Source organism: Hemitrygon akajei, chromosome 20 (genome assembly GCF_048418815.1).
Source record: "Hemitrygon akajei chromosome 20, sHemAka1.3, whole genome shotgun sequence".
Taxonomy (NCBI): domain Eukaryota; kingdom Metazoa; phylum Chordata; class Chondrichthyes; order Myliobatiformes; family Dasyatidae; genus Hemitrygon; species Hemitrygon akajei.
In genome coordinates this window covers 45,472,702-45,616,880 of record NC_133143.1, presented here as the reverse complement: position 1 = coordinate 45,616,880, position 144,179 = coordinate 45,472,702, and the positions used below count along the sequence as shown (strand labels likewise).

The 144,179-nt window shown below is 41.0% G+C and overlaps 1 long non-coding RNA gene across 1 annotated transcript; it reads left to right on the top strand.

Annotated features, from left to right (window-relative positions):
- The first annotated feature begins 31,701 nt into the window (after window positions 1–31,701).
- Window positions 31,702–117,407, top strand: LOC140713977 (uncharacterized). Its single transcript, XR_012095793.1, has 5 exons — window positions 31,702–31,828; window positions 115,162–115,308; window positions 115,613–115,800; window positions 116,743–116,939; window positions 117,051–117,407. It is a non-coding gene; the product is annotated as an uncharacterized lncRNA (long non-coding RNA).
- Window positions 117,408–144,179: the final 26,772 nt, after the last annotated feature.

The window sequence follows — 144,179 nt, the reverse complement described above, 5'->3', positions numbered from 1 at the left end:
CCTCAATCTTGTTCTCCAGTGACTTTACATCTGCAAACAAGATGCCAGGTAGAGAAACTTTCAGTGCACAGCATTGCAGCCTCTTAGTGTCTCCCCTCCTTCCTCTCTTTCACCTACGTTGATGTACCTTCATTCGCTTAAAGGTGCCGTACCTACATCGAAGAAGAAGTTATGTCTGCTGAGTACATCAGAATATTGTGAAATTGCTGGTTCATTAAGGTGGTTCAAAAATCAGTTGGTTAAAGTGAAATTATAGGGTGCAGACTGCAGCGAAAGTTTAGAATAGGTATATTTAGAAGTTTTGTAAGCAGGCCAGAAACATCACTATGGTTCACTGGTGCCAAGCCAGCCATTCGTACCATAGAATCCAATGGAGAGCTAGTTTGGCAAAGTAGATTCAAAATTGACTCAGATGTAGGAAGCCAAAGCTGGTGGCTGAAGACTATTTCTCCAAATAGAGACTTGTGATTAATAATGTGCCTCACATATCAGTAATAGGGCACCTGTTATGTATTATTCATATAAAGGATTTGAATGCAAACGCACATGGCTTGATCAGCAAATTTGCAGATGTCACAAACTTAGATGGTGTTATTAATAGTGAAGAAGGCTAATGTAGATTACAGAGGGATCTTGATCATTTAGGGAAGTGGGATAAGATGTGGCAAATGGTTTTCAATACTGTTAAGTATGTGGAGAAATATTTTTGTAAAGTAAAACCAGCATAGAACTTATACTATGAACTATATGGCATTAGAGAGTGTAAAGGTTCAGATGCACCTGCAAGTGCAAGTACTTAGCTCATTGAAAGCCATGTCACAGGTAGACAGGATGTTGAAAAATACATTTAGCATGCTGGCTATATTCAGGACATTGAGTATAGGAGTTGAGGGATTATCCAACAATGCATAATTTGTTGGTGATACCACTGCAAATGCCATGTACAGTCCTAGGTACTCTATTATTAAAAAAAAATCATGGTTAAACCTGGAAAGACTGTAGATAACCTTTATGAAGATCCTTACAGGACTGTAAGGCCTGACTTATAATAAAAGATTGGCCAGGATAGATCTTTATTATTTGGGGAATGAGAGATGAATTTTTAGAAGTGTAAAAAATTATGATAGACATGGATAAGGTGGATGATAAGAATCTTTTCCCCAGTTTTGGGGAGTTCAAACGAGGTGGCATTGGTTTAGGGTGAGAGGGGAAAGTGTAAAAGGGTCCTGACAGGCAATCTAATCATGTAGAAGGTGATGAGTACACAGATTAAGCTACCAAAAGAAGTAGTTGAGGCAGGTACAGTGTATCTTTAACAAGCACTTAGATAGGAAGATATGGGGTGGTCGTAGAGGGATATGGACCATGCACAGGATATTTGGGACTAGCTGGGTGGACATCATGGATAGCACCATGGTCGGCATGGACTCATTGAGCAGAATTGTCTGTACCCATGCTGTATGAGTCTATTATATCCATTCCTTTAAAGATTAAGTAATTCCTAGCTTAATATAACTGAGGCATCTACAAATGGAGGAGCAATATAATTAAACAGTAATACCATCCTTAATAAAACTGACTATTTTGTTCATGTCAGCTTTCAAAAAAAGGTTGTATCATCTATCAGATATTGCTAGCTGCAGGTAATTAAAGTATGTTTTCTTGTTAGTTGGTCAACAACTAGGGAATCTACTCTTCAATAAATCTGAAAACTGAATATCAAAAGAAACAGATGCAGGGCAAGAACTTTTGGTCATTTGTGTTATGTTTTGTAACTCTAGAAACTAATCAAAAGAAAAACACGGGAGTTGGAAAATGGCTTTATTTCATTCTTACTTTCCTTTTCTTTAGTGAGGTGTGCACTTATGACGCGGTGACATAAGGACATATGCCGTTCACATATTTCTTACATATGAACCACAATGAATTATGTAAACAAACAAATAATGCTTAATCAAGCAATATAATTACATCACTCAGATATTAACTACACTGAACTTTGTGCCACTCCTCAATTCAGTAAGTTTATGGCAGGTCTTCACATCTTACTACCTGCACTTTTTCTTGTATCCCTTGATTCCTTTAGTTACAAAAATCTATCAGTGTCTCTTTCAGATATGTTCAATAACCAAGCAAACGGAATCCTCTGGGGTAGAGAATTTCAAGACTTACAAATATTTGGGTGAAGAAATTCCACTTCATCTCAGTTTTTGAGGTTGTGCAGCATGCAGTGGGTCAATATAATTCTTGAACATCACAGAGCATCTCCAGGATAATGCAGGAGGCAGTAGCATCCTTTACAGCATCCTATGGTTTAATCTATCACATTTTTGGCAGTTGAATAAAATCCTAAATGATGCAATCTGCACAGATTCATGGGTTGCTCTTTAGGGTCTTCAGCCTCAGACTCACTGCTTTGACTAGTGGCTGGATGATTCAGTGTATTGAGTATTCCAGCAATGCCATAAAACATCCACAGAGCTAAACAAGGACAGCCAAATTACATTTTGCTTCTTAATGCTGTCTCTGCTTCAGGGTGAAAGCAATAGTTCGCTTTGAATGCAATGCTTTGATGTCCTCACATATTCTATCAAATATGAGGTGTTGGAAATACATTCAACTCCAACTTAGAAGTCAGACGCATGAAAGCTCATTGTTAATGCAGTCCTTGTCCTGCTCTGAGGTTTCGGCATTAAAGCAGAATGTGGGAGATCAAAGTGAGGAAGTTCTTACCAAAAAGCAAACACTTCATAACTTGCTTCTTCCTTTCTCTCTAAATAAACACTCTACCAGGACCAAAATTATGGAAACATTTTTGGCAAGTGTTCCTACAGGCACTCGAAATTTGAATTCACCTACACAAGTGTGGTCCACTTCTGACTGGCTGCCCAATGCCAATGGCTTGGGAAGAAAATTCTTGGTAATGGATGCCTATTTTCAGGTGTAATGACATTGAAGATCCAGTGCTCTAAACGTTTTTTGTTATTTGGCTACTTTTCAACTTGCTGTTTTATACTTCTCATACATAGGCCTAAAAAGCTACAAGATCAGAGAGACAAAGATAGGCAAGTCATTCTTAGTAGAAGCTACTGGATGCAGTTATTAGAGCATCAATTTCATGGTGCAGAGCTGTGCCTACCATCAGTCAAAGTCAAAGTAAACGCTAATGTGTGTTACTCATCAGGACATTTGTAAAATGATGGATGCACTGTTATCTGAAGGGCACCAATAGTACAGGATTGAAATGTGGTGACATTCTTTGGATCAGGAAGTGTACTCCACACACATGATTGACTCCAGAACTTAGAAAGCAGATTGTCATCTTCTGCAATAACCTTCTGAAACATTTCTGCCACGATCATTCACTGCTTTTCCATTTTATCTGGATATGTATGCTTAAGTACCCAGGATTGTTAGGATGGATTGTGGTTATTCTGTGGAGTCTATGCTTTTGCAATGATCTCAGGTTTTTCTAATGATGCTAGGTAATAAATCACTTTCCATTCATTTCATAAACTTCTGTTAAAATATCAAACTGACATCTCTGTGGTGATATTCATTAAGTATTTTAAACAGGAATCAAAGACAGCCAGTTAATAGTTACTTACATTAACTGAAAGAAGTTTAATTAAACTGACATTTCTCTAATAATAGGAGCCATTGTTTGGACAAGGTGGAAAAATGTAATCCTGTCACCAGCTGCTACTAACGTAGCTTTCAAATTGAAGCTAATTTAATGGCCCATATTCTTCATAACTAATATTAGGAGGCACTGAATTATATTGATTGTGTCTCTTTATCATCTTTCTATGATATATGATACAGAAGAATCTGTTTCCTTCTTTCTGTGAGTATTTGTCTCATGATGTTTCCCCATCTTCAATCCTATCCAAATACACACGTTTTCTCTTTATTTCCAAATGTCTCTTTGTTTCCGTGTCACTTTCATTCCTTAATTTGTATGAGATTCTTCTGCACTTTATAGGCATCCGTGAGTCTCATGAGACCATGGATTTGCACCTTGGAAGGTTTCCAGGGCACAGGCTTGGGCAGGTACTTTAAAGGTACTAAACAATGATGAGCAGGGGAAACACACACAAACACACAAGTAATGTGCAGAAGAATATGGCGGAATGATTTTCAGTTGTGCATGCTGCACTGTATATGGCATGCATAAATATTGTGAGTCCCCTCAGAGGAACAGAAAATGTGTGTTACATTTTAAATTGCACATGAGCTGTACATTTTATTGTGTAGTCTTATGTGACAATAAGAGCTCTTCAAGTAATGAATTTTCTTTGGGGAAAATATGCATTGCATTAGAGAAGAGTGATCACTAATAAGACTGGGACATTGCACAGTTGTAGATGAGAAAAGTGGGGTAAGGACTAAGGCAGACACCATTCTACTGCCAAGCAATGGTCTTACCTGTGATATCAAGGACTGTAGGACCTAAAAGTGTGGATTCTATACTTCGGTGAGGAACTTTCACACAATGTAAAGGCTTGCTACTGCAGTGCAGGATATGCCATGCCGTGAGTGAATATGCATGCTGCAATACTGATTCTGCAACAGCAACTGTGCAGAGTGCATTCTCTGATCTCAGTGATGTTCACCCCACAGCCTCTTTTTATACGTTTACATAAAAGAATACTTGCCATTCAATTCTACATGCATGATGAGGTGTGAAAACTTTCAGAATTAACATTTCAGGTTAAAACTGATCAAGTGCTTAAATAAATCCTTGGGCAGAATTTCCATGTTTTAGAGCATTAACAGCATTCACCCTCTCTAATCAACACTCCACTTTCATGCAATCCTCTCAGTATGTCCACACTTTCTTATTTGTGTACGTTATCTAATGTCTGTTAAATGCATTTATATTATTCCTATCAACAGCTAAGTGCAATACTGTATTCCATATTCTAATCAGTGTGTGGAAAAGGAAGTTTTCTGGTAACATAAACCTCCCAACCCCCTTACCAACCCAGATAAAGAATACATCTGGGGCATTCATTTCCTAACCCAGGCAACTCTAGGCAGATGGGTCCGAAGGTCTAATTAATCATTCTTCAGTGGGCTGAAATTTGACTGTCCTTTCGATAGCTCAATTACGTTTAGCCAGATATAGTAAATTCTCCTGATTACTATGAGGATATTCACAATAATGTATCTATTCAGCTGTGAGAAAGTGGTGATGAAGTTCATAAGAAGATGTAGAATGATGCAAGAAATCACATATTATTTACAGAATATTTCTTCCTTTTTCATTGTATGTCAACAATTTGGATGAAAAAAAATAGCTCGGTGGCCAAGTTTGCAGATGAAATGAAGATAAGTAGAGGGATAGGTTATGTTGAGGAAGAAGAGAGGCTACAGAGGAATAGACAAATTAAGAGAATGGGCAAAGAATTGGCAAATGGAATACCGTGTTGGGAAATATATGGTCATGCACTTTGGTAGAATGAATAAAAGTATAGACTATTTTCTAAATAGGGAGAAAATACAAAATTCCAAGGTGAAAATGGATTTGGAAGTCCTTGTGCAGGATTCCCTCAAAGTTAATTTGCAGGTTGAATCCTTGGTGTGGAAGGTAAATGCAATGTTAGCATTCATTTGAAGAACTAGAATATAAAAGCAAAGGCGTAATGCTGAGGCTTCATAAGGCACTGATGAGGTCTCACTTGGAGTATTGTGAACAGTTTTGGATCGTTTATTTAAGAAAAGATATGCTGACATTGGAGAGGGTTCAGGGGATGTTCATGAGAATGATTTTGGGAAAGAAAAGGTGATCATATGAGCAGAAATTGAAGATCTGGGCCTGTACTTGTACGAATTTAGAAGAATACCAGGGTATTTCATTGACACTGATTGAATGTTGAAAGGCCTAGATGGAGTGGATGTGAAGAGGATATTTCCTTTGATAGGAGAGTTTAGGACCAGTGGGCACAGTCTCAAAATAGAGGGGTGTCCATTTAGAACAGAACCAAGGAGGAATTTCTTTAGACAGAGTAGTGAATCTGTGGAATTCATTGCCAAGTCCCTTGGTGTATTAAAGGCAGAGGTTGATAGGTTCTTGATTAGTCAGGACTTGAAAGGTTATGAGCAGAAGGCAGGAGAATGGGGTTGAGAGGCAAATAGATCAGTCATGATGAAATGGTGCAGGAGATTCAATTGGCCAAATGCTCCTATGTCTTAAGATCTATGGCTTAAGATGTATTAACAAAATTACGTTATCAGCTTCTGTCAGTATGCCTTCAGCAGGAATACAACATCCATCGTAAATCAAAATTGATGACATTCCTATTCCAATAATGTACAGGGTGTCAGCTATTACTAAAAGGAAATTCTGGACAATTGATTTATATAAATATAGGCAATACTGGACTGTAGTAATATCACTAAAAATGATAATCATCCCAGTATTATCAATGGGTTTTTCCAGGGTATTGGCATTTGTCCTGAACAGTCCATACATCAGGGAGAACATTATGAGTTGTTTATAAATTCACTTTTCCTCTGTCAAAGCAATTTGCTATGCTAATATTTGGATTGCAGGAACAGAGAAGGTAATGTATGCCTAAGTGAAAAGTTATCATTGGACGAATGAATATGTATTGCTGTGTCTGCAACTCGTCCTATTGTAGATGCTGAGGAATGGAACAAAAATTCAAATGTCTAAGAAAAATTGGAAATGGGGAATAATTGCTCATAACAGATAGGCAGAGATTACAATGGTTCAAATGAGAATATAAGGAAAAGGACACAGATTTGTATGAAAAAAATATAAATGTGCAAGTTGTATATTCGCTTTATTTGTTATATGCACATTGAAACATCAAAGCATACAGTGACATGTGTCATTCTGCCTCAATGACCAACACAGTGTGCTGGGGGCAGCCCGCAAGTGTCATCAAGATTCCGGCGCCAACGTAGCATGCCCACAACTTACTAACCTTTACCAGCCTGAATGCCTTTGGAATGAGGGAGGAAACCCACATGCTCACAGGCGCAACATGCAAACCCTTTACAGACAGTGGCAGGAATCACTGATCGGTGATCGCTGGCACTGTAAAGTGATTTTGCTAACTACTGCACTACTGTTTTTGAAGATTGAGGTAATAGATTGCTGGAAATGAATGGATGGAAATAAGATACAGTAACTCAAATTCTCAAGCAATCAAATTACAATGTTGGCATGCTGAATTATGAAAAGCAGTGAATGATGAATGAGAAGAAAATAATTGGTATTTAACGAGCGCAGTGATGAGAGAAGGAAAATGAATCTGGAGTATGTGCATGCATTGTGAGAGGGAAAAATTAAATGCCTGCAGCAGCGGAATGTAGCAATTTGTGCCATGACAGAGGTTGTAGAGGATGAGAATGTTTTGTAGACAATGTAGAAAAGAGTACATTGAGGGAAGGTGAAAGGAAAAGTGGTTATTCAGAACAAGGAATATTAAGTCATAGAAGCAACATAAGAAAACAATACTTGTAGACATGTTTCCTAATACCATTAACTTAGGATGAGCTTGTATGCTTTCGCAGCGAATGGAAGTTGTACCACATATGAGAGTCCTGAAATGGATATGTGGAAGGTCACTGTCTTGAACTTAGCTGTAACTTATCTCATTGAAATGGAAGGAAACTCCTGTGCCTGAGAAAAATAAAAGCATGTTTGCTTGTAATGATAAGATGGGATAATGCAGGGTGATACTAAATGATGGGCCTGGCAAGGTAGAGAGGAAATCATGTTACAGACTCTGTGGTGAAAAGAGGAGTACTCAGAAGTATTCACTGATAGATAGTGTCCTGTTTACACTAAAAAAAGAAGGACTGTTAGACAGGCATCAATCGACTCATGACAATCTGCATCAATGGTGAGGAATAGTTCTCGCTTGCACAAAGTCTGTTACTAGTAGAGTCATGATTGAGGAAAGACAGGCCTGTCAGAGGCTTGACTGTGACATAAATTATACATGTTTTGACAGCTCAAGCAGGATAAACTCTCACCAGTGGCACTGAGAAGATTATCAGGAAGGATAACCTGCAAAGGAAAGGTCTGACATATATACCAATATATGTGGAGGCTTGGGGCTGCACTAAAGCATGGTCCTGGGGAAAAGAAATGTTGTTATTGTGGCAAGTTAAGAGACAATGTCATAAATGAAGGAAGCAATGTTAAGATCCAAGTTTTATCCTAGAACTAAAATTAGAATGTAAGAAAAGTTGTTGGAGTATTAGTTGATAACAGGGGTATTTGAATGCATGTTTGTGAAAGATCAATAACCTCCAATATTCGTTATTTAAGCATCAGAGTTTTAAAAAAATCTTCCTTGAATTGCATGAGTTTGTGTTTAAATTGTTTTGACTGTTTACCCATTGAGAGTAAAACATATTATGAAATGATTAAATGCTCTGTATGTTTTAAAATATGTGAGATGTAAAAATATGCATGTTTCTTTTGATTTGCACAAGGACAGAGAGAGAATGTTGTGTAAAGACTGTTATACATATGTTACTAAAAACTATATTTGAAGGATGTTTGATCTAATCCTTCACTTCAGGAAAAAGGATGCAACTGAAAGAACTTCACTTGTTTTATTTCATGTGGAAAAAATTGTAGGACTTCTTGCATGAATGTCTGAGGCTGCACTTACCTTTCTCTTTTCCTTTATTTTGTGGCATGATTGTTAAAAGACTTATTTCACCCTGGGAATTTACTTTCGTTTAATAAATCTTTTACAGTTACTTGCAAAAAGTCTGAAGGAAATATATATGAATTTTATTTATTTTATCTCTATTTTGGACACATATTCTTTATTTTTCTTTATTTTGTGAATTTAGTACATCAGCAGAGAGATCACCATGGATACGATGGGCCAAAGGGACCATTTCTACACTCTAGAAATTCATGACAGTATGACTCTATTGTTGTATGAAATAGAAATACCTGAATTCTACAACAGTTATTTTCACCTCTTGTCATAGACACTAGAGAGACTGCAGATGCCAAAAATCCAGAGCAACTCACACAAAATCCTAGTAGAACTCAGCAGGTCAGGTAGTATCTATGGAAATGAATAAGCAGTTGACATTTTGGGCTGAGTCCCTTCATCAGGAGTGGATAGGAAGGGAGAAAATCCCAGAATAAGAAAATGGGGGAGAAGAAAAGGGACAAGTTAGAAAATGATAGGTAAAGCCAGGTGGGTGGGGGAGGAGAGATGAAATAAGAAGCTGGGAGGTGGTGGCTGGAAAAGGTAAAGTGCTGGAGAAGAAAGACACTGATAGAAGAGGAGGTAGGACCATGGGGAAAAGGAAAGGAGGAGGGACATCAAGGGATAGGTGATAGGCAGGTGACGAGAAGATGTAAGGCATCTGAGTAAGGAATTGAAGAAGCGAGAAGGGGAAGTGGGAAGAAGCCAGAAGTTGGATAAATCGACGATCATCTCATCGGTTGTAGGCTACCTAGATGGAATATGAGATGTTGCTCTTCCATCATCCTGGCCGAATAGGTCATAGACCAACATTTGGAGTAGTGGTGGGAATTAAAATGGTTGATGGTTGGCCACTAGGACATCCTGCTTTCTATGGATGGAGCAGAGATGATTGACAAAATAATTCCCCCAGTTGGCATTGGGTCTCACCAATGTAGAGGAGACCACCTCGAGAGCATTGAATACAATAAACTACAGATTCACAGCTGAAGTGTTACCTCACCTGGGAGGATTGTTTGGGGCTCTGAATTGGCAGGTGTAGCACGTCTGCCATTTGCAAGGTTAAGCGCTAGGAGGGAAAATAGTGTGAAGAGAATGAATGGACAAGGGAATCATAGAGGGAGTGATCCCTGCAGAAAGCAGGGAGTCGGGCAGGGGGGGAAGGAAGAAGGATTTAAAGGTGCGTTTGGTGGTCGGGTCCGGATGAAGATGGTAGACGTTGTGGTGACTGATGTGTGGGATGCGAAGACTCATCAGGTTGTAGGAGAGGACAAAAGTAACTCTGTGCCTGATAAGACTGTGGGACAATGGGTGAGCACTGATATCCGGGAAATTCAAGAGATGCGGGTGAAGGCAGCATCACTGTTGGAGAAAGGTAAAGATTGTTCATTGAAGAAGGAGGACATCTCTGATCTCCTGGAAAGGAAAGACTTATTCTGAGATCAAAAGCAGAGATGAAGGAACTAAGAAAATGGTATAGCATTCATGCACTGATGCTGAGCTTATCAATTTTATCAACTTCCACCCTGTGCTTAAATTCACTTGTTCTATTTCTGACACCTCCCTCAATTTTTTTTTCAGTTTCCAGCTGATATATTTTACACATCTATCTTAACTATACCTCTTCTCACCCTGTCTCCTGTAAAAATTCCCATTCTGACATGTTAGTCCATGGACTTTTCTCCTGCCATGATGAGACCACCCTCGGCAGGAGGAGCAACACCTCATATTCTGTCTAAGTCTAAGAAGTTTCCAACCTGAGAGCATTTACATTGATTTCTCCGACTTCTGCTAATTTTTCCTTCCTCCCTTCCATTTTCTTCAATTCCCCACTTTGGCTTCTTGCTTCTTCTCCTCAACTGCTCGAAATGAAAAAAACTGTTTATTCCTCTCCATAGATGCTACCTTCCTTCAATTCCTGTGAATTATGTTATTTCCCTTTAATACCTTCTTTTTTTCCCTGAAAGTTTAATGCTGAACCTGCTCCTGATTCTCGTCGTTCAAACTGATTTTCAATTTTCAATCAGGACTTGAGTAGAAGGTGTGTTTGAAGCAGTACAGAAGTTAATGCATAATTTAGGTAGTCAAGATTAAGGAAAATTCCCTATTTGATGAATTTGTGAGGGATATTGATACTAGGTGGATAAATTAAAAGAATGACATACAGCCCTACCATAAGTACAGTATATGGCCTGTGCCAAAAGGGTCTGGAAAAAATTACTCAGAAGAGTCAGATGCTTGATTGAATTAGGTAACAAAGGTGAATGAGTAGCACAGGTGGCCACAGCTACTGACAAAGTTCTATCCCTGAGAACTCTTTTTAACCTGGACAGTTGCCAAGTCAGATATATGTCCACAAATCAATTCTCTCACATGACAGACAATACTTGCTGCAGCCAGTAAATCTAATCTGCCAGTCTACCAAATGCTCAATCATATGTATGAACTGTACTTAAGTGGAGCTGTTTGTAAGATGAGTCAGTATGCATTAACCATAGGCGTGTTTCCTTGTCCTGAGAATGTAATGGAAAACACTACATCAGCTCCTGGGTTTAACAGGAGAGCTCTCGAGTGTTAAGATCCGGCCAAAGCACACTATATATCACTCAGGGGTAATCTTATTACTCTATTTTTAGAATGTAGTAGGCTACAGTTAATGTTAAATCTGATTACAGTACAGAAAGGAGTTCATATTAGAATATAATAGCTCTTTTTAATATTTTGCATCATGCCATTGGCAATTCCATACATATGTTGCCACTTGTGGTGATTGTGTTGACTATTTTAGTGATATTTGGTCAATTTTAAAGTTTTCGGTCAGTATTCTGGGTCATGCTGCTTTGGAGCATTGGCTAGATTTTCCCAACTGGATAGGTTTTGGACAAACTCAGTATACAGATATAAGAAAAACTTGTCTATATTTTTGATTACCACACAAAATTCTCAACTTATGAAATAGCAATTCTCTTCTACCTGCAAACCGTAGTTTACTCATCTACAACATTAATACATTCTTAAAAATACAATATCATTACTCATTCCAGAGAATACAATATGTATAAATCTTAGTCTGATCTAGATGCAAAGTTTTTAAGTCAGTATATCCATCAATTCTTACGGTAATATTTATCTTACTGCCAAGGGTACATGTAAAGGTATGAGTTACTCTCACAGTTGAGGAAAATGTCAGCTCTTCCAGTTAAATCCTAAAAACTTAAAGCTTTTTTTCGTATTCTGTTTTTTATCCTGTTCATTTGCTTGAAAGTTGATTACATTTTTGAGTTCTGAGCAAGATCTAATTTAATTTGTTGAACATGTTGCCTTCTGGTTTGTTGGGCACTACTGAAAAACAATTCTTAGGTTTGCTTTAGATAACGTCAATTTTCTGTGCACAATTATCCTTTAAGTAGCATAAGTTTTCTTCAAATTAGTCATCCCTACGTTTACCTGGCAAATGATTTTTATTTTACTTCATAGGTTCAGTAAATTGCCTTTGAGTGAAATCCACCATGGATATTGTTTCATTGTTGTATTAAACATAGTTCAATAACATAACATAAAATAACATAACATACGTACCCTCGAAGTTTTGATTTGTCAAAATTCCTTAAATACTTTTTTTCCCGTTTCCCCTACTGACTTGATGAACCCACACTCAGTTTGGAGAATCAACACTTTATATTCCGTCTGGGTAGCCTCCAATGTGATGGCATGAATATCGATTTCTCAAGCTTGCGGTGAGTGTCCCCCACCCCCTCCCCTTCACCATTCCCCATTCCTGATTCCCTCTCTCACCTTATCTCATTACCTGTCCATCACCTCCACTGGTGCTCATCCTCCTTCCCTTTCTTCCATGGTCTGTTGTTCTCTCCTATCAGATTTCCTTTTCTCCAGCCCGTTATCTCTTTCAACAATCAACTTTCCAGCTCTTCACTTCACATGTATCCCCTCTCTCGGGTTCACCTATCACCGGCCACCTTGTACTTCTTCCTCCGCTCCCCCACCTTCCTTACTCTGATTTCCTCACTTCCTTTCCAGTCCTGATGATGGGTCTTGGCTAGAAAAGTGAACTGTTTACTCTTTTCCATACGAGCAGCCTGGCCTGATGACTTCCTCCAGCACTTTTAGTGCGTTGTTATGGAAAGCACATTGCTATGTCCTTCCAAAGGCAACACGAGTGAATCTGCAGATGCGGGAAATAAATAAAAAACACAAAATGCTGGCAGAACTCAGCAGGCCAGACAGCATCTATGGGAGGAGGTAATAACGGCATTTCAGGCCGAAGCCCTTCATCAGGAGTGAAGTAACATGGGATGGGATGACATGGGAAGGACGACAACTCGCTGACACCTCCTCTTATCTACCCCTGGACCATGACCCCACTAGGGCGCATCAGTCCATTGTCTCCCAAACCATTTCCGATCTCATCAGCTCGGGAGATCTCCCATTCACGGCCACCAAACTTATAGTTCCCACACCCCGCACTTCCCGTTTCTACCTCCTACCTAAGATTCACAAATCTGCCTGTCCAGGCAGACCCATTGTCTCTGCTTGCTCCTGCCCCACTGAAGTTATTTCTGCCTATCTCAACTCTGTTTTATCTCCCCTTGTTCAATCCCTTCCCACCTATGTCCGTGATACTTCCCATGCTTTACATCTCTTCAAAGATTTCAAGTTCCCTGGCCCCCACTGCCTCATTTTCACCATGGACGTCCAGTCCCTATATACCTCTATCCCCCACCAGAAAGGTCTCCAAGCTCTCCGTTTCTTCCTGGATTCCAGACCCAGCCAGTCACCTTCTACCACCACTCTTCTCCGCCTCGCGGAATTAGTCCTCACCCTTAACAATTTCTCCTTTGGCTCCTCCCACTTCCTCCAAACTAAAGGTGTAGCCATGGGCACCCGCATGGGTCCTAGCTACGCCTGCCTTTTTGTCGGCCATGTGGAGCAATCTATGTTCCAAGCCTACACCGGTATCTGTCCTCCTCTTTTCTTGCGTTATATCGACGACTGCATCGGTGCTGCTTCCTGCACACATGCTGAGCTCATCGATTTCATTAACTTCAGCTCCAACTTTCACCCCGCCCTCAAATTCACCTGGTCTATTTCCAACACCTCCCTCCCCTTTCTAGATCTTTCTGTTTCTATCTTTGGAGACAGCCTATCCACCGACGTCTACTACAAACTTACTAACTCCCACAGCTACCTAGACTATTCCTCCTCCCACCCTGTCTCCTGCAAAAATGCTATCCCTTTCTCTCAATTCCTCTGCCTCCGCCGCATCTGCTCTCAGGATGAGGCCTTTCATTCTAGGACAAAGGAGATGTCTTCCTTTTTTAAAGAAAGGGGCTTCCCTTCGTCCACTATCAACTCTGCCCTCCATTGCGTCTCCCATATTTCATGCACCTCTGCCCTCACCCCATCCCCCCACCAGCCCACCAGGGATAGAGTCCCCCTGGTCCTCACCTATCACCCTACCAGCCTGCAGATCCAATGTATAATCCTCCTTAACTTCCACCAACTCCTACGTGATCCCACCACCAGCCACATCTTCCCCTCCCCCCCACTCTCGGCTTTCAGCAGGGATCACTCCCTACGTGACTCCCTTGTCCATTCATCCCCCCCCCATCCCTCCCCATGGACCTCCCTCCAGGCACTCATCCCTGCAAACAGAAGAAGTGCTACACCTGCCCCCACACTTCTTCCCTCACCACCATACCAGGCCCCAGACAGTCCTTTCAGGTCAGGCACCACTTCACCTGCGAGTCAATTGGGATGATATACTGTATCCGGTGCTCCCGATGTGGTCATTTATACATTGGGGAGACCCGCCGCAGACTGGGAGACCGTTTCACTGAACACCGGCACTCAGTCCTCCAGCAGTGGCGGGATCTCCCTGTGGCCACACACTTCAATTCCACAGACCACTCCCACTCCGACATGTCTGTCCATGGCCTCCTCTACCGTCAAGATGAGGCCACACGCAGGTCGATGGAGCAATACCTTATCTCCCGCCTAGGTAGCCTCCTTCCTGCCGGCATGAACATCCAACTCACTGACCTCCGTTGATACCCCTGCCCCCCCTTACCCCCATCCCTATCTATTATTTTAGTCTGGTTATCTTTCTCTCTCTTTTCCCCCCTCACTATAATCTCTCCCCCCAGCCCTACCTTTCTTTCTCTTTTACTTCCCATAATTCTCCACCTTCCCCCTAGCCCATTTCCCTCCAGCCTATCACTTCCCAGCTCTCTACTTTATCCCTCCCCCCACTTCTTATCTCCCCTTGACCATCCCATGTTACTTTACTACTGATGAAGGGTTTCTGCCTGAAACGTCGTTATTACCTCCTCCCATAGATGCTGTCTGGCTTGCTGAGTTCTGCCAGCATTTTGTGTTTTTTATTTTTTGTTATGTCCTTTAAGTTTTTGTGTGGCTCACATCCAGTTGTTGGGTGAGAAAAAATTAATGTAAAAAATACCTACCAATTAGGAGAGCGTCCCACCGCAGGAAGAGGACCAGGGTTCAGAACTTAGGTTAGTAATGATATTAAACACATCATTGGATATGTTGATAAAATTAAAGTTAGGAAAGCTAGTATTTATTACCTTTTTTCATAACTGAAAACTACAGTAATAAAATTACAATAGTTAAAATTTAAAAAGAACAAGAACACTGAAAGCCACCACCAGCATTTAAGAATACATAAAAAATATTGAAATGTCCGATAAGGAATAGTCCATTAGACAAGGAAGGAAAAACCACTGATGTTGCTTGTTCCAAGGAAACTGACCAAAGGATCATTTTCCAGAAACAATTACCCTTAACTCCAATGACAAAGTTGTAGAAAGTCATTGATTCCTCTCTCCTTTTTCCATACTGAACCTCTCAAGATCAGATTGTATTGATGATCTTTCCAAAAGTTCTTGCCTACTGTTACAATTTTAAGCCTGACTGTATTGTTCATCGATGCAAAGATGATGGACTGAATATTAGAACTATATTTTCTAGCTATAACATCAGAAATTGAACCCTTGTCAGCAACATCTTGGAATCTAGGCACTTTGAAGACAGTCTACTCATCCTGGGTGGTCTTGTTACATCAAAACTTGTTCATCTTATTTCTCTTGATCCTGATATTTTTGACAGACAAGCTTAGCCCAGAGATGTATAGCAAAGTCTAACTAGTTATTGAAATAGGACATTAATAAAATGGGATTGGTTAAAAGGAATGAAATAGCTCATCTATCAAATCACTTGTCCTTACATAATTTTTAATGACATTTATTCCCTGTGTATGCATGCCTTTTAAAATTAACTTGAAGTACATTATCCCAATTCAATGATGTGGCCTTCTGTGTGAGATTTCAAATTAAATTAGTAAATTGTCTTATTATTGTCATTCTACTGAGGTAGAATGAAAACATTGTCTGGCATACCACTTATGCAAATCAATTCATTACAAGATTACATTGAGGTAGTACAAGGTTAATTGTAGCGGGATAAATTATTGTAGTTAAAAGTTCAAAGTTCAAAGTACATTTATGATCAAAGGATGCATATACAATACAATCTTGAGATTTGTATTCTTAAGGGCAACCAGAAAACAAAGAAATCTCAAAATAATCCACCAAATAAAAGACCATCAAACACCCAATGCACAGAGAGAGAGAAAAAACAAATAGCGCAAACAAATAGCCCTCAGACCTGGAGTTTTATGAAGGACACGAAGACAGGCATCACTACTGCTGGCACTGCAGTCCAACGAATAGCCGAGCAAACATGCGGAGTAGCGATTGGAACTGACCCGTCCCTTGCCTCTGGTCCCGATATCCCAACCTATTCAATCTAGCCTGGTGCTTAAATCCTCTAGTGCCCTTGGATTTCTCTGGTGCTCTGATTCAGCCCATACCCAAACATTTCAATTCAGCTGGCTGTTTAAGTCGATCAGACTTCAGGACTTCCTTCACTCTCGTGATGTTATGACTTTGCTTTGAATCTGCTTCGATCCCGATTCCACTTGCCATGACCAGGCCTTGCCCGCACCTCCACCTCCACCATCACTCGCTTTGACAACCCTTTGCTGGCCTTTCCATTGTTAGCGCTGTTAGCATTAATCTTTATTAATAGAGTCTTTAATAATAAATATAGTATTTTCCTTTATTTTGCTTTTAGGCATCGGTAAATAGTCATTGGGCAACGCCAGTACCATCTTAAACCGACTGTTTGCAGCAAGTTGCTACAGCGAGAAACAGCTTTGACCAGCCGTCAATCCGAATATGGAAGCTTTGAGAGGACAGGATTTCAATCAGATCCACTGCCCGAGTACAGAGTAAAGTCATGGTGGTCATATCTCTGGTACTGGATCTGCCTCTGTAACTCTGAAGTGAAGGGGAGAGAAGAGGCACAGTGCAGTGATAGGAGATTCATTAGTTAGGGGAACGTGCAGAAGATTCTGTGGACGAGATTCCCAGATGGTATGTTGCCTCCCCGGTGCTAAGGTCTGGAACACCTCAGATCGAGTCCTTGGCATTGTTAAGTGGGAGAATGCACAACCAGAAGTCATGGTTCATGTTGGTACCCATCACATGAGTAGGACAAGTGATGAGGTTCTCCATACGGAGTTCAGGAAGTAAGGTGCAAAGTTAAAGGGTAGGCCTCCAGGGTACTGATCTCATGATTGCTACCCATGCCGTGTGCTAGCGAGACTAGAACTAGGAAGATTATGAAATTTAATATGTGGCTAAGGAGTTGGTGTAGGAGGGAGGGCATAAGATTTTTGGGTCATCAAGCTCTCTTCCAGGAAAGGTGGGACCTGTTTTCACCTTAACTGGAGGAGGATTAATATCTGAGCAGGAAGATTTGTTAATGCTGCATGGTGGGGATTAAATTAGAGGTGCAGGGGGATGGGAATAAGAGCACCAGAACAGTTAGTGGGAAGGTTGTGGAATCAGATGTTGGTAAGACCTCAGACAAAGTTAGGGATGAAAAGGTTGAGCATGATGCAACTAGGGTCCTGAGTAGTGTATTTTTCATTGCAAAAAGTATTGTGGGACAGGTGGATAAAAGTGCTGAAGATGAGATTGCTGGTTTACAAAAAACAAAAAGGCAATGTGCAGTGAGGAGAGGCTGTTGGTAGGATGAATTACAACGTAAAAGGAGACAAAATCGAATGGGTGAATACAGGAGTGAAAGTGTTGTATCTGAATGTGCACAGTATACAGAATAACATAGATTAATTTGTAGCACAGTTGCAGAATGGCAGGTATAATGTTGTAAGCATCACTGAATCATGGCTGAAAGATTACAGCTGGGAGCCTAAATGGCCAAAGATATGCATGGTACTATAAGGACAGGCAGGAAGGCAGAGGGTGCAGTGTTGCTATGTTGGTAAGAAATGAAATCAAGTCATTAGAAAGAGGTGACATAGAGTCAGAAGGTGTTGTAACATTGTGGACACAGTTGCAAGGGTAAAACAGTAGTAAGTAAGTGGCCTACAAGTTAAATGGGAGATAGAAAATGCATGCCAAAAGGGCAATGTTACAATAGTCATGGGGGACTTCAAAATGCAGGTAGATTGGGAAAATCAATTTGGTGCGGGATTCCAGGTGGGGGAGTTTCTAGAGTGCTTTTTGGAGCAGCTCATGGTTGAGCCCACAAGGAGTACAGGTATTCTGGATTTAGCATTGTGCAATGAGACATCATTGATTAGAGAGCTTAAGGTAAAAGAACCCTTAAGGGCAGTGATTATACTATGATCAAATTCACAGTGAGACCTGAGAAGGAGAAGCTAATGTCAAATGTATCAGTATTACAGTGGAGTAAAAATTATTACAGAGGCATGAGAGAGGAATTGACCAGAATTGATTAGAAAAGAACACTGGCAGGGATAATGGCAGAGCAGCAATGGCTGGAATTTCTGGAAGCAATTCAGAAGGCACAAGATGTGTACATTCTATAGAGGAACAAGTATTCTAAAGGATAGGCGACACAACCATGGCTAACAAGAGGAGTCAAAGCCAACGTAAAAGCCAAAGGGGGCATATAATAGAGAAACTTCAGTGGGAATTTAGAGAATTGGGAAACTTTTAAAAATCAACAGAAGACAACTAATAAAGTCATCAAGAAAGTAAAGATGGAATGCAGAAGCAAGCTAGCCAAACTTATTGAAGAGGATACCAAAAGTGTCTCCAGATACATTAAGTGTGAAGGAGAAGCGATTGTGGCTATCGGTCAGCTAGAAAATGATGCTGGAGAGGTAGTAATAGGGGACAATGAAATGGCGGATGAACTGAATAAGTATTTTGCTTCAGTCTTCACTGTGAAGTTCCAGGTGTCAGGGGTCATGAAGTGTGTGAAGTTACCATAACTGGAGAGTAGGTTCTTGGGAAACTGTAAGGTCTGAAGGTAGATTAGTCATCTGAACTCAATACCACACCAGGGTTCTGAAAGAGATGGCTGAAGAGATTGTGGATGCATTAGCTGTGATCATTCAAGAATCACTAGATTCTAGAATTGTTCCAGGAGAATGAAATATTGCAAATGTCACTCCATTCTTCAAGAAGGGAGAGAGGTAGAAGAAAGGAAAGGATAAGCCTCTTAGTCAGAACTCAGTGGTTGGGAAGATGTTGGAGTCAATTATTAAGGATGAGGTCTCTGGGTAATTGGAGGCACATGATGAAATACATAGGCCATCATCTGCATGGTTTCCTCGACAGAAAATATTGTCTGACAAATCTATAGGAATTCTTTGAAGAAATAACAAAGAAGTTAGACAAAGAAGATTTGGTTACTGTTCAAAAGGCCATTGACAAGTTGCCATACGTGCGGCTGCTTAGCAAGCTACAAGGCAATGATATTACAGGGATTATTGTAGCATGGATAAAGCAGTGACTGATTGGAAGGTGGCAAAGAGTGAGAATAAAGTGTGCCTTTTCTGACTGGCTGTGGTGACTAGTAGTGTTCCACCCAGGTCTGTGTAGGGACTGATTATCTTTTCCTTAAATATCAATGATTTTGATGATGGAACTGATGGCTTTGTTGCAAAGTTTGCAGACAATATGAAGGTGGGTAAAGTGACAGATAATGTTGAGGAATTTGAGAGGCTACGGAAGGACTTACACAGATGAAGAGAATGGGCAAAGAAATGGCTGATAGAGTACAGTGTCAAAAAATGTATTGTCATGCACTTTGGTAGAAGAAATGAAAGGGGTGATTATTTTCTCAATGGAGGGAAAATATAAAAATCTGGGTTGTAAAGGGATTTGCTAATACTTGTTCAAGATACCTTAAAGGTTAATTTGCAGGTTGTGTCTGTGGTGAGGAACGCAAATGCAATGCTAGCATTCATTTCAACTGGACTAGAACATAAAAGCAAGGATGTATTGTTGGGACTTTGTAAAGCACTGGTGAGGCCTCACTTGGAGTATGGTGAGCAGTTTTGCGCTCATAATCTTAGAAAATACGTTGTGAAACTGGAGAGGGTTCAAAAGATATTCATGAAAATGATTCCAGGATTGAATGGCTTGTCATATGAAGAGTGTTTGATGGCTCTGGGCCTGTATTTGTTGGAATTTAGAAGAATAATGGGTGAATTCATTGAAACATCGAATGGAGAAAGGCCTTGATTGAGTGGATGTGAAGAGAATGTTAGCTATGGTGAAAGAGTCTAAGGCCAGAGGACACGGCCTCGGAATAAAGGGCCATCCTTTTAGAATGGAGATGAGGAGGAATTTCTTTAGCCAGAAATCTGTGGATTTATCTGCTACAGGCAGCTGTGGAAGCCAAGTATTTGTGTATATTTAAAGCAGATGTTGATAGATTCTTGATTGGTCAGTGCATGAAAGGATACAGGGAGGACGCAGGTGATTGGGGCTGAGAAGAATATTGGATCAGGCATGATGAAATGGTAGAGCAGACTTGATGGGCCAAATGGCCTAATTCTCCTCATATATCTTATGGAAAGTGCAAGAAGACAATAAGGCACAAGGTCATTATAAGGTAGATTGTGAGATCAAGCATCTATCTTATAATTCTAGGGAATCACTCAATAGTCTTATTACAGTAGGATAGAAGCTGTCCTTGAACCTGGTGGTATGTGTGTTCTGGCATTTGGATCTTCTCCCCAACAGGAGGGGTGGGAAGAAAAGAAGTCTGGTGTGACTACTTTACTGAGGGAGCAAGAAATGTACCCAATGTTTATGGGAGAATGTGGTTTCTGTACTATCTTGAGCTGTGTCCACTATTCCCTGTAGTTTCTTGAAGTCCTCAACAGAAAATTGTCATACCAAACTGTGACATATCTAGATAGGATGCCTTCTATGGCACATTGATTAAAAATTAGTGAGTGTGAAAGCAGACATGCCAAATTTCTTTAGCCTCCTGAGGAAGGAGAAGTGCTGGTGAGCTTTCCTGGCTTTAGTGTCAATGTAGTTGGACTAGGACAGGCTATTTGTAATGTTCAGTTCTAGGAAATTGAAGGGCTCAACCCCCTAGACCTCAGCACTGTTGATGCAAACAAACAGGAGAATATGTACCATCTTCTTCTTAAAGTCAATGAGCAGCTCTTAAATTTTGCTGAAATGAAGAGGAAGGTTGTTGTCATTTCACCATGCTCTCTATCTCCTATAGACTCATCTCTATTTGAGTTTCAGGCCCCTATTGGGATCAAACTGGGAGAGGAAGTTAGAGCAAACTCTGCCCACTCAATTGTACCTGCATAGGGCAGCCTTTTTCAATGTTTTTGCTCTGGAGACACCATTGAAATAATTTTCAGGCTTCAGGGAACCAGTGCATTAAAATGCTTATATCTACAGCTCACAGTATGTTAAAGTGATCAGTAAGTTGTAAATAAAACAGCTCAAAAATAATTGCCAATGCTCTTTTGAGTAGTGAATGAATTTTTAGTCAACCTTTCTTGAAAATGAAACGGGTAGTTAAACTTAGCTTAACTTTCTTGAAACTATTCTCTTCCTTTCACAAATTTTAAAAACTCATAAGCAAACATAATAAATTCTTGTTAAATAACTGGCTTAAACCAAAATGGGATTTATTTTTTTAAAGGTAGGCTCGGTAGCTTTAATTTAAATAAAGGTTGTAAATTGATTTTAGTTAATGCTGTTTACAACATGAAAATTCATTGACAATGTTGAAGCAGTGTGTTGTGATGTCAGAATTTGGTTTTACAAGAGAAATAAACCCTCTCATAGAGCCAACCATTGATGAGGCACCATCAGTACAGATACTAACGCAGTTCCTCCAAGACAGAGCTTTTGTTTCCAGATATAAAGACAAAATATTAAATACATCTTGGGCTTTGTTTGTTTCAGGTAGCTTTTTGCAAAAGAAAAAGTTTTATTAAATTTCACCATCAATTACAAATCTTACAAATGCTACAACATGACATTTTATTGGAGAAATCTGTTGACGCAACAACCTGAATAGAGAAGCCGTTGTTTTTCAGTTTATCATATAAAACTCCTTCAACATCATGTGACATATCAACAACCCATCAACTTATTGTACTGTTTGAGAGTGAAACCTTTTCAATTTCTCATACAGCATCTTGATCTAGCATTTTAACCACTATAATTTTTCATGCTGGCTCCATTAGGTTCTCACCAACTATGTAAATTTCTTTTTTCTTTTCTGGGTAATAACTTTCTTCCCAATTATTTTTACTGTGACTTTATTAACAAAAGCTTTACTCTGTTTTGAGATTCCAATAGCCATTTAAAATAATCAGCACTTCTACATGTTATATGGCTGTTTCAAATTTGCTGGAGCCATTGCTGCATTTGTAAGTTGTTTGACGCAATGGAACAGGACAACTTGGATCAGCAGTCCATGTAAAACCCATTGATAAGTAGCGGTCATTGTAAAGATGGGCTTTACTTGTGTATGTTGTTGCATAACAAGAACAGTATAATAAATAACTAAATGAGAAAACTGCATTAAGTTTACAACAACAACAGCAAAGCATCAGGCCAGCAACTGAATCGTGGCACATAAAAATTCCTTTAGAATGAAAATATCCCTCCAGTTTTCTTCTACACCGGCAGAGTTTGTTTACTCCCATAAGTCAGTCAGTGGCACATCAAGGGATGTTGGGAAAGGCAATTTGGGATGGAGCGGCTGACGTCACAGCCCAAGTTGAGCAAGTCCATTCAAACACACTTCATGCTCCTGTCAGCCTGCCGTCCTCCCCTCCATACTATGCAGTGCTCACCAATTATCAGCCAACATCCTCACCTCTGTGTAATACAGTGCTCACCAATTATCAGCCAACAATCCCCTCTCTGTGTAATACAGTGCTCACCAATTATCAGCCAACAATCCTCCCCTCCATGCAATACAGCACTCACCAATTATCAATGGCCTACCCTATCTCACCTGAAAAACTGAAAATAAACATGGTCCTTCTGTGCACTGCCATACTGTGCTGTGAAATCTCTACCGTGATTGCTAATGGAGGTGCTTGGACACTGCCCACCACTGGTTAGCATTGCATGAATAGCATAGCAATGCGCAATGCATGAAGTTCAAAAAACAATGTATTTTTAAAAATCATTAGCACTTGCAGAACCCTCACAGAACCCTAGGGCTCTGGGGATCCCCAGTTCAGAAACTTTGGCAGAGGGATTAGCGTAGAGGGCTGAAGATGCAGCCTTGTGAGAAACCAGTCTTGAGAATAATTGTGCTGGAGGTTTTGCTGTCTACCTTTACTGATAATGATGTGTTGGTTAGGAAGTCAGGTTTTCAGTTGCAAAGGAAGATGATGAGTCCCACATCTAGGAGGCTAGAGGTGAGTATGCTTGGAATTATAGTCTTGAAGGCAGACCTATATTCACTAGACAATAGTCTAACTTAGATACCTTCACTGTCCAAATGTGTCAGACATGAGTTTAGGGCCAGGAAGATTGTGTCTGCCAGAGAACTGTTTTAACAATAGTCAAAATACAACGGGTCAGGTTTTCTGGGAGGTTAGAGTTAATCTGTGTAATGACCAGCCTCTCAAATCACTTCATCTTTGTGGATGTCTCAGGTACTCATTAAGTTCTGCTACCTTGTTTTTCTTATGTATAAAGGGGATAATGGTCTTCTTAAAATGGTAGAAACCTCAGATTGAGCAAGGAGAGATTAAAAATATCTGCAAATTCCCCGGTAAGCTGATATGCACAGTGTCTGAGGATGTAGTCGGGGACAGCTTCTGGGCCAGATGCGTTCAATGAATTCATTCCCCAGAAGACTGATCTTATTTCACCAATGGTGATTATGGTTTAAAGTACTTTGAAAGCTGTTAGCATTGGTGGATGTCAACCTACCAGTCCAGACTATGCATAGAATGCATTGAGTTTGTAGGGAAGGGATGCGCTGTGGTTGGCAATGTTGTCAGTCTTTATTTTGTCTCCCATTACAGCATGTAAGCTTTACCATAAACGATGTCTGTTCTGAGTCTTAATTTTGAACTGGTAATGTTCCTTGGCATCTCTAATAGCTTTATAAGGATTGTATTTCGATTTCTTAAAAAGGTCAGTATTACATGATTAATGCACCACATTTTTAGACTTGAGTAAGGAGTGGATTCCCAGTTCATCTATTGGGAACTTCCAGATTGTCCTCTTTGGCTCATATTCCTCAGTACACTTGCTGATACAGTTCATGCTGGTGGTAACATACTCATCTAGACCTGATGATCAGGCTATGAACATGGAATGGTCTACTGACTCAAAGCAGTTGCATCAAAGTTCATCTGTATCCTCAGACGAGCACTGAATGACAACTGTGTAGCATCCTCATGTTTCAGCTTTTGTTTGTATGTAGGGAGAAGGAGAAGATAGTCTCGTGGTTTTATCTACCAAAGCGTGGGTGCGGCATGGCTCAGAAGATTTCTTTGATGATTGTGCAGCAATGGTGATCAGTGCTTACATCTCCTGGTAGGACAGGAGACATGCTGCTAGTAATTTGGTGTAAAGGGGGTTTCTTCTTTTTCTTTGTTACTGTGTATGTAATCAAAATGGCGTCTTTGTTTTGTTAAAAGTAGGAATGCTTCTTTGTTATGATAAGTGCTGGAAGTTTGTTTGGGTTAAAATTACTGATATCGTGAATTGCATTTGTTTGTTAACCAATTGGGATTAATGTTATTCTTTCTTGTGGGTCTGTAAACTGATTGTTGGCGGGCATTTTGGGGAGTCGGCGCGAGGGGGTGAGAGAGAGAGGACGCGATGATGGAAGCTGGGCGATGAAACGGACCCCGAACGGGGGTCCGAGGCCCAAGGTTTTTGGTGAGGAGAGGAGACGAAGACAGATTCGTGTGGAGCGAATGGTCGACCACCGTGGTTGGTCCCAGGCAGCGGGTCAAGGAGTTCAGAGGGGATCGAATGGTGGCCAGAAGACTTCAGTAATTGAGCTCCAACGGTTGTGCACGAAGTGGTTTGGACTTTGATAAGTTTGGCGCTTTTTCTTTATTTTTTTTCCTTCATATACACTGTATCATTTTTAATCACTTAGTTATAGTAACCTTCATAAATTGTACTCATTTAATCGCATATGGTGTACTGTCTGTTTTTGGGCGAGGCGGGAACATCACACAGCATCCACACCAGCTGATTACCCAGTTTGGCAGGGCCGAAGGCTGCTCCCCCTAGAAGAGAACGAGCTGAGCAAGCCTGAGGCGACCCAGGGGGTTACATTGGTAACACATAATTGAAGTCACCAGTGATGATGAAGAGGAACGTAGTGTACTCCATTTCAAAGCTGCTGACCATGGACTATAGTTAATTAATTTCAGGCTTCACATTGCCCTGGAGTGCGGTGTAGACTGCCATCCTTATAGCTGAAGTGAAGTGAAGTATTATGGGCAACATTTCACCATTGGATTTACCGTTGGGAGAGCAGAAGCTTACCAGGAATGTTGTAACTGAGCACCACAAAGAGATGATTAAAGATTAAAGAAGTAAATTAGCTTTATTTGTTATATATATATATCAAAACATAACAGTGAAATATATCATTTTGTGAGTCAATGATCAACACAGCTCTGAGGATTGTTCTGGAGGCGATCTACAAGTGTCGTCATACTTCTGGCGCCAACAAAGCATCCCCACAGCTCATTAACCCTACAATAACCATACATCTTTAGAATGTGGGAGGAAACCCGAGCAGCTGAAGGAAACCCATTCAGTCATGGGGAGCATATATAAACTCCTTACACACAGTGGCAGATGTCAAACCACGGCTGGTGTGTGCTGGCCGGATAAGGCAATTGTGTTAAGCACTATGTTACTGTATTGCCTTAAGAAACAGACCTGTCCACCTCTAACTTTATCTGAGGATGCCGATTGGACAATCCAGTGAATAAGAAGCCCTCAGGTCATATAGGTGAAGCAAGTGAAAGCCATGTTTCAGTGAGACATAGCACACAACAGTTCTGGTAGGCCAGACTTGATCTTAGTTTATCATCATTTATGATCTTAGTTTTCAGTAGCCTGGATGATAGGATACTGGGGAAGGGGGGACTTGAACCTATGTTGTTTCATTCTCACCTGCAGCCCAGCTCTCGTCCATGCTTCAGAGGTCAATGAATGGATCTGGCCGGTCTTGGAAGTCTTGGAAAATTCCCTGTCCATCCACAAATGTATCAGTGGTTAAAACCTTGATATTCACCAAATCTCCATCAAAACAGCATGCCCTAACAATGAATGGTTTCTGTTTTCACAGAAGTCCATAAGTCAATTTTGTCCATACAGCAGAAAAGTGCATAAAAGTCACTCGATACGTCTTCCCAGGGTTGAAAGTCTAATACCAGAGGGCATGCATTGAATGTGAGAGGAGATATGGGGAGCAAGTTTTTTATACAGAGAGGGGTGGGATACATGAGAGACTTTTTAAGAGATATTTAGATAGGTGCATGAATGTGAGGAAAATGGAAGATATGAACATTTTGGAGGCAGAAGGGATTAGTTTACTAGGCCATTTGATTACTAGTTTAATTGGTTTGGCACAACATTGTGGGCTAAGAGCCTGTTCCTGTGCTGTACTGTTCAATGTTCCATGACATGGTGTAATTTCTCCACAGTATTGTGATGAATATCATCAAAAGCAAATCAGGCCGATGAAAAAGAACATTTCCTAGAAGTGGAGAGAGAGAAAGCTAGTTCTGCCATTTGTAGGATTGTCATGTGTAATTCTTCTGAAATTCATAATATTATGGATCCTTGTTCATATGAATGAGGTGCCCATAATCAGATCTTCCTAATAAATAAAATTGGAGAAGGTAGATTGCCCTGCTTAACTTCCCTTGTAAGACAGTTAGTTTTAACTCTGTCACCTTTAAGCATCGTAGGTAGGTTTAAATTTAAGTCAGCTACAAGGTCAGTAAAATGCACATCAACACCCATGAGTCTTAATTATGAGACAGTGTACCATGGAGACAAACACTTCAGCAAGCTCAATAAAAACTGCAGCAAGTCTTTGCAGTTCCTTTTGGTCTCCAAAAATAAATTATTTAAAACAACAATGTTTTGGTTACAACCTGGGATAGCTGCTAAAATTCCCTTCTGTTGATTGTTCAGGGTCAGAACCTCAGTTCATCTTCTGACTAAAATCTGTGAAAATTCTGATTAAAATAGAACAAATGATTATCCGCAGTTTATTTGGATCAACTGCCTTGCAGCTATCTTTGATGTTATCCATTACTTTAGTGCATAAAATCCAACAGGAATAAAACTGTCCTTTAATCTTCAGTTTTCGTAACTTCATCTAAACTGTCGCAGGCAATAGTTGGTTCTATGTTTAAAACTGTCAAGAACTTTCCTATTGCCCTTTGCACAAACAGTCATTAATGTTATTTTTATTTACACTCGACAAACAAGGGTTAACTTCAGAGATTTTATTATTACTACCCAGGAGCAAAGACTTAAAATGATCTACTGATCAACAATCTTGATTGGGGAGGCAAACAGAAATAGCGTCCCATTAAATACTTTACCAAGATTGTCCTATTTCCTTAAAAACCTTGTCATTATCCTTACCTGCCCTCTGTACAATGTAACTCTTCATTGCATCCCAATTAAAATTTTCTTTTTCATTCCATCTATGTAACTTCTGCCCTATATGTGGATTCTGACTACTCAAAGTCATTACTGGCTACTCCACTAATAAATTTGTAACTTTAAAGAGCCAAACCTACATGTAAAGTTAAAGTTGAGTGCATTGTCATATGCAGATGTACTTGTTTCTATAAGTGCAATGGAAAATGTTCTTGCTGCTAAATCATTGGCACATAGCATCAGAGCTACAGCATTCACAAGAAAAACATAACTTAAAGATAATTATACAGATATTAGCAGCACAGTAGAATAGTGGTTAGCACATTGTCTTACAGTGGCAGAAATCACCAATCGGGATTCAATTCCTACCACTGTTGGGAGCTTGTACGTTCTTCCTGTGACCGTGTCAGTTTACTCCAGGTATTCTGGCTTCCTCATTCATTTCAGAAACGTATCATTAGGGTAAGTGAGTAACCGCATGCATGCTATGTTGTTGCCAGAAACACAGTGACACTTGCCCAGCACAATTAATTCTGATTTGATTTGACACAGATGACAGATTTCACTACGTTTCAATGCACATGTAACTAATAAATGCTCTGTGATTTGCTGTTCTCATCATTCTTCCCTGAAGAGATGCATATGGATATTCCACTGCTACAAGGCTGGGATGTTCATCAATCACATAGGAATCAATAACACAGCAATATCTCTGGATTCGCAGTAAAAGAACTGTGAATCCAGAGAACTGTGCGCTTGAAGTAAAATCCAGCTGAGCTGCATTTAAACGGTCCTGCATGGATTGACAGCATATCATGTGAGGCCCTTTGGGGAGTCCAGTGGGGGATTGTTTCTCTGGCACTAACCTATCTCCGCTTAAAAAAAACCACTATCTAACATTTCTCTCATTAGACTAACCATTGCACTTACTTGATTACTTCTTGCAATTTAACTTATCTATTAATAACAATCGCATGAAATCCTCATGAAGATGGGGCTATAATTTTCTTGTTTTTTCTCAGGATGAGGAAGAAATCTGAAGTTTTCCTTTTTCTTTGTGTGCCATACTCTGCCAGAGCCTTGGCGACCACTTTCTCTTCAAGTGGTTGTCTTGGAGGAAAGATTCTGTGAGTGGCTCCCCATGTCCTTCTCACAGCGCAGTTGTTCTTTTTTATGAGGCCGAGTTGTGAGCTCGACACTCAACCCGGCAAGGATGGAAAGCGTGTCTGGGAGCGGCCTGACTGGGTTCGAACTCGGGAACCTTCGCTCCGGAGTCCGGCACTGATGTCACTGCGCCACCAGCCAGTAAAGTTTTCCTATTACCAGAATTCGAACATCTCTAAATTAGTGATCAGAATTCTGGAGTCAGCTCAGACAATGGGGTTTTAGATTGGCGATCATCCACAAAAGATCTGAATCCCTAATAGCTGGTGCAGGCTCACTGTCCCATTTGGAGTATCTGAGACCTTCCCACTTCAGTGAATCTAAGCATGTCAATCAGACATGTCAACAATAAATTTCATCGCATCCAGGGAAGCTCAATATCTAGAGTCTAGAGCTTCCCACTTAAAATGATAACTCAGAAAATCCAGATCTTTTCTGATGACAAAGCTATTAGCTTTGTTTATCTGTGCACAAAACCTAACCTACTGAGTGATGTTTTATATTAATGACAGGTTTGTTAAGTTGAGGTGTCAAGCCAAAGATTTTCATATCAGTCTAGTAGACCTAACTAGCCAATTAAATTGCAGTGATTGGATTAACTCAATCAAATGTGAGTTACTTTACAGTTTTGAACTGTTACGCTTTGGAGTAAGAGAGTTGTATACCAGGTGGAAACTTTTAATTAAATGGGAAGCTAGATAAATTGAACCCAGATCCATTTGCTGGTTCAATAGATTTTAAACATTTGATCCTGCAAATTGCTGACAGCGAGAATGGAGCATTTTTGTGAAGACAACAGCGTTGCTGGGAATGTGGCATCAACTGATTATTGCACATTTTCTGATGTCATCAGCTACCCTGAAGCTCAGTAATACGGCTATGCAGAATTTAATGCATTAGACAAGCTACATTGCTGTCCTCAAGCAGTGGTAAGCAATGTAGTAGCATTTCAGTATGTCATAAATGTCAAAGGAGAGACTGGGAATAATTAAGTATTTTATTGAAAGGAAAACACATTTACATTTTCTATGTTTTTGACCTCTTAGGTGAATTCATTTCATGCTGTACCAGCTCTGTGCCAAAATTAACATCTACATTAAAATCACACATAGTAGAATGTCAATAAAACAATGACATTTAAATGTATTGTGCATTCACATGATCATATGACAAGCAAATGAACCCTTTATCTATCTCTCCCATTCCTCCCTTCCTTCCTTCCTCTCTCTTCATTATTCTTCTCTCACTCTCCCTCACTCCCTTAACTGTCTTTTCTGCCCCCATTTCTTCAACATCAGGTTTCTGGGGCTTCAGGCGTTAACTTACCTATGTTATGCCGTTGGCCCCCTCCTTTGTGAAAATCGCAAGAACTCTAGTTAAGGGGGGTCAACTGACCCAAGAGAGAGAGATGTGCGGAAGACCACGTTCTCCCAAGAAGCAGAATAAAGGTGACTTTGACTATTGTCTCATGGAGACCACGTGAAAAGCCCTCGGGCAAAGTGGGCTGGTTGAGAGAGAGATCGCATTACCTGCAACTTGATTGACACCTGCGATCCCGTGAAGAAGTATAAAGGCGGGTCTGAGGGGAGGACCCTCAGAAGCACCCAGAAGCACCCAGACGCACCCAGTAGACACGAGATCGATTCCCGTGGGAGCGGGACGCCATTTTGAAGGAAGCCACGTGCGGTAGATTCCGAATTTGAATCTGTGGCTAAAACCAACGAAAGGCTGCTTTTAAATAACAACGGGGAAGTCTGCTCCCCTGATTCCAAGAACCAGCTCTGCCAAGACAACGGGCAAGTGTGTATCTTTTCTAAATCGTCTCTCTCTCTACAACGAGGAAAAGCCGGCAAACTTCTGAGTGACTCTTTATATTTCTGTTGGACTCCGTATTAACCCCTAGACAACTGTAGAGCTTATTTCTGATTGATTATGGTTACACCGGTGTTTTAGATTGAGTTTTGACGATCTGAATGTTTTGTATTAACCATACGTTTGTGCCCTTGTTGAATAAAACGTTTGAAAATAGTAGCATCCGACTCAGCTGATCCATCTATCTTTGCTGGTAAGTTACCTGGTTACGGGGTTTACGTAACACCTACAAAAGTGAACGAGTCAGGCTGAATGAATTCCTGTTCTGCCTCTGGATTAATTTGGCCCCAGTCATTATTAGGATGAGATCCTAATCTGGTCTTGCATCAGATTTATAAACTGAGTTACTAATATAAGAATCAGAAGCAGGAGTAGACTACAAAGCTCCTTAAACCTGTGCAGCCATTAAAAAAGATTATAACATCAAGTCTACAAACAGTAGAGTCAAACAGTCTGGCTAAGGATGAGTTAGAATAAACACATTTGGAGGTAACCAAGGTTACGAATATACTTGAGAAAACAAGAGCTTTTAATTGTATTGACAGCACTAAATTTAACATTTTAGATCAGCCTTATTTATATTTTTTATATATATGGTGGATTCCAGTTAATTGGTCCATTGGTTAATTTAGGCAGCCACTTTTGTGGGACAGCTCTTAAAGAACAAAAAGTAATCAAGAAAATAACTGGGATTCCCTTCATTTATTTAGGACAATATGCTGCTTAATTGGGACAGGAAACCGTTGCTGAAGTTTCAAGCTAGCATCAGTTGCATGCGCTTGTGCGGCCATTAAAAACTACACCTGCTTAGAGCAATCAGTTTTTAAATAGTGTCAGTTGTATATGTATGTGTTTAACAAGCAGTGATCTGTGTCACAGATGGTGAGAAATAAGCTGCAAGACTATTTGGAACTGTGTTTCTTGCTGCAGTTTGAAGCATTCAGGCTTGGAGCTACCAGAAACAACTGGGAGTGAAAAAAGAAACACTTTCATAACTTCAACCCGTTAGGAACTATGAAGAATTTGAAGGTATTGACAATCATCTTAAAAGTTACAATGAAAATGAAGATTTAGAGGATGCATTCATTGAAAGTATGTCAAGGCAGTCCATTATCTGCACTAGGTGTTGGTGCTGATTTTGGTTATTTATAGCCAATCAAAAAAAAATACAGCAGCGTTCCTTGTGGGTGAATTCCTCCATCAATAACTATTAGTAACTATAGGTTTATAGTACTGTTCTAGTATTGTTAGTGTTTTAATATGTTCTGTATTTCATTTAAATACATAATTTGTTGCTCTGTTAAACCATAGTTTGTCTTTTTTATATGTTTTTGTATCCATGAAACTTTGCCTACTTGGGGATAGCCACTGAATTGGGCTAAAATGAGTCCCAATTAACAACTGTATTCAAAATTAATTGTTTCATAAAATTCTCTCAAGAGTGTAAAATGGGGATTGCTTTGAGAGATTTTGTAATTTTGCTTTTCAATTGTTCTTAGGTTTGAGGTCTTTGCTGACTTCCAGCACATTTGCTGCAACCATTGCACATATTAGCAGTTGCTCTACTGAGAGGATATAAAGCATTTGATGGGGGGAAAAGAGACACATGTGGCTGAATTGGTCTTTTCAGAGAATTGTGTAAATTATAATTCAGAAATTGCCTATACTACCATCATTTGAAAACAAAACAACTGTATTTTTTCATTCTCCCAAGTGAATTTTTTTATTCACTAAAACCCTGGAGAATTGCTTCCCTTAACCAGATTTTCTTACTTGCTTTTGTAAGCATTCATAGCAGAATCTTTTTATCTAAATCAATTCCAATTTGCCATTTGAACCTAGGGCTAAGTATTAACAAAGAAACATTCAATAGTTTTTAATTTTTTTTCCCACTGATATTTAATGAAAGTAAGTGAAAATGATAGTTCTAATGTGCAGCTATTAGGATTTCCATTTATATATTGCTTTTTTGCTATGATGTGAAATAAAAATTGCAGACTTGATATTTTGTCTACAATTAATGCAGTGAATGAGCTTTAGAAAACCATGGTTGGCTTCACGAATATATAAAAAAGTAATATTTGTAGAATGTTCACAGAGCAACAAAAATAAAACTAATGCAACATCGTAATTATAATGACAAAACTGAGTTTCTTTTTGCATGGGAGAGGAGTTAACTTGGCAACCCTGCAAAGCAAAATCATAAACAAATCCCATTCAGAACAAGTCTTCAGAGTAGGTTTTCATGCAGCGACTTCTGTTGTTCATCTATAGTGTATTTTTGTACACTAAGTTCATTGCTGTGGAGCTTTTTAAAAGAAAAATATCCTAATGGAAGTGTAAAATGAACTAAACCTATTGCATTGCCAATTTATATATCCAGAAAGAAAAAGGTATAAAGTTTGCTTCCAATTAATACCTCATTGACTAATTGCTTGATACTTGCGGCTCCATTCATTGGCAATTTTTAGGAAGGCCACCATAACCTATTAGTAAGCCGCAACAATAACTACAGAGAAATACAGTATACTCATGTGACAATGATATTCATGACTGTATTAAACATCGCCTTGTAGCACTTGATGTTTTTATGACAGATATGTTGTTTTCTTTTGTTCTGAAAACAGAGCACCTCTCTGCAATGAAAATAATGCCATACCATGGAGAGTAATATTACACAGAGAAATATAAAGAGATGGATTAACAGATATAGGTTACAAATTACTAGCTTAGCCCCAGTCTTATCAGTAAAGTGTAAAAATTGACACCTAGTTAAAGGCAGAAGTAAGGAATTATTTTCAAATGATTATCAAGTCTAGTAAGATCATAGACTTGGAATGGTCATGTAAAATCATTTTGTAGACTTTTATTGTTGTCCCAAAGGGGTCTAAATGCCTATATGCTATTTTGGGGTACTCTTAACTTATTTTTTAGCCAGAAGGGAAGATGTCACAACTTTGCTATGAGTATTATAAGAGAACCTGTATCACTCAGACATCAAGGAAGGTCATTGAGCAACAATGACAGAGCTTGCCAGAGGCACCTGTAACCCAGAATAAATAAAGGCTAAACGAATGGGGAAAACTCACTTGCTTACTCTCAAAACAATACCTTTAGACCTTTCCTCATTTTCACCAGGTCTACAAGGGTTTCCAAACATATCAACCAAAGTCATGTGTTCTGATAAATCTCTAGCTGACGCCAAGCCGCCTGAGAAGTTTCCTTAAAAATATCTCACTGCTATTGAGGTACAGAAAATTATTCTCTGCTTCATTTGGCAATAAAGATAATCTGTATGTTTTCTTTTTCCTATGGATGGGGTTTAAAGAATCGAGGGGCAGCAAGGGCTTGTTGCATATCAATAACATTTTTCTCACATGCTATCATGGGCGTGCGCACTGTAGATTTGCCACCCCTGCACTACTGAGTTGAATTCTTGGAACACCCTACCCGGATCCAGGAGACATTTTCACCATAACGACTGCTCCAGTTTAGGAAAGCAGCTTATAAACATCTTCTCAAGGATAGTTAGGGAACAAATCATGCTGGTCTTCCCAACAATATTCATAGAACATAAATAATTTAAAATAAATACTATAATGAAGTGCTTAACAGACATTCAGATGGGGACATAGAATTAAAGAGCAGAGTTTGAACATACATCACTAAATGTTGATTTTGGACTGGTTATCTATTATACATATCACTGTTAAGTGGAAAGAGAAAGGCAAAAAGATGTACAAAGGGAGATTGTTCAGTTGGACTGTTAGGTAAATGTAAGTTAGCATTATTCTTTCTGAATCCGAATGGAATGCCTTACAATCTAAATTAACGACAACTTACAACTTTCTGGAAAGACAATTTACTTCAGAAATATTAGATTGTATGGCTGGTACAACACAAAGAGATGAAAGAAACCCTGGAGGCTTTGCAACTGGAAGAGATGACATAGCCTCCTGTCAGATGATATGTGAATGGTGAACTATAACCGTTGCGAGATTAAGCTGCGAAATTGAGTTCTGATGTGGCAGTACATGGAAGGCAAGTTTCTTATCTGACATTTCAACATTTTAAAATAAAAAAAAAGACCGCTCACTATTATCCGCAACAGCCACATTGTCAATTAGCCTTTCACCAAGTGTTAGACTTTAAGCTATGCTGTTAATGTCATTGCTGGGAAATTGAGGCCAATTATCTACTTGAAAGTAGCCTACTTTAACCATAAATGCTGGGCACAAAATCAGAGCAGCATCAATTCTTCCTCCAGCCATTGTATTTGTTTAACTTATATTAATTAAGTTATAATTTAACTATTAAATTTAATTGTGGAATCCTTTCATTAATTAGTGCTTAATTATCTTAAGTTAATTGCAAGAATTCACTCAGCTGATTTAACCAGATAAAGAAGCATTGATATTTGCAATTATTAAATCCCTTTAACTAAAATTAATTAAAATATTCTTTAAAAAAAGATAGCAGAAAGGGAATACAATGGTGGTTGCCAAAAATAAGGTTAATAACATCAATCCGTAGATGCTTAATTTTAAATCTCTATCTCTATCGCTTTCAAGGAAGAAAAATGATATTTCCAACTTTTTTCAACAAGACATTGCTAATACGTATAACATCAGCTGTGATTATGAAGTATTTGGGAAAATAAGTATTTGCTGCATATTAGATAACAGTTCAAATTAAGTCATAGAGATAAACAGTATAATGTTCCAGGAGGGCTAAGATTAAAAATAATGGTTTCAATCTTTGCAATTCCAAGGACCTCCATTGGTTGGGGTCAACCGTGGATGTTGTGTCCGAGCTGCCGTGCACAAGCCCGGGCAGTAGGACATGGAGAGCAAGCTTTTGCTCATGCAGCAGGCTCTCCCTCTCCATGCAGCTGAAGAATCCAAAGGAATGGCAAAGGTTGATACAGTTTGGCACCAGTGGTGTCGCATGAGTTGCCAGTCAGCATTGAATTCATGTATGAGTGCTTTAGGCCCTCCGACTCTGGTTTTACCTCAGGGTTTACTCCCAAAGCCTTCCCCAAGAGTGGGTATAGCTGCAAGGCAGTGGATGCTTGAGATCAGAGTTTTCCTTCTGCCAACCACAGCTGATAAGCCCCATCTGCGGAAAGTGACTGGATTTAAGATGCTAATAACCCGCCTTTACCCCTTCTCCTGTCAGTAGGAACAGTTCTTTCTGGCTTAATAGCTAAGCCACATGTGAAGGCTAGGAGCTGGATTTGGTTGTCAGAGTCTATGGCATTGGAGCATTTAATAGATAGTGAGAACTTATCCCCACAAACCCTCCTCCCCACTCCGCCCCCCCCCCCACATGACAAACTTAAGGAAACAGCAATTGACCCAAAAGCATAAGACCAAATTAAAAAGATCAGGATGTTGAAGCAATTGCTGCTTGAAGAGGCACAACATAATGTTGGGATGGAGAATTAAGCGGAGGGCCAGATTGAACAGGTCAGGGTGTCGGGGCGCAAGGCGAGTTATGAACCATTCGGGTCACTGCTCCCATGGAACTATGGGACTCTGTGGACTTCAGTTCAGAAACACTATTTGCTTGTGGTTACTGTTTGTATGTTGTTATTTTATTCTTTTTTTATGGGTTCTTTTTTTATGGGCATGATGAGGTTTATCTCTGCACATTGGGTGTTAGACAATATTCTTTTACATACATGGACTTTTATTGGAGGTCTTTGTTTCGTGGCTGCCTGTTAGAGAATGGATCTCAAGGTTGGATGATTATACATACTTTGATAATGATTATACTTTGAGTTTTAGAAAGAACCATGTACATTTGTTTTAATGAAAATACAAAGTTGTATTTAATATTTCAGTAATATTTGAGTAGCATTGTAAATACCCAGTTTGATAAAGCATTCTTTGTTTGTTTACCTGTTTCATTATAGGTTATATGTGAGAAGTACGTGAATAGTAAACGTCATTACACCATATGTGTGTGTCTCACTAAAGAAAAGGAAAGTAAAACTAAATAGACATGCTTTCCCAGAACCCATATTTTTAATTCGATTAGTTTCTGGAGTTTCCAAACATACACAAGTGATTTTTCAAACGTTCCTGCAGACACATAATGCAATTTTCCTCAATCTGACCCTATCCTGAATGAGCATAGGAAGTGCTTAAGATCTGGCAAACTTTTAAGATTTGTCACTCTTTGACATTTGACACAATAGTTGTCTGCTGGTGAACAATGTTTCTCAGGAGTTCATCTTCCATTGGTGCCTCCCTCATAACACTGTACAACCAAGGTTTTGTTCCTGGATCATAGTTTGTTGTAGAATAGTTACTGTCTTTCCTGAAAATGAATAGAATAAGATATATTACTTCTGCACCGTACCAATCAGCTATGAATGACTTGGTGGAAAGGTTTGTCTGGCATCTAAAAAGTTGACTGTGAGCAATGTCAACAAAAGACATTACGCTGACACTGAATTAGAAAATCTATAATTTCCACCTTGTGTATTGCAATGCAGCACACTTCACAACCAACTTCTCAGCAGCTATGCTGTTACACTCACTCTTGGATCTCCTCAAACCCAGTCTTAGAAGGAGAATGTAGGACAAGCAGCTGAGACAAATTGCAGGCTCCTCAAACAAGGAGGTTTGATGCTTCACTCCTGGACAAGCAGCCCTGGTGAGGGACTGCTGAGGTGGTCAAAAGTGGGTATTTGGGAAGATTAGGGAGCATCTTCACAGTGGAGATTGCATCTGATACAATCTGGAGACACAATGACCATTTGAGGAAAGTACTATGCTGTGGATAATATACTACGCAATGCAACTACTATAGAGTAGTTGTATTATATAGTGTACTGTATATATACTGAACATATGCCATGTATATAAGTTGAGATGCATTCTATATTGAGTTGCAATTATAGCTAGGCAGGGGGAGTATATTATATTTAATGTTTCAGTAATACTGAGACAATACAAAAAACCGAGGGTCAAAGGTAATTGGGAGACTTCGTGCAGGATTCCCTAAAGATTAATTTGCAGGTTGAGTTTTGGCAAATGCAAAGTTAACATTCATTTCAAGAGGAGTAAGATTGCAAATATATTGTTTGATTAAGTATTCTTTTTGCATATATAATTCATCACAGGTTATTTATAAAAATACATGAATGGGGCACATCATTACATCACCACATCATAAGTGCGCGCTTCACTAACCGTACATGAGTTTATCCCCGGGTACCCATACTTTTCTTTTGATTAATTATTTTTGAGTTGCAAATCATATAATGTGCGTTTAACACAACACCCACATCCAAAGCTAAATAACGTGCCTCACTTGGTGGCTTTGATCTAGGTTTCACATCCACTGCGTTCTGTGTATGTTCTTTCTTCAACCATGTTTTTGTTTTTGTAGGTGCTCCATTTTCCTTCCACATTACTAACGCATGTACTGGAAGGTTAATTAGCTATTGTAAATTTCCCCCTTCCCTCTGGGAGTAAATGAGAGTTTGATTGTAGGGAAGCTGACGGAAAAGTTGAGAGAATAAAATGGATTTGTGTTAGTAGGTGCTTGATTGTTGGAGTGGGCTGGAGAGCCTGTTTTATACAGTAAATCTACGTCTGTAGGATTCCTTTCAACTTCAAAATCTTCCTTGACATTTTAGCAGAAGTTGTAGTTTCCTGACTCATTTGCACCTTCACAGAAACTGCAGATGGAGATCTGTCTGCTTGCATTATTTTATAGTTAATCTGCCTCATGTGGCACAAACAGTGCCTGCCAAAGATGTTTTTTATTCAATCTGCACCTTCCAACTGATATCATAGCTTGTCGTTAACAAGATGCTCCGGTTCCAGGGGTGATGCTAATATTGTTTCTTCAGTCAACTACAACCATTGACATTGAAAATATCATTACCTACAATAATAAAAGACGCAATACATTATAAATATGGTGCTGTACTTGCTTCTTCTTAATTATAGCTAATATTGCACACTGGGCCTTTGAGACCCTATTCCTCTAAGCTATTTTGATGCAATCGTTCACTTAGTAATGTCACAGCACCATTTCTGAACAATGGATAGCAACTGGGGACCATTTCTCAGGCTTAGGTACTTTCTCTCCTTCTTTTCTTCCTGAGATCTCCACAAATAAATCTAGCTACATATGTTTTGCTCTTCTGACTCAGAGAGAGTCATCAATTAATTGTGAGATAGAACAAGACTTTTCTGGCCCACCAAGTCTGTGCCAATTGTCAGCTACTCAGTCATATTACTCATAAATTAATTGCCTGTCTTTTAATTTTCCCATATCCTCATCGACTCCGCCATTCACTTAAAAAGTAGAGATGATTTTCGGTAGCCAATTAACCACCTATTTCTGGGATGTGAAAGGGGAAGAGACCCACAGGAACACAACATGCAAATTCCATACACACAGCACTGAAGGTCAAGATGAAACTAGGTTCTTTGTGAGACAAATACTTTGTTAGCTGTGACCCTGTGCTGACCAGGTATCATTGAAATTTATGGCAGAGAGGGATGCAATGTAGCTACTATGGTCATGCAGCAAAGAAACACTTATTTGGTCTATTTTTTGTTCCATAATCTCAAGTATTATGGTATTTCAAATCATCATCTCAGTGCATGTCTCTATCTCAGTCGTGGTTTGGTTAGCAAATTCTAGTTTGCACACCTCCCATCCCTCTAGTCTTCAACGATCTAATTCCAGCATCATCAGGCATTGAACTGATGAAGAATCCTTTAGTGCTACCTTCAAGTGTCACATTACCACTGGATGCTTGTCAACAAGCTCTTTCTGGCTAGGATATATAAAATATATTGAAATATATGTTGAAATGTGTCATTTGCATCAAATGAAATCAGCCAGGATTGTGCTAAGCAGACTGCAATTATTGTTACACTTCCTACGCCAACGTAGCATGCCCACAACTCACTAACCCTAACCAAACATTTTTGGAAAGTTGGAGGGATCCAGAGCACACAGAGGAAACCCACACTGTCATGGGGAGAATATACAAACTCCTTACAGACAGAAGCGAGAATTGAACCTCAATCTGTAAAGTGTGGTGCTAACCACCATGTGCTGACTGGAGTATGTTCATCTTGGGAAATCACATTCAAAGTTCAAGCTTATTGTCATCTGACTCTGCTTATGTACAATCAAATGGAACAATATTGGAGCGATGGAGGATGGCAGTTGATCTGATTGACCTGATAGAGGTGTATAAGATGATGAGAGGCATTGATCATCTGGATAGCCAGAGGCTTTTTCCCAGGGTTGAAATGGCTAACACAAGGGGGCATTGTTGTAAGGTGCTTGGAAATAGGTACTGAGGGGATGTCAGGGGTAAGTTTTTCACACAGAGAGTGGTGGGTGCGTGGAATGCAATGCCGGCGGCAGTGGTGGAATCCGATACAATAGGGTCTTTTAAGAGCCTCTTATAAAGGTACATGGAGTTAGAAAAATAGAGGGTTATGCACTAGGGAAATTCTAGGCATTCTCTGGAGTCGGCTACATGGTCGGCACAACATTGTGGGCCAAAAGGCCTGTAATATGCTGTAGATTTCTATGATTCTATGTAATATTCCTCCAGATGACAGTGCACCCACAAAACATATCACACATAGCACATAAAACAAAATATTACCACAAATAAGTTAATAAAACATCATTCAAAGTACATACAAAGTACACTGCAGATGCTGTGGTCAAATCAACACGTACAAACAAGCTGAATGAACTCAGCAGGTTATGCAGCATCCGTTGAAATGAGCAGTCAACGTTTCAGGCCAAGACCCTTCATCAGGGCTCCTTCCTGACGAAGGGTCTCGGTCCGAAAAATTGACTGCTCATTTCAACGGATGCTGCCCGACCTGCTGAGTTCATCCAGCTTGTTTGTACGTGCTGATTCAAAGTACATGTAGTGCGCAGCACAGGTAAACAGTAAACAGTTCAGTAAACAGCTCGCTGTCCTAGTGTCAAGACCTCAATGGTGACAGGGTATTCATTAGTCTCACAGTCTGAAGGAAGAAGCTGTTACCCAGTCTGGCAGTCCTAGTCCTGATGCTGCTGCACCTCCTTCCTGATGGTTTTGGGTCAAGGAGATTATGGGATAGGATCTGAACAATGTTTTGGGCCCTTTCTCTGCAACATTTCCAGGAACAAATGTGGAAATGGAGACTCCCGTGTTCCTATTAGTGCCAGTTTGAACTGATGGGAACAACAAGTATACCAGGCCTTGATTCCAATACTTCTGTAACAGATGATAAAATTGGTCCTATAGTAGATTTCCAGCAGAATCTGTGATACTGATTATAATAAGTTCATTGAGAAAAATAGAGTGTGACTTATATTACTCTTTATTGTTTTGTTGTGGTACCTAATGTGATTTGTTTCTGAATCTTCACACATAATCCAGTTTATATAAGTTTTTGAAAGAAAGAAAAGGGAAAGAGCATTTATATATTGCATTTCATAGATTTATGAGTGTTTCATGACCAATTAGCTTTAATTGACAATATGTTATTACATAGTCAAACACTACAGCTAATCCAGACACAGCAGGTCCCAGTGAAGAGTTACAAAATAATTGAATAGATAAAATGATCCTGGTAGTTTTAAAGGATAATTATTTGCACACTGTTTGAAGAATCCCTCTGCTATTTGTTATGTATTGCCATTTGCCATGAACAGTCATATGGGAATTCAGATATTTTCTTCATTGATGGAGCTATGCAGCAAGTGACAATGGACTCAAAGGACTTAATATAATTAATCACTTCTGATGTCCAATGAGTATTCTTTGATGTTGCTACGATTCAGGAATTTGGAGTTATATCTGAATGCTGTGACCGGATCAACACAGTTTTAGGGTTCCCGAATTTGTTCTATTGGAGGAGTGAATTACCAACAGCTAACTAATTTAACAGCTAATCTTCAACTATGACAAAGATTTACTGTGAATAATGCGCACAAAATGCTGGAGGAACTTAGCAGACCAGGCAGCATCTATGGAGAAAAAGTACAGTCAACGTTTCAGGCTGAAACCATTTGGTGTTGCTCGGATTTCCTGCATTTGAAGATTTTCTCTTGTTTGAGATCTAATATGACATGTGTATTAATAATGCAATTCAAAAGAATTGCTGATGCTGACTAACTGGACTCTGGCAACTTGTGCTCATTCCTTAATCACACCTCATTTATTTGTGCACTGGGAGAGGAGAGGTGCCACTGTCACCACACTGCTCTGAAGTCTGAGCCAAGAAATGGCATTTTTATACAGAAATTGTACAAAATCTTCATCCAACAGAAACTTTTGTGTGCTTTTGAATCCCATGATTTGCATTTTGAAGTACCTATCACATACTTCTTTCTGGTGTTAATGACCAACTAAATCCATGTGGTAAATGCTGATAATCTTGAGAATGAGTAAAACAACTGCTCTATAGTTCTTCATTTGAACCTTTGTCTTGCTTTGGCACATTCAGTTGTCTTGGTTTCCAGACTTGAACAGAAAGGCTATGCAAGAGTTAGGCTTTCAAAACCATGTTCAGCTTGGGTGACTGCATTATGTCTGCACTCTGTCTCAGTCAGCTTATCGTCTTGTCTTGTCTTACTGAGCTTTCACACAGAGAAAGGCTGTACAAAGCGTTTCTGCTCTGTTCGGTTTGCACACATATTAACCCTTGCTTTGCTGTAATTTCCACAGATTGGCTGTTTATTTAGTTACTCTGTATCCTAATGTAATCACTGGCAGCTAAATAGAAATTGATTGAATCTGGAAATAATCACAGCAGTCTTTTCATTTTGAAGTTATTTTTCTGAGCAAAATTTGCTGGGTAGCGGTTATTAAAATGCAACCCTTTCTGCCACTCACCCATAAATTTTCTGATTATCTGCAAAGGGATCCAATAGTTCAAATAAACAACATAAAATGGAAGAAGTAATATGACTTGCCTATCACTTTCTTTCAGATAGCCATTCTGTAATCTACATCCTGCAGGAATATGTGTCTTTAAGGCCTTACATTTGGAAAGGTTTAAAATAAATCAAAATTGTAATGCACACAAGCAATTTAGCATATTATCTATTAATAAGCTTCTGTGTTTTCATCCCATGCACTGAGCTAATATTTGCTTCTGGATTAATTTATTAGAATTAGGTCATTGGCATTTCTGTATTCAGTTTAAATAGTCATGTTGTGTCTTTGGTCACCAGATAAACTGTTTTGAGTCACGATCAATTTCACCTTGTTGCTTAGATTTTTTAGTTAAACTGATTCCAGTTTGTGATGCATCTTTATGTATGCAAAACCGTTGCCTGTACTGTCAGTGTTCTACAAGCAATCATGCAGCAATTTTATCTCTTTATTAGCTTTAATAATGATTTGCTAACAGCACACATCCAAGCACTGCTCGTCACTGATGTTTTAGATTTAGTATTGAAATTTGATGGCAAAATGGCACATTCATTTTTCGTACTGATTATGTAACTTTCCCTCCAAGGGAACCACAACCTTGTCATAGTTTGGAGGCTTGCGTGCCTCGATGACCCGGTGAGCTATGTTGGCTGGAGTCAGGGCTTCATGCTTTGGCTCTTGTTAGGAACACCCATGCCAAATAGTTCAAAAGGTAGAGGGCAGACTATGAGTGGTCCATTGGCCTCCAGGTTCGGGGTTCAGCTCAGGGTTAACAACCCAGAGGGGTAAAACAAAACTGTTATTGAATCAGCAATGAAGATTCCTGCTACATCTGAATGCGATAGTTTTCCTGAGTCTCCACCTGAAACTTACATGACTGACAACAGTGAAAAATCGAGAAGAAGCTACTAGATAAATGAAGGAAGACCTGAACACTGCCAGAGATGGAGGACTTTCATTGCTGCCCTAAATGCCAACAGTGTAACATGCAGTGATTAAGTAAGTAATGTAACATTCAATTGGGAGTTTGTTCCTGAACAGAGAAGTAAAATATTAGTTTTACTGTAAACCTTTAATTTGTGTGTATTTAATCTTTATTGTTTCACAATTTGTGGTTCACCCCACCCCCATCAGTATAACAACTTCTAAAATTTAATAAGATGTTGTAAAACAAATAAATGATACCATTGTTATTTACCATACTTTGGAAGAGTTACCCAGAAAATACATGATTGTAGTAGTTATATTATCAGTAAATATTAAGATAAATGTATTACTGGTATTAAATTACACACAACATACAGAATATACTCACCTCTGTCTGACTTTCAAACTTAAATGATTTTCATAGTTTTTGGGATTCTTGACTATTTCTGGAAAGTACCCATTATAAAAGTTAATGCTGTAGTATACTGAGAGCTGGATTTATCTTCAGACATATCAAGAAGTAGCGCGTGTCTTAGATTTTGCATTGACCATTACAATAACTTATGTAGGCGCTGTGTTCTTAGTTGACCTATCATTATACTGAAAAGCGAATTGTTATAATCTGGAGTGTGGCTCTGTCAAACAACGGAAACATTCTCGAGTTTAAAGGGAATTCTATATGAAATAAAATTTGAAGGGATATTGAAAAATAGAGAACATGGCTCTTTTAAAAGATAGGCATAACTAATAGGTCAAATGGTCTCTATTTTTGCTGGAGAGGTCCATAGACAATGACATAATTGGGATAAATTCATATTTTTACCTGTATCAGGAATTGAGGGAGAGCATTTAATTCACTAACATTCAAGTTATTGCTGAACTCTTCCAGGTTCCAGAAACTTGGACTTGAATATTTTATTCTTCCTCCAGAGTTATACGCAGTTCTACAAGGCATTTGACTTTTGTAATCTCTTCACCTTTGCCCTTTATAACAGATGTTATTGTTGAACTCTTCCAGGTTCTAGAAACTTTAATAATTGGAACTGAATTTTCTGATAATCTTCTAGAGTACTGAGCAATTTATTATACAATGCATTACCTTCTGTAATTTCTTCACCCTGCTCCTTTACAACAGACACCATATGAGTCCTTGTTTTCTGATGATCTGGCCCCTACATTCACTTTTCTTTCCATTCTAGCTTGTGCCAGTGCCTCAATAGGGTACGGTATTTACAATTTTCTGAAACATACAACCATTGTCATCTTTTGAGTTAGTGACTGAGGATGTGGAATTCAGTTATGCTGGTCTTTATCATCATTGTCTTTTTATTCCACTACTTCATCGAATCTAGATACCTGAAAGAGAAAAGGTAGAAAATAGAATGTTATGAGGAGTACTGATGTGTAAAGGACTTTATACTATCTAAAACTCATACTTCAGAAGATGGTGCAGAAGGAGAAGGAGGAATATAAAAGGAGAGTAAGCGATGAGAATGCTATCAGACAAAATGCTTTCATCCCATCTCGGCAACGGACTTGAGAAAGATATTTGAATAATGACCAGCCAATGGACTATGGACTATACAGTCTCCTCCATGCCAATGAGATAATCATGCCAGGAGCCTTTCTCACAAGGAATACACCCGTTGCATTCTTTTATCAACTATGTTCTCCTGCAGTGCCTCAAAGTTGTGCGTTAAGATCAGGTGATGGAATAAGCATCACCAAAAGATTTTTGTTGTAGTCTGTGGAAATATACACACACAGGACAACAAATACATTTTCAGGTCTTAAATTCCTTTATCAGTTTTAGATGTTTTATTGCAGAAAGTGGGTATCAAAATAAAAACAATAAAATAAGTTTTTAAACAACAGTTCCCGCTATTACAATCTCAGTTTAACTTCAGACCATACCTTTGTTACATATGCAACATGAAAATATCTAAAACAAATTATACAGAACCAATGTGGTAGTGGCAGTTCTAAAAAATCAATACAATGTTAGAATCTGACTAACCCTTTACTGTACACAACATCGAAACTATAAATGAAACTATAAACATCTCATCTTAACTCAAGCGATATTCTCACATTTTGCACACACACGCTTAGCTTCCAAGCACATATAGGCTATACCTTGAAATGAGTTCTCCTCACTCACGTTATGTGAACAGAGATTAACACATTTGCATTATTCACATTCAGTCATGAAACAATAAAGAAGGACAAATAATCTTACTATATTGCCTTGTAGTTGAGTTACTAAAAGGACTAACCTAGTATGTCCATTAAGGAACTTCGCAATCATGCTCTCCAGCACTGATCAATTTACTTCCGAAAATCTAAAGTATGCACATGTAAAACAAGTCAAATTGCTGATATTCTAGATTTATGAACAAGTATAAACTAATTTTCATGGATATTATCAAATATTATTTACCTTTCCTCACCGAACCTGGGAACGCATTTAAACGTTGTCCTTTCTAGAACATTTTAACTCTTCTTTCTACCCCACATGTGAATAATGATGTCACCATATTCTCTTAAAGGCACAGGCAGCTCTTTTAGCATTACCAAGGTGAATACATAAGTGCACTCTAACAATAAAAAAGTATATTCAACGGTCACCAGGTTACATTCTCCCCTGCACACCAGCAAGTGTCCTCGATTACTCGCTCACTGCAAAAGTACTTTTACCTCTTTAACTGCTTCTCTGAATAGAACTGAACTTCGACTAGCCAGTATCTGTGACACTGCTGCAGGATTTATGGAGGCCACATCTAAAACTAATCCTGGTTCATGATGTGGGTTAGAATGTTGTCCAGCACTTACTCTTTTACTCCTGCGAAGTGCTGCAACAGGAAGACTACCAACATCTGACCCGGTATCAGCTGTCACAGGGGACTAAGTTCCCGAAGTTTTGCTGTCAAAGCTAGGGTCGAGATTATGTACAGCCTGTTCTGACACATCTTCTTCCAATATCACACCATTCCCTGAATCCTCAGAATCTGATTCATGTCCCAGGAAGGACTATCCTGAATTACAGGAGTTTGCAGTCTCCTTTGGGGAGCTGGAGTAGGAATGTTCTCACAGGGGCTGCTGTCTACCCTGTTTACCCTCTTGATAGCCCCTTCCTCCAAAGGTTCCACAATGCATGTGTTGTCTAGCACCTCCTCCACCCTGTAGATATATGATTTCCAAGCATCCAGGATCTAATTACAACCTGATGGACTGTTCTGAAGGTAAGCTAGTGTATTTACATCAATCTGGGGACAATTAATTTTATCCTTCTGTAAGGCAATGCATTCTGCAGCCTTCTGTTCAGAGTATTCCTTTCCTCTGGCATGAGCATCACTCAGTCATTTCTGGTGTGTGGCTAACCAGTCTACAGACAGTTCTTGTCCCAGCAGAGCATCCACTGGCAAGTGAGAATCAACACCAAACAGCAGGTAAAAAGGAGAATATCCGGCGGTTGTGCGAGGCATCACATTATACGCAAACACTAACGCGGGTAAATGCTCTGGCCACCTGCGTTTCTTTTCTGGAGGCAACGTATTGTCCCGTTGAAACTCTCACACTGATGATGGGGTGTAGTATGACTTTTCTTTACCCTGAAGAGTTTGCAAAGCTCAGTTATGGAGGACTCACTTTCGAAGTTATGGCCCGGGTCAGAATGCAACCTCTCAGGAACACCATACTTCATAATCCATTCCCTCAAGAGCACCTTTGCTGTGGTATCTGCCTTTTGATCCTGAGTTGGGAATGCCTGAGTGAATTTTCTAAAAACATCTGTGACTACTTAGACAATCTCATGCCCATCAACTGCCAGCTGAAGCGCAGTGAAATCTACAGTGACAACTTCGAGTGGTAGAGAAGTAAGAAATGATTTCATGGGAGGATGGATCTCAGGGTGTGACATTTTAGTTAAAACACAACACGGACAATTTTTGATCCATGTCTTCATACATGCCCACCCAAAAACATCTGCTTCTTAACAAGTGCAGAGAATGCTCGACGCCTTGATGGCCCACAGAGTCATGTACACACCCTAACACTTTACTCCACAAGCTGGTAGGTAGCAGAAGCTGATAACACTCCTCGTGCTTCTCATCCTCAACTACATGATACAGTAACCTCTTACACTCCCTCATCCCGTCCCAGTGCTTTAACAGAGACAAGACCAGTTTAGGCAGAGCTCTACGTTCCGGCATTCTATTTCTGTCCCATAAGTTTTTGAAGACACTTAACACAAGGTCTTGCTGCTGAAAAGTGTGCAAATCCACAATAGAATAACTCGGGAAGGTTGGAGTGTTTCCTTGCATCAGATCACTTACATCGCTAGTAGCAGCTTCAAGACTTCGAATTGCTTAACCATACAGCTTTTAAAACCAGCTGTAACCAGTGCCGGGTCAAGAGTAGTGTCGCAATTGATTAGACTACAGATCGCCACAGCCTTATCAAACTCAGCTCAAGCTTCCCTGCAAATTGCTGCCTAGAGAGAGCAGCCATTGTATCGTCCTGACCTGGACAATACTGAACATTAAAGTCAAACACTGGCAGTTGTGAGATCCATCTCTGCTCAATTGTTCCCAACTTGGCAGTTTTCAAGTGGGATAATAGATTATTATCAGTTATTACAGTGAATTTGGAACCCAATAAATAACCACAAAACTTCTCTATTATAGCCCACTTCAGTGCAAGCAGCTCTAATTTCATGCTGCTATAATTCCTATCATTCTTTTCAGCATTTCTCAGTTGTTGGCTTGTATATGCAATAACCCTCTTTGTCTCTCCCTGTTGCTGGTATAAACAGCTCCTTGTCCGTGACTGCTTGCATCAGTCTCCATTATGAAAGGCTGTGTGAAACTGGTCAGTTTCTCTTTGAGCGAGTCAAAGGCAGTTTGACATTCTTCCATCCAAGACTGTTTTAACAACTCGTTCACTTCACCAGGACTCCCTGCACCATGACCCAAATTCAATACATCATACAGTGGACCTGCAATCTTTGAGAATCTCCAAACAAAATGTCTATAATAACTACAAAAGCCAAGAAATGATCTTAAGCCTTTGACTCTAGATGGTATTGGCCATTGCTGAACAGCTGAGACCTTCTTGTATCTGTGCCTACTCCTTGGCTGATATCTGGTGTCCAAAGAAGTTAACCTCTGATTATGGAAAATGACATTTTTCCAACTTCAACTTCAGACCCGTCTCTTTGAGACGCTGAAACACAGTGTCAAGCCTCTCCACGTATTCCTGGAAAGTCTGTGAATACACAAGAATATCATCCAGGTACACCAGCATAATTTGGAAGACTAAGTTATTCATAGTTGCCTGCATAAGTCTTTGAAAAGTCGCTGGCCCCATTGCAAACCCCAAACAGCATGCGAAGATATTCATATAGACCAGGTGGGGTTGAAAAAGCAGTCTAATGCTTATCACACTCCTCTACTACCCCTTGGTGATAACCACTCACAAGGTTTATCATTGAGAAAAACCGTGGTCCCCACAGAGCAGCAAAACTCTCATCTATACATGGGAGTGGGAACCCGTCTGCTTTAGTCTTAAGATTCAGTCTCCAATAATCTGCACACAGTCTTATGTTACTATCAGCCTTCCATACCAACACTACAGGCGAGGCATACACACTCCTGAATATATACTCTCCTGAATCACACTCTTCTTCAACTACTTTAAAATGTGCTCTTTCACTTCACTGTACTGATTTGGCAGAACATGATGGTATAGCTGTGAAATGGGCTCACCATCAATTAAATGAATCTCATGCTTGACCTTGTCAGTGTACCCAAGGTCTTCATCTTCGACTGCAAGGATATCTAGGTACTTAGCCAGTAAAGCTCTTAGCTGAGCTTGTTGTTCTTCATTACCCCCAATGTTGAGTTTGTCCAGAATTGACTTCAACTTGGGGTTACTACCCTCCTCCTTTACACCAACTGTCATTTGTTCAATGCCTGCTGAGATCCATTGAATTCTTACAGCACCTTGCTGATTACTATCTGTGCATTCTACCTTTGATAGTATACCCAGCGGGGTCCTAGGTGAGAGCCATTCATCCTCTTGAGAGAGATTTAAAATCTGTACTGGCACTGTATAACTGCAAGACCACCTGGTAGAGGGGTGTTAATTAGCTCAAGTAATATCTTACAGTCAGTCCCAGCATCTCCTGGGGCCTTCCTAGCCACAATGGTAACTCCAGATTCAGCTTTCCCTGATACTCAGCTATGGCTTTCTGTTCCGTAGTGCACATCTGCACTTTCTGGAAAACATCTCTCCAATCAGAATCCAACTTTCCTTGTAAGGTCGTGTCAAATTCAAAATAGACAAGTTGTCTACATTGGCTTATAACGTTCATGCCTACAATGCACGGGACGGGTTGTTCAGTGCTAACAGGATCTCTGACCACTAGAAAGCCACAGTTGGGAATCTTCATGCCCAGCGCTTGAACCTCTAGCTCTAGATACCCAAGGTATGGAATATCAAGACCGTTAGCAGCTGTTAACTTAAGCCAGCCAACAGTGGACAACATATGCTCATCCTCTCCATTCAAGTGTTCTCGGAAGAACTGCTCAATCATGGTGCTCACTTGACTATCTGTGTCTGACAACCGACAGAGACATCTGTTATCATAAGCTCAACAACAGGACATGTTCCTAAAGCATGTTGGAGAACATGGTCACAGGATGGCTGTACATTATGAGTCTGTGAGGTTCCCCTGAATTGCCCGATTCACAACAACCTGAGAGCTGGAGGGTTCAGGCTCTATATCCCTTGCACTTAGCTCTTGTGGGCAATTCTTTGTTACACACCCTCCCACCTGACACTTGAAACATATTGATTGTCCATCCTTTGAGAACCTAGGCTGTAACTTAGGTCTGCTTCTAGTAGCATGTGCAGCTCTTCTCTGTACAGCAGGGTCTTTCATTGCTTGAATCAACTCACTAATGGTTTTGCCCTGCTCTGCAACTACTTTAACGATATCGTCTAGAGTGACAGACTTTGATTCCTGAGCTTTGAGAGTTAAGCACTGTGCCTGACTACTGCTACTTTTTACAATTTTTGCATTTCCTGAGGACTCATCTGAAAACCACAGACAAGTCTCCTCTCACACCTCTATCATTGAGGAATCGGGGTTGTTCCACATGAACCGGTAGAGGTCCCTTCTAAGGGAAGGATCTCTGATGCCTTCTATAAATTGATATCTGCGCGCCACCCTCTTATTGGCCACAGCATCAGGGGAATGCTTCAGTAGCAAGTTAAGAGCTTGGGCTAGAGATTGTGAAAACTCTCTTATGTCTTCACCCTCACGCTGTTTGCAGCTTAGAAGCTATGCAACAGCTGGGGCGTACACTGGTTGTCAGTAAAAGCTTCCCTGAGATAGGTGAACAAGTCATCAGCCTGGTCTTCCTCAGTATCACTGCGCATACGTGCTTCTTCTAGAGCTGCACCCCTGAGCAGTGACATAACACAATCATACTGATCCCATTCAGACTGATTTCTACCATGAAGCACCGGTACGAATCTTGAATAAAGTCACCAACAGACCTCCCATCTTTCTCAACAACCCCTTTAAATAGAGCAATACATAGGATGTTTTGCTTAATTTATCTATAGTTGCCATGGCTTCCTCATGCCTGCTACGCAACTCTCTAATCTGTTCATTCAAAGCAGGTTCAGTTTGCTCATTCTCTGAGTGTAACATTTTGACAACACAAGCCTTTAAAGTCTGGAAGAGGGGTTGCTGATGCTCCTTGTAGAAAACACAATGATCTCATGGCTGCAATTGCTCTGGATCACCGTCACAGTTCTATGCCTTGTCATCTGTCCCAATGTCCCAGCCCAGTCTCAAGGTTCTACCACAGTCTCTGTATGATACCAGGCTCTCCTTCCATCCCACAGGAGTGACTGTCTTCTTCTTCACCACTACCATGTAACGTATTGTATACTGTACTGCATACAAAAATCCAAAACCCACTAAACTGGCTTGGAATTGCCCCACTCCTGGTATCAAATTTTGTAGCCTGGGGAAAAATACACATGCAGGACAACAAATACTTTTTTGGGTCTTAAATTCCTTTATCTGTTTTAGAGATTTTATTGCAGAAAGAGGATATCAAGATAAAAGTGACAAAATAAATTAAAAAAATGTTTCTGCTGTTACAATCTCAGTTTAACTTCAGACCACACCCTTGTTATGTATGCAATATGAAAATAACTAAAACAAAATATACAAAACCAAAATGGTAGTGGCAATTCTGAAAATAGCAATAAGAACAATGTTAGAATCCCATCAACCCTGTACCTTATACACAACGTCGAAAAGATGAATAAATACATCTCATCTTAACTAAGAGATATACTCACATTTGGCATACATGTGCTTAGCTTCCAAACACATATAGGCTAGACCTTGAAGTGAGTTCTCCTCATTCACGTTATCTGAACAGAGATTAATACATTCACATTGCTCTGTTACATTCACATTCAGTCATGAAACAATGAAGAAGGACAAATAAACTTTTACAATATATTGCCTTGTAGTTGAATTACTAAAAAGACTAACCTAGTAGGCCTGTTAAGGAATTTCACAATTATGCTATTCAGTGCCGATCAATTTACTAGTGAAAATCTAAAACATCTACATGTAAAAGATGTTAAATTACTGATATTCTAGATTTACAAAAAAGTATAAATGAATTTACATGGATATTATCAAATATTATTCACCTTTCCTCGCCAAACCTGGGAAAAGCATTTGAACGTCATCCTTTTTAGAACATGGCAACTCTTCGTTCTACTCCACCCATGCAAAATTACAGCACCATTTTCTCTTAAAGGCACAGGCAGATACTTTAGCATTACGAAGGTGAATACATAAGTGAACTCTAACAATGAAAAAATGATATTCAACAGTCACCTGGTTACATTTTGACAACTCCAATATCACTTGCTTATGCATCTCCAGAGATGAATACAAGTTGCTAGCAGAGTACATGTTGGTAGTCTTGTTGTTGCTATTTTTACAAAATCTGGGTCATCGTCTCACTGCTTGTATATAAGTACTTCAAGAAGTGAATAAGGCATATTTTCATGATGTTGTTGTTTGCTTAAAATGTAAGAAAAGATAAATCTAAAAACACATTAAATATCTACTTTGATACAAGCAATGCTATGAATGGGGATTGGTTTTACAAATGGAACAATTTATCAGTGTTCTCTACTTTTGTAATAGAAATTTATATTTTTCTGACAAATTTTAATGTACAACTAGCAAATATGGGTACTTAAATAGAGTAAGAATCTATCTAACCATTTGCTAACCCAGTGAGATGTAATGACTGTGGATCAAAAGTGAGGGACATTAGGAGATTGCTTCTGGACTCAATTCAATTTTATTTTAAGATGAGCAAATAACAGAGAGATCTGTGCTTCAAAGGATTATACTCTCTAAGAAGAAGAATATATGCGGGGGTTAACTTCAAAACTTTTTCTACAAACTGTTTGTATATATCAATCCTCAGCTGTCGATATACAAGTTTTGGAAACAATGGATGGATCAGGCAACATCTCAGGAAAGATAAACAGAGTTAATATTTCCGCTCACATCCTTTGTCAGCTCTGTATAAAAGAAAGACAAGTTAACTTTATGTTGCACAGATGGAGAGGAAAATAGGAGTATCTTTGATAAAGTGAGGCCAGAGTTACCATGAGAATAAATTGTAGATGAATTCATCTGGTTGACTAGCTACTAGATGGTCTTGTCTACAATTTCAAGTAAAGTAAAAGAGACAACTCAGGAAATTATGGGCCAGTGAGTATGACATCAGTGGTGAACAAACTACTGCAAACAATTTTTACAGACAGGATTTTATGAGCTTTGGAGAAGCATAGTCTGATCAAGAATAGTTTGTATAGCCTCCTATGTGGCAGGTCATGTTTCCTTAGCCTGATTGACTTTTTTTGAGGAAGTGACAAAACAGATTGAGGCATGTAGAGCAGTGAATGCAGGGAACATGGGTTTTAATAATGTGTTCAATAATGTCCCCATAGTATAGTCATTCAGAAACTCAGGAGGCATGAGATCGAAGAAAGTTAGATGCATGGATTTGTGAACTCATGGGGCTGAGTTCAAGAGCTCTGAGGTAATGTTTTAGCTCTATACATCTCTAGTTAGACAACACTTGGAGAATTTTGTTCAATTCTGGCTACCACATTACAGGAAGGATGTGGAAATTTTAGAAATGGTGCAAAGGAGATTTTTACAGGATGCTGCCTGGATGGAAAAAGGTATGTTTTATGAGGAAGGTTTAAGCAAATTAGGGCTTTTAAGAGCATTAGACCAAGAGACATTATAGCAGAATTACTCCATTTGGCCTGTCAAGTCTGCTCTGCCATGCCATCATGGCTGATTTAAGCCCAAAGGACATAGGAACAGAATTAGGCCAGTCAGCCTATTGAGTCTGCTATTCCATTCCATCATGGCTGATTCTCCCCGTAACCTTTTCATTCCCAGAATCATTCTTGCGAACCTTCTCTGGAACCACCCAATGCCAGTACATCTCTTCTTAGATAAGGGGACTAAAATTGTTCATAATGCTCCATGTGTAGTCTGACCAAAGCTTTATAAAGCCTCAGCATCACATCCTTGCTCTTCTATTCTAGACATCTTGAAACAAATGCTAACATTGCATTTGTGTTCCTTAACACCAACATAACCTGTGAGGTAACCCTTGGGGAATCCTGCACAAGAACTTCCAAGTCCCTTTGCACTTCTAACAGTTGAATAGTCTACACTTTTATTCCTTGTTCCAAAGTGCTTGACCCATACATTTCCATACCCTATATTCCATCTGCTACTTCTCTGCCCATTTTCCCAATCTGTGCAAGTTCTTCTGCAGATTCTATGCTTTCTCAACACTAGCTGATCCTCCACCTGTAGTATCTTTGTATTGTCTGCCAACTTGGCAACAAAGCAATCAATTCCGTCATCCAGATCATTGACATATCACATGAAGAGAAGTGGACCTAGTGCCAACCCCAGCAGAAAACCACTTGTCACCAGCAGCCATCAGAAAAGGCCCAATTCATTATGACTCTTTGCCTCCTGCCAGTCAGCCAGTCTTTTATCCAAGCTAATATCTATCCTGTAATACCATGGACTCTTATCTTGCTAAGCAGCCTCATATATGGCACCTTATTAAAGACCTTCTGAAAATCCAAGTAAACAACATCAACTGACTCTCCTTTGTCTATCCTGCCTGAAATTTCCTCAAGGAATCTGTCAGGTAAACTTTCTCCTTAAGGAAACTATGATGATTTAGGCCTAGTTTATCATGCACCTTCAAGTATTCCATAACCTCCTCATTAATAATGGACTCCTACATGTTCCCAACCACAGAAATCAAGCTAAATGTCCTATAAATTCCTTTCTTCTGCCTTCCTCAACTTTCTAAAAAATGGAGTGACATTTGCAATTTTCCAGTTCTCCAGATTTGAGGCTTCAAATGGTACGGGTCAACCATAGATGTTGCATCCAAGCTGACTACATACGCAACCTGGGCAGTACAACATGGAGAACAAGCTGTTGCCCATGTGGCAAGCTCTCCTTTCCAAGCATCTGATGAACCCAAAGGAAAAACAGAGACAATACAGTTTGGCACCAGTACCTTTGCTGGAGTTGCCAATCAGAAATGAATTCAACATAGGATTGCCTTATGGATTCTTGCTCCAGATTTTCACTCAGGATTTTGTCCTGAAGCCTTCCCCTTGAGTGGGTACAGCCACCAGGCAGTGCAGGTTTGAGCTCATAGATGAGCTGCCAACCATGGCTGATGAGCCCAATCTGCTTGAAGCAACTGCTTTTAAGGCACCAGTAGCCCGAATTTGGCCCTACTCTTGTCGGAAGAATTGTTTCCAATGGGCTTAGTACGTAAGCCAGACATGAAGGCCAGGAGCTGGACTTGATTGTCAGAGGCTATTTGAGGCAAACGCCATTGGGAGCATTTAATAGTAGTTGGGGATTATCCCTAATACCACCCCCAGCTATTACAACCGTATGAATCAGTTCTCCAGAACTATTCCAGAATATACTGAATTCCAGATCATTACTGATGGCTCGACCATCTCTTCAGCTACCCTCTCTCAGAACACTGGGATGTAGTCTATGTGGTCCAGGTGACTTGTCTGTCTTCAAACCATTTAGCTACCCAAGCATCTTTCTCCTTAGTAATAGCAACTACACTCACTTCTGCCCCTGACACTCTTCAATTTCTACTAGCGTCTTCCACAGTAATGACTGATCCGAAATATTTATTAAGTTTGTGCGCATTTCTTTGTTCCCCATTACTACCTCTCCATTGTTATTTTCCAGCAGTCCAATGTCCACTCTCATCTCTCTTTTACCCTTTATATATGTGAGATCAACTTAGTAACTTCTTTGTTATTTTTGGCTAGTTTTCTTTCATATTTTGCATTTTGTCTCCTTATTTTTTCATCACCTTCAGCTGTTTTTCAAAAAAAAACTTCCTGATCTTCTAACTTCCCACTAATTTTTGCTTTATTTTATGCCCTTTTTTTGTCACAACCACGGATTTAGCAGCACAGTTGATACAGCAATTATGCTTGTGAATTTGCATGTATCAGCTAATTGTTATTTAATTGTGATAGTGATGCACAATCAATAACTCTCTGAGACGTGAGGCGAGATATTGGCTTTTATTGACTGGAAGAAAGAACAAGCAGCAATTGACCACCATGCTACATCCTGGAGACTGAGAGGCAGGGCTCAGGCCCCAATCGCCTTTATACTGGGGTCAGTGGGAGGAGCCACAGGAGCAGTCAGCAGGGGGGCGTGTCCAGACGGGTGTATGTAGTTCACCACATTCAACTCCCCTTTGTTTTAAAAGAGAGTCCCCATGGGGGCGAAGTTTCTGACAAGTATATTTACAGGTTAAGTCTATCAGGTGGTCGAATCTGTCGCTGCGATCTACGTAGCACCGGCTGTGATTGCACGGGTGCCGGTGGTGATTGCACCGGAGACGGTGGTTGTGCTGGTTCCAGCCTAACTGGAGGTGTCAGCCCACTAGGCGTCAGTGATCCCTCATGCGTGTGCGAGGCACCTGGTATATGCGCGTGCGAGACGCCTGGTATAGGAGTGTCGTGAGGAGTCTGTGTAGGGCTCGGTGTGCGTGGTGTCACCTCGGGTAGAGGGTTCATAGTTACCGTGGAGTGTTCGGGGTAGTGGTCTGCTGCTCCTGCGGGCGCCAGGTCGCGGACGGAGGCCGTGTCCTCCCGCCCATCAGGTAAGACCACGTAGGCATACTGGGGGTTCGCATGTAGAAGGTGAACCCTCTCGACCAGCGGGGAGTATTTATTGCTCCTCACATGCAGCACTGGCCCTGGGGATGTCAGCCAAGCTGGTAGGGTGGTCCCAGTGGCAGACTTCCTGGGAAAAGAGAATAGGCGCTTGTGAGGGGTGGCATTTGTGGACGTACATAACAGGGAGCAGATAGTGTGAAGTGCCTCGGGGAGGACCTCCTGCCATCGAGAGACCAGCAACCCTTTCAACTTAAGGGCTAAAAGTGTGGCCTTCCACACTGTGGCATTCTCCTTCTCCACCTGTCCATTTCCCCGGGGATTATAGCTCGTGGTCCTACTAGTAGCAACGCCCCTAAACAGCAGGTACTGGCGCAGCTCGTCACTCATAAAGGAGGACCCTCTATCATTGTGGATATAGCAGGGATATCCAAACAGAGTGAAGAGCTGGCGCAGGGCTTTTATGACGGATGTGGCAGTGGTGTTGGGGCAGGGGATGGCAAAGGGGAAACGCGAGTACTCGTCGATAACTTTGAGAAAGTAGACATTGCGGTCGATGGAGGGAAGGGGGCCCTTAAAGTCAACACTCAGTCGCTCAAAGGGGTGGGTGGCCTTGATAAGTTGCGCCTTTTCAGAACGATAGAAGTGCGGTTTGCACTCAGTGCAGACTTGGCAGTCACTGGTCATCGTCCTGATGTCCTCAAGGGAGTACGGCAGGTTCTGGGCTTTCACAAAATGGTAAAATCGGGTGACCCCGGGTGGCAAAGATGTGCATGAAGGGCGTCTAGCCGGTCGAGCTGTGCGCTGGCACACACTCCCCCGAAAGGTAATCAGGGGGCTCATTGAGCCTTCCAGGCTGGTACAGGATGTTATAGTAGTAGGTGGAGAGTTCGATTCTCCATCTCAAAATTTTATCATTTTTGATTTTGCCCCGCTGTTGGTTGCTGAACATGAACGCAACTGAGCACTGGTCGGTCAGCAAGGTGAACCTTTTGCCGGCGAGATAGTGCCTCCAGTGCCTAATAGCTTCCACTATGGCCTGGGCTTCTTTCTCCACCACGGAGTGCCGAATTTCAGGGCCTTGAAGGGTACGAGAAAAGAATGCTACTGGCCTGCCTGCCTGATTGAGGGTAGCAGCCAGCGCGAAATCGGAGGCGTCACTCTCTATTTGGAAGGGAATTGTCTCGTCCACCATATGCATCGTTGCTTTGGCAATGTCCCCTTTAATGCAGCTGAAGGCCGCGCGGGCCTCGGCAGAGAGGAGAAATGTGGTAGACCTGACCAGGGGGCGGGCCTTGTCTGCGTAATGGCGGACCCATTGGGCGTAATAGGAAAAGAAGCCCAAGCACCGTCTGAAGGCTTTGAGGGTGGTGGGAAGAGGGAGTTCTAACAGGAGGTGCATACGGTCGGGATCAGGGCCAATGACCCCGTTCTCCACGACATACCCAAGGATAGCAAGTCAGCTGGTTCCAAACACACACTTGTCCCTGTTATAAGTAAGGTTCAGGGCTTTGGCCACTTGGAGAAATCGTTGGAGGTTGGCGTTGTGATTCGACCAGTCGTGATAACAGATGGTGATATTATCCAGCTAGGGAAATGTGGCCTTCAGTTGGCACTGGTCCACCATCCAGTCCATTTCCCTCTGGAAGACAGAGACACCATTTGTGACACTGAAGGGGATGCGTGGGAAGTGATAGAGCCTGCCGCCCGCCTCGAAGGCGGTGTAGGGGCGGTCCTCTGGGCGGATGGGGAGCTGGTGATAAGCGGATTTCAGATCTATTGTCGAGTACACCTTGTACTGAGCTATCTGGTTGACCACATCCGTGATGCGGGGTAGGGGGTACGCGTCAAGCTGCGTGAACCTATTGACGGTCTGGCTATAGTCCACGACCATCCTATTTTTCTGCCTGGTCCGAACAACAACCACCTGGGCCCTCCAAGGACTTGTGCTTGGCTCAATGATCCCCTCCCTGAGCAGCCGCTGCACCTCTGACTGAATGAAGGCCCTGTCCCCCACGCTGTACCTCCTGCTTTTAGTTGCCACAAGTTTACAGTCGGGGGTCAGGTTGGCGAACAGCGGTAGGGGAGGGATCTTGAGGGTGGAGAGGCTGCAAGTGGTGTCGATAGCGCAGCTGTCGGCATGGTGCTGGGCGGGACGTGTGGTTCAGTGTATATGTGTGGTCAGTAGCGGGGTATATGGCGAAGTCCCACCAAACTGAGGATTCCTGACAGTGAGTGGTGGGAGGGGCCCGTCATATGCCATAGTCACACTTTCGAGGTGGCTCTGGAAGTCCAGCCCCAATAGCACAGGGGCACACAGTTGAGGCATGACCAGTAGCGCAAAGTTCCGATATTCTGTGCCCTGCACCACCAATGTCGCTACACAACCCACCCGGATGTCTGTGGAATGCGACCCAGAAGCCATGGTGACTCTCTGGCTTACCAGCCGTGTCACGAGTCCGCAGCATTGCACCGTGCCTGGGTCAATAAAACTCTCAGTGCTGCCTGTGTCAAACAGGCAGCTAGTCCTGTGCCCCTCCACCAGGATGTCCATCATTGACCTTGCAAGCTGGTGTGTGGCACTTTGGTCGAGGGTTACAGAGGACAGAGTTGAACTGCCATCTTGGTGCCCGGTAAGCACCGGTGGGTTGGGGGCAGGGCATGTTGGCGCCGACAAAGATGGCCGACCCCATCCAGGCAGGCAAGATGGCCCCCCCATGCCTCGCACGAGGTGGGCAGGCAAGATGGTGGCAACAAAGATGGCGGCCCCCATGTCTCACACGCAGCGCTGCCCGACCCCGCTCATGGTTCAGACTTACAGACCTTGGCGAAATGGCCCTTCTTTCCGCAGCTGGAGCAGGTAGCTTCTCAGGCTGGCCAGCGTTTTCGGGGGTGCTTTTCATGTCCGCAGAAGTAACACTGCATGGACTTGCGACTGGCAGCAGCTGTGGTCGGGTTCGGGGAGTTTGTGGACTCGCGACTGGCAGCGGCGTTGGTGAATTCACTCGCGGGTGGCGGGGTCTGCGGTGTCCACGGAACCGGCGGGGAATCGCATAGCTGGACAGTGTCAGTGTTGTGCAGAGCAGCCTCCAGCGTGTCGGCTGTCTCGATTGCCGAGCATAAGGTAAGATCGGCATTTTCCAGCAGCCGCTGGCGCACATACCCTGACCTGATCCCCATAACGAAGGCGTCTCGTACTAGCAGCTCCACATGTTGTTCCACCATCAGAGCTTTGCAGTCGCAAGTCCACACGAGTGTCTGTAGGGCTCGAAGAAATGCAGCGCTCATCTCGTCCGGTCGCTGCCGCCACGTCGCTAAGCGATGTCTTGCATAGACAGTGTTCACTGGCCGCAGGTACTGTCTTTTGAGGGCGTCCAGTGCCTCTTGGTAGGTCGGCAGGTCCCTGATAAGTGAGTAAACTTTCGGGTTGACCCTCGAGAGGAGAATTCTGTGCATAACAGCGGGCTCAGTCGCACGAACCTCCTCCAAGTATGATTGGAAGCATGCAAGCCAGAGTTCAAAGGCAAGAGCTGCTTCTGAGTTTTGAGGGTCCGTCTAATTTTTCCAGACGTAAAATACTTTCCATGTTTTAAAACTTCCAGTCAATAAAATTGATGCACCATCAACAACTCTCTGAGATGTGAAGCGACATATCGACTTTTATTGGCTGGAAGAAAGAACAAGCAGCAATTGACCACCATGCTACATCCTGGAGACTGAGGGCAGGGCTCAGGCCCCAATCGCCTTTATACCGGGGTCAGTGGGAGGAGCCACAGGAGAAGTCAGCGGGGGGCGTGTCCAGACAGGTATATGTAGTTCACCACAGATAGTATTTAACTCCATACTTGTCATAGTGCTTGTCGAGACTTGGACAGAGCACAGCAACGCTTGGCTGCCTGTTTGCTTTCAGCCTTCCCGGAGAAATTGGACTTCCGAGACTACTGACACTGAAGGCTAGTGGTATTCATTTGATGTTTAGATTTTCTTTTCAGCCACAGTGTAGGCTTTGTTTCCCATTTGAGAGTTTTAGTTAACGACCCTATTTGGCCTAGCATTTATTGGTTATTTTCCCTTTAATGCTGTTCACATTAAAGTTTGTGAACTATTGACCTGTTTCAGTGTCTCTCATTCCACACTTGGCCCATATCCAAACCTGGTAACACTCTTTTGCTTTTAGGCTGTCATTGATGTTCCTTGTCACTTATGATTGCTTCACCCTCCCTTTAGAATGCATCTTCATCTTTGGGATGTATCTGTCCTGCATCTTCCAACTTGCCTCTAAAAACTCCAAACTTTGTTGTTCTCCCACCATTCCTGTTAGTGTCCTCTTCCAATCAACTTTGGCTAGCTCCTCTCTCATGCCTCTGTAATTCCTTTTCCTCCACTGTAATACTGACATATCTGACTTTATCTTCTCCTTCTCAAACTACAGAGTGAATTCTATCACATTATGATCACTCTCTCCCAAAGGTTCCTTTACCATAAGCTCCGTAATCAAATCCGATTCATTACACAATACCCAATCCACAATGGCTTTTCCCTAGTGAACTCAGCCTCAAACTGCTCTAAAAAGCCATCTCATAGGTATTCTACAAGTTCCCTCTCTTAGGATCCAGCAGCAACCTGATTTTCCCAATTTATCTGCATATTGAAATCCCCCATGACTATCATAACATTGCCTTATTACATGCCTTTTCTGTTTCCTATTGAAATTTATATCCAACATCCTAGCTACTTTTTGGAAGCCTGTATATAACTCCCACCGATGTCTTTTTACCCTTGTAGTTTCTTAACTCTACCCACCAGGATCTTCTAATCCTATGTCACCACCTCCTCAAGATTTAAAAAAATTTTTTTTACCTGCAAAACCCACTCCCTCTGCCTATCTACCTACCTGTTCTATCGATGCAAGGTACTGTATATCCTTGGATGTTAAGCTCCCAACTGTGATCTTCTTTCTGCTTCCTCTCAGTGAAGGTCACAGCATCATATCTGCCAAACTCTAATGCACTGCAAAATCACCTATCTTTTCCATATATTGTGTGCATTCAAATATAATACCTTCAGTCCTGGATTCATCACTCTTTTCAATTTTGTCCCCATGTTATGCTTCACCTCATCGCACTGACTGCAATTTTGCCCTATCATCTGCCTGAAAATCCTCACCATCTCCCTACAAACTGCATCAGCTTGTAGAGCAACTGCCCCATCCTCAGCCCTTCACTCTGGTTCTGAATTCCTGCCAGCTTAGTTCAGACCATCCGCAACAGCTCTAGCAAACCTGTCCGCAGCTAATTTCTGTTGAAGGTGAATGAGGATGGAGGGGTCATGATAGAGATGTACAAGATGATAAGATGCACAGAGAGAGTGGGCAACCAGTGCCTATTTTCTGAGGACAAAACTGGTTCATACCATGGGCATACTTTGAAGGTGAAAGGAGAAGACTATAATGGGGATATCAGAGATAAGTTTTATACAGGGATTGTTAAGTGCATGGAATGCACTCTTAGTGTTAACGGTAGAGGCAGATATATTTGGGATGTTTAATAGAACTAGATGGGTACTGGTAAAAGAAAAATGGAGGGCGATGTGGGAGGAAAGGCTTAATTTCAAAGTTCAAATTTCAAAATGAATTTATTATCAAAGTGCATATATGTGACATGTACTACCCTGAGATTGATCTTGAAGCAGGTGAAAAGGTTGACACAGCTCCATAGGCTGAAGGTCCTGTACTGTATGTTCTGTAGTTTATTTCTACAGGAAAGCAGCCTTAAAAGACGCCACATTTCCATTGCTGATGAAAGGTGACTCACTTTTATAACAGTCCAGTCTCACAAGATAACATACAAGTGTTCATCCTTCTTCGCCATAATAGTTATATGCACATATACTTATTACATAAAATAATAGTTTCTAGCCTGTACCTACAGAACAAGGACTTTGTTTTATAATTTGATGTTTTTTTTATTTGAGCAGATACAACAGACAATTAAATATCTTGTACACAATGTCCATCAGTAAAATAGTTTGCCGATTTAATTAAAATTTTCCATTATCTTCTATTAAGCTCATAAAGGATAAAGTACCAATGTTCATCTGCTATTATTTTTGTGGTTTGGAATTCTCTGCAATTCCTTTTGTGTATCTTCCCTCTGCTGCTTTTATAAAGTTTTGACTAAAACATATTTGTGATTTGAAATAACTGGGCATTATGCATGATGTTGTGAGTCATTGTTTATTTTCTATCACAGTGATTACGCACCTTGGTTATTTGTTAGCATATCAGATTTTTTTAATTGCCTTTCTCTGTGTTGATGAAATAATTCAGCTGGAAACATGTTCTTCTCAGTCAGCTTTTTTTATCACCTGTTCCATCTTCAAGATATTTTGATTAAGCAGATCATTGCATTTCTGCAATTAGATTATACAGCTATCCTCATCACAAATTATTCACAGTCAATATAATTATTGATTGCCTTAGCTTGTAAATGATAAAATCACAGACAGTTATTTGTATAAACATTGTTCTTTGCTTATGCCTTAGTAAAGAAAGAACATGTTCAGCTACTGGTTTTCTGTGTTATTAGTCAAGGTGCTGAATAGCATGCAGACATGCCGATACACAAGTTTAAGAACAGAAGTAGGCCAATTGCTCCCTCAGACATCCTCTGCCATTTAATAAGTTCATAGATGATTTAATTGTAACTTCAGCTTTTCATTCTTACCCATGGCCTATCACCTTTCACCCTCTTGCTTATCAAGTTCCCTGTAGGCAGTATTTGGAGTATTGCGTTCAGATTTGGTAGTCATGTCATAGGAAAAATGTGATTAAACTGCAAAGTGTGTAGAAAAGATTTACAAGAACATTTCCTGGACCTAAGGGACTGAGCTATAGGGAGATGTTGGAAAGGCTAGGACTTTATTCCTCATAAATTCCTATAGAGACTCCCTGTAGGGAGACTGACAGGTGATCTTATAGAGGTGTATAAGATTATGAGGGGCACTAATAGGGTGAATACATTGTCATTTTCCCCAGTTAGTGAATCAGCAAATAGAGGGAATGTGTTTAAAGTGAGCAGGGAGGATTTAATAGGAATTTGAGGGTCAACTTTTTTTTTCTAGGTGGAATGGGCTGCCAGAGGAAATGCTTGAGACAGATACAATAACACCTTTTAAAGACATTTTGACAGGCTTATGAATTGGAAAGGTTTAGCAAGTTATGGGCCAAATATTGGCAAATGGAATTAGCTTGGCTAAGGCCCTTGTGCAACATGAACCAACTGGATGGATATTCTCTTCCGAAGCTAAGGGGCCTCATGTTTTTGCCAAGCTCAGATTTCTAAACACAGCAGCTGCCACTTTTGAGATCAAATAGTGTAAGTTAAACTTCCAGGTACATATATACTTCATTCGGTTTCTGACCATAAATGGGAGCCAATCTTCAATTCTTAAAATGTAAATAGTAAGTAGTAATCAGTTTGAAGTTGAAAACACAGCTTTGCAAACAAACTGTCTATGGAGCAGACTGCTGGACCACAACTTCTATCTTACTGCAGCTGTTATTGCTACCCTGGAAGAGTGAAGAGCAGGGACTGCCCTGATCATGTTACAGTACCCTTGCTCCTCTACTTTTCCTGGTCCTGATCGCAATGTTAACATATATGTTTCTCACCTCATCTTGAAGATGGTTGGGATGTGTATGTTATGAATAATTGGTCTAATCACATGGAAATGTTACTTTTTTACTCATCTAATTGGATGCCTACATATTTACCTTTTAATATGGGTAACTTATTTTATATATATGGTTCTCAAGATTTTCTATAATGTACACACTGAGTAAACGTGTTGCTCCCTGCTAATGATGGCAAAATAATCATGGTTTACACTTCTGATTTTTATATTCAAAACTTCTGTCTTGCTATATTATTTATATTATGTTATGCAATGGTAAAAGACTTACCAGGAGGAGAAAGATAGCGACCCCTGAAAAATGCTATGCTCCTGATAACTTTTTACCCATTCTGTTGCGATTTCTTTGGGAAATGGCAATGTAATCCTAAGGCCTCTGAGAACTATAGAGTATTATATTATCACCAGGTAGAACTATTTGAATGTGTTTCACTTATTATTTGGGTATAAGCATATTTTGCATGTGTGGTACTCCTACAATGCAACAAATAGAACCATGAAGTCCTACCACCACAGCTGTTTATGTTATATCTAATGCTACAGAAATTGTCTGTATATTTGGTTGATAACATCCCATGGTTTGCAAGAACAGACAGAATAGCTGTTGCTCAGTTAAGATTTTCGGGGAAGACATAGAAGTTGGGAAGATGTATTTGTTCTTCTCAGTTGGACATGATCCTCCACAAATTAAAGGGGGAAGACCAGTAGAATTACACACAGAGTCCAGAATCCCCAAAATGGGAAGAATCTTATGCAGATGGATTAGTTAGTATCAGAATACTTAGTTACAGCATACCGAAGGGCGTTCACTCCTATGAGAGGTACATAACCAACATTATAATCCGACATCTTTTTTTGGGAGCCTAGGATTAAAAGTATAGACAGAATCTTCAATAGGGTTCATCTTTTCTGTATATTATTATATTGTGAAATCAGGCATCTGATGGATATATATCTTTTCCAACTAAAATGTGAGATCACCAATCCTTAGGCAAAAGAAGACAGCAAGGCACAATCAGTAACTTGTTAACAAGATTCACTTTCAGAAAACCTGAGTAAAATTGTGCACAATTTAAAAATCAATCTGAACACCCCTGTGAAAGTGATTAACTATTTTCAGTTCAGTGAAAGACATTGCCATCTGACCTGAGCAACTGACGATGACAAAGACAGTGAATCAAACTTACAACAAGTAAATGGCAAAATCTCTTTTTGTGGAAGAAGATTTTAAAGATGGGCTGATAAGGAATTATAATATAGACATTGATGAGTTGTTGCATGTTTATGGAAAATAGTAATGATTACATTCCTTTGAGGATTTGGAAAATGTGTGCATCTAAGATTCAAGAAATGAATACTCTAATTGATCTTGAAGCTAATATCCAAAGCAAGTAGATGGGTTAGTAATCTGCACTCACCTAGAGGATGTGTGATGGATATTCACCTCCTGAGCCAGAGGTCCTCAGTTTTTACCAAGCTCAGCAACTCAGCAACTACCACTTTGTAAGTTCAAACAGTGTAAGTTAAGCTTCCAACTATATGTGTTATTTAGTTTCTGGTTGTAAATGGGATCCAGTCTTCAGTTTTTAAAATGTAAATGGCAAGCAGTACTCAGTTTGGAATTTAAAAATACAGCTTTGCAAATAAACCCTAGCAGGCTGCTTGCTCACAATTCCTGTCTTAAAGCTGCTCAAGAGGTGCAGCGTAAAACAATAGATTATTTAATTTGGCTTATTTCAAGCAGACAAGCTAAATTGCCTAGTTTAACAGAAGTTTGCAGATCTGATGGAAACAAACACTTAGCATATCACCAACTGATCTGTCAATAAGTTGGGAGTTTTATGTTCTTAAGGAAGTTAGCTTTACAGCCTTAATTGTGGATAGCTGGGTTCTTTGTCTCCAAGACCCTTTTAGATAGTTTCTGTAAAAAGACTATTTGAGGAAAGATCATACAGTATACATACGAAGTCACCCAAGCGGCAAAGAAAGTGGGAAAAATGTAGAGATTAGATTAGGCTTATTAGGAATGGGATAAGGAACAAGAAGCACGAAAGAAACAAGGGGATGAACTAGAGTCCAATCCTCTGGCTTCAATTTACATGACAGTCGATTGTTCCTCTGCACCATTTGCATATCTTTTCCGTTTATAGGAATTGTACCTGTGTTTTGGAAAATCTTTGTTTGAGAAATGGTTTGCAATTTGGAAACACTTAAGATAGAAAACCTCTGGGAGTTTAATGTATTGTAAGAACATTGTTTGGATTGAAATGTGTATCACTGAAAATTAATGCACTATTTTTAACTACTTTGTTAGCTAGAAGTATCTTCTCCTTGGTAGGGAGAGGGGACCTATTGCTCAAATAATAAATATTGGCAGCTACACTTGCTGTGGAGAATAAACAGGAAGTGAAACATAGATTTTGAAGATTAGATAGTTATGGAATAATCTCCTTTTAGTGACAGTATTTATGAGTATTTATATCTGAAAGCACTTAAAGACTTCATTTGAGCTTCGAACTTCACGGTCAGCAAACTCAGTACTATCTCTCACAGGCTGCTGGCCTGTTTCCATGCCATATGATTCTAATTGTCTTCAACATATTCAAGAGTCTGCTTCTACCAAGTTTTGAAGTACAAGGACTTCTGATAGAAGAGAAAAAGCTTATAAACGTCTCTGACTTAAATGGGCAGCCTCTTATTTTAAATATTAACCTTTAGATCAAGATTCTCCCACAAGAGAAAACATCTGTGGCTGCTCACAATGTAATATCCTTAATAATCTTATGAATTTCAATTAAGTACCTCACACACTTCTAAGTTTCAGTGGATACAGATCAGGCCCCTCTCTCCTTTTGGCACAAGATAATCTACCCATTTCAGCTATTGGTATAATAAACTTTCTTCTGTCTTTTCAGTCAGAAGATTATCATCTCAAACCCACTCAACAGGCATGAACACAAGAATAATCTCTGTTGCTCCACATTAAGACTGAGCAGGCACTGTATTGTTTGAGATAGTTAATGAAATGTTAAGCTGTGAAATATTCAAAGGCTATTGTATTAAAAATATAGTTAAAAAAATTGACTGTATCAACAACCACATCACTAGTTAAGGGGTATTTTGCAATGTTTTGTAGTTATCGAAAGCTTAAACCAAATGCAAGTCTTTGAGTACACATAGTTATCATTGGAGAGGATAACATTTATAACCATTTCTTCAAAAAACAAAACATTTATTTTGTGTATGCGTGAGCCAAGTGGTTAAGGCATCGGTCTAGTGATCTGAAGGTCGTTAGTTTGAGCCTCAGCCAAGGCAGCATGTTGTGTCCTTGAGCAAGGCACTTCACCACACATTGCTCTGCGACAACACTGGTGCCAAGTGCCCTTCCATTGGACAACATCGGTGGCATGGAGAGGGGAGACTGCCGGTCTCCCATACAACCCTGCCCAGGCCTGTGCCCTGGAAACTATCCAAGGCGCAACTCCATGGTCTCTCGAGACTAACAGATGTCTATTATTTTGTGTATCCTACCGGGCAGAAACTTTATTTTCTGTACTTATTTGACAGTGTTGCTTCTGAAATTTGTGATACCTGTCCCCACGCATTTTTGTCACAAAGGTAAACTTCTCACCTAATTGAATTAACAAATGTGAATTTGAACGCAAAGTGATGTGTTTTGAAATCATTGCACAGAGCAAGATGAAGGATCTAGAATAGCATGGAATATTTTTCTTATTAAAACCATTAAGGCTGAAGACCTGAGGAACATTGGTCATGACAGCCTGATCTTGAGGTTAAAAACTATGTTAGAAATATAGAAATATAAACATTTTCAGTAATCATGCATGAGTAGAGGTGACTTTAATCTATTACTTACGGAGTCCAGGGCCAAAAGTTATAATTGACTGACTGGAATCAGGACTTTCGGGGGGCAAGATAGAAAGATTGCTACACAGGGGTGGTAGGAATTGATATTTGGTGAATTGTTCATTTTGAATCCAGGTTTGCTGGAAGATTTGGGTACTGGAGAATCTGCAGCTGGGTTATGGATCAACCACAATCATGCTGAATGGTGGAATAACCTGAATGCGTTAAGTAGTTTGCATCAGTTTATTTCAAAAATGAACTCAATCGGGCTATCTGGCGATTGTGTAAAACAAGTGGTAGATTATTAGAATATTACTTTACAACACATTGGATGTAAATGAATGGAAACCTGAACAATGTAAATATACAATTGGCTGATAATTCCCTTGCTCCCATTTTGAGACAGGTTCTAAGATAAAGTTCTACCCATTTATGCATTTGTTCTATTTCTTCTCAAGTGAATAACACCCATAATCCTCATGTCACATAACCCAGAGGCAAATAGATAGGAATGACATGCTTTATTAATAGGGAGACAACACTAGGGAGGAACATATGTTTCTGCTGAGTGTCCTCTGCTTGCATTGAAGCTCTTTGTCAATAAGCATTTCAAGACAATCAATCTGCAGAAAATGTATTCCTGGTCCACTGTGCAATTAAATGGGCTAAAAGCTCTTTGAGAATATCTGATGAAACTAATCTAAAAATAATCCGGAAGCTGATTTCAAATATTCTGCGTTCATAACAGCGGAGGAAAGGTAATTTTGCATTTCTTTTTCAGGAAGTAACTTTGGATTTATATCTACCCCTGTCAGATTGTACGTACCAGTACATACCTTATTTATTTGACACTTTTCCCCTCGATGACATATTCTTTCATAAAGTAACTCACCAGCATTCTGCTATCTGGCATTTGTTATTCTTAAGCGTTATGTGGGTCTTACACTCATCCATAATTGTCCTTGAAAAAGCTGAGTTGTGATGCCTTCTTTAAACTGTTCACATGTACATGTCAAATTCTTATTTCAGTGATCATGCAAGCAAATTGAAGGCTTGATAAATATTTCCTAATCAGTTTGGTGGATGATTAGAGGAGAACTTGTCTTTGTTTTTTTAAGTTGTGAATTCAAGGAGACTGGATTGATAGCAAATTATAACAGCACTGTGATGTCATTCACTCTGACGGAGAAATGGAAAGAAATGCAAAAAAAAAATCTTTGAGATAAAATCTGAGCTGATGTTTTGGTGAAGTACAGAGAAAGTCTTGCAGTGTCAGAAGTGTTGAAGCATGGTCCAGAATTTGAAAAACAATCCATCTGCCTCTTATGTTGGACCTAAATGATCCAATGGTTTAATCTCAATGAGAATTATGATAATCATCCAAATTGTCCTGGTCTATATTTTTTCAGAGACTCATGGAGTTGTATACAGGTGGCCCTTGTTTTTCAAATGTTCGCTTTACGACAGTTCGTTGTTACGAAAGACCTACATTAGTACCTGATTTCACTTACAAAAGAGGATTTTTGCTTTTACGAAAAAAATGCCTGCTTTATACATGTGCTTACCCCAAGAAAGACTATCATGACCACAAAGCCTTGTGTGGGCAGTTGTGTGTGCATGCGTATACGTGCGCATGTGTGTACGTGCCGATTTTTTTCCTCCAGATCAGTTTTGGCTCGCTGTCTTCTCAATTCTGTTAAGTGAAACTACACCATACATACAATATTTCTACTTTATATAGGCTGTATATTTATCATATCATTCCTGTTTTTACTATATGTTCATGTTATTTTAGGTTTTATGTGTTATTTGGTATGATTTGGTAGGTTATTTTTTGGGTCTGGGAACGCTCAAAAATTTTTCCCATATAAATTAATGGTAATTGCTTCTTCGCTTTACACCATTTCGGCTTACAAACAGTTTCATAGGAACGCTCTACATTCGAATAGCGGACAAAACCTGTAACATGAAAACAGGCTTTTCAACCCAAATCATCAGCCATGACCAGTTTGTATGTTCCATATTAAACCCATCTCCCAGCTCTTGTTCCATCGCCTTCTCTGCCAAGATGATTCATGTGCTTACCTAGATTCAGATTCAGATTTCTAGCACTTTTTAGATGCTATTAGTGACCCACCTTCAGAATCACTTTCAGACAGCATATTACAGATACTTCCAGAGGAGTAGGAGCTTAGGAGGAGACAATGGCGTCTAACGGTGACTCCTTTGCTTGCATCTTTGGAAACAGCTCTCTTTCCATCTTTAATATCTCTATTTTTCCCTTTCAGGGTTCTTTTGAAGACCCTGACCTGGAGTTACACGCTGACTTTGGTTCTCTTTCAGGAACGGGACACGCTCGCGGGGTTTCACGACTAGTTGTTATTCGATAGGCCAAGGATGCAGCCTAGGAGATTAGCTCAACTTCGGAGTTCTGGGATCTCATGGCTCTGAAGACGGGTGGACTGAAGGTCGGTGCCTCTGTAGGAATCCGGGGTGTCATGGGAGATGGAAGATCAAATCTGTCAGCTGCTGGCAGTGTGCCCAGAGACCCATTTTTTTTGGCACAGAGCTTGGAAGCAGCAAGTTGTTTGTTATGTCTCCCCTCTCGCTGTGAAATGGAGGCACCTCTTTATCCTTTATTATGGAGAGATAGAGCCTGTGGCATGTCGAATACCGGGTGCATGAGTAGTCTTTGGGGTACTGCAAGTCTGCTCCTTCTACCTTAGGCCACAAACTTATCAATCACCCATCTGTGGACACTTTCTGGCGATCCAAGATCCGTATGCTCCACAACCGCTGGACTAAGTGTGTAAATGTAGGAGGGGATGATGTTGAAAAATAGATGAGCTAGGTTTTCTAAAATTGACTCCTTCTACCTTAGGCCATGAACATATCAATCACCCCTCATATGATTGTGAAGAAAATGTATTTCAGGATGTATACTGTATACATTTTCTGACAGTAAATATACCTTTGAAACCTTTGATACTTACCACTCTCCAGTTGAAGATCTCTCAATTCTCTACTACATCTCTTCTCCCTTGCCTTAGATCTATCTGATCTAGCTTTATCAATCTCTGAAATGGAGAGTTTCCTGCAGTTGACCCTATCTTTACCCTATATGACTTTATATACCTCAGACATGTCCTCTATTACCTCTTCCTCTCCAGGGAGAACAGACCAAGCTTTTCCATCTCTCCTCATAACTGAACTGCTCTATCGAAGGTGTCACGATAGCGTAGTAGTTAGCACAGTGCTCCTCTGTCTCAGCGTGTTCTGGAGTTCAGTGTTCAAATCCACCACTATTCTGTAAAGAGCCTTGGTTTGTCCTCCCTGTGAGATGTGTAGGTTTTACCTGGGGGATCTGGTCTCCTTGCACAATCCAAAGATGTATCAAGTTGGTCATTGTAAATTGTCCAGGGTTAATCAGGGTTGAGGGGTTGTTTGGCCAGCATGACCTGAAGGGCCTACTCCGACGTATTACTTAATAAATAATCATTCTACTGAATTTCTACTGCACCCTATTGAGTACAATCACACCCTTACTGTATGCTGACCAGTATTGTATACAGATTTGCAGCTGATATCCGACCATGTTTTTATAATGTTGAAGCATATCCTTCCTATTTCTGTATTGGATATCCATCTAATGAAGGTCAGTATTCCATGTGCCTTACTAGTCTTGTTATTTACTTACATTGCCTCCTTTTAGAACAATCTCTGGTTCTTCGACTTTCATTATCCTCTAAGAACCTAGCACTCATAGTGTTTGTTCTGTCCTTAGTAGCCCCAAAGTCATCATCACACATTTGTCTGCATTAAACTTTCGTTGGCATTTATCAGCCCATTTCACCAATATGTGGATAATTCTCCAAATCCTAAACCTATCTTTCACTATCTTCTGTCTCCCATCAACAATTCTGTCAATCTTCATATCACTTGTAAACTTGCTGATGTGCCACCGACAGCCACGGCTGTCTTTTATGTGTATTACAAACAGCAAAGGTCCCAGTCATGGCATTCAATTGCAAAAACAATTTTGTATCATCACCCACCATCTCCAATTGCTGGCTTGCCTCTTTTTATATGCTCTCAGTAGAAAAACTCATTCCCTTCCCTTGACCCTGCCTTTTTAGAATGACAGTGCTGCTGCTATTTCAGATGGTTCTCCTTGATGCCAGACTTGCTGGTAGGAAAACTTCTCCATCAGTATCAATAAATCAGATTCCTTGTGGCTTGTGAAACCTTGATGTCTGCAAATTGGTTTCTGTATAGTGGTGGTTATAATTCAAAAAGCATTTAATTGGCTTTGAAGTGCTTTGGAACATCTGCAGCAGGAAGAAGAATAAAGGAAAATTATAAATGGATAAAATGTACAAATCTACTGGAAGTACATTTGTGTCCCTCTGCAGCATGACATGTTGAGTTATTTTATGTGCAATAAAGTGCTTTGTTTTGATTAACTCATATCCACAGTGCAAAATTGCACATTCTTAATTTTTTCTCAACTTACAATATTGTCACTGTCTTCCACTGAGTCACCCATAACTATCAAAGTGAAATGATACTAAAACTTGCAAAATGAAAGGGAAATGAGAACAATATGTAGGTATCTGTCTTCCTTAAGAACTGTCAAAATGTTGTTAGTTAAACAAAATATACTAACTTGTAACTAGTTTTACATTAAGGGTCATTCAATATTCAGCCAATAGTCTGTGACAATAAATGATAGTACTGCTTCCTGGTATCATCTGGAAACAAGTTAGGCTGAACTTTATTTCCCCAGAACACCTGCATGAAAAAATACTACTAAAGAAAGCTACCTTACAGTCTTCCTTAATCAAAGTTGTCAAATGGTAGGAAAAGAATTTGGGAGATTTTCTCTTGAATAAGGAAGAAATGGGAATCACATCATATGTTAAGCTCCGAAGGTAAGCTGTGTTTATCCTTGTTATCTACTCTAATCAATATAAAAGGACACACAGAAGAAACTTCTGCATATCTGGCATATTTTGTCCGGTATCTGAGTTGAATAGCAAATATTATTAATCATACTGCACATGTATAAAGGTATTTCTGAATGAATAGCAACATTTCATAACAATATAGTCAATGTGAGTACTTGATAATTGAGGGCAATGCCTTATAAACTCCATTAATCAAATATTTACAGTTTTGGAAATTATTATATTCTTGTCAGTTTTTGTCCAATGTTTTGAAGATTATCTTCCTTGTGTTTCTGATTAATGATAATTGCTCAGGTTAAAGTGTTCAATAACATCTGATCTGAAACATTTTAGAAGATTTAATCAGTGGATTGAATTTGACATTCTATTACTAGTCTATAAGACCATAAGATTTAGGAGTAATGGTAGGCCATTTGGCCCATCAATTCTGCTCCGCCATTCAATCGTGGGCTGATCCACTTCATACGTTCATTCCTGCTCCCCTGCTTTCACCTCATACCCTTTGATGTCCTGGCTAATCAAGAACCTATCTATCTCTGCCTTAAATACACCCAATGACTTGGCCTCCACAGCTGCTTATGGCAATAAACTCCACAGATTTACCACCCGCTAACTAAAGAAATTTCTCCGCATCTCAGTTCTAAAAGGATGTCCTTCAATCCTGAAGTTGTGCCCTCTTCTCCTAGAATCCTCTACCATGGGAAATAACTTTGCCATATCTAATCTGTTCTGGCCTTTTAACATTTGGAATATTTCTATGACATCCCCCCTCATTTTCCTGAACTCCAGGGAATGCAGCCCAAGAGCTGCCCGATGTTCCTCAAATGGTAACCCTTTCATTCCTGGAATCATTCTTGTGAATCTTCTCTAAACCCTCTCCAATGTCAGTATATCCTCTCTAAAATAAGGAGCCCAAAACTGCACACAATACTCCACGTGTGGTCTCACGAGCCTCAACGTCACATCCTTGCTCTTATATTCTATAACTCTAGAAATTAATGACCAAACTGCATTTGCCTTCTTCACAACCAACTCAACCTGGATGTTAACCTTTAAGGTATCCTGTGCAAGGACTCTGAAGTCCCTTTGCCTCTCTGCATTTTGAATTCTTTCCCCATCTAAATAGTAATCTGCAGGTTTATTTCTTCCACCAAAGTGCATGACCATACACTTTCCAACATTGTATTTCATTTGCCACTTCTTTGCCCATTCCCCTAAACTATCTAAGTCTCTCTGCAGGCTCTCTGTTTCCTCAACACTACCTGCTCCTCCACCTATTTTTGTATCATCGGAAAATTTAGCGATAAATCCCTTAGTACCATAGTCCAAATCATTGACATACATCGTAAAAAGTAACGGTCCCAACACCGACCCCTGTGGAACACAAGTGGTAACCAGCAGCCGACAGAATAGGATCCCTTTACTCCCACTCTCTGTTTTCTGCTGATCAGCCAATACTCCACGCACGCTCGTAACTTCCCTGTAATTCCATGGGCTCTAATCTTGCTATGCAGCCTCCTGTGCAGCACCTTGTCAAAGACCTTCTGAAAATCTAAGTACACCACGTCTACCGCATCTCCTTTGTCTACCCTGCTTGTAATTCCCTCAAAGAATTGCAGTAGGTTTGTCAGGCTGGATCTTCCTTTCAGGAAACCATGCTCCCTGACAATCGATTCTAACAACTTCCCAACAACTGATGTCAGGCTAACAGGTCTATAGTTTCCTTTCTGCTGCCTCCCACCCTTCTTAAACAGCGGAATAGTATTTGTAATTTTCCAGTCATCCGTACAATGCCAGAACCTATCGCTTCTTGAAAGATCATCGTTGATGCCTCCACAATCTCTCCAGCTACTTCCTTCAGAACCGGAGGGTGCATTCCATCAGGTCCAGGAAATTTATCCACCTCAGACAATTAAGCTTCCTGAGCACCTTCTCAGTCATAATTTTCACTGCATGTACTTCACTTCCCTAACAGTCTTCAATGTCCGGTATACTGCAGACGTCTTCCACTGTGAAGACTGATGCAAAATATGCATTCAGTTCCTCTGCCATCTCTGCACCTCTCATTACAAAATCTCCAGTGTCATTTTGTAATGGTCCTATATCTACCCTCGACTCTCTTTTACCCTTTATATACTTAAAAAAGCTTTTAGTATCTTCATAGCATATTAGTAGTCACCAGCTTCCTCTCATAATTCATCTTTTCCTTCTGAATGAACTTCTTAGTTTCCTTCTGCAAGGTTTTAAAAGCTCCCCAATCCTCTATCTTCCCACTACCTCCAGCATCCTTGTATGCCCTCTCTTTTGCTTTTACTTTTGCTCTGACTTCACTTGTCAGCCATGGTAATGTCCTTCTTCCCTTTGAAAATTTCTTCTTATTTGGAGTATATCTGTCTTGCACTTCCCTCATTTTTGCAGAAACTCCAGCCATTGCTGCTCTGCTGTCCTCCCTTGCTGGTCAACTTTGGCCAGATCCCCTTTCATGCCATTGTAATTTCCTTTATTCCACTGAAATACCGGCACGAGATTTTTTTTTTCCCTCTCAAATTTCGAAGTGAAGTCATATTGTGATCACTGTTCCCTAAGGGTTCCTTAACCTTAAGCTCTCTTGTCACCTCTGGATCATTGCACAACACCAGTCCCCTAGTGGGCTCAACAACAAGCTGTTCTAAAGAGCCATCCCTTAGACAATCTACAAATTCTCTCTCTTGAGGTCCAGTACTGGCCTGGTTTTCCCAATCCACTTTCATGTTAAAATCCCCAATGATTATCATGACATTGCCTTTCTGATGTGCCTTTTCCATCTCCTGCTGTAATTTGTAATCCACATCCCGGCTGCTGTTTGGAGGCCTATATACAACTGCCATTAGGGTCCTTTTACCCTTGCCATTTCATAACTCAACCCAGAGAAACTCTACTATACCTTCTAATCCTATGTCATCTCTTTCCAATGATTTAATATTATTTCTTATACACAGAGCCACACCACCTCGTCTGCCAACTAACCTATCTTTCTGATACACCATATATCCTTGGTTCATAGTCGATTCATCATTGCTTGATTCTCTTAGTATTTAAACATCTATCAATCTCAGTGCAATCAATAACAAGGCTCCAAAAGGGAAAACACCAAAACATTCCTCCTCTTGGAATTAATAAATTTCTTATTATGTCAGCCCTAACTGGCCAATTGAAATTGGGACCATCACCCTTATCTTTGGATTTCCTGTGTAAAGATAATGATTTCTCAGTGCATATGCTTTCAACTTTCAACTGTATATGGATTCTACGTTGTTAATTGAGCTTATATCTCATTTTTCAAGATGCTAGAGAACACAGGCCATTTATACATAGTTTATAGGTCAACATTTTCAATCCAGAACACAATCTGGTGTTTCTGGTAATAATAACTTTCATGATACTTAATCTAAATATATTCCTAACTTGTCTACATCTGATCCTCAGGTTCAGGTAGGTTAGTTAGAAAGGAACTTTCTGAATATTACAAGATGATGCTCCATTCCAGACTGACCTCTGGATAAGCTCAGATGCACAGACAAAGTCAACAACAGAAATGTGAAGGATTAAAAGCTATTGAATTTCTCCACTGGGAAAGATGGAGACTAAGGAAGGAAATTTACATGCGAGGCAATTGCAGCAGATCCTGTGTTATAGAGTCTATATTCTTTGAGAATCAATTCCAGAAGTAGCACCATTGCTGGTCTCAGATTTGGCTCAGTAAGCTCTCCAGTCACTGCTTAAGAGTGGCAAAGGTAAATGCAGCTATTTATAGTTAAGAGTGAGTTGTCTCCGATAAGAAGAGCTTGTTAAGTCGTTTGATGCAACTATGCACTACAGAATGTCATTGAGTCATAGAGTAGTGTAGCTCAAAAACGGGCCCTTCAGAATCAGAATCAGGTTTATTATCAGTAGCATGTATTGTGAAATTTGTTAACTTAGCAGCAGCAGGTTCAATGCAATACATAATATAGAAGAAAAAAGTAATAATAAATAAATCAATTACATTATGTGTATCTTTAATAGATTAAAAATTGGGCACAAACAGAAATAATATATATTTTTTAAAAAGTGGGGTAGTGTTCATGGGTTCAATGTCCATTTAGAATTTGGATGGCAGAGAGGAAGAAGCTGTTTCTGAATCTCTGAGAGTGTGCCTTTAGGCTTCTGTACCTCCCACCTGATGGTAAAAATGAGGAAAGGGCATGCCGTGGGTGCTGGGTGTCCTTAATAATGGACACTGCCTTTCTGAGACACCGCTCCTTGGAGATGTCCTGGATACTTTGTAGGCTAGTACCTAAGATAGAGCCAACGGAATTTACAACCACTTCAGCCCATCTAGCCTGTGACAACCTATTTTTCTGCCTAATTCCAGCTACCTGCACATGGACTATAGCACTCTATATTCCTTTCATCCATGTACTTACCCAAAATTACTTTAAATATTGCAAATAAATCCAAATCCCACACTTCTGCTGGACGCTTGTTCCATACTCACACCACCCTGAGTGGGTCTACAATGGGTCTACTAAAGATCTAATCTCAATGAAGGCCTGTGGCAAGCAAGGATGCGCCGTTGTCCTAACACTTTTCTGACTTTCTTATATGGCTTTTCTTATCATATCCCCAACAAGCCTCTAATGGGAGTGGTGCTTTTCAGAATGAATGCTGACAATAGAGACCAAAGAGATGAGCAAATAGATCAAATTATTTGAAGCTACATATCATAAATAGGGTACATTCACAGCTGGATCAACTACGGAATATAGGTAAAATGGGAAAAAGGTGAAAGGGATAGGAAAACAAAATAAGGGCGGCACTCAGCAACAGGAATGGGTGGATTGGATGCATTCAGCAGGCTAAAGCAGCTTTAATGTTGAAGCAGAAGATATTCAATCAAAATGAAAGAGAGTCTGCCAGTAATGAAATCTAGAGTAACACATGCAAAATGCTGGCAGAACTCAGCAGGTTAGGCAGCATCTATAGAGAAGAATAAATAGTAAATGTTACATTGAGAGTGGCTGGTTATTCCTCTCCTACCTGACCTGCTGAATTCTTCCTGCATTTTGTATGTGTTAGTCATTAAATCAAAATACTGTAGGTCAAATCAATAAATCAATTGAAAATTATTAAATCAAATGAAGGATCACAGACCAAAAACATTGACTGTTTCTCTTTCTACAGATTCAGGCCAACTTGTTAATATTTCCCAGATTATCTGATTTTATTCATTAATTCTCAATCAATTCTAAACACCTTTTTGAAGAAATGTCTTAGTCTTTCATTGTGAAAGGAATGATTTTTTTTCTGTTAAGGTTTTTTTATTATTCTCAGATTTCCAATGGTTACAGAACTGTGTTTTTGCTCTATATGTTCTGCTAACATCAACAAAGGGACTGATAGTATTGTCTTAGCACCAATGGGAGAATCAATATTCCTGGTCTAATGAAACTTGGGTTATGTGGGAACAAATGTAAGATTGGAAGAATACAGCTTAGCATAAAAAAAGAATTTGCTATATGAAATTGCATAAATGGAGCTGCATTTAGAGTCAAGAGATGATGAGATTCAGCATTTCATTAGCAAAAAGTTGAGGTATTAAGATGGTTGATTAAAAGTAACAGCCACAATTATATGAGAAGCAAAGAAACTGTGAACGTTTAATTCACTTGATTGACTGTCTCTTTTAAAGTGCTAGAGAAAAGCATTTCAGGTATAAGTCAGTTACCACTCATATACAAGCAATGCACACACTTATTTTTCTGCCTGCGTTTGAAGAATTGAACAAAGCAATCTTATTTTTATTCTGTCCTCAAAATCTATTGGGAACAATTAGCACTTTATTTTATTTTGTTTAGCACAGACTTGCAAAACCACAACACTCCTCCTCATTACAGTGTGATTCTGAATCTCTAAAGAATATGTTTATATCTTGTTGGACTTTTCAGTCATGGTGAGGCAAGTAATGTGGCCTACTTTATTAAAATGGCATTCCGTATTTCAAGGTTGTCTGCTGGAAATCTGAGCCATGGCTAATTGCAGCTGCAAGTTTTAAAAGATTGCTGTTGCAAACATGTACTTAAAGTGACTCCAATAGTGGGTTTGCTTGCATATGTTAAATCCTGCTGCTGATATTCAGACCCATGCCAATCCCATGCTGTTTTCACTAATTGTAGCATCATAAGATGCTGGTCTTGGGGGTTTTCATTCCATGGATCTTTTGCAGGTCAGAACAGTTGCCATTGATGAACCATGCATTTGGTAATAGAACTTAGATCTTGCACTTATCATAACTGATTGTTTTTGAGAAAGGCGTCTTTCACTATTTTCAAATCTCTCTGTTGCTTTTCAGATTTAAATGGATTTAAAAACAAACGAAAGCATTAATTTTAAATAAAATCGTCTTAGCTAAAAATATACTAAATTGCTGTAAATTTCTTGTAAATAATTATTGTAGAGTGAAAGAAATAAACAAAAGCAGATCTTTTTAAAATAAAAGTCAGAGATCCATTCAACATTATATTGCCACTAATCCACTAGCCAAACTACAATGTTGAGAGTGATGAGGAATCGTTGATGGACACAGGGTGGAGAGAAGCAGCAGAGCGGAGGGTCAAATCACCCAGATCCTTTCTGAGTTCCACATTGCAGTTCATAGACAGGGAATTTGAAGATACAGTGAGGATGATAGACATGTTGCCTGGGACTCCGTGAATAAATTATCATGGAAGTAATAGCATCATATTTGTGAAATCATAATCTAATCAAGCAGAATCAGTATGACTTCAGAAATCTGACAAGCTTATCAAAGCTTTTCAAGGCAGTCTCAACAAGAGTGAATAGAGGGAACCAGTAAATAATGGTATTCGGACTTCTAGAAGGCATTCAACAAGGAACTTTAAAAAAGGAGAACCCATGGAGGTGTAAAATGTTTGCACATCTTGTGAGTTGCTAAGCTACTGGGAACTGAAGCTAGTAGATGTAAACAGTCTCTATTGTATTAAGTCAAGGAGGCATTCTCTCAGAGACACTCTGTAGAATCTCTCTGAACTCCATCACACAGAGTTTTTATATTCTTAAGAACAAAGATAACAGAAGGTGATTGCATATAATTTCACCAGCTGCAATGATGTTGTTTATTTTAATCTTTTGAATCGAGAAATGGTTTCATTGAATTACATACGTATTTACATTCGGAGTACACAGTAACTGACAAGATACCTCTGAATATTCAAACACCTTTGGTGGGATGATGTAATTCTCATGGCTGGTCCAAAAGGTTCTGAGGTCAGAAAACCCAGTTTCCCAAAGTGGGAAACACAAGAGATTCTGCAGATGCTGAAAATCCAGAACAACACACACAAAATGCTGGAGGAACTCAGCAGGTCCGGCAACATTGATGGAAATGAATGCAGTCGGTATTTCATGAGGACTAGCAAGGAAGGGGGAAGTTACCAGAATAAAAAGGTGGGGGATAGGGGACGGGCAAGCCAGAAGGTAATATGTGAAGTCTGGTGGGTAGGGAAGGAGGATGAATTAAGAAGCTGGGAATTGATAGGCGGAAAAGGCAAAGGGCTGGGGAAGAATGAATCTGACAGGTGAGGAGAGTGGACCATGGGAGAAAGGGGATGAGGAGGGTCACCAGGGGGAGACGCTAGGCACGTGAGGAGAAGAGGTATGAGACCAGAGTGGGGGATAGAAGAAGAAGGAAGTGGGAGGGAAGAATTTTACCGAAAGGAGAAATCGATATTCATGCCATCAGGTTGGAGGCCACCTAAGAATACGAAGTGTTGCTCATCCACCTTGAGCTAGTATTGTGAGAAGTGCTCCCCTGGGTATGCTGATATCGCAATCCATAATAGACAGACAAGTATGCCTATGGTCATGTTTGGCCTGCTAAGTGACAGAAAGTCTCAGCTGGAACCTTTCTTGGTCTTTGCAACAATGGTGCAAATGAACTTAACTAATGTTGCCAGATGCATGGTTTGATGTAGGCAAAGTTGCATAGCCGCATTCAAATATCTGGCTGATGCATATAAAAACCTCTCACTGTCATCTCAGTTTGCAAACTGGATCTCTGTGAGTCAGTAGACTATTGTAGACAGTACTGTTCATTTGCAAAGCTGTGCTGTTAATTTCAAGACTAATACTGATGAAATTTACAAGTGAAATGGTTTATTTTTGAAGACCAGCTCACATTTGTATTAATGCCTGCTATCCACGTGATTCCTGAATAATCTTCTGTGTCTAACAAACCATGGATAAAGGATTGGCTAGTAGGCAGGAAGCAACATAAAGAAAAGAGGAGGTCATTTTAAGCTTTACAATCTATTATCATTATGGTACTTAAGGGATCAGTACTGAACCATTTACACTACAAACTAATGACTGTGAGGAAGGGAGTGAATATATAATAGCCCAATGCGTGGTTAGCACAAAATTGTTCAGAAGGCATGTTGTAAGGAGGATACAGGCAGTTCACAGATGGATATGGACATATGGGGAAAAAATAAAAAATGAGTTTAGTCTAATGAAAAAATGTGAAACAAATAACGATGCCAGCATTTGAAACATAAACAGGGATGTTGGACTGGATGAAGGTACCAAGCAACATCTGTGGAAAGAAAAATAAATTTATCAGTTTAGGTGAAAGAACTGAGAGAAGGTGAAAGCAAGCTGCTGATATGCCCTCGGCCCCCTCCTTTGTGAGAATCGCAAGAGCCCTAGTCAAAGGGGGGTCAACTGACCCAAGAGAGAAAGAGACGTGCTGAATAGACACAGGAAAATGAGAGAGAGAGAGAGAGAGACGTGCGGAAGACCACGTTCTCCTGAGAAGCAGAATAAAGGCGACATTGACTATTGTCTCATGGAGACCACATGAAAAGCCCTCGGGCAAAGTGGGCTGGTAGAGAGAGAGATTGCATTACCTGCAACCTGATTGACACCTGCGATCCCGTGAAGAAGTATAAAGGAGGGTCTGAGGGGGGGAAACCCTCAGACGCACCCAGGAGACACCAAGGAAGCACGATACCGATTCCCATGGGAGCGGGAAGACATTTTGAAGGAAGCCACGTGCGTTAGATTCCAAATTTTGAATCTGTGGCTAGAACCAACGGAAGACTGCTTTTAACTAACAACAGGGAAGCCTGCTCCCCTGATTCCAAGGATTTGCTTTGCAAAGACAACGGGCAAGTGTTTATCCTTTCTCAACCATCTCTCTCTCTCTACAACATGAAAACCCCAGCGGTTCCCAAAAGGGAAAAGCCTGCAAACTTCTGAGTGACTCTTTATATTTCAATTGGACTCAGTATTACCCCTAGACAACTATAGAGCTTATTTCTGATTGATTATTGTTACACCGGTGTTTTGGATTGAGTTTTGTCGATGTATATGATCTGAATGTTTTGTATTAACCATACGTTTGTGCCCTTTTTGAATAAAATGTTTGAAAATAGTAGCATCCAACTCAGCTGATCCCGCTATCTTTGCTGGTAAGTTACCTGGTTACGGGGTTTCGTAACACAAAGCAATGCAGACTCAGGAGCAAAAAAACCCAAGGAACTCAGCATATTCTGCATGGTGAAGGATTTTGGCCTGAAATGGTTGTCCATTTCTCTCTGGAGATGCCTCCTGATCCAATGAGTTCCACCAGCATTTTGTTTTATTTTTGACAGACAAAAAGCAAATTGGTCTTAGTAATAGGGAAGCTGGGTGAGGGTAATGGGTGGAACAGAGGGAATATCATTAATAGGGAGAAATCATGAACAGTTATGGAATGAACCATTAAGCTCCATTGTCTTTCCAATCACCACTGTTTTTATTTGATAGAGTAGGCTCAAAGGCTTGAATGGCCTACTCATTTTGCCATTTCTCTTTTTGAAATGGTTTCCTTACAATTAACTCAAAATAGTTCATTATTATTGAGATCCTGAAGTCATTACATACTATGGTATCAAGGTTGGTTTATTATTGTCACAAGTACAGACACACTGTGAACAGCATGGCATACTAACACTTTATACATGCTTAGAAAAGAAAACTGAATGTAGAATGTAGTGTTGCAATTACTGATAAAGTACGGAGTAAATTGGCAAATTAACTGCAAGGAACACAGTCAGATGGATCAAGAGTTTACCTTTCAGAGCATAAGAAATCTGTTCAAAAGTATGAAAACAGTAGGATAGAAATGACCGTAAGTCTAGTGGTTTATACTCTCAGGTTCTTATTCCTTCTATCTGATGGGATAGGGGAGAAGAATGAATGTCTGTGGTAGGAGAAGTCCTTGATTATATTCGCTGCTTTCCAAAGGTAGTGGGAAGTGTATAGAGAGTCAGTAGAGGGCAGCTTGGTCTGTGTGACAGACTGGGCTGTGTTCATAGCTCTCTGTAGATTCTTGTAGTCCTAGACAGAGCAATTGCCTTATCAAGATGTGACGCATCCAGATAGCATGCTTTCTATGGTGTAATTGCAAACATTAGTAAGATTGGGAACTGTGCATAATATACAATAGTTTAAGCAATTTCACTTAAGGAGATTCCACAAGCATTGATGATCCTTCATCAACTTCAAAAACTATCCTTTTCCCTGCAGTAGTTGCCTAATATTCTCAGTATTGCCAGCATTTACTTTACATTCTCCCTGAGGAAGCTGGGTTTGTAATCTCAATCAAACTCAGATTTTCACTACACCAATGTAAACTTGTGCAAAGCTTTTTCAAGAAGGACTGCTTGTTCCCAGTAACCCAGTTGTCATTTACAATGAGCGGTACAAAATCAGGCTCTACTGTTGACTCAGTGCAAGATTTGTTTATTAGTAGAGAGATGGAAACCTGGATGACCATATTCCCAAATGCCTGCATGAGAAAAAAAATAAAGATAAGAGATAAAGATTAGCTTTATTTGTCATTTGTACATAGAAATATCAAAACATATAGCGAAATGTGTCACTTGCATCACCGACCAGCACAGTCTAACGATGTGCTGTGGGCAGCCAACAAGTCTCACTATGCCTCTGGCGCCAACATAACAAGCCCACAACATACCATAGGATCATAAGACATATGAGGAGCATTAGGCCATTTGACTGATTATTGTACCTTGCAACCCCATTCTCCTGCCTTCTCATTGTAACCTCTGAAGCCCTTACCAATCAAGAACCTGTCAAACTCTGCTTTAGATATATCCAATGACTTGGGAATGCAGTGGCAATGAATTCCACAGATTCAATACTCATGCTAATCTGTACACCTTTGGAATGTGTGAATGAACCCATATTATTATGGAGAGAATGAACAAACTCCCTACAGTGGGAATTAAACCCAAGCTACTCGGGATGTAGAGCATTACATTAAACTCGAAGATACTGTGATATCTATATATCATCAGTGGACCAGCTGGAGTGATAAGCAAATTGGAAAGGGTCGGATAAAGCAGAAAGATAGGATTTAATGTGGTCCATAACCAGCAACTCAAAGCACTTCATTGTTGTTATGGTCAGTGCCACTGGAAGGTAATCATTAAGGCAGATTACCGTCACTCTCTTGGGCACCGGGATGATGGTGGTGGCCTTAAAGCCTACGGGGATGGTGGACTGTTCCAGACAGATGTTGGAGCTGTCTGTTAGCAGCTCTGTTACCTGGGTTGCACAATCTCTCAGTACTAAACCAGGTATATTATCAGGACCCACAGCTTTATGAGGGTGGACCTCAGCTAGATTCTTTCCATTTCATCCTGAAAGATTTACTGAAATATTTAATTTTAGATGAAGAATTCCATTTACAAATAGAAGAAGAGAATAGCAATGAACATCTCCTGGGAAAGTATCTTTTTAAAAATATGATAACAGAGTACTGTGCAATTCAAATATTGCAATAGGAGAGCTGTGAAATTGGAAGGTTAATGGCTGCTGCAATAAATCATGTTAATGATTAATTTATTATACAAGCAACAAAGTAATAGATGGTTATCAGAGCATTGCAGTATGCTTAGGTTATGGTCTTTTAACATGGATTTTTGCTTTGATAGCATTAACAAAATGTAAAGAGTTGGTATAATTGCCTTTAATTAATTGCAGGTGACATACCGCATGGAATTCAGAACTTACTTTTCCCAACATCATCTATTTCTTCTGTCATCTGACTCCATTATCAATTTTCAAAATCTTACTATTTACCAAACTGTTTTCTCCTTTTTTTACATGGGTCCAGAGCATTTTCAAATGATTTCAGAGGGTACTGCAGTCGTAAATTACTAGAGGTTTGGACTAACAATCTAAGTACAAATCTAAATTCAGCTCCGGAATTGGAATCCAGTTCACTATTTGGAAAACCAATAAGCAGTATTAAAACTTAAAATTTTAAATTAAGAGAAACATCTCATTTATTATTATCATCAAGGGAAGGAAATGTTCTATTCTTACCCAACTCCTTCCCCATATACTATGAGAAGGTAATAGTCTGGTATCTTCCTGAACTGCTGCATTCATGTGATGCAATTACTCTAACACTGTTATAAGATAAGGTGGTCTAGTATTTAGACCCAGTCATTATGAAGACACCTGGGAAATGCGGCTGAAGAGGCCTCTTGCATCCTTTAGCATCTATAATATACAATAGAAATAAAGTTGTAAATTAAGATGGGATAAAAATGAAGTGGCCTGTTTTGCCTTGCATTTTTTTTTTCAAATTTACCATCGGAGCTGTATGGCAATCCCAGATGTTGAGATTGATATTAACTTTGTAGGTCAAGGGTAATTTGGCCAGGCAGGTGTGCAAATTGAGTGATCGTGGGTTGACATTAACAAACTTCTGTAAGTGCACTGTTGAAAGTGTCCTGACTGGTTGCATCATGTTCTGGTCCCTCAGTTTGAATGCGAAGAGATGTATTAAGGCAGAGGGAAGTGGATTTACCCCATACCTCATAGGCATATCCTTCCCCAACATTAGGCCGGAAGGGCAGAAGTCTGAAGCCCTACACCACCAGGTTTAAGAACACTTCAACCACCGGTGTTTGAACCAAGTGGCACAGAAAAGATCAACAACGGTTTTGCACCACGATGAACATTTCATGTTTTTGTTTGTTCTAGCTATGATCTAGCTTTTAAAAATTGTGTATGATTTATGTTTTTCTTGTAAATGTTGTGGTGCTATGTGCTTATGATGCTGGAGGTAAGATTTTTATTGCATCTGTGCACAAAGGTACTGGTGCAAATGCCAATAGACTTTTATATTAAGCCATGTCTGTTGCAGGCATCAGCAATGACAAAGGAATAGATAAGAAGATTGTTCCTTTCAGTGGTTAGTCTGAATGAACAGTAAGAATACTTTAATCTGCAGTTGCTAAGTAGATAAGCACCATGCTTATCCATGTTTAAAAAAGGAAAATTTCTACCATGACACTATTGTCACCAGGTTTGGATATGGCCCAAGTGCGGAGTGGAGACACTGAAGCAGGTCGATATTTCACAGACTTTAATGCGAACAGTGTTAAAAGGAAACAAAAACAATAAACACCAGGCCAAACAGGGCCGTTAACTAAAATTCTCAAATGGAAAAATAAACCTACACTGCGACTGAAAGAAACATCTAAGAATAGAACAAATACCACTAGTGTTCAGAGTCAGTTGATTCAACAGCCCAATTTCTCAGGCAAGGCGGAATGCAGGTAGCGAAGCCTTGCTGTGTCTGTGTCCAAACCTCGACAAGTACTACAACGGAATGAATGGAGTTAAATACTATCACAATAAAATAATAATTAGCCAACATGTGCGTATTCACAAGCACAATTGCCATATCTGCTGCACTGCTGAATCCTTGGTTGTGACAGGGACCCCCTCCCTAGGCAGAGCCCTTGCGACACCACAGACCTGGTCTGCCGGAAATCCCAGATGAGGGACTTGTCCCAGATGTCCTTCAGTGATGCTTATAGATAAGTGCCACGGAGTGCACTGCTAATGTCAGAGCCAAAGACTTCCATGTAGAGACAGAAACACAAGCTTATACAGAGGTAGCTCGACCAATTGACATTGTGTGACGAATCATTCTCAAAATGAGGACCCTCTGATTGGAGCTAATCGGGCATCAGCTTCAAGAATAAAACAGCAACACACACAAAATGCTGGTAGAACACAGCAGGCTAGGCAACATCTATAGGGAGAAGCGATGTCGACGTTTTGGGCCGAGACCCTTCGTCAGGACTAACCGAAAGGAAAGATAGTAAGAGATTTGAAAGTAGAGGGGGGAGGGGGAAATGAGAAATGATAGGAGTAGACCGGAGGGGCCTCCCCCCTCTACTTTCAAATCTCTTACTATCTTTCCTTTCGGTTAGTCCTGACGAAGGGTCTCGGCCCGAAACGTCGACATCGCTTCTCCCTATAGATGCTGCCTAGCCTGCTGTGTTCTACCAGCATTTTGTGTGTGTTGCTCAAGAATAAAACTAAGGCTACATCCACACTATGGCAGATAAATCCGTTACTGAAGCTTTTTCTCTTCGTTTTTACCCTCCATCCACACTAAAACAGTGTTTTCATCCACACAGTGGCATTCTCCCTCTCCACCTGTCCATTCCCCCGGGGATCATAGCAATACCCCTAGCCAGCAGGTATTGGCACAGCTCGTCACTCATAAACAAGGACTCTCTGTCACTGTGGATATAGCAGGGATAACTGAACAGAAAGAAGAGCTGGTGCAGGGCTTTTATGACGGATGTGGCAGTGGTATTGGGGCAGGGGATGGCAAAAGGGAACCACGAGTACTCGTCGATTATGTTGAGAAAGTACACATTGCGGTCAGTGGAGGGAAGGGGGCCCTTAAAGTCGACACTCAGTCGCTCAAAGGGGCGGGTGGCCTTGATAAGTTGTGCCTTTTCAGGATGGTAGAAGTGTGGTTTACACTCAGCGCAGACTTGACAGTCCCTGGTCATCGTCCTGATTTCCTCAAGGGAGTAAGGCAGGTTCCGGGCTTTCACGAAATGGTAAAGTCGGGTGACCCCCGGGAGGCAAAGATCTGCATGGAGGGCGTATAGCCGGTCGAGCTGCACGCTGGCACATGCTCCCCAGGATAGGGCATCAGGGGGATCATTGAGCCTTCCAGGCCGATACAGGATGTCATAGTTGTAGGTGGAGAGTTCGATTCTCCACCTCAAAATTTTATCATTTTTGATTTTGCCCTGCTGTTGGTTGCTAAACATGAATGCAACTGAGCGCTGGTCGGTCAGCAAGGTGAACCATTTGCCGGCGAGATAGTGCCTCCAGTGCCTAATAGCTTCCACTATGGCCTGGGCTTCTTTCTCCACTGTGGAGTGCCGAATTTCAGGGCCTTAAAGGGTACGAGAGAAGAATGCTACTGGCCTTCCTGCCTGATTGAGGGTAGCAGCCAGCGCGAAGTCAGAGGCGTCACTCTCTACTTGGAAGGGAATGGTCTTGTCCACCACATGCAGCGTTGCTTTGGCAACGTCCCCTTTAATGTGGCTGAAGGCCGCGCGGGCCTCTGCTGAGAGGGGAAATGCAGTGGACTTGACCAGGAGGCGGGCCTTGTCTGTGTAGTGAGGGACCCATTGGGCGTAATAGGAAAAGAAGCCCAGGCTCCATTTGAAGGCTCTGAGGGTGGTGGGAAGAAGGAGTTCCAACAGGGGGTGCATACGGACAGGGTCAGGGCCAATGACCCCGTTCTCCATGACATACCCAAGGATAGCAAGTCGAGTGGTTCCGAACACACACTTGTCCCTGTTATAGGTAAGGTTAAGAGCTTCGGCCGCTTGGAAAAATCGTTGGAGGTTGGTGTTGTGATCCTGCCAGTCGTGACCGCAGATGGTGATGTTATCCAGATATGGGAACGTGGCCTTCAGTTGGCACTGGTCCACCATCTGGTCCATTTCCCTCTGGAAGACAGAGACACCATTTGTGACACCGAAGGGGACGCGCAGGAAGTGATAGAGCCTGCCACCCACCTCGAAGGCAGTGTAGGGGCGGTCCTCTGGGCGGATGGGGAGCTGATGGTAAGCGGATTTCAGGTCTATGGTTGAGTACATCTTGTACTGAGCTATCAGATTGACCATATCTGCGATGCGGTACACGTCAAGCTGTGTTAACCTATTGATGTTCTGGCTATAGTCTGCGACCATCCTATTTTTCTGCCCGGTCCAAACAACGACCACCTGGGCCCTACAAGGACTTGTGCTTGGCTCAATGATACCCTCCCTGAGTAGCCGCTGCACCTCCAACTGAATGAAGGCCCTGTCCCCCGCACTGTACCTCCTGCTTTTAGTTGCCACAGGTTTACAGTTGGGGGTCAGGTTGGCGAACAGCAGTGGGGGAGGGAACTTGAGGGTGGAGAGGCTGCAAGTGATGTCAGTAGCGCAGCTGTCGACATGGTGCTGGGTGGGATGTGTGGGTCGGTGTGTGTGTGTGGTCAGTAGCGGGGTATCTGACGGTCCCACAAAACTGAGGATTCCTGACAGTGAGTGGTGGGAGTGGCCCGTCATATGCCATAGTCACACTTTTTAGGTGGCTCTGGAAGTCGAGCCCCAATAGCACAGGGGCACACAGTTGAGGCATGACCAGTAGCGCAAAGTTCCGATATTCTGTGCCCTGCACCACAAGTGTCGCTACACAACCCCCCTGGATGTCTGTAGAATGCGATCCAGAAGCCATGGTGACCCTCTGGCTTACCGGCTGTGTCACGAGGCCGCAGCGTTGCACCGTGTCCGTGTCAATAAAACTCTCAGTGCTGCTCATGTCAAACAGGCAGCTAGTCCTGTGCCCCTCCACCAGGATGTCCATCATTGACCTTGCAAGCTGGTGTGGAGTGCTTTGGTCGAGGGTCACGGAGGCCAGAGTTGAATCGCCGTCTTGGTGCCCGGTAAGCACCCGTGGGTCGGAGGCCGGGCGAGGTGGCGCTGAAAAAGATGGCCGCCCTGTGCCTCACACGCGGCGGGCAGTCGAGATGGCGGCGATCAAGATGGCCGACCCCATGCCTCACATGTGGCGGGCGGGCAAGATGGCGGCGACCATGATGGCGACCCCCATGCCTCGCTTGTGGCACTGCTCGACCCCGCTCGTGGTTTGGACTTACAGGCCTTGGCAAAGTGGCCCTTCTTTCCACAACTGAAGATAGCAGCATTTTCAGGGGTGCTTTTCGAGTCCGCAGAAGTAACACTGCGCGGACTTGTGACTGGCAGCAGCCGTAGTTGACTCGCCGGCGGGTTGCAGGGTCTTCATGGACTCGCGACTGGCAGCAGCCGAGGTTGATTCGCCGGTGGGTTGCGGGGTCTGCAGCGTCCACGGGGCCAGCGGGAGATCGCATGCCTGGACTGCGTCAGCGTTGTGCAGAGTGGCCTCCAGTGTGTTGGCCAGCTTGATCGCCGAATGTAAGGTAAGATCGGCATGTTCCTGCAGCCGCTGGTGCACGTACACTGACCTGATCCCCGTGCCGAAGGTGTCTCTTAATAACAGCTCCGCATGCTGTTCCACCGTCAGTCCCTTGCAGTCGCAGGCCCGCACGAGTGTCTGTAGGGCCCGGACAAACTCAGCGCTCGACTCTCCGGCCCGCTGCCGCCTTTGTCGCTAAGCGATTTCTTGTGTAGACGGTGTTCACTGGCCACAGGTATTGTCTTTTGAGGGCATCCATTGCACCCTGGTAGTCCGTTTGGTCTCTGATCATGGAGTAGACCCTTGCACTGACTCTGGAGAGGAGAACCCTGCACTTTGTGGCAGGGTCGGTCACATGAATCTCCTCCAGGTACGATTCGAAGCATGCTAGCCAGAGTTTGAAAGCGTCGCCGACTTCCTGGGATTGAGGGTCGAGATCCAATCTGTCGGGTCGTAAAATGCTCTCCATGTTTTAAAATTGCTGCTAATAAAATTGATGCACCATCAATAACTCTCAGAGACGGGAGGTGAACGATAGGCTTTTATTAGCAGCAAAAGGGAGCACGGCATCTCGGAGACTGAGGGAGGAGCAGTGCCTCCAATCGCCTTTATACAGGGGTCTGTGGGAGGAGCCACAGGAGCAGTCAGCAGAGGGGCGTGTCCAGACAGGTATACATAGTTTACCACACTGTCAGATGACAGCGCGCTATTTCATTGTTTTCTTGAACGCAACCTAACAATTTCAGAACAGACTGCAAAGAGACTGAAGCCAGAAGAGTTAGAAATGTACTCATCAAATAATTTGACCCATAACTTACTGAATAAATAAGTATACTGTACTCACGTTGCCTATTTTCTGTCCTTGCTCGTATGAAGGTGGTTTACCTATTTATGCAAGTACTTCTCTGACAATAGATGTGTAACAGCCTATTGTAACATCGTATGGAAATACAAGATAATACTGATGCAGACATGTTTTATACATTTAACAAAGTACTTTATTAATGCAACAGAGTTAGTCAGTTTTTCAATGTTTGTCGTCAGCCAGGTCAATCTGTCTGTGAACTCCCTGTCAGTTGCCTCCGTACGCTGCAGTATTTGTTTTCTTTTTACTTTTAAGTTCTCCTGCGCGAATGCCAAGAGCTGCCCATTGTTTTTTTCTAGTCTGTAACTACACAAACGCACACTTTCACTGCGAGATTCGACACCAAACATGTCGCTTGTTTTCGGTAGATGCGTCCTGCGCATGCGCAGTAGGAGAAGATTCGCCAAAATTTCAGTTTCAGTGTGGATAGAGATATTTTCAAAAACGCATAGTGTGGACGCCTATTGTTTTTACGCGAAACCGGTGTTTTCAAAATTATCCAGTCTAGTGTGGATGTAGCCTAACACAGAATTCCTGATCCTATCAAGATCAACTTAACAATCTTAAACAGAAAGCACCAGGAAAATGCATTACAAAGAGCGAGTTGCTTGAGAAACATTCAAGGAACTCTTAAACCATAAATAACTGTTGATAGCAACAATTAACCAGTTCAGGTGCTCTATAAACCTCAGAGCCCAATGCTCTGATGCCCTGCAGAGGCCTGAAAAATTCCCTACAGGACCCCCACGCCCCCCCCCCATAGCTGGTACCTGATATCCCAGAAAGACTTCAAAACTCGAGATTCAGGGATGACTCAAGAGACCTGAAGAACTTGGGGAACTCAAGAGACGGAGATACGGGGATCCAGAGGGTCTCAGAGACTGGGGAATCCTAAGAGAGACCTGGGAACCCCAACAGACTGAGAGACCAGGTAACTTTGAGTGAGATCAGGAAACCTCAGGTGGGGCCGAGAGGGAGGCTTGTAAGTCCTCAAGATGGTGAGGACATTGAAAAACCCTAAACACATTGAATAAGCCTTGGAAACATTTGGAAAAATAAAAACATTGGAAACATAGAGAAAAGTTCTTGGGAAACCTTGAAAACATGATACTTGAAACCTAGAGAAGGAACCTTTGCAAATCTTGCTCAGTGTTTTATCTTTCACAATTTTTCCAGAGGCAATTAGGATATACTCTCAATTTTACAGATCAAGACAGCATAGGCAGGTTTCTTTCATCACAAAACTAGCTGGTTCTTTGTAGATCTGTTTAATTTGCCACATGAAAGTTCAATTTTCCCAGTCTGCATCTTGACTTTCATCAAGAGGTTAAAAATACTCTTGATAGGGTTACTTTACTTGTCTATTTGCACACTCCAGCCAGGGATCAGCTTTTGGAGTAAGGCTCTTCCAGAATTTACACTATTGACTTGAATGATGATTTGTTGAATCAATTGATAAGCTTGCTTGAAGCACTCATTTGTTATGCAGACCTGAGTCATGGGACCACAAAGCTGGGAACCTGGGTACTTGTGACTTGAAAAGCTTGGAATGGATACCGGAGAAACTCAATGTAGACTAGAGAAGCTCAGTATGTAGACTCGGGAGTCTCGGAATGAAGAGTCAGGTCATACACTGAGAATAAAGGCAGCCTCTCCTCAAGCCACCAATGTCAAAATGTCACTGATAAAACTTTACTACCGTAGATTCCGGACTACAGAGCGCACCTGATTAAAAGCCGCTGGCTCTAATTTTAGAAATAAAATCAATTTTTTAATTGTAAAGGCCGCACCGGATTTTAGGCCGCACCGGATTTTCGGCCGCAGGTGTCCCACGTTGTAATATGAGATATTTACACAGAAAGATATTACACGTGAGGATTTTTTAACTTTTAATTAAATCCATATGGTAACAAAAACAAATACATATTGCAAATGCTTTTTTTCGAACCGTGCCCGTAACGCGGCTACTTTTAAATACGTTGCGTATACTTCTTTACTGAACAACATTCCAATATCTCCTAACGACTGGTAAAAAATATATATACTACAGCCTACCAGGAAAAGTTATTGATCACCTTTAACTTAAAAGCAGCGTTCGCTCAGATCCAAAGCCGCTCGCGTAATGCGCTCCCCCACCTCCTTTCCGTTTATCGCAAACGGCATTTAAAAGCAGCGTTCGCTCAGATCCAAAGCCGCTCGCGTAAGGCGCTCCCTCCCTCCGTCCCGTTTCATCGCAAACCGGCATTTTCCCACAAGACACCGTGAAACCGGGTGTGACGTCATAGCATCCCGCGATGTAGTACAGAAAACAAATATAGTTAAAACTCTTCTAACTTTAACTAGAAAATGAATTACTAAGCGAAAATATTATAAACTAAGTATGCCATAAGGCAGCACAATGCTTCGAGTGTTTTCCATGTTGATGAGGGTGAGTACAAATGACTGATTTACAATAATTTAATTGTGAAAGTGCGCTTGATTTATCGTACAATTTCATTGGACCTCTGTGAACTACTCATCAATTTTATTGGTCTACTGTTATGAGGCAAAATGTTTACGAGGCGGCATGAAAAAAATCATGCATTAGCCGCTTCGGATTAAAGGCCGCAAAGTTCAAAGCTGTTCAAAATGTGGGAAAAAAGTAGCGGCTTAAAATCCGGAATCTACGGTAGGTCCATTACTTGACAAGGTACCTTCCGTCACGATGGAGACCGAAACAAGAGTTCATACATAGGAATTCCAACGGAACATTGTTGCCTCGATGAATCACTCTGACCAATGAATCTCATGGCCAAGGTCAGCTGCTCTCTCTCTGCTGTGTCCATCCTTGTGTGGTCGAGACTTGCTGTTGCTAGGTTTGGATACGGCCCAAGTGCAGAGTGAGAGACACTGAAGCAGGTCGATAGTTCACAGATTTTAATGCAAACACTGTTAAAGGGAAAAGAAAACAATAAATGCTAGGCCAAACAGGGCTGTTAACTAAAACTCTCAAATGGAAAATGGAGCCTACACTGCAGCTGAAAAGAACAAATAAGAATAAAACAAATACCACTAGTCTTCAGAGTCAGTTGACTCGTCAGTTCAATTTCTCAGGCGAGGCAGAATACAGGCAGCAAAGCGTTGCCATGTCCAAGTCTTGACAAATACTACGACGGAATGGATTTAAATACTACCACAATGAAATAATAATTAGCCGACACGTGCATATTCACAAGTGCAATTACCATATCTGCTGCGCTGCCAAATCCATGACTGTGACAACTAAAGTTTACAGATGGGCAGTAGCGGAAAGCAAATGATAGCAGGTTGCTGAGGTGAACCAACATTGCTTTCAATGTGACAGCCAGAACTGCATTTTCTACTAAGATCTACTTTGTTTACTTAAGACATTACCTCTATTAACCAATGGACAAGCTCCCACTACCCATTAAATGCTCCCAATGGCATGCACCTCAAATAACCTCTGACAACCAAGTTCAGCTCCTGGCCTTCACGTGTGGCTTAGCTAATCCCTGCGGTACAGTTTCTACTGACAAGTGAAGGAAAACACTGATCTCAAACCTCTACTGCCTTGTGGCTATAACTCCCTCATGGGAAGGAGTTCGGGAGTAAACCCCAAGGGACAAGTTCAGAGCTGGAGCCCCTAAGCCAGTCCTACATTGAGCTCAATCCTGACTTGCAACTTTTGTGATGCTGCTGGTTCCAAACTGTATCATTCTCTGTTGTTCATGTGGGTTCATCAGATGCATGGAGAGGGGGAGCTTGCTACATGGGCATCTCCTGGCTCTCCATATCGTACTGCCTAGGCTTCTGTGTCTAGACAGCTAGAACACAATATTCACAGTCAACTCTGACCGATGGAAGCCCTCACCTCACAAATGTTGGCCAGTTTACATGTTTTACTTAGAGATAAAGCACATTAGCAGGCCCTTCCTGCCCGGCGAGTCTGTGCTGCCCGATTACACCAATAGTGACCACTAAACCTAGTATCCCATATGTCTTTTGAAACCAGAGTAGCCAGTGGAAACCCATATGCTCACAGGGACAACATACAAAATTTTTACGGCAGTGGTGGGAATTGAACCTGGGTCACTGACATGTTAATAGCCTTTCACTAACCACTACACTCACATGTTGCCCCATCTTTCACCCCTCTGACTAGAAATGTCAGCACCAATTAGCTGCAAGGCGGAGATTCCATGTATCTGTTTATTTCTAATATAATGCTAAGGTATCAGATTCGTGCTGGATATCCTAATATGCACAGATCTAGCAATAGCTGTATAAGTTACCTTAACATCTGAAACTATTTGAGTTCAATTGTTCTTCTGTGTCAATAAAGCTGTTTCAATTTTGTCATTGCCATAGCAGCCATTACAAATATCACTGGATATGAGCAATTCATATTGTACTCACAATCTCAAGGATGTCTTCAACATTTTAGATTTAGTAAAAGGAAGCGAGCATTCAGCAACAGCTTCAAACATTTCTGTGGTGACAGTGATAGGTGGTATCAACCTGAATAAAGTGGGAATAGCTCTGCATGTCAAGTATTTTTGTTCAATATAGTGCAGTAGTAAAAAAGGTTCCTGGGAGATAACATGAAAGCTAATAAAGTTGTTTGTGGACAAGTTATCAGAGAACAAATATGGGATGGGGGGTGGGATTTTACCTGAAGAAGTGAATGCAAAATGGAAATCTGCAATTATATTACATATTTCGTATCATTCCGGAACACATTTTAAGCAAAACCTTATTTGTTTGAAATGTGACCACCACTGTAATGTATGAGGCACTGCACCAATAACTAGCAAACAATCACAAACAAAGATATTTCTTTTCTGAAGTAAGGTTTACTGTGGAGAAAATAATGCCCAGGAAACAAAGAATAAATCCCCCGCTTTTCATTGAAACCATTCCTTGTACCTTGAAAATATATACATCCTTGTGGAGATAGATCTTGCCAAACTCAGTATTTCACTGGAGACTCATCCTACATGTTGTTCTTCTATTTCTCAGGAGAGTGATTTAAATCTCTTGACTCAGACATGAAATGTCTGCATTCCAATCTGCAGTTGTGGACAATATACACTCTACTCCAAGTTGAGCTTTAGCTGAAAACAAACCCTGCATTTAAAGGACCTTGGAACATCTCAAGTTACATTATAGTCAATGAAGAATAATCATTGATGAAACTTGTAAGCAGCAAAGTTCCTACAAACAACAGTGAAATAGAGACCAAATTGGCATATGGAACCTATTGGGAAACATACATGATACCTAATTCAATGTAACATCAGGTAGAAAAAGAAAAAAAATTAAAAAAATGGAAGACCCAATGTTATAAAGCAGCATATGATCTTATTACATGCACTTATCATTATGACACTCAGCTCTCCCAAGCTTAACTCAAATATTCTTAAAGAGCTTTCTGGTCAAGACAGTACAAAATATCATTGTCGTGACTGTGACCCTGATCAGTTCCAGAGACCTGGGTTGCATGGGTAGGCTGGAGCACTGATGATAAAACCTTAAACAAGTTGTAAAATCATACCCTCGACTTTACAAACAATTGGTCAAAAATATCAAGGTCTTTCTCTAAAGAATTCAAAGGAAATCAGAACTGAAATTACAAAACATTTGAAAGCTTAAATTCAATGATGAAGCTTAATAATATTTAACTTCATAAAACACTTTTAAGTAACACAACTAACTGTATGCACAAATAACTTTAAATAAAGTTGTCACAGCCACAAACTCTGCTGCAGGGTTCACGTGCCCCAGCAGGCGGGTCACACAACAGGTTCGGCAATTCGCTCATAAGCATGCACACTCCAGCTAATTCCTGTTTCATCATGGTGGTATTTAACTTTTTTCTTTTTGTTGTAGTCTTCTCAAGACTTGAGCCAAAGCATCACAATATTACACTCCCTGCTTACTCTTGTCCGGGAAAGAGGACTACCATTTCAACAGACACTGTGAAAAAGCAGTATTCATTTAGCATTTAGTTATTGTTTCCTGCTGCAGTTTTGGTATTTAACTTTCAGGTTGTGAGTTTTAGTTAATCACCCTGTTGGCCTAGCATTTATTGTTTTTTCTTTTCCATTAAATTCTGCAACGGTCCTCATTAAAGTCATTGAACAGTTGACCCGCTTCTATGTGTCTCTCTCTGCACTTGGGCAATATCTAAAAGTTCTGATAGCAAGTCTTGACAAATAAAAATGGACCCAGCAGAAAGAGAGCAGCTGACCTTGGCCTTGAGATTCATTGACCAGCTAGAGGAGAAGTTACAGGTAATTGAATCTGTTTTGGGAGATGCAACCAAAGCATTGTGGCAGATAAGCTCATTTTGCCAAGCTCAGTCTCAGCTGGGGAAACAGATATCATCCCTCACAGCAATAGTTCAGCAGCTCACCACAGACAACCAGGATCAGTTAATGGCCATTTCCACTCTCACAGCCGCAGTTCATGAACCTACGTTCAACAGCCAGTATCAGCTGACAACCATCAGTATTCATGCTAATGCAATTCAGCAGCTGTTAGCCATGTTAGTCCCACTCCCAGCATCTTGCAGATCCTGCTTTTCCACTGCCACAACAACCTCGACTACTAATAATCCAACTCCCATGTCTGCACCTGAACAGACTCCCATGTCCGTAGCTGAACCGATTATTCTGGCGACCCCAGTGGCTGCAGGAATTTCATTACCCAGTGTGAGCTGGTTTTCTAAGCCCAGCCTGGTTGCTTTGATGATGATGTGCATAAACTGGCATACGTGGTAAATCTTCTGGATGGAACTGCACTCAGCCTTCTCGATGCTGTACAGGAGCAAGGGTCCTCCACAGGCCAACATTTGGATCCAGGCCCAGGTGGGGAATTTCCGAACCGACTGTTTATCCCTGCTAAGCGCACTCCAAAGTGTTAAAATTGGGTAACTCCTTTCATTGGTTGGCCATTCATGAATTCAATGGACTGGCAGTTTATAAAGAGACATTTCTGGTGGCCATCAATGTTCCAGGTTGTCCACAGCTTTATCTCTGCCTGTTCCAAATGTGCTCAGAACAAGATGTCACCCATACCTGGTGAGTCTGCTATGTCTGTTGCCTGTCCCTGGACCCACCTTTCAGTGGGTTTCACTGCTGGGCTGCCCCCGCCTAATGGAGACACTACCATTCTGGTCTTTGTGGATTGCTTCTCCAAGGCTGCTCATTTCATTGCTCTCCCTAAACTCCCATCTGCTCGTGAGACTGCTACCCTTAGCGTTCAACATACGATCAGGCTGCATGGCTTCTCTCAGGACATAGTGTCTGATCGAGTACATCCTGTTTTTGGAAGGCTTTCTGTTCTCTTGTAGTAGCCACAGCTAGTCTCTTGTCTGGTTTCCACCCCCAATCTAACAGACAGACTGAGAGAGTGAATCAGATGTTGGAGACAGCTCTGCACTGCCCCGCCTCCTCCAACCCAATGTCCTGGAGTTCCAAAACTGCCTACACTAACCTCCATTTGTTCTTCACTGGCATGTTCTCCTTTGAATTGCAGAAGGGATTTCAGTCACCACTCTTCATTGAAAAGGAGATTGGTGTGGGCAGTCGGGCTGCTGAACAGCTGATCCAATCCTACAAGTGCACATGGAGACAAGCCAGGGGCTTTCTACTATGCATTCAGAAAAAAATGCCTGACCAGCTGACTGGCTCCACCAATAGGTGAGGCCTTTCAAGCCAGGAGAGAAGGTCCGGCTGGCATCAAGAGGTCTTCCACTGGAAGTCAAAAATGTGGGACCATTTATCATGGAAAAGGTTATCAGTAAGGTATAATTTAGATCACACCTACCATCATCAAGGAAAATCCACAAAGTCTTTCATGTTTCCTAGCTCAAACTGGCTACTATATCTCCCCTGGCTGCAGTCACCCCACCTCCCCCTCCTCCCCACTTCTGGATAGTTCCCTGGTCTATACAGGTAGTCCCCCGAGTTAGGAATGTGCAACTTATGAACAACTCGTACTTACGAACCAAGGAAGGAGAACGCCGTCTTCTATTTTAAGTTGGATCACGACACTGTCCGCCATTTAAGTCATTGCTGTTGACACTGTGTCGAGTGTGTAACTTTGTATTTGGCTTAAATTTTTCTTAGCAAGGTTCACCCTGATCCCCCACCCCCCCAACCTTTTCCGGTCAGTTGGTGGCACAGTGAGATCAGTGCTGGGCTCAAGAACGGAGGTTCCCCAGTTCAATCCAGTGACAGGCCTCTCCTGAGCATGCTCTCCATCCGTGTCAGGTTGATGTTGAGCTCGCAACTCGACCTTGTTGAAAAAAAACACTGCCACCTCCAGTTTAAATTCCCACACAGAATATTGTGGAGGATCAAATACCCAAACCCAGCACAGCCCCCACTTGTCCCATTTAACCTGTCTCAGTGTGGTGGACTTTAGGACCTGGGGAATTCAGTGCGGTGGTCCTTAGGACCCGGCGGAGCTCGGGAGCCGGCGGATCTTGTGACCCGCCACCCATAGTGTTTCTGTTCCATTGACGGGAAGTGATCACGATTGAAAATAAAGTGGAAATAATAAAGCGTTTGGAAAGAAGTGAAACGTCATCGGTCATTGGAAAAGCATTAGGCTACAGTTGGTCAACGATTGGAACAATTTTAAAGGATAAAGGATAAAGTGAGAATAATGGAGCATGTGAAAGGCCCTGCCCCAATGAAAGCTACAATTATTACTAAGCAATGCAGTGGTTTAATTATTGGAATACATATGTTTCTTAAGTGTGTCATATGCATAGAACGGTAAAATATATACTAAGACAAATGTTTGACTAACTGACGCTAAATAATACCGGATGTACTTGTTCCAACTTACAAACAAATTCGACTTAAAGACGGACTCAGAAATGGAACTCATTTGTAACCTGGGGACTGCCTGTACTGTGCAGCACTTCCTGGGATCTTGCCGGATGTGGGGCAAGATCCGGTATCACATGGATTGGGAAGGGTACGGTCCCGAGGAAATTTCTTGGATCCCAGCGGCTGACATCCTGGACAAATCCCTCATCTAGGACTTCCAGTGGGCACAGGTCTGTGGCACCTCAGAAGCTGCGTTAGCAAGGGAGGCCCTATCACAACCATGGTCTCTGCTGTAGGGTCTACCCACCCCTACAGGTTTGGCAATTGAGCTCCTGAGTATGCACATTCCAACTAATTACTGATTCACTATGGTGATATTTTACTTTTCATTGTAGTCTTGTTGAGACTTCACCTAAAGCACAGCAATGCACATTTCCTGCTTCCTCTTGTCCACTCCGAATGACGCTGCAAAGCAGCATTATTCATTTCACATTTAGTTACAGCTTCCAGCCACAGTGTTGGCATTTAACTTTCACTTTACAAGTTTTAGTTAACAGCTCTCTTGGCCTAAAATTTACTGTTTTTCTTTTCCTTTAAATTCTAATGTCAGTGAACTGTTGACCCACTTGAGTCTCTCTCTTTCTCTGTCTCTCTCTCCGCACTTGGGTTAGATCCAAACATTCTGACAAAAGTATCTTGTCCTTACCATTCATCCAGCTCTAAACATTTTATTGAAACTATTAGGTTCACAGATTCAAGCATAGATTTCCCCGCATACTTTTTAAGGGCCATCTGGTATCCTTCCCGCCCAGCTAGAACCAATCTTGTCGGCATTCAATATTTGTTACAATTAATTATTGAATGCCAACCTTCCATCAGTCAATGTTGGACTTCAAACGGTCCAGATATCCAGGGATCAATTATCAAGAATTCTGAATACTGTCAGTAATTTCTTACATGCTTCAATGGCTTGAAAAATGTTTGCAGGAAACACATTTTAACCTGATGCATTTTTTTTTGCTGAAAATGGCCACTTCTTCATAAGATGCACAAAGTTTGTAACTCAAATCACCAGCAAAAATGTTTTATTGTGACTATAATTACTCTCCATGATACCCATAATTTTCAATGATCTCTTTGATAATTAATTACTTGCTTAAGAACTACTTGGCAACAGCAAAACTTGGAGGGCATCTCTCAGATGCAACTTGAAGCATGGGGGCACTACTGGACATATCCTTAACAGGACAGTACTATTTGTAAAGCAATGAATTTGACCTAAAACTTAGTGTTGTGCGGAAGTGTCCCCATATTTGGGACTTGCTCAGGACTTGGTCAGCATAGACTAGCTGGGCTGAAGGGTGCATTTCTTTGCTGTATCAGTCAATGTCTCAATGACCCACTCTACCAAATCTACAGAAATTACGGATGAAATTGCCGTGAAATGAAGGAAAATTTATTTTATCAACACTAAAACAATAAGTGAATACGCAGCATGTGATCAGCAAAAACACAGCCCAATATATTTCCGAAAAGTAAAGCTATTTTCTACAGAAATAATCAGGAAAAAGCAGAGTCAGGCATTTTGACACACACAGGCTAGCCAGCTTAATGATTCTGAGTTCTTAAGGCAATTGTTAAACAGCAGAAAAGAAATGAATGAGAAATCCTAATGATGCAAAAATGTGAACATGTAACATATATACTTTAAAAGACTGAATGTAATGATATAAAGGGAAATTACTTAGTAAGGGTACTTATGGATTTCAATAGGGAACAAGGGACAGCAAAGATAAGCAGAAATTGATGACACAGAAAATGATTTTCAATGCTTGGTTCACTGTATGAAAGTACATGGAGAAAATAAATACAACATAGAGGCTGCCACAAAGCAATTCAATCTAGAATTTAGATTCCTTGAAGTAACAGCATGTTAAAGAAGAAACAAGATTACTTTAGAGAGAAGATGCAAGTATAATTGTTTGTAGCTTGAGCTCAGAGTCTGAAGATTAGCTGGACATCAACTACACTGACAACAAAATGCTGACAATGGAAGATTATATATTAAAACTCCTGTATATGTGCAAGTGAATGATCTAATATATTATTGAGACTAGAGTACTAAAGGTTCAGTTTGCTTGAGATTATTCAGGTACTGCAACAACCCTCACAATGGTTAACAATGATATTTCTTCAAATTACTCCCAAATATCAATGGTATTGGAACTGAATGTTAGAGATGAAGTTCAACATCTGTATGCTACTATATCTCAAATTTAGATATAGACAAAACAGGACAAATGTCTACTCCTTAATGGCTCTATTTATTCATAAATTCTTTAAATTCCCTTCATTCACTAAGTAAAATTTGATCACTATCATTCTACTGTTTTGTTAACCTGTTTACTAAATTTTGTGACCATTAAATTGCTCAGATATCTACTAATTTCAGAGAATGTTCCATATTTTGCAATACTCTTCTCTTTAACACTGGCTGAAAACTAAAACTGAGCAGGTCAGGCAGCATCTGTAGAAGAAAAGCAATCATAACATTCCAGTTCAAAGATCCATTACCATTTAGGATGAAGGGTCTTGGACCTCAAGCATCACCTCTGTTCTCTTTAAGCACATGCTGCTTGATCCTCTGAGTGCTTTCAGCATTTCTTATTTTTATTTCATATTTCCAGCATATAGAGCTCTCTGATTTTCATTTCAATTCAACAGTTATCTTTGCCTCCTTTTTTTAACATAGAATCTCAATTTCTGCTGATAGCTATTTCTTAATTAATCTCTATTCTCACTTTACTGATCTGCCCTGATTTGCTTTTTATTCCTCATGGGAGGTGGATGTCACTGGCAAGATCAGTATTCATTGCCATTCCAGCTGTCTTCATTGTGGAGGACTAAAATCACTGAAAAGACAACATTATGTCAGGTTGAAGATCTACTAACTGAAAGTTCAATTAGCTTGTTTTACATCCAAAACTAAATTTTTAAAACTTTCATTGCTACCTAGCAACGATACTGAATAATAAAAATTATACATACTACTTTATTCTAGTCTGTTGTGAGATTATAAAAAGTGCTTAATATTATTTGTTATATAAATTCAAAAATAATCAAAGGGTAATGAATGCATTGGGGTTTAAGGTGTATTTATGTATTTATCATGAGGTGTGGATGATGTATTTTAATTGGGTCTGCATGGAAATTATTTATTTCTTATGGATTAATGTAACCAATAATTCTAGAAAACAACATACCTCCATTGCTTTCTTGTTAACACTGTTTAAAAGTGGATCTGGATTTGAAGTCATAATTCTTAATAGCATGAATATTTTAGAGCTACTTTTGCTGAAAAGCACATGCAAAGGCATAAACACACTGTTTAATCTAAAGTGGAAGCCTTGAAATGTAAATGTAATCTATAGACAAAATGCTGTAAAGCTATAAATCTTTCAGGAAAGTGATCCCACTAGATCAAACGGGCAATATATCACTATCTAACTGTCTTGCTAGTCTTGCTCGTTCAGTAAATTATCGATGTGTAATTTTTAGCACCTTTACTAGCAAAGTAAATGCCTTTCATCTTATGTGGAAGTCCAGCTGCAAATTAAATCCTTTATTGCTCATATCTTGGGTGAAGGAGTCTAAGTTTTATGCTCATATAAGCTAGAAAGTAGACAGAGGTAGCAGGGGCCAAGGAACATGAATATTTGAGACTAAGTACAGGGAACAGTGCGAAACAGTAACACCTCACAACTATTTACTAAGCAAACATGAGGAAATCTGCAGATGCTGGAAATTCAAGTAACACACACAAAATGCTGGTGGAACACAGCAGGCCAGGCAGCATCTATAGGAAGAAGCACTGTCGACGTTTCGGGCCGAGACCCTTCATCAGGACTAACTGAAAGGAAAGATTAAAAAAAATGCGAAATGATAGGAAAAGACCGGAGGGGGTGGGGTGGAGCTGAGAGCCGGAAAGGTGATTGGCAAAAGGGATACAGAGCTGGAGAAGGGAAAGGATCATGGGACAGGAGGCCTAGGGAGAAAGAAAGGGGGAGGGGAGCACCAGAGGGAGATGGAGAACAGGCAGAGTGATGGGCAGAGAGACTGAAAAAAACAAACAACTAAATATATCAGGGATGGGGTAAGAAGGGGAGGAGGGGCATTAACGTAAGTTATAGAGGTTAATGTTCATGCCATCAGGTTGGAGGCTACCCAGTCGGTATATAAGGTGTTGTTCCTCCAACCTGAGTGTGGATTCATCTTGACAGTAGAGGAGGCCATTGATAGACATATCAGAATGGGAATGGGACGTGGAATTAAAATGTGTGGCCACTGGGAGATCCTGATTTCTCCCTCGGCCTCCCATCCCATGATCCTTTCCCTTCTCCAGCTCTGTATCCCTTTTGCCAATCACCTTTCCGGCTCTCAGCTTCACCCCACCCCCTCTGGTCTTCTCCTATCATTTTGCATTTCCCCCTCCTCCTCCTACTTTCAAATCTCTTACTGCCTCTCCTTTAAGTTAGTCCTGACGAAGGGTCTCGGCCCGAAACATCGACAGTGCTTCTTCCTATAGATACTGCCTAGCCTACTGTGTTCCACCAGCATTTTGTGTATGTTGCTACAACTATTTACTATTTTGACTCGTTGTTACCTTTTTTATCAGAATATTGATTCCATTTTGTGACATGAAGTAAAGAAAATTCAGTCAGCACAACTTAATGTGCTGAATTGGTCTAAAAAATCAGCTTTAGAAACAGGAGGAACAGTAGGTTATATATCCCCTCAAGCCTCCGGAATCCATCATCACTTTGAATATATTCAGCATTGGGTATTCAAACGAAGGAGGGAGGGAGGGAGGGAGGGAGGGAGGGAGAGAGAGAGAGAGAGAGAGAGAGAGAGAGAGAGGAGAGAGAGGAGAGAGAGAGAGAGAGAGAGAGAGAGAGAGAGAGAGAGAGAGAGAGAGAGAGAGAGAGAGAGAGAGAGAGAGAGAGAGAGAGAGAGATATTCGCAACCTATTGAGAATAAATTTCTCTTCATTTCAGCCCTAAATTGCCAAAGCATAATTTTAAGACTTTACTTGCTATTTCTAAATGACTGTCATGGTAAACAGTGGCCAACATTTACCCTGTCAGAACCTTGAAGGAGATTGGCTTTCAGCCCAGGATCAAACTAATGAGACTTCCTTGAACTACCTTCCTTTAGTACAGAGTCCTAAAGTGCACATTTCACTCTAGGTGCAGTTTATCACAGCTCTGAGATGCTGCTAAATAACAAGTAAGCATTCACATTTTACTGCCTGGAAATGACTATTTGTATTCAGTGAAAATTCAAGATTTAAGATTGTTAATTGTCATTCTTCAGAACATGAGTATAAAGGAGAATGAAATGATTGTTACTCTAGACCTGATGCAGGATAATAAACACAATAAGTACAAATAACACAATAAATATAAACATAAGCTGTGTGCATACATCTACTGATGCCTCTGGACACACCTTCAGTGATGTTCCTGGAATCATCGGGTGTTTCGGGTCTTTCAACATCATACACCCTTCTCCAGGTGACCCAGCCGGGGCTGATCAGACCCCAGCTTGTGTCCAGATGGCTAGCTACACACGACTCCATGGCTCACCTCGTTTGAGCCACAGCCATCTCCAGGCCCTCTCTGCCTCATCGGTGGTACTGCAGGTGGCTCTCCTTTTCCTCTCTCCCTCAATGCCCAAATTGCTGAAGGACACTGGTTGAAGAACGGGATGTGAATCCCCTACAAAAAGCCTCCACTGGAAGACACCTCGCTCTCCATCCAGCCTGCTGGCAGTGGCTGACCAGTCCTGCGTACTTGGAGAGCTTCCTTTCAAAGGCCTCATCCAAGTGATCTTCCCATGGGACTGTCCACTCCAGCAGCACCACTTGCTTGGTAGACACAGACACAAGGACAATGTCTGGTCACAGGGTAGTGGCTGCAATATGGTTGGGGAACTTAGGCTGCCCTTTGAGGTCCACCAACAGCTGCCAGTGTCTTGCAAAGGTCAGGATGCCTGGAGATGTTCTTTTGGGATGTATTGGCTGCTCCCCAGCTCTGACAAAGGCAATGGCCTGCTTGGAGGGTCGGAATCGTTTCTCCCACTCAACTCCTGCGCTGATGGCTTCATCAATGGTCTTCAGGACCTGATCATGCCTCCATCGGTACTGTCCCTCATCAAGTGCCCTTGTGCAGCCACTGAGGATCAGCTCCAGGAGCAATCCTATACAACTTAATGTACAAGAATAGTGGCAGTGCATGGAGTAGGGGCAAATGAAGGGCGCTGAGAGGTTGTGAGAGGATCTCATTACTTCACCTCAACCTTGAAAATATGAAATTTCAAAGTAAATTTATTATCAAATTATATTATTCTATGTAAACATATACAACCACGACATTTATTTTCTTGCAGGTATTCACGGGAAATGCAAAGAAACATGATCGAATCCATGAAAGGCTACACAGTAGGTGGACAAACAACCAATTTGCAAAAGCCCACAAACTTTATGAATGAAAATGAATAAATTAAATAAAGAAAGAGAGAAACAAACAAGTAGTTAGTATTCAGAACATGAGATGAAGAGTCCTTGAAAGTGAGTCCAAAGGTTGTGGGAATAGTTCAGTGCTGGAGTGAGTGAAATTGTTCACTCTGGTTCAAGAGCCTGATGGTTGAGGGGTAATAACTGTCCCCTTGAGAAGTGGGTCCTGAGTTCCTGCACCTCCTTCTTGATGACAACAGTGATGCGAGCATGACTTAGATGGTGCAGGTCCTTGATGATGGATGCTGCTTTCCTGCAACCACATTTTATGTAGATACTTTCAATGGTGGGGAAGGCTTTACTTGTGATGGACTAGGTTGTATCCATTACATTTTATAGGCTTTTCCACTTAAGGGCATTAGTGTTCCCATATCAGGTCATGCAACCAGACAATACACTCTCCATTGCACATCTATAGAAGTTTGTCAGGGTTTTAGATTACATGCCAAATCGATGCAAATTTCTAATAGAGATATCGCCCTACTTTCTTTGTAATGATTCTTGCATGCTGGACCGGGGAGATCCTCTCAGATAATAACATAGAGAAATTTAAAGTTGCTGACCCTCTACAGCTCTGATACCCTGATGAGGATTGGATCATGCACCTCTGGTTTCATCCTCCTGTAGTCAATAATCACCTTCTTGGTCTTGCTGACATTGAGTTATTGTGGTTGTTGTTGTGGCACCACTCACCCAGGTTTTCAACCTCCCTTCTATATGCTGATTCATCATCACTTTTGATTCGGCCAACAGTAGTGATGTCGTCAGCAAACCCAAATATGGAATAGCCATAGATAACGAGGTATAACCTTCAGCAGGGTTACTGTTATATTTTCTCCAAAAAACATCCTGGTTATTCCAGAGGCTGCATATTGCACAGTGCTTGCTCAAGTGCTTATTTTGTAAAGTCATTCCCCAATCTGCAATCATTCTCATGGGAAGTTATTTTTTTTGTGTGATTCCAGAAACATATTATAGTTCTTTGTATTTTTCTCTACAAGTACAGCCTTGAACACAATGAAAAATGTGCTAACCCACTCAAGATAGCTTGCTACATTGCTGACTTCATATTGACCTTGTATTGCTGTTCAATATTGGTTGTGATAGGTATCTCTGAGTCATGCATTAGAAGTCTCTCATGCAACAGCAGTTTAGCAAAGCTCCTTTTGTGTGAATTAGCTTCTAGCTGTACAGAAACTTGTTTAGAATACACTTTGAGTACCTTGAACTGTTCTGGCCTCCATATCATGAAATAAACCCCGAGGCACTTCAGAACATGCCCAATAAATTTAACAGAACAATACCAAACTTGAGAAGTTGTAGCTTTCAGGCTACGGGTAACAGCTTTTCACTTAAAAATATAAGATATGTCAGGAAATGTAGAGGAGGCTTAACCCAAAAGCAGTGCAGCTGACATGATTTAGCAGTAAGTGATATTTTACTAATGAACAGCAAAATAACAAGCCAAGAGGGAGCACAAAACAAGAGTGAACAGATACTTAACATGACAAAACAACAAGGTAACTGAAGGCTAGGACGAAGTGGTTGAGGCTGGCTTGTTGAATGGTTGAACAAAGAACTATGGATGTGAGATGGGTTTAAATAGGCTGCAGGTAATGAGTTAGTGACTCCTGTTAACTGGGTGGACACTGGGACATCCCTGCTGAGCAGGCCTGACAGGAGCCATGCTCCTCCACCCACCCCCCCCCCCCATCCCCACAGCTGTTATCTAACAGCTCGGGATGATCCGGATGGGACCGTGGAAATCCTTGATCCAAGATGAAACAGGATGGTATCCAAGAACTCTCCTCTGGACGGTGCCTTTCTCAGTCAACCAAGTACTATGCACGCCATACCCAACAACATTGATCCATCAACAGATCGACTGTGTACACTGGAAGGAGACTGGGAGATGCCTGCCTGTGCAGACATGACAAGATAAAGTTCAAGCAGTGACTTTAACAGCCAAAGTAAATGGGAAGAACTGAGCAATGTAATCAGCAGGCATGAAATCAGGAAGGCCAGATGCCTTCCCTATCATTGTGGGAGATATTAACCAGGCCTGCTTGAAGAAGTCTCTGAACAACTACCACCAACAAATCACCTGTGGAACCAGAGAAGCCAACACACTTGATCACTGTTATTCCACTGTTAGGAAACTTTATCGAGCCATCCCACAACCACACTTTGGAAAATCTGATCACCTGACAGTACTTCTCCTCCTAGCATATAGGCAGAGATTAAAGACTACAGCACCAGTGTGAGGACCAGGAAGGTATGGTCAAGACAAGCAGAGGAACATTTACAGGACTGCTTTGAGTCAATGCACTAGGCAGTATTTAGGGATCTGTCTTCAAGTCTGAAAGAATATGCTACGGTTGTCATTGACTTCATCAATACCTGTGTGGATGAGTGTGAGCCTTTGAGAACATACTGGATATACCCAAACCAAAAGCCATAGATGAACCAGGTGATTCATAGTCTGCTGATGACTGAATCTGTGGTATTCAAGACCACTGATCCCGAACTATACAAGAAGTCCGGGTACGACCTATACAAGGTTAGTTTAAGTGTGAGAAAACAATTCCAATTGAGTTTAGCCACAGAATCTGATGTACATTAGCTCTGGCAGAGTTTGAGGGCTACGACGCCTTACAAAGAATAACCTAACATCATGAATGACTGTAATGCTTCCATCCCAGCAGAGTTCAATATCTTATACGCATGCTTTGAAGGGGAGAATAAAACAACACTTGTACAAATCCCTGTAGTGTCTGGTAACACTGCAATATCTGTCATGGAGGTCAATGTCAGAATATCTTTCAAGAGGGTGAGCCCTTGCAAGGCATCAGGCCTTGATAGTGTACCTAGCAGGACCCTGAAAACCTGTGCCAATCAACTAGGGAGAGTGTTCAAAACATCTTCAATTTCTACATGTACAAACAAGCTGGATGAACTCAACAGGTTGGGCAGCATCCGTTGAAACGAGCAGTCAACGTTTCGGGCCGAGACCCTTCATCCTGAGTTCATCCAGCTTGTTTGTATGTGTTGATTTGACCACAGCATCTGCAGTGTACTTTGTGTTTATCTTCAATTTCTCACGTGCTTCAGTTGAAAGTTCCCACCTGCTTCAAAGAGCAACAATCATATCAGTGCCCAAGAAGAGCAGGGTGAGTTGGCTCAACATTTATTGCCCAGTAGCACTCACATCTGTGAGGAAGTGTTTTGAGAACTTGGCCACGGCTAGAATCAAATCTTGCCAAAGCAAGAACCTGGACATGCTGCATTTTACCTCCAAACCACAACAAGGTTACAGTCCTTTGGAAGGATTGTGTGGCTAAGCACAGCTCAATCATGATCTATAAATTTGCTGACAACACAGCTATTGGCAGAATTTCAAATGGTGACAAGAAGGTGTACAGGATTGCAACAGATCAACTGGTTGAGTAGCGTCACAACAACAATCTTACATTCAATGTCAGCACGAACAAAAATTTGATTATGGACTTCAGGAAGGAGAGGTTGAGGAAACACACACCAGTACTCAAGGGATCATAAGTGGAATATGTGAGAATTTTAAGTTCCTGTGTTGCTGAAGTTTATCCTGGGCCTGACATATTAATGCAATTACAAAGAAGGCATGACAGTGGCTATATTTATTAGAATTTTGAGGAGAATTGGTATGTCACTGAAGACATTTACAAAGTTCTGCAGATGTTCTATGGACAACATTCTAACTGGTTGCATCACCATCATGGGCACTAGCCTCCCCAACATGGAGGACAGCTTGAAAAGGTAATGGCTCAAAAAGGCAGCATCCATCATGAAAGACTCCCATCACTCAGACCATGCCCTCTTCCCTTTGCTACCATCAAGTAGGAGGTACAGGAGCCTGAAGGCACACACTTAACATTTCAGGAACAGCTTCTTCCCCTTCACCAACAAATGGACAATGAACCCTTGAACACTACCACAGTACTTTCCCCTTTCTTTTTGGTCTACTTAATTTATTTTTATATGCTTGTATATAGTTCTTATTGTAATTTGTTTTTTACTACTATGTATTTGCAATGTACTGCTGCTGCAAAACAATACATTTCACAACATATGCCAGTGATATTAAACCTGATTCTGATTCTGACTAAATTTTGTCACTTACCATATTTAATTATCAATAATTGTGAATATTGGTGTGCTCAGAGAATCAGAACGCACACCACTAATTGTGATTATCTGGTTTACTGTCTTCAAAAGCTTTTAGACCTCCCATGTGAATTATTTAGTCTCAGCAAAGGTGTTTGAACCTTCAGAGGTGTCTGGTCAGTTACAGTGTGCTTGTACTGTAAATAGGTCCTTCAATAGAACCATTTATCAAATGCAAAATATTGAAGTAAACAATGTCATGCAGTGATTGAAACTATATTAAATCATTGGCTCTTACCTTTATTCTTAAGAGTATAAAAGATTGATGAAATATGAGTTTGTAAGGTTCTGCTGAGTCTCCAAGAAATGTCTTCTTGTGGTAATGAAAAATGATATTCATATATACCACTTTCTGCAGTAAGTCAGTTCATGGTCACAGTAGTGTCAGGACAACAACCCTCCCCTTGAAGTCAGGAAAGCAAAAGAGCTCATCATCAAATTTAGGCTAGCAAGGAGGAGTACACATCTGTCTATGTCAATGGTACTGCGATGGAGGTGGCTGTGAGCTTCAGGTTGCAAGGTTTCAATATCACCAACAATTTGTCCTTGTTCAGCCATGTGGGTGTTATGGCCATGAAAGCACTCCTACATGTCTCCTTCCTTAGAAGAACAAGGAAAATCAGCATGCCTACAATGACTATCATTAATTTTTGCAGATTCACCATAGAGTGCATCCTATCTATATGCACGCTGGCTGGTGGCATAATGGCATCAGCGCTGGACTCCGGAGCGAAAGCTCCCGAGTTCGAATCCAAGTCGGGCCACCCCCGAGCACGCTTTCCATCCGTGCCGGGTTGAGCGTCGAGCTAGCCACTCGGCCTCGGAAAAAAAAACCAAGGGTCGAGTCAGGAACGTTCACATCGTGACCCAATTAATCAGAAAGGAAACAAATCTTGACACCACATGCCAAACAAGAATAGCTGACTGTCTGGTGCGACACACAAAAAAAATCTATATGCATCACAGCTGTTGTGGTAATGGCTCTGCCCAAGATGGTAAGAAATCATAGAGTGTTTAAACCAAGCTAGTCCATCACAGTCCATCAGTCCCTCTCCACTCTTTTACTCTAGCTCCCATCCCTCTTCCTGTCCAGTCCTGATGAAGTACTCCGTTCATCATAATTTTCAGTCTAAGATTGTGCTGGTGAAGCTCAGCTACTGCTTGCTGGTGGCAAATAAGATAAAGAAAACATCTAAATACTTTATGAAGCACACTTTTTCTGGCAAACGATCACTGTAAACAATAGCCTGTAACTTCCCCATTGGAGTTGAGCTTTTGAACTGCCTGTGTGACTGGTATTTTTACAGCGTGATGCTGCAGGACGGTTACAGCCAAGTGTGTAAAAGCCAAAACACAGTGGCAGGGCCTGGGCCAGAGAGCCCGAAATGAGCCAATCTATGGCCATTGCTGGAGCAGACTTTGAGGCAATTTGTGAGGCGGGGCAGAGTCATGAGGAAGGATCTGAAGTTGGATCGATTTAAGTGGCGAGATGAATTGGAAAGGTTGGATATGTGCCAAATCAAGGCGGCAGGGCTCAAGCCCAAGAGCGTATTCAAGAGGCAGGCCCACATCCAAAAGCAAGGGTTGATCTGAGGTTTGGACGATTTAAGCACTGTGCCAGATTGAAAAGGTCAGGGTGAAGGGGCGGGAGGCAAGGGACAGTCTGGTACAGCTCGCTGCTCTGAGAAGTTTACTCGCCTTTGGACTGAGTTTCAGTGCTCTGCTCTGCGGTTTATTTGTCTCTGTACTGAACTGAGGATGTGTCCTGCCATTGAAGTATGCCTGGCTGTGAACTCACTTTCATGATCTTCAGTTCTGAATTCTATTTGCTTACTTTTATTGTTTGCACAATTTGTTTTTATTTTCTCTGTACATTTGGTGTTCAATGATTCTCATTTGCTTTAACGGGTTCTATTAGGTTTCCTTGTTTTGTGGCTGCCTGTGAGGAGAGGAATTTCAAGCGTATAAAATATTCATACTTTGATAATAAATGTACTTCGAACTTCGGACCTTTTATTCTGTCTCGCTCCCCCCTTCCTTTCCAGTCTTGATGAAGGATCTCAGTCCAAAATGTCAGCTTGTTACTCCTATCCATAGATGCTGCCTGATCTGCTGAGTTCCTTCAGCGTTTTGTGTGTGTTACTGATGAAGGGTCTCAGCCCAAACTGTCACCTGTTTTGCTTCCCTCTCGAGATACTACCTGACCTGCAAGTGGCATTGTCACCCAGTGAGAAAGTACAGTAAATCCAGCTGCACTGTAGCAATTGGACAAGGAGGCGTCTGATGACCATGACTGTGCAAGGATAATATCATGCAATGAAGATGCAAACCACCACAGAGAGATACCTCTATTGAATATGGACTTGATTCTGTACACTAGTAGTTCCTTGACAGTTGAGAAGGGAGTTAAAATGACTGAATAGGATGCTGCTTCTGAAACTGAAGTGCTGACATCAGGAATTATGGCTCCTGTTAACTCTGCATATCGGGCGGAACTGAAGGCCCTGAATGAGGCCTGTAAGATGGCTGGCGGACAATCAGTTAATATCTACACAGATACTTGATATGCTTTTGGTGTTGTTCATTAGAAATTATGGAGGCCAAGAGGAATTGCAATGGCCAGTTGGCATAAGAACTAATGGATGTATGAACTTGCCATCAAAATTGTGTCTATTAAAATGTAAAAGCTCCTTCTAAAGGAATGCTTTGTGAAGCCATGAAAATGTATTTGCAGATGAAGCAGCACATGTCAGCGCATGAAGAAACAAAAAAAAAGAGGTAGAAGAAATACAAGGAATACATGAGGTGAGCCCAACAACTAAAATTACAGAAAGAAATCTGAGTTCTACCAGAGACAAGCACACAGGATATTCAAGAAAAACAAGCTAATTGCTCTAACAAAGAAAAGTGGTTCTGGATGGAGAATGGTGAGAAATTAATCTGCGATGGAGTATGAAGATATGGCACTAATCCCAGACTGGTAACTCCAACCAAGTTGTGTTCTTATCTGGCACAAGGGATACAGCCCTGGGATACATTGGAGTGGAAAATACATGCAATAGATTTTGTTGAAGGTGGTGGAATCCAAAGTTCAGGGCCAAAACTCAATAAACATTAGAAATACACGTGATATGCCAGAAAACTAATACTGCAACAGCAGAAAAGCTACCACATTCAGTGCTCCAATCATACCCAAATCATTTTGCACTAACAAGCGAATTGCATTACTTTCCATGGATAAAAATATCCTTCACCAAGATTACCAAGTGCCAAGGATACTCGGATGATACTGGTCCTAGTGGTCATGTTTTTGAGATGGGTGAGAGGTATTCCATCAAGGAAAGCCACTGCCCACACACAACAAAAGCTCTGATTAATGACTGCATTCCTAGATGGAAAACACCATGCCACATTGACTCGGACCAACGGACACACTTCACTTAAAGTGTTTGTCAAGAATTATGTTGACTGATGAATATGGAATGATCCTTCCATTATCCACATCATCCAGAGTTATCAGGACAAGTTGATTGAATGACTGAGCAACAACTAATTAAGTGTCAGAAAGAGGGTGTACCATGGCCTGTAGCCCTTCTCATGGTCTTATGTAGCATCAGAGCAACTCTAAACATAAAATAAATTAAGCCTATTGGAGGTGGTGGCAGAGCAACCAAGCCATGTCACTACCTGGAAATATTGATCTTAGAGAAGCTGATATACATATTATGTGTGTATATTGCATTGTATGAAACTAACTCAAGGTGTTCAATCTTCTTCTCAAAAGGTTTCTATCTGCTTGGAGTGACCCAAAATAAGGAGGACGCATCCTGATTCCGGATGAGTGGGCCCTGAAAAAGAAACCTTTTAAGGAGCCATTGGATTCACATGGGAAGGACTTTACCAAATTCTGTTGATAACCTATTTATCAAAAGTAAGTAAGTACACAATAACCATTACAGTGGGAAACAAGCACTAACCTCTGACTCTATGCCTACTCTGCTGGGGTATAGTAAGTAAATCACAAAGAAGAAGCCAAGCAGAGTTATCTATTGGCATGTTGTTTACTCTGTTTATTGCTGTTGTGGTATTTCTACCAATCTTTATTTAAGAATGTTGATGCAGCTTGAGAAAGTGTAAGCAATACCTCTGCTGGTGTCTTGCAGCAAGTAACAACAGAAATGTTGCAATGCATAAAATGGTTCATCAAAATCATATGATAGTATATTATTTCCTAGGTGTTAAGGGGAGAACATGTACAGTCATAGGCAAGGAGTGTTGTATTTACACACTGAAAAGTCTGAAGACATAGACACAAGAGATTCTACAGACAAAATGGTGGAGGAATTCAGTAGGCCAGAGAGCATCCAAGGAAGAGAATAAACAGTTGGCATTTCATGCCAGGACCTTTCATCTGGACTGAAAGGTAAGGGGGAAGAAGCATAATAAGGTGGGAGTTGGGGAAGTAGTACAGGCTGACAAGTGATAGGTGAAGCCAATGAAGGTGAGGCCGGCTGGCTGGATGGGGAGAGAGAAGTGAGAAGCTGGGAGGTGATAGGTGGAGAAGGTAAAGATAGATTGATAGATACTCTTGATAGATAGATACGGCTGAAGAAGAACAAATCTCAAAGGAGAAGGGAGAGAAGGTCTTGTAGCTTTTAGTTTTTGGTCTTGTTTTGTCTGCTGGATTTGGAGCTCCATTCCGGAGAACGTGCTAAGATGGTAGCACGATATTAATACACAGCAGCTTCTCCGGACTCTGGATTGGGGATTGCCAAACGTTATGTGGTTTTTCTGGTGTAGTCTGTTTTGTCATGGGCTTTTGTGATATCATTCTAGAGGAACGTTGTCTCATTTTTTAACTGCATTGTATTTGTGGTTTCTAAATGACAATAAACTGAATCTGAATTGGAACCTGAATGGGCCGTAGGAGGAAAGGAAGAAGGAAGAACACCAGAGGGATGCGATGGTCAGGTGAGGAGAAGGGAGAAGGTAAGAGTAAACTAAAGTATATCAAATCATGAGTGCAATGCATTTGATCAATGTGCACAGTCTTTCCCCTAGGGTTGTGGAATCAAAAATAAGAGGACATATGGTTAGGGTGAGGGGAGAAAGGTTTATAGGAAGCTGAGGGCCAACTTTTTCACCTAGAGAATGGTCAATATATGGAAGGAACTACCAGTGGAATTGGTGGAGAGAGATATATTCCTCAATACTTAAAAGATACTTGTCAAGGTACATGGATAGGAAAGGTTTAGAAGGATATGGGCCCAATGCAGGCAAATATGACTAGTTCAGAAGGGAATATTGGTTGGTATGGATTATTTGGGTGAAGGAAGTCTGTTTCTGTGCTGTTATGTCTCCATAGGACTGGAAGAGCTTGCAGAGAAGAGAGGATGAGCATAGAAAATTTGCTGGAGAACATTAAAAATAACGTACAGGAAAGGTCATCAAGGGCAAGAATGATGGGTAAATAGGGATGGGTTTGGGAGACCAGAATAAGAAGGCCAGTTATAACGAAGTTGAACAACACATATCCAGATGGAACAGAAACATAGATAAAAGGTTAGTACCAAACAAAATGATGGTGCGTTGGGGGAGGTGGATGCTTGCTGAATGTTCTACAGGTTATCATATTAGTAGGACGGAAGTTCATCTGTGTTTTATTCATTCCAGAGTTATGAATGCATCATTCTACACTGAGGCATCAGCCAAAAGTCATGGACCTACTGCTCAGGAATAACAACCTAACCTATTGCACTCACTGTATGACTGCAACTCCAGAATCAGCCGTGTATCTAATTATATACAACTAACAGCTTTGTAAGAGGTTATATTCGTTTTGCTCTCACAAACCTTCTTTATAGATCTATTCATATTAAGAACTGAATGTGGCAGGTCATTGGTGAGTTTATTTGTTTCTGGCCCTGTTACAATTGCTTTCAGAATCTGTATTACAAAATAACACAAAGATGAAAATTGTAAAATTACATTTTTTAACAAAGACTTGGTTTTAAATACAATACTGACATAAAAGTCAAATCTGAATAAAAAATGTTGAGTTGTAACAAAAGAAATGGTTATTATTCTGGATGTATCTCATAGCTACAAATAATGAAATTTCAAATTATATCAATTTGGCAGGTATGCATCATCCGTATACAGGTTTTTTGTGCTCTGAAGGTATTAATGGAGCTTGAGTTTTGTCAGTGCAGAAAGACAAATTATCACAAATACATGGTGTAGCAAGTACAGCCTGTTTTCCTTCCAAAACAAATCAACAAACTGAAGTATGAATGCAAATCATCAGCAATTTAGAGGAATTATGGTCTTGCGAAAAGCAAAAAAGTGATAAATAGGAGTAAAAGAAATGTGTCAAAAATAACAACAAGCTCAATATACTGGAGGGACCTGGCAGGTCAGGCAGCATCTATGGAGGGAATTGAATGTTTCTGGTCAAGATATTCAATCAGGATCTAAAAGGAAGCAGGCAGAAGCCAGGATAAAAAGGGAGGGGGGATGTGAGAGGCACAAGCTGGCAGGTGATAGGTAATCTAGTTGAACGGGAAGATAGGTGGGTGGGGGAAGGATATGAAGGAGAATGATGTGAGGAGGTAGAAGATAATGGGTGAAACAGGCAAATGGTTGAAGAAGAAGGAAGCTGACAGGAGAGGACAATAAACCATAGATTAAAGGAGAGAATTATGTCAAAAATAATCTGTATCTGGAAGATACAGAGAAATAAAACAAATATGTTAAATAATGAATTAAGATGTCAAATTAATGCAATGTACTTGGATGATGTACATCACAAAAATGTGATTAAGATTCAGCATATTCACCTAAAAATTGTCGATCTTTTGCAAAGGTTAGATACTTTGGAAATGAGAGAAAACTAAGTGGTGCAGTAGGTGGCACTGGTGTCAGAGTTGTCTTACAGCTCCTGTCCAGGAATGGATGAGAACCACTATCAAATGTAACATAAGATGCCTTTTCCTGTGAGCTGCCCCTGCTTTACCCAAATTTATTCACCAAAGGTGAACAGCACAGCTCTGAGCAAACAGCAGCCACATCATGAAAGAATTTAGTTATCTATTATCCCTTTTACATTTTAGAATTCATTCCTTTTCAGCAGTCCTTTCAGCAGACCTTCTAAATCTAGTTACATTATCGGACTGTTTCTGTTATTTTTAGGTGGTTGTTAACCCCTGAAATAAATGGGTTACTTACTGTATTAAAAGAGTACCCACAGAGTCAGGTTAAGTGTGAAACTAGTCTTCTAACAACTGCAGGTTAAAGTGGCTAAATTCAGGGTTTTAGTGTACACAAAATGTGAATAATGTGTGAGGTTATGACACCCATAGAGGCTTTAACATTTGGAGAATCATCAATGGTCGGCAACTTGAACAATAGGTCATACATTTCGTGGCCACTTTATTAGGTACCTCCTGTAACTAATAAAGTGGCCACTGAGTGTATGTTCATGGTTTTCTGCTCCTGCAGTCTATCCACTTCAGGTTTCAATGTGTTGTGCATTCTGAGGTGCTCTTCTGCACATGACTGTTATAAGACATGGCTATTTGAGTTACTGTCATCGTCCTATCAGCTTGAACCAGTCTGGACATTGTCCTCTGACCTCTTTTACTAACAAGGGGTTTTCACACACAGAACTCCTTTTCTTTTTCTTTTTTTTTGGTACCATTTTCTGTAAACTCTAGAGAATGTTGCGTGTGAAAATCCCTTGAGAACAGCAGTTCTTGGGGTAATCAAAGCACCCTGTCTGGTACCAACAATCATTCCACAGTCAAAGTTACTTGCTTCATAATTCTTCCCCATTCTGAATTTTAGTCTGGACAACTAAACCTCTTGATGGTGTCTACAAGCTTTTACACATTGAGTTGCTGCATCATGATTGGGTGATTAGATAGTTGCATCATTAAGCATATGCACAGTGCACCTAATCAAGAACCTTTGAGTGTATATCATCAGTAGGGTTTCTTTTAATCAGCTTCCTTATATCATGTCCATCCAAATTTCAAGCTCACTGTCACCTTCAACAATATCTGACTCCCTGCATTTTTCAGCATTCCAAAAAGGCTATTTATTCTATGTCTCCCTCAGCCATTTCCAACAACCACTCACCTTCTCATTGCAGCTTCCCAGGAAAAGGCACAAGATGTAGCTCCTTTTGCTTATTCCTTCCCACAATTCAGACCGTCCCTCCACGTGAATCATTCTAATGCTTCCAGAACTCATCCACTATAAAGGGGAAACCAAAAGCAGATTGGAACTCTCTTCTGCAGAAAATATCTGTTCAGTTTGCAAGAGATCCTGTATTCCCAGTCACCTGTCACTTTAATTCTCCATCTCACTCTTGCTCTGATTTTATGTACTGTATGTTCTACCTGTACCTTACCAATTTTGGAGATGGCAGCATTACATCTTCAGTTTAGCTATGTGTTAACCATCAGGAGTCATAAATGAATTCAAGAATTTCAGATAACAATCCTTTTCAGCTTGACTCCAGTCTAATGCAAGGCCATCCACCTGTAACATGAACTCAGTTCCTTGTTCTCCTATCTTAACAGCTGAGTAGTTTCATCATTCATGACCCTTTCAGAATTTCATCAACTCTGTGCTCTTCACTCTATACTTCCAAAGCTTCTTCAGCCTTTCTTTCTGTAACTACCCATATTTATCTATTAACTGGATGGCACTAAAAACATTTTGTCAGCTGGTTAATTTTCATTTCCATCTCCTCGTTGACATTCTCTTCTGCCATATGTAACTGAAAACACACTTGCTTTGTTTCTCTCTTGCTGGTGCTGCGTGATCTTCTGACCATCTCCAGCATTTTCTTTTCTTTAAATTTCAGAATTCCAGCTTTTGTAATTTTTATTCAGTTTCCAAGTTCTTGGGTTCTATGGGAACCAATGCAGGGTTTCCTATGTTCCTTACTGATAGGATACAGAACTGGGCTGAGAAGGTGCAGATAGTGTTCAGTCAGGAAAAATTTAAAGTGATACACTTTGGAAAGTCAAACTGGAAGGCAGAATAAAGGGATAATGGCAGGATTCTTAATAGTGTGGAGGAACAGAGGGATCTTGGATGTGAATCTATAAACCACATCGATAGATTCCTCAAAGCTGCACCACAGGTTGACAGGTTTGTTAAGACAGTATATGGTGTGTTCATTATTATGGGGATTGAATTCAAGAGCTATGAGATAATGATGCTGTTCTATAAATTTCCGGTTAGACTACGCTTGGAGCACTGTGGTCAGTTCTGTTACCCTTATTAAAGGAAGGATTTGGAAGCTTTGGAGAGGGTGCGGAAGAGATTTACTAGAATGCTGCCTGGATTAGACTGAATGTCTTATGAGAATAGGCTGAGCAATATGGGGCTTTTCTCTTTGAAAAGAAGGAGGATGAGAGGTGACTTGATAGAGGTGTATATGATAATAAGATGCATAAATACAGAGGACAATCAAATACTTCTTTCCTGGGTGGAAATAGTTAATATGAGGGAGTACAATTTCAAGGAGTGTGGATAGATGTATAGGGAGGAAATCAGAGGTAGTTTTTCTGTTACATAGAGATTGGTAGGTGCTTGGAACACATTGCCGTGTAGTGGTAGACACATATACAGTAGAGACATTCAGGAAACCCTTAGGTAGGCACTTGGATGAAAGAGAAATGGAGGGCTATGTGGGAGGGAAGGGTTAGTTAGACCTTGGAGCAGATTAAAGGGTTGCACAACACAGTGGGCCAAAGGGCCTGTACTATACTGTACTCCACTGGATATGTTCTCAATTAAATTTCCGAACCTTGTGACAAACTATTGCATTTGACGAGATTCCTGTCAACAAGTAGCTTCTTTGAAAAACAGCATTTGTTCTATTTTGTAGTCAATGTACCTTTGAAATAAAAAGCTTGTGGAGCTATGGAGGGGAAAAAGGTACAAAAGGTAAAAATAAATGTATTAAAAATACTTTGAACTTTGAATATAAAAGTGGTGGCATTATGTTGCAGTTTTACTGAATACTTGTGACAGTTCACTTTGAGTATTGAGTGTTGTTCTGGTCACCACAATATTCAAAGTGTGTGATTACAGTGGAGAGACTGCAGAAGAGTTTCAACAGGGTGTTGTCTGGATTAGAGGACCTTATTTATGGGGAGAGTTTGGATAGGCTGGGTTTGTTCCCCTGGAGAAAATGAGATCAAGGGGAGACTCGACAGAAATAAATAAAATATTAGAGACGTAGATAGAGAAGATAGACACAATGTTTTTTTTTCCATGGTGGAAATATCAAATAACTAAGACCGTACCTCTAAGGTCAGAAATAATCACTAGAAGAGGCAGTAGAGTTAGGCACAATCACCATGTTTAAGACTGTATTGTGGTGGGAAGTTAAATAGGCAAAGCACAAAAGGGTATAAACTTGGTGTGAACTGATGGGATTACTACAGATGGCAAAAAGGTTGGCATGGATGGGTGGACTGAAGGGTCCATTTCTTGTTGTACAAATTTATGATTTTATAACTTATGATTTTATAGTTGTATAGGAGGGAAGGATTATATTGACCTTGGAAAAGATTAAAAGTTTGGTACAATATGATGGGCCAAAAGGCCTGTACTGTGCTGTAATGTTCTATGTTCTATAGATCTGTACAGAAGGGTTAACAGAAGCACTGAAATAAATCCTGCATTAGGTGTCACATAGTGTACTGGCATGTTCTGTTCCCAACAATTTGGCTGCACACTGTAGACAGATACTGGCAATAGAAAAGTAAGAACTTTGATACATTCCAATGTGGAAAGACTGAGGGAAAACTGAGAGGCTGCGAATCAGAAGCACCACGTAGCTTAAACTGTCAAAGTTGAACCAATAAACCTGTACTGAAAAAGAAACTAGTGGAAGTACTCTGTATCAGAGCTTCTTTCCACGATTAGCTCTTATTTGATTTCCAGCATCCACAACATTTCATACAGTTATTGCTAACTCCTCAGACATCCTCACACTGCTCCTTCACAATATTAATCCTCCCAAAAGCCAATTTCCTTTCCTTCCTCTATCATCATGATATAACTACACCTAGAAAGTTTAGGATATGTCAGAATATAGGCTAAACTGGAATGAAGCAAAGTGCAGGAATGTAAAAAGCTGCAGAAAGTAATGGACTTGGCCTAATACATCAGGGGCACATTCCTCCCTGCCATTGTTTGTATCTAGAGGAGAACCTAACTCAAGAAGGCAATGCCCATCATCAGAGATCCCCAAAATCAGAACCATGCCATTTTCTTACTGTAGTTATCAGTCAGGAAGTTGGAGGTCCCACACCATCAGATTCAAGAACAGCTATTTCACTTTAATCATTCAGTCTTGAACCTACTGGCACAACAACCCTAATCACTACAATTTAGCAACACTCTGACCACTATGATCAATTTGCATTAAAATGGACATTTTTGGTTCTAATAATAACTTTTCCTGTAAAAGTTGTTTATATGTATGTTTTTCTTGTGAACACTTTATCTGATGCCATGTGTTTGTGATGCTGCTGCTGAAAGTAAGCTTGACTTTGACTTTGAATACCATTCAGGGAGAGTTGCTTGAAAGCTGGTGGTGCCTTGAAAGGTGATAAAGGTGGATGTTAAAAATAACATATTCAAAGAAGATCAAGGAATTTTCATCCATATTTATCCCACAACTAGGGTGATTAAATCAGATTTAATGGTCATCATCAGACCTTTAAGGGATTACCTGTGTGAAGATTCATGCCACATATCCTTGCAAATATAAATGCCCTTCAAAAGTCCTAATGAACAGAAAAGCTTTTGTCATATTCAGTGGTTGCAAAAATTGGAAATGCAGGTTCTTTATTTCTCTCTGGCAAGAGAAATGCAAGCTACTGAAATAAAATTACAGAAATCTCTGAGGGCAAACCCGTTTCTATGCAACCACAGTTAAACAAATCTGCTTCTCTGTAGCAAATGCGAAAAATACTAGGTATTCACCCTATTGCTATTCAGTTTCACCACTTTTGTATGTGCATTTTTCCTATAACTCATTCTCTTTTGTGCAATCCCATAATGGCTTCAACCTGGCTAGTCAAAGGCTGGTGTCATTCTAATGAGGACACTGGGGATCTTTGTGCCTGTCTGCATCCTGGTGGATGCATCTTGGCTTCTGCAGGTAACATCTGAACAAGGGGATTTGAATGAGCACAAGTATCCAAAAACACTATTGCATCAGTCCTTTTCTGGCAAGAATCTGGAAGCTGATGTGCAGGTCAGAGGGAAGAAAAAAGAAGCAGTGATAGCTGACTGGACAGAGGCATCTACAGATTCTTCATTGCTGTTCGTGGTGGTGGTGTGAAGGGTGGGAGTTATGAAACAAGTGACAGTATATACAAAGTACAGAGCTTTACTTATTTGACTGTAATACAGATTTTTGTTCGATATGGTGACTCATCTCTCCTCTACATCTAAACTCTTCTTTTTCCAACTTCTGTTTCTCTATTCAACAAACTTACTGATACCATAATTTCCATTTCTGGAATGGAAAGCATGGATCTAGTCTGTTATTCATGTAACATTAGTAAAAAGCTCATCATCCTCCCCAATGATTGTCACCTTGTCATCAAGGAGAGGCTTATGAGTTCCTGACATTCCGAGCACTATATCGTCCGGGGTTGAGCCTCCTGACTTTTAGTTCCTGGTAGGATCACCCATAACTTCAACATCAACAGTGAGTTTTCAGACATGGGGCAGTCCAACCAAGACCCCAAAAGCAGAGCTGGTGGAAGATGATGACACATCACAAGGGCAGTGAAGACGTAGAAAGGCTGTAGCAGTCAAGGGTCCCCAGTTGATTTGCACTCCAAGCCACTGGACCCTGACCCCAATCTGTCAACAACTATGTGATGACTGCCCGTGAATTAGCCTCCTCATTTAAACAAATTCATGCACACATATTCACTATTAAAGGAATCCACGCTCATATCCTGTAAGTGTATCCCAGAGCAGTCTCTGCAGCTACCTGATGCTGTCACTTTTGAGAACATCAGACGTGACTGAAGTGATCACACTGCATTATCATTATCATTCAATTGTCTGCAACAGTAACCATTTGGAATTATACATCACCTGTTATATATCCAGTTACATCAAACTGAGCAGCTTAAAGATGTGCAACACACACAAAAATTGCTGGTGGAACGCAGCAGGCCAGGCAGCATCTATGGGAAGAAGCACTGTTGACGTTTCAGGCCAAGACCCTTCGTCAGGACTAACTGAAAGGAAAGATCTGACCAAGGGTCTCGGCCCGAAACATTGACAGTGCTTCTTCTTATAGATGCTGCCTGGCCTGCTGAGTTCCACCGTCATTTTGTGTGTGTGTTGCTTGAATTTCCAGCATCTGCGGATTTCCTCGGGTTAGCTTAAAGATGTATTAGCATAGGTAATCAAATCCTGATTAATACAATACTTCTCAAGGAATTTCTTAAAGGAGGACAGTGTCAGAGAGACAGAACAATTTTAAAAGGAGAATTTTGTGACTGTGATCCAGGCAAGTACAAACACAAAGGTTAGAATTCCAAAATTGGAGGAGTATAGAAATGTAACAGTGTTTTCAAAATGCATGAGTTTAAAACAGCAAGGAAAGACAAGGTCATGAAGCGATCTGAAGGAAAAAGATTTCAAGATCTAGCTGTAGTAAGTAGTTTTAAGTAAATTTACATACATAATTCTTATTTATATTCACTCACGATAGATCTTGCTAAAACAATAGGCTGAAAGCCTCAAAAGGCAAATGTGAAATCTGCAGGTGAGCTCTTTATAAAATTACTACCTGTTGATAAACCTCTGAAATTTCTGAATTCTCCAGTTTTGGAATCCTAAATTTGTGAGGGAGAAACAGACTTAACAAGTCAAGTTGAATACCTTTCATCAAAATCAATGTCGTTTATTGTTATCTGCACAAGTATATGAACACACAAGTGCAATAGAAAGCTTACACTTACAACCACCTAGAACTACCATTCATAAAGGCTGGTTTTCAGGATTCAGTGCTGGAATTGCTGAACTCAATGTTGAGTCCTGGAGGCTGTAATTTATATTGTTATAAAGCAAAGTGTTTACAAGTTTACATTGGGCTTTTTTGGAATAGTGTTACAAGTCAAAGACAGAGCAGGAACAGGATGGAGATTTGAAACAAAGGCAAATGGAAGCTCCATGATCAAACACAGGCTGAACAAAGGTGTACTATAGAATGGTCACCTGATTTAAGGTTCAGTTTTCTCTGCTATAAAAGACACAACTAAATGAGCAGTCATAATTTTCCTTTTCTGGTGCAGTCAAGATAATCACAGAATCCTTGTAACTTTAGCTTGAATGATTCGTTGCCAACTTTTAAAGTTAAAATTAAATGGAATTGACACCGCCAGATTGCTTCAGTGAAGGCACTCTAGAAATAGAACACTTCGACAGGAAGTATTATAGCTTAAAAATAATAAATGTAACTGCATAGAACAAGCTGTTGTTAGCAATGGAGTTTCTCCATCATATGTAACATTGTGTAACTGTTTTAAATGCAAGTTGTAAGTGAAGTCGTGGCATGGTTTGTGTTTCTACTGCTAATGTAATTCCACACCATTCAATATAGTGAAAACTTTTAGTTCTTTCCTTAACAATAGCAATGAATTTACTCTCCCTGGCCACTATATTAGTTACACATGCTCATTGATACAAATATCTAATCAGCTACACATTTGAAGCAACTTAATGCAGAGAAGCATGCAGACATGGTCAAGAGGTTCAGACTCTCTTGCCCACCAATCTACCTCCTGCGAGTGGAACAAGTGTCCCAGCTGTCCCTACACCTCCTCTCTCACTATAGTTCAAGGCCCCAAACAGTACTTCCAGGTGAGGCGTAACTTCACCTGTAAGTCTGTTGGGGTCATCTACTGCATCCAGCACTCCTGGTGTGGCCTCTTGCATACCAGTGAGACCTGACGTAGACTGTGAGACTGCTTCGCCGAGAAGCTTCGCTCCATCTGCCACATAAAGCGGGCTCTCCCAGTGGCCACCCATTCCAATTCCACTTCCCATTCCCATTCCAACACTTCAGTCCATGGTCTCCTCTACTGCCATGATGAGGCCACACTCAGGTTGGAGAAGCATCATATTATATTCCATCTGGGTAGCCTCCAACCTCATAGCATGAACATTGATTACTCAAACTTCCGGTAATTGCAAATAGATAGATAGATAGATAGATAGATACTTTATTCATCCCCATGGGGAAATGCCCCCCCTTCACTATCCCCCATTCCTGTTTTCCTCTTTCACGTTATCTTCATACCTGCCATCACCTCTCTCTGTTGCTTCCCCTTTTTCTATGGTCTTCTGTCCTCTCCTATCATATTTTCCCTTCTCCAGCCCTTTAACTTTCACCAATCAACTTCACAACTCTTTACTTCACCCCCTTCCCCTCTCCCGGTTTCACCTATCACCTGCACCTTGAACTTCCTCTGCCCCTGCCCACCTTCTTGTTCCGACTTCTCATCTTTCTTTCCAGTTCTGAAGAAGAGTCTTAGCCTGTAATGTTGACTGTTTACTCCTTTTTATAGACGCTGCCTGACCTGCTGAGTTCCTCCAGCATTTTGCGTGTGCTGCTTTGGATTTCCAGAATTTGCAGATTTTCTTGTATTAGGTTCAGCTGTGTTCAGGCCAAACATCGGAATAGAGAAGGAAGGCCAATGATTGTTGGGTGCCAGATGGGGTGGTTTGTGTATCTCAGAAACTGCTGATCTCCTGGGATTTTCATGTACGACAGTCTTCAGCGTTTACGGAGAATGATGCAAAGAAAGATCCAGCAAGCAGCAGCTGCACAGGTTACCACTTTGATATGCAGAGGGGCATCTCTGAACACACAGCACTCCAAACCTGGAGGTGGGTGGGCTACAGCAGCGGTAGACCACAAACATACATTCAAAGGCCACTTTATTAGGTACAGGAGTTACCTGATAAAAGTAGCCACTGAGTGTATCTTGTCACACCTGAAGAGAAACAAATGGTCATTGATTGTAATGTACCTTCTACCGAACCTTTCAACAAGTCGAATATTGGGACAGGATTTCTGACGTAAGGGTGAATGAGGCAGAGAATGAAAATAAGTGGCAGAGTTCTCATGCAGGGTTTAGAATAGTGTTGGAACACGGCAACTTCCAGTTTCATCGTGAATGGTACTGAGATCCCTCTGGTTGCATGAGATCTGTTTAAAATACTACCTGAAAGACAACACTATATTGAAAGATCATCCTTACACCTATGCTCAAGGAAATCTCTAGTTTGAGAAATAGTTTGGACTTTAGGAGATCTAGGCCTCATATGGAGCCAGTGATCATTAATGGAGAATGTGTGGAGCAGGTTAAGACCTACAAGTATCTGGGAGTACAGTTGGACGAGAAGCTAGACTGGACTGCCAACACAGATGCCTTGTGCAGGAAGGCACAGAGTCGACTGTACTTCCTTAGAAGGTTGGCGTCATTCAATGTCTGCAGTGAGATGCTGATGATGTTCTATAGGTCAGTTGTTGAGAGCGCCCTCTTCTTTGTGGTGGCGTGTTGGGGAGGAAGCATTAAGAAGAAGGACGCCTCACGTCTTAATAAGCTGATAAGGAAGGCGGGCTCTGTCGTGGGCAAAGTACTGGAGAGTTTAACATCGGTAGCTGAGCGAAGGGCGCTGAGTAGGCTACGGTCAATTATGGAAAACCCTGAACATCCTCTACATAGCACCATCCAGAGACAGAGAAGCAGTTTCAGCGACAGGTTACTGTCGATGCAATGCTCCTCAGACAGGATGAAGAGGTCAATACTCCCCAATGCCATTAGGCTTTACAATTCAACTGCCAGGACTTAAGAACTTTTTTTTAAAGCTATTATTAATGCTTTTTGAATTAGTGATTTAGATGCATATCATATTATTACTGAGTTAAGTATTGTATGTAATGAGTTTTTGCTACAACAAGTGTATGGGACATTGGAAAAAATGTTGAATTTCCCCATGGGGATGAATAAAGTATCTATCTATCTATCTATCTATATACTTAGTCTCAGTTTTGAAATAAGACAATTTCACAACCACTGCTTGTATCCAGATGCAATGTTTCTAGCATCACCTTTCCTTTCCTAGAGTGCCTCAATTGTTGAATGTAATGTTATTTATAAACTGAATGATATAAATCATGATAGCATTTTCTAATGACCTTTATAAGTATAAATATATAGCAGTGACATGTACGGCTCTCTGGAAAACTCTACCTGATATAGTATTCTGAAAAATGTAGTTAATGATTTTTCACACATATTAGCCATTTGAAAAAGTTAAGTATCCAACCTATTATATTACAAAAGATCCAACTTGCAATTAGACCAAATTGTCATGCATTGTACAGAACTGGTATTATGTGACAACATAATCCAACATTTCTTGTTGTTCTACCAAGCTCAAGGGCAGAACCTATCCTGCGGTTATAAGATTCTTGAATGGATCTCTTATACACTAAGATAAACTCTTGATCACGCAAACCTCCTCATCATGACCCCTGCACTGTGTTTTCTCTGTAACTGCTGCACTCTATCTGCATTGCTCTTTTGTACTACTCTGATATACTTCAATATGCAATGATCTGTCTTGGCGGCAATGGCTTTTTCACTGTTTCGGTGATTATGAGAATAATAAACCAATTTCCAAGTAAAATAAAGTGTGTGTATGCCTTCCTATTTTCTATCATCATTGTTAATTACCTCGTGTTGAAAGGAATAAGTTATAAGAAGGAAGCGATAACATCTGTGTAGTTTAGAAGTTAAATGTCAACATGATTTAACCATGTTAATTGGAATTAAATGCTAGTTAAGAATATTATCTATGATCTTGTGCAGGCAGAATAATAGGTCACATTACCTAATATAGCTTGCCTGAAGATAGCATAATTATTAATTTAACTTAATACTAATTTTAAAATCAGTAGATTTGCTGGGTGTATTATTTGGCTTTACATCCATTCCTTATGCTAACACTGCCAATCCTGAAGCATAATCCCTGCATTATGAATACTCCATGAAGCGATCTTTTTATTTAAAATAATATTTTTACAACATCATCAGAAAATGCATTTGAAACTTCTCCATTAAAGTATTTCCTTCTCTTTGTGGACCAGGTTGTAAGCTTCACTCCAAGGTGGTTCAAACGGTTGCTATGGATACTATTGGGCATCTTGATGAATAATGCATCAAAACTTATATCATCCCTGAGAATGAAGATTGATTATGTTCATTTATTAAGTGCAGTTAATGCAATAAATATGCAAATAATCAGGGCTCATTTAGATTTTTAGCACAAGTAAAAGTTCATTATGTCTGTCTCTTCCATCCATGTTTGACTTTTAATAAGATATGGATGTATAAATCTTATTTGCATGAAGGTATTGCTCGTTGCTTGATTTTGCCATATCCCTTTATGTTATGATACATTTATCTTATATCATGAAATTTTACAACTAATACATACATCTGTTTCACTGTTGTGCACATTAAATTTGGTTATTCAAATCTTTACAGCACGAAAGAACATTTCTTTGATGATAAATAATAATCAAGAAACATTTTTATCTGATTATTTATATATATTGAGTTAATATAAGAACATAAGAACATAAGAGATAGGAGCAGGAGTAGGCCAATCGGCCCCTCAAGCCTGCTCCGCCATTCAACAAGATCATGGCTGATCCAATCTTAACTCTAGTTTTCACCGAATCCCACAAGACAACAGTGCCGCCCATTTTATTTTATTATTCATCCCGCCCAAACCCATGTGATCACCCGGGGGGTAAAAAACCGAGTTGCCAATTGAGGAGAAAAAATCTGGAAAATTCCTCTCCGACCCATCCAGGCTATCAAAAACTGGTCCAGGAGATCACATGGCTGATCTAAACCTAGCCTCATGTCCACTTACCTGCTCGCTCACCGTATCCCCTAATGCCATTTTTATCCAGGAAAATGTCTATCTCCGTTTTGAATTTATTGAGTGTAGTAGCTTCCATAGCTCTCTGGGGCAGTAAATTCCACAGCCCCACTACCCTCTGAGTGAAGAAATTTCTCCGCATCTCAGTCCTGGAACGGCATCCCCTTATTTTAAGATTATGCCTCCTAGTCCTAGTTTCACCCATCATTGGGAACATTCTCCCCACATCCACCAGATCAAGCCCCTTCACAATCTTATATGTTTCAATAAGATCGCCTCTCATTCTTCGGAACTCCAATGAGTAGAGTCCCAATCTACTCAACCTCTCATCATACATCAACCCACCCATCCCCGGAATTAACCTAGTGAACCTTCTCTGCACTGCCTCGAGAGCCAGTATGTCCTTTCTTAAATATGGACACCAGAACTGCACGCAGTACTCCAGGTGTGGTCTCACCAATACCCGGTACAACTGCAGTAAGACCTCCCTGTTCTTATACTCCATCCCCCTAGCAATAAAAGCCAGCATTCCATTGGCCTTCTTGACCACCTGCTGCACTTGCATACTAACTTTTTGTGTTTCCTGCACCAGGACCCCCAGATCCCTTTGCACAGAAGCACTTTCCAGTTTCTCTCCATTTAGATAATAACTTGCTCTATTACTTTTCCTGCCAAAGTGCAAGACCTCACACTTGTCAGTATTATATTTCATCTGCCACATGTCTGCCCAATCACTCAGCCTATCTATGTCCCCCTGCAGGGTTTCAATGTCCTCCGCACTCATTACACTCCCTCCCATCTTTGTGTCATCAGCAAACTTCGATACGTTGCACTTAGTCCCTTTCTCCAAATCATTAATATAGATTGTAAAGAGTTGGGGTCCCAACACTGACCCCTGCGGAACACCACTAGTCACCAACTGCCAGTCTGAGAATAAACCATTTATCCCAACTCTCTGTTTTCTGTTAGAAAGCCAATCCTCCACCCATGCCAGAATATTATCCCCAATCCCATGATTTTTTACTTTAAGTAATAATCTTTGGTGTGGCACCTTGTCAAATGTCTTTTGGAAGTCCAAATACACCACATCCACTGGTTCCCCTTTATCTACCCTATATGTTATGTCCTCAAAGAACTCCAACAAATTTGTCAAACATGACTTCCCTTTTGTAAAGCCATGCTGACTTTGTCCTATTAAGCTATGTTTATCCAAATGCCCTGTTACTGTTTCCTTAATTAACGATTCCAACATTTTGCCAACCACAGATGTTAGGCTAACTGGCCTAAAATTCCCAGCCTTCTGTCTATTGCCCTTTTTAAATAAAGGAGTTACATTAGCATTTTTCCAATCTGCCAGGACCATTGCCGAGTCCAGCGAGTTTTGAAAAATTATCACTAATGCATCCACAATCCCGACCGCCACTTCCCTTAAGACCCTAGGATGCAAGCCATCCGGTCCAGGGGATTTATCCACCTTCAGTCCCATTAATTTATCAAGTACCATTTCCTTGGTGATTTGAATCGTAGTTAGCTTCTCTCCCCCTAAAACCCCCTGTTAATCCAGTGTTGGGATATTTTGAGTGTCCTCTACTGTAAAAACTGATACAAAATATTTCTTCAGCGTTTCCGCCATCTCCATGTCCCCTACCATTAATTTCCCGGTCTCATCTTCTAGGGGACCAACATTTACTTTAGCCACCCTTTTTCTTTTGATGTAACTATAAAAACTCTTACTATCTGCTTTTATGTTTTTCGCCAATTTACTTTCATAATCTATCTTCCCCTTCTTAATCAATCTTTTTGTTATTTGCTGCTGATCTTTAAAAGCTTCTCGATCTTCAATCTTCCCACTAGATTTAGCTACCTTATATAACTTTCTTTTTAGTCGTATACTTTGCTTTATTTCTTTACTTAGCCACGGATAACTATTTTTTCTTTTACACCCTTTTTTCTTCAGTGGAATATATTTTTCTTGATAGTTGTAAAATAACTCCTTAAATATACACCACTGATTAAGTACCGATCTACCCTTTAATCTATTTTCCTAATCCATCTTAAGCAATTCCGCTCTCATACCATCATAGTCTCTTTTATTTAAGCTCAGTACGCTTGTTTGAGATCCAACCCTCTCATCCTCTAATTGAATATGGAATTCGACCATGTTATGGTCACTCATTCCAAGGGGATCCTTTACTAGGACATTTTTTATTAGTCCTGTCTCATTACACAGGACCAGATCTAAGACTGCTTGCCCCCTTGTTGGCTCAGTAACGTATTGTTCAAGGAACCCATCCCGAATATACTCAATAAACTCTTCTTCAAGGCTGCTGTGTCCAACTTGATTAGTCCAGTCAATATGAAAGTTAAAATCCCCCATAATTATAGCTGTTCCCTTATTACAAGCCCCAACTATTTCCTGATTTATGCTCCAACCAACTGAGTTACAGCTGTTTGGAGGCCTATAGACTACTCCCACCACTGCTTTTTTCCCTTTACTATTTCTTATTTCTACCCAAATTGTTTCGTTATCCTGATCCTTTGAGCCAATATCATTTTGCTTTATTGCAATGATTTCTTGCTTTATTAACATAGCCACCCCACCTCCTTTTCCTTCTTGCCTGTCTCTCCTAATTGTCGAATACCCTTGTATGTTTAATTCCCAGTCCTGGTCACCCTGCAGCCATGTTTCCGTAATTGCCACAATATCATAACCATACGTAATTATTTGTACCGTCAACTCATCAATTTTATTCCTAATACTACATGCATTCAAATAAAGGACTTTCAAATATGTTTGGCACTTATTTCCTACCTTTTCCTTTTGTACAACTTTACGCTTATCTCCATACATTCTTTCCCCTCCTGACACACTCTGTCTTTTTATTCCTCCACTTTTACCTACGTCCATTACCTTCTCCATTGTCTTTTTAATTATTTGCTCTCTAGAATCCTCCCCCCCCACTAGTTAGTTTAAAGACCTCTCTGCAGCCCTAGTTATATGATTTCCCAGGACACTAACCCCAGCCCGGTTCAGGTGAAGCCCGTCCCTCTGGAACAGTTCTCTCCTGTCCCAGTACTGGTGCCAGTGTCCCAAGAAGCAAAACCCACTTCTCCCACACCAGTCTTTGAGCGACGCATTTAACTCCCTAATTTTATTTAACCTAGCCAAATTTGCTCGTGGCTCAGGTAATAATCCAGAGATTATTACCCTTGAGGTTCTGTTTTATAATTTGACCCCTAGCTGCTCATATTCCTGTAACAGAACCTTCTTCCTTGTCCTATCTATGTCATTAGTACCGACGTGTACTAGGAGAACTGGATCCTCCCCCTCCCACTGCAAGTTTCTCTCCAGCCCAGAAGAGATGTCCTTAATCCTGGCACCAGGCAGGCAACATAGCCTTCGGGACTCTCGCTCTCGGTTGCAGAGAACCCTATCTATCCCCCTGATGATACTGTCCCCTATTACTACAACATTTCTATTGACTCCCCCCTCTGGAATGGCCCCCCACTCCACGGTGCTATGGGCAGGTTGCTCATCCTCCCCACAGTCCCCGCTCCTGCCCTCACAGGGAGTTAAAGCCTCGAATCTGTTGGACAAGAGCAAGGCCTGCATCTCCTCCAGCCCTACCTCCTGGCTTCCCCTACTTGCCTCACTCATGGCCACACCGTCCTGTGCTTGACTGCAATTTACATTAGTTAATCTATTAGGTGTGGCTATCTCCTGGTACACAGAGTCCAGGTAACTCTCCCCCTCCCTGATGTGTCACAGTGTCTGAAGCTCGGACTGCAGCTCATCAATATGAAGCTGGAGTTCCTCGAGCAACAAACATTTGATGCAAATATAGTCACCGTGTCCCTCAATGGGGTCTACCGGTTCCCACGTCTCGCAGCAGTAACACATCACCTGCTCCATGCTATATAGTTAATTTAATGTACTAGTATTAGTTATGCAAGAACCCTTTGCCCCAATACAGCTAACTATCACACTATTTAACAATACTTTTAAAGTTATAAGTGTAAAAGGAAGCAGGACTACTTACCAATACTTACCAAGCAACTAGCTGTGAGAGCTCTGCAGCTCCGGTCTTCCTCGCCTCGCCCAGTTCCGCCGAAGCCCATTGAGCCAAAGCCCTTAGGCCTCCACTCTACTCCCGGCTCACTCCACTGCCCGCAACGACGCTGCCCGCTGTATCGGGCTGTGTTCCTTTTAAATCTCCCGCACTTCACTGCCTGACTTCACACGCCTGCGCAGTCCTGCCTCTCTCAACTCCGATGAAAACCGGTAAAATTCAAAATGGCTTCCGCCTCACTCTTGCTCCGATTCTCAGAAGTCCTTCTCCTAATGTCCTGCAAGAAATGATATGAATTGCATGTTCATTGCCATCCATACAATAACTATTTTCTGGAGGAAATATATAGTTCTATGTATTTATTTTAATGTTGCTAATATCTTTCACGCTAAAGACATTTACTCCAGAGATCTTGCTAGCAAATAAGTATCTAATCTCTTTTTAAATACCCTGTGAATTTACTATTCATTCTTATCTTGTCTACATAGCTTTCTATTCATCAATATTTAACAAAAAATAGTTAACGGAAGTTCAGATTCAAGCGTAATTGAAACAGTTTAAAAAATTGATTTGCGTACTGCCAAATTACAATTTTGAAAGAAATCATGGAATAATATTTTCAGGCTGAAGGTAAATGTGCCAGTTCTGGTGAGGTTCTGTTCACCCAACTTGGAACATTTAACTGCAGATTGCTGCCATCCTACCTGCCACGGGAATTCACTTCAGCTACTTTACAGCAGGCTACATCACACGCCAGGAGGAAAAGAAGCCTGCACTCATTGAACTATATTCTATGATCAACAGTCTTGAAATGGATTACCCTGAGGCCCTCTTCATCATAGCTGGTGTTTACAACCAGGCCAACTTCACAAGTGTGATTGAAATACTACCAGCATGTCTGCAGTCACACCAGGGGCCCAAACATCGTTGACCATTGCTACACAGCCATCAAAAAGCCACCCCCGGCCCACACTTCTGTAAATCTGACCACCAGGCCATGCCCCTTCCCTTCCAAACAAATAGGAAAAGTCATTCAATGCTGCTCTCAGGAAACAGTTGAGCTTCTAGGTGACTGCTTTGAGTCAGAACTTCAAGGACTCAGCAGTCAACTGGGATGAGTGTGTCACCACCATTAGCAAAAGTATTGAGGATCATGTACCAAAAAGGACAATCTGTGCGTTCCCACAGTTCCATGGACGAACCAGCAGATCCTCTTGCTATTACAGTCCAGGAGTAAACTCTTACCTGTACACGAAATCGAGATACCATCTCTATAATGCAATTAAGGATGCCAAGAGATATTAACAGTCCAACGTTGAGTCTCAGACCAACCATAGTTGTGACAGAGTTTATATGTTATAACAGGACATAAACTGAAGTTGGGCAGTACCACCAATAACAGTGCATCCCTTTCTGATAAGCTAATTGCATTTTGTCCATGATTTGAACAGAAGAGGATTGGAATGTTACCAACTATCCTAACAACTCAAAATGTATTTTAATGTGCAGTCACCATTGCAAATGCACAATCAGTTTTCCAAAGGTTGAACCCACAGAGAGCATCTGGTCCTGATGCTGAACTACAGCCATGTCCTTAGACCCTGTGCAGATCAGTATTTGCGGACATTTTCAACCTCTCAATGGCCCCACCATCGAGCATCAAGAGGTGTTTCAAGATGCAGGTAATGGCACACATCACCTCCGGCCTCCCATATAACCCTGAGCCACAGTAATGTGCCTACTGAAAATAACAGGTCCTCAGTGGCTACTAGAGCATTTGTACAGTAAAGACACCTACATTAGACCATCGTTTATTGACTACAGCACCACCTTTAATAGTACAATTCCAAACAAACTAATTTCCAAACATCTGAAACTGGGACTCAGCACCTGCTGTGAGTTAATTTTGTGCCTCAGACATTACCTGGATCTACTCCAGTTTGCCTGCTGCCACAGTAGGTCAACAGTAGATGCAATTTCTCTGGCTCTTCACTCTGTTCTGGACAATCTGGATGGCAGGAGCTCATATATCAGACTGCTGTTCATTGACTCCAGCTTGGCATTCAACATAATTATCCCAACCAGACACATCATCACACTTCACGTGCTCGACCTCTGCAACTGTATATTCAGCTTCCTCATTAGCAAACTGCAATGACTTAGGATTGGAAACAACATTTCCTCCTTTAAAATTTATGTTTGACTTATGATTTTTTTTCTTGCGAATGCTGCTTATCTGATGCTATGTGGTTATGAGGCTGCAACAAGTTTTTTTTGCATCTATGAATAAATGTACTTGTGCATGTGGTCATCGATTTTCACAATTTTTTATTGTTGCACCATATATTCTACCTGGATACACCTTGGCTTGGTATGGCAACTGCTTTGCTATGCCTGCAAGAAACTACAGAGAGCTCAACACATCATAGAAACCAGCCTCATGTCCATCAACTCTGTTTACACTTCCACTGCCTTGGTAAAGGAGATAGCATAGTCAAAGGCCTCACCCATGCTGATCACTTTCTGTTCTTCCCCCTCCAACTAGACAGAAAATGCAAAAGCCTGAAAGCTGACACTACCAGGCTCAAAGACAACTTTTATTCCATTGCTATTGAACAATATCCTAGTATGATTAGGTAGACACTTGACCTCTCAATCTACCTTGTTATGACCTTGCACCTTATTGTTTGGCTGCAGAGGATGTTCTCTGAATTGATAACACTTTATTCAGCATAGGGAAAGCAGCCAGTGAGTGAGTGGGCCAGTGAAGGAGTGGAGCTTTGAGGCTTTGACTCGAGAGGTTCTGGCAGTTGGACTGTGCAATCAAGTCAATCAAGATTTGAATAGCTCAGCAGAAAGCCCTCGATTAGACAATCGAGATTTGAATAGCTCAGACTCAGCAGGAAGTAGCTGATTGGGCAATCGAGGTCAGGTGACCAAGCAGTTTGAAAAGCTCAAATAAATATATAGAGGGGTAGCTCAAGCGCAGCGGCCAGTGAGTGAGTGGGCCAGTGAAGGAGTGGAGCTTTGAGGCTTTGACTCGAGAGGCTTCGACGAGAAGAGGGGGAGGATGAGCTTGTTCCAAGTTAATCTTTACAATGCCTCCTGAGATGGTGATGTGCCTCTCCTGTGAGATGTGGCAGTATTGGGGGAACTCCCTTCTCCCGCAGAGTCACATCTGCCAGAAGTGCATGCAGCTGGGCAATCTGGAAGACCGTGTGAGGAATCTGGAGCAGCAGCTGGATGACCTTCGACTCATAGGGGAGAATGAGGCAGTCATAGATGAGAGCTACAGGGAGGTGGTCACACCTAGGCTGCCAGAAGCAGGTCGTTGGGTGACAGTCAGGGTGGGGGGGGGAGGAAGCGAAGGTGAGCAGACAGGTAGTGCAGAGCACCCCTGTAGCCATTCCCGTGAATCATAAGTTTACCGTCCTGGAAACTGTTGGCGAGGACGACCGACCAGGTGTGAGCCATGGTGGTAGGGCCTCTGGCACTGATTCTGACCCTGTGGTGCAGAAGGGTGGGACGGAGAAGAGGAGAGCTGTCGTCATTGGAGATTCCATAGTCAGGGGAGCAGACAGGAGATTTTGTGGACGTGAGAAGGATACCCACATGGTTTGTTGCCTCCCGGGTGCCAAGGTCTGGGATGTCTCTGACCAGGTGCATGACACCCTGGTACGAGAGGGAAAGCAACCAGAAATCGTGATACATGTTGATACCAATGACATAGGCAGGAAGTGGGATGAGGTCCTGAAGTGTCAGTTTTGGGAAGTAGGACAAAGGCTGAAGAACCTGACCTCAAGGGTGGCGTTCTCAGGATTGCTGCCAGTGCTACGTGATGGTGATGGGAAGAATTGGAGGAGATGGCAGTTGAATGTGTGGCTGAGGAGTTGGTACAAGGGGCAGTGTTTTAGATTTTTGGATCATTGGGATCTCTTCTGGGGAAGATGGGACCTGTACAGATTGGATGTGTTGCACCTGAACTCGAGGGGAAGCAATATTCTTGCAGGTAGGTTTGCTAGCTTGGTTCGGGAGGGTTTAAACTAATTTGCAAGGGGGATGGGACCTGGAGTGATAGAGCAGTGAAAGAAGTGCACGGAGTAAAGCCAGATCTAACATATAGTGAAGCTTTGAGGAAAGAGAAGCAGAATAAAGGGTGTAAAGGTAGTAAGGTAGAAGGGCTAAAGTGTGAGTACTTCAATGCAAGAAACATCAGGAACAAAGGTGATGAACTGAGAGCTTGGATACATACATGGAATTATGATGTAGTGGCCATTACAGAGACTTGGCTGGCACCAGGGCAGGAATGGATTCCTAATATTCCTGGATTTCAGTACTTTAAAAGGGATAGAGAGGGGGTAAAAGGGGAGGAGGGGTGGCATTACTGGTCAGGGATACTATTACAGCTACAGAAAGGGTGGGTAATGTAGCAGGATCCTCCTTTGAGTCAATATGAGTCAATATCAGGAACAGGAAGGGAGCAGTTACTCTATTGGGGGTATTCTATAGGCCCCCCTGGTAGCAGCTGAGATACCGAGCAGATTGGGAGGCAGATTTTGGAAAGGTGCAAAAATAACAGGGTTGTTATCATGGGTGACTTTAACTTCCCTAATATTGATTGGCACCTGTTTAATTCCAAGGGTTTAGCTGGGGCAGAGTTTGTTAAGTGTGACCACGACGGATTCCTGTCACAATATGTTGACAGGCCGACTAGGGGGAATGCCATACTAGATCTAGTATTAGGTAATGAACCAGGTCAGGTCACAGATCTGTCAGTGGTTGAGCATCTGGGGGACAGTGATCAACGCACCCTGGCTTTTAGCATTATCATGGAAAAGGATAGAATCTGAGATGACTGGAAAATTTTCAATTGGGGAAGGGCGAATTATGAGGCTATAAGGTTAGAACTTGCAGATGTGAATTGGGATGATGTTTTTGCAGAGAAATTTACTATGGACATGTGGTCGATGTTTAACGATCTCTTGCAGGATGTTAGGGATAAATTTGTCCCAGTGAGGAAGATAAAGAATGGAAGGGTGAAGGAACCATGGGTGACAAGTGAGGTGGAAAATCTAGTCAGGTGGAAGAAAGCAGCATACATGAGGTATAGGAAGCAAGGATCAGATGGGTCTATTGAAGAATATAGGGTAGCAAGAAAGGAGCTTAAGAAGGGGCTGAGAAGAGCAAGAAGGGGACATGGGAAGGCTTTGGCAAGTAGTGTAAGGGAAATCCCCAAGGCATTCTTCAATTATGTGAAGAACAAAAGGATGACAGGAGTAAAGGTAGGACCGATTAGAGATAACGATGGAAAGATCTGTCTGGAGGCTGTGGAAGTTAGCGATGTCCTCAATGAATACTTCTCTTTGGCATTCACCAATGAGAGGAACTTGATGATGGTGAGGACAATATGAGTGAGGTTGATGTTCTGGAGCATGTTGATATTAAAGGAGAGGAGGTGTTGGAGTTGTTAAAATACATTAGGACGGATAAGTCCCCAGGGCCTGATGGAATATTCCCCAGGCTGCTCCATGAGGTGAGGGAAGAGATTGCTGAGCCTCTGGCTAGGATCTTTATGTCCTCGTTGTCCACAGGAATGATACCGGAGGATTGGAGAGAGGCGAATGTTGTCCCCTTGTTCAAAAAAGATAGTAGGGATAGTCCGGGTAATTATAGACAAGTGAGCCTTACATCTGTGGTGGGTAATCTGTTGGAAAAGATTCTTAGAGATAGGATCTATGGGCATTTAGAGAATCATGGTCTGATCAGGGACAGTCAGCATGGCTTTGTGAAGGGCAGATCATGTCTAACAAGCCTGTTAGAGTTCTTTGAGGTGGTGACCAGGCATATAGATGAAGGTAGTGCAGTGGATGTGATCTACATAGATTTTAGTAAGGCATTTGACAAGGTTCCACACAGTAGGCTTATTCAGAAAGTCAGAAGGCATGGGATCCAGGGAAGTTTGGCCAGGTGGATTCAGAATTGGCTTGCCTGGAGAAGGCAGAGGGTTGTGGTGGAGGGAGTACATTCAGATTGGAGGGTTGTGACTAGTGGTGTCCCACAAGGATCTGTTCTGGGACCTCTACTTTTCGTGATTTTTATTAACGACCTGGATGTGGGGGTAAAAGGGTGTGTTAGCAAGTTTGCAGACGACACAATGGTTGATGGTGTTGTAGATAGTGTAGGTTGTCAAAGATTGCAGAGAGACATTGATAGGATGCAGAAGTGGACTGAGAAGTGGCAGATGGAGTTCAACCCGGAGAAGTCTGAGGTGGTACACCTTGGGACGACAAACTCCAAGGCAGAGTACAAAGTAAATGGCAGGATATTTGGAAGTGTGGAGGAGTAGAGGGATCTGGGGGTATATGTCCACAGATCCCTGAAAGTTGCTTCACAGGTAGATAGGATAGTTAAGAAAGCTTATGGAGTGTTAGCTTTCATAAATCGAGGGATAGAGTTTAAGAGTCGCAGGGTAATGATGCAGCTCTATAAAACTCTGGTTAGGCCACACTTGGAGTACTGTGTACAGTTCTGGTTGCCTCACTATAGGAAGGATGGGAAGCATTGGAAAGGGTACAGAGGAGATTTACCAGGATGCTGCTTGGTTTAGAGAGTATGGATTATGATCAGAGATTAAGGGAGCTAGGGCTTTACTTTTTGGACAGAAGGAGGATGAGAGGAGACATGATAGAGGTGTACAAGATATTAAGAGGAATAGATAGAGTGGACAGCCAGTGCCTCTTCCCCAGGGCACCACTGCTCAGTACAAGAGGACATGGCTTTAAGTTAAGGGGAGGGAAGTTCAAGGGGGATATTAGAGAAAGATTTTTTTACTCAGAGAGTGGTTTGTGTGTGGAATGCACTGCCTGAGTCAGTGATGGAGGCAGACACACTAGTGAAGTTTAAGAGACTACTAGACAGGTATATGGAGGAATATAAGGTGGGGTGTTATATGGGAGGCAGGGTTTGAGAGTCGGCACAATATTGTGGGCCGAAGGGCCTGTAATGTGCTGTACTATTCTATGTTCTATGTTCTATTCTGTTATTGTTTTCCCTTGTACTATGCTCTGAAGCAAAGGGAAGATTTTTACTGTCCCTCAGTACATGTGACAATAAGAAACCAATTTACTAATTTTTTCATACTTCTACAGGTTTTTTTGATCAGAGTATAGAGCAATTAATTCTAAAACCATTTACCAAAAGGCAGCAGCTTTTTCAAGAGACACAATAAAAATGTAGACCCAGAATTTCAATTAAGATAGTTATGTCGATATCATTAAAGGACTGACTTCACTATCTTTTATAAATATGTGAATGTAAAGAATTGATTTAATGTAGTTGTTTTATTTCAGAGCATATAAAATTACTCCTGTAGATATCTTGACAGTATGGTTTGAAAATTATTGTACATAGCAATCAGATTCTTTAAGAGTCAAATACATGAATGTCTAATGCAAAAATGATTTTATTTTTAGAAGAAAATAATAATCTTGTTAGCTAGCTAGGTTACTGCAGCAAAACTAAGAATGACAATTAATTGTATTTGTCCGGTGATACTATATTATCACATGCATGACTATTCAATGATAAACTCTGTGACATTATGCACAGGATGAAAAGCAACAATGTACCATGGATGAGTTTCCAATATGCAGCAATTTCACAAACGACAAAAACCGCATGGGATTTGGACACTCATGAAAGAGGTTTACTAATCTAAAGTGATGGATACATTTTCTATTTATTTTAATGAAAAGTTTAACATATCAGCAAAAATAGGATTGTAAATAGTGAACTGCCATGTGTACATACAGTAAATGTTAGTTTTGAAAGGACAAAGGCATTGCTATCAAAAGTACATTTTATCCAAAGCTGAGAATGACAACTTAGTACTCAAAGAAGTCAGAATATCCTTTCAGTTACCAAGGCAAGCCACCATTTTCATTTCTGACCTAGTGGATGCATGAATGAAGATTACATGGATCTACCGTTATTATATGGCACTGTCAAGTTATCTCAATTGTTTGTATTTCATTTTATTTTATTTATTTATTTAGAGATACAGCATGCAATATGTCCTTCTGGCCCTTTGAGCCACGGCACTCAGCAAGCCCTGGCATCCCCGATTTAACTCTAACCCAATTATGGGACAATTTACATTGACCCCAATTAACCTACCTGGTATGTCTTTGGAGTGTAGGAGGAAACTGGAGCACTCGGGAAAAACCCATGCATCCCATGGGGAGGACATACAGAGGATGCTGGGAAAGAACTATTAATTCCCACACTCCAATCCGCAATAACTTCACACCAACTGTTATGCTACCGTTGCACCCAAAGCCCTGCCCATGCCCAACAGCAGAAGATTTCATTTCAGATTTCCAGCATGCACAGCTTTTATCCAAGAAAAAAATGCTAGCTTTCCAAGTTACTGTATGTTCCTTACTCTATTAGCTAACAAGTTTTCTGAATAACTCTGATATTCAGCCGCATTCTATAGTAATTTAAAAAGCAAATGTAAAAAAAAACTTATAAAGAAACAAATGCACAGTGCTATTAAACACTTAAAACATTTAAGAAACCTAATTAAGTAAAACAGAATTTAGACAGTCATTAGCTTTCTCACTTGCAAGTACTTGCTTGGATTAAAAGAATGGAGACACTATGGGGTGTCTAATATGGGAACACAAGTTGGAAAGCACAGAAGAATAGCTATCAGGTTTGGACTTCTGCAGTAAGGCAACTTCCAAACTTCACAGCAGTTGTGTGGGGAAATTTTGTGAAATATAGCTCATTATGTTATTTCCTTCTTAACTTCAGGTCATCAATATTTCAACATTGTTCTACTAAAGCATCAAAGAGCAGGGCTTGGGATTTCAGGAACAAAAGTGCCCTCATAAAGCTATATGCTATTAACATATACAAAATGCTGGAGGAACTCAGCAGATCAGTCAACACCTATGGAGTGGAATAAATCTGATTATCCTCCTACTAACATTGGATACTAACAAACTGCTAATGTACACATTTAAATTATGATATACAGTAACCAGTTGGAACACTGATTTGAATAAATTCCACTTTTCCTGTAAAGATCCAATAAAAAGATTCAATTTGGCTAGAGCATATTGTTTGTGAAGACTACTGAGCTTTTGGTGTGTCACAGTGATATGGTCTATCTGTAATGAAATATTAATATCACTTCAGTTGATTGGATAAATCTTTAAGCATCATCAACAAGAGGAACTAAGTGGAGGTATCTTTTGTGGCTTGTTTCTTTGCTCTCCACAGAGCAACAACAAATCACAAAGTTTTGTATTAATTTTAACATTTCAAAAATTGCCATTGCTGCACTCAAGACCATGACAATGTAATGTATTCTTGCATTGATGTAGGTTTGTAGATGTCACAAAGATTGGTGGCATTGTGGATAGTGTAGAAGATTTACAAAGGCTACAGCAAGATATAAACCTTTTGCAAATACTGTATGAGTAGAGAAATATCAAATGGCTTTAAATTTGGGGAAGTGTGTGGTGTTGTAATTTGGGAAATCAAAAATTTTAAAGGGAAGTATACAGTTAATGGCAAGACCTTAACCGTCTTGATGTCCAAAGCTCCCTTTAAGTGGCCATACAAGTTGATAGGGTCCTAAATGCAAACAAAGCATGGCGTGCTTGCTTTTATTAGCTGAAGCACTGAGTTCTGGAGTAAA